General features: G+C 37.4%; 3 protein-coding genes across 8 annotated transcripts; all 3 read right to left on the bottom strand.

The window, feature by feature from the left end:
* Positions 1-130: 130 nt before the first annotated feature.
* Positions 131-12,745, bottom strand: LOC110460167 (F-box/WD repeat-containing protein 5-like). The gene is made up of 8 exons (XM_021512922.1): positions 12,650-12,745; positions 11,389-11,521; positions 10,816-11,061; positions 10,143-10,326; positions 9,468-9,607; positions 8,369-9,057; positions 6,096-6,308; positions 131-5,370 (listed from the first exon to the last, which is right to left on the bottom strand). Exons 1-8 carry the CDS (start codon positions 12,676-12,678, stop codon positions 5,163-5,165), a joined length of 1,842 nt encoding a protein of 613 aa, XP_021368597.1. The 5' UTR covers positions 12,679-12,745; the 3' UTR covers positions 131-5,162.
* Positions 12,746-19,018: 6,273 nt separating this feature from the next.
* Positions 19,019-65,755, bottom strand: LOC110460161 (anoctamin-7-like). Of its 2 annotated transcripts, XM_021512905.1 has the most exons (22): positions 65,587-65,755; positions 54,182-54,322; positions 44,345-44,438; positions 43,389-43,519; positions 42,325-42,432; positions 41,818-41,954; positions 40,338-40,506; positions 39,544-39,709; positions 39,109-39,199; positions 38,660-38,826; positions 37,387-37,607; positions 36,759-36,954; positions 35,873-35,984; positions 35,353-35,407; positions 32,405-32,502; positions 31,909-32,033; positions 31,588-31,793; positions 30,920-31,053; positions 30,496-30,586; positions 28,031-28,162; positions 27,795-27,827; positions 19,019-21,592 (listed from the first exon to the last, which is right to left on the bottom strand). In XM_021512905.1, the coding sequence occupies exons 2-22, from the start codon at positions 54,272-54,274 to the stop codon at positions 21,515-21,517; spliced, it is 2,637 nt and encodes an 878-aa protein (XP_021368580.1). In that variant the 5' UTR covers positions 54,275-54,322; positions 65,587-65,755; the 3' UTR covers positions 19,019-21,514. The 2 variants fall into 2 exon arrangements, with proteins under 2 accessions (XP_021368580.1, XP_021368581.1); XM_021512906.1 differs by lacking the exon at positions 27,795-27,827.
* Positions 65,756-73,062: 7,307 nt separating this feature from the next.
* Positions 73,063-119,988, bottom strand: LOC110460164 (CREB-regulated transcription coactivator 1-like). Of its 5 annotated transcripts, none has more exons than XM_021512912.1 (13): positions 119,808-119,988; positions 119,572-119,697; positions 119,283-119,414; positions 117,415-117,476; positions 109,683-109,718; positions 101,571-101,671; positions 97,842-97,912; positions 97,246-97,292; positions 96,480-96,828; positions 93,326-93,517; positions 86,179-86,388; positions 83,839-84,226; positions 73,063-80,308 (listed from the first exon to the last, which is right to left on the bottom strand). In XM_021512912.1, exons 1-13 carry the CDS (start codon positions 119,916-119,918, stop codon positions 80,088-80,090), a joined length of 2,046 nt encoding a protein of 681 aa, XP_021368587.1. In that variant the 5' UTR covers positions 119,919-119,988; the 3' UTR covers positions 73,063-80,087. The 5 variants fall into 5 exon arrangements, with proteins under 5 accessions (XP_021368587.1, XP_021368588.1, XP_021368590.1 ...); XM_021512913.1 differs by having other exon boundaries at positions 83,863-84,226; XM_021512915.1 differs by having other exon boundaries at positions 93,365-93,517.
* Positions 119,989-132,300: the final 12,312 nt, after the last annotated feature.

The raw sequence follows: 132,300 nt of genomic DNA, 5'->3' as shown, positions 1-132,300 counted from the left end.
CTATACAATGTGTTCAACATAATGACTTTGTTCGACTTTCAATCACAGGGGTGAAATGTTTAAAAAAAAATAACAGGGTCTTTTGAACGAATTTTAATCATAAATACTGATATTTTGCCTGTAGCTTTATTTTAGATCACTTTTAAGGTTACAAGTGTGAGTTTTATACCAGGTGAGCGATGCAGGCCCATTGGGTCTCTTGTTATTATTACAGAATCTTCACATGATGATAGGAAAATCTGTCATTTGGCTAGTAACTTTGCTTGAAGTTTCTCTGCCCTTAATCAAGGTAACACATCAAAGATTAAGGTCTCACCTACAGAATCAGAAATTTCATGCAAGTATAACCTCAACATGAATATCCCAAAACCAGTTGAAGGTCAAAATCATATGTTCAGGGTCAAGGTCAGTGTTCAATACTGTTTACATGATGACGGGAAACTTGCCTTGTTCACACATGTCTGACTAAAAGTTTTCAACCAAATTTCATCGCACACAGTTACAGAATCTTTACATGACGATTGGAAAAATTGCTTGTATTTCTAAGTGAAGTTTTCAACCAAATTTTATGAATTATACAAGACATCAAATGTTCGACACCAGTTGAAGGTTAAGGTCATTATGCTCATCAACAGAATATCCATCAATCCGTCTGTCAACATTCTTCTTTCATTCCTGACACCTGTCTCCTGAGAAAAATTGAAGGTCAAGGTTATACTTTCAATGTCAAGGTCACAACTGAAATATCTGTATGTACGTGACAATGATGGGAAAACTGACTTGTACATATATATTCCTAACAATTTTTTTTAATAAAATTTGAAAACAACTCGCTCCATATATCTAATCACTATTGGGCACACATACAAAGCCAACTTCTAGCAATATTCTATAAGATTTACGTGTAAATGTAGTCGATATGTACACTATACTACTGATCTGGCCTCCACAATGATGTTGGCGGGTGTATAATGTACAATTTAGAATACTCTATTTATATTGCTTTCATGGATCGATGACTGTCTTTGCTGATTGTGTTTAAAAAGAAAACTTCCAGCCGTAAGTTGACATACAGTGAAACATGTAATGTTTCTTGGTTTTGAACTTTTTTGGTATATTTACTTAAATGCTGTTTGTTTAAAAAAAAATGGGTTTCCACTGAACTTTAAACCACAAAAGAAAGTACCAACAAACATTTTTCTTTATACAGTAACTTACATGAGCAACAGTGATTTCTACTAACATGAAATGAGTATTTTTAGGTGAGCTCTTCAAATGTGTTTATCAAACTACAGTATTTTTTATAAATCTAGTAGCTGCAGTGTTAACTCACAACAACTTGTGTTTTGGCATCACAAATGCCTTAAAACGTCTAGAACACACATTTTGATGACATCACAAAAAGCGTGATGACAAAATGTACAAGTATTGATGACATCACCAAATATTTGATGACAAGATGTACAAATATTGATGACATCACCAAATATTTGCTGACAAGATGTACAAGATTTGATGACGCATTGCAAAAGAAAGTTCCATATATTACAACACAAATCAGTCATACATTTTCATTAAAATGTTTATACAACCTACTTTACTAGCAGACAAGATTGAATTCACACGTTTGATGATGCACACCCATCTTTATACCCTTTATGCACTATTTTATTCTAAAAGCTGATACAACTCTTAATGAATGCAGTCAAATAAGCACCTATCAACCTCAATTTGCGAAATGTCTTGCAGTGAAAACCTGACTTTATATACTGACACCTGCCAAATACTGTCTGCAAAGCACGGATGGCTATTGTTAATGATGTCAATGACTTCATCTAACCCCGACAGGTGATGAAATTGATTATTAATGATGTCATGAACAAAAGCATGTGATTCAACTTATCTACAAATGATACTTAAGTCATTTATCCACAACAGTGACAAAAATGTCTGAAAAGTTCACAATAATCAACTAATTTTTCAGTGAGTTTAGCTAACATGATTGAGAATGAACACTACTGTATGTTTTAGATTTCCATCAGTTTATCTTGATTGAATAATTGTCAATATCCGTTTTACTGGCTCTGCTCCACAATTGCCAGTAAAACTCAATCTGCGACAGTATAATCAAGATATACTGCCACAAATCTGAAAACACAGTAAGGTTATCCCTGTTGGCCACAACTAGACCAAAATGCTCATATTACTGGCTTCGCCGACACACGATTGTTATTTAATAATTTAAATGACCCAAACCTTTCTAATTTTGGTAAAGTCTGCTTTTACTATCATTTTACAAAACAAATTTTCAAGCAATTGAAATACATGTATACCAGTATACATATTTTATGCACATACATGTATATAACTTATATTTATGTCCAGCATGTGGACAATATATGGACATAGTTGAGATTGTATCCTTTTATGTACAACTGGCACAGTAATACTCTCCACTACGTATATTTCGCTCATACTATAATTTCACAAACTGACTTTTTCATACTTAATCCTGAGGGCAATTACTTGCATTACACTGCAAATGTATGTCTTGTGTATGATTAATTGTTTACATGATACTTAAAAATTCACGATCCACACTTGCTACAAATTTATGCGAAAAAACTGGAAATTAAGCAAAAGGTAAGTCATCTAATGCAATGGAAGCAGATTCAATATATAGCAGAGCAAATTGCAGAAAATTTGTGTTAAATTAAAAAAAACATACTTATGTGAATCAAGATACAGTAGATATATATGTATAGGAAAAATCTCAATGTACTACATAATTTCGTTCATGATCTGCATACAAAAATTATAACTCTGCTATTTTTTGACCAGTTATATCCGCTTTTATAACATTTTTTTACTTTTTATTAGAAAATTTTGAAAACCAATTTATGCTAAAAAGCTGGCATCCAAAATGTAAATCACTTTCTCTACCCCTTCACAAGCGACATGTACACGATGATTGTTATGTGATTTTTGCACAGTAACTGTATGCTGTTCGTGTTGACAATATGGACAGAAGATAAATGATACTGGCTGTTGTTTCAATAGAAATAGCACTGAAATCATACATACATGTTGTAATGAACATAACATTAACTAACTAGATTATAAACATACCATATTTATCCTGCAATAAGCCCAGGGGGCCAACACAGAATCTCTGACTGAAAGTAGGGAGATGGGCTTATTACAGGACAATGAAAAAGCGTTGTTGGCATTTCTTTTTAACTACAATATATTTGGGGGGCTTATTACCGAGCATGGGCTTATTGTCGGATAAATATGGTAATGAAATCTCACAATTTATCTATCTGGTCGACCTCATATTCAAATTCAATCTATTCCAGATAAACTTGCATTTCTCTGCACAAAGGTATGGTTTGAACTCTCTGTTGAAGAAAACATCTGATCCAAAAATGAGGAAATAATGCAATAAAATCCAGGAAATAGAGGTAGAAAGTGAGTGTTTGGATAAAATTCACGGAATAGCAAGACATTTTAGTAATTTTTGTTACTCTGCACTCGCAGGTATATAGTTTAAACTTATTTACCCTGGGTGTAGTTTTCAGATTTCAGAACGTGTATAATCATAAATGGGAAGATAATATGTAAACATCAACACTAAAAGGCAGTGTGGAGAAATGGGTTCAGTTCATCAACATAGCTTCATATTTCCTTTGTGAATCTAATACATGATATTCGTTTAAAAATAACCCACGAGCCCAAAAAATAAGCTATGGCGGAAAAAGATAAATAATATACTATTTTTACAATTAAATGATGTTTGTAAGTTACTTCGTATATAATTCTTACTATCGAACAATGCCCACTCATAATTTATACAATTCATATTTTTACTACGCAACATCATCCACTCATTATCTATTTGTAACGAGAGAAAGAGAAATGCAACAGCTAGACCTGGATTCGAACCCGGGACATTCCGAACTCTAGAAAACGCTCTAACAATTGAAGTCCCTGGTCGCCGACGATCGATCCAGTCCAGTTCCACAACATATTTAAAAGTCTTAATATGGAACGACTTCAATGAAATATATATTAATATTAAATTAGATCCATTTATATTAAATATATTTATACTATGGAACAACATCCATCCAGCTGATGAATAATAACGCAAGCAAAATAAATTAGCACATCAGCACTTTCCTGAACAGATTATAAACATCACATACATATATTAGATATACACACCAGTTTCAGTCTGCAAAACATGGAGTGATGTCTACAAAATGGTTACTGACAAGTTTAAAACAAAATGTCATCCAAGATTTGGTAGTAATGCTGTAAAGACATTATTGCATGCTTATTTGTAACTACAATATATATATGCTTATTTTTAACTTGTAATTACAATACATATGCTTTTCTGTAATTTGTAACTACAATATATATATGCTAATTTTAACTTGTAATTACAATACATATGCTTTTCTGTAATTTGTAATAACAACATACATGCTTATTTTTAACTTGTAATTACGATACATATGGTTTTCTGTAATTTGTTATAACAACATATATGCTTATTTTTAACTTGTGATTACAATAAATATGCTTATTTGTAATTTGTAATTACACCATATATGCTTATTTGTAATTTGTAATTACACCATATATGCTTATTTGTAATTACAACTTTTTCAGTCCGAATACATCACAAACAAACAACAAACAAACACCTCCAGCTTCACTGAAGTGACATACAGCATCCATTCCATGCCTCAGTGATTTTCTGCAACACCTATTCCAGTTCTCACTAGGCTTCATTGATTTCCTGCAGTCGTTCTTTCTGTTGGTATGTCTGTATGTTCAGCACTTTAAATGACTTACAATTTTAAGTCCAACACGTTTTACCTACTGAAAATATTGGCTTACAATCCATATATAGTCAATTAGCATTTGTAGCTTCATGCCTATTCAGAGATACAGACAAACCTGCATACGAGACCACCTCTGTAAAGAGGATGCATGTGTTGACAGGCCACATTCACCCCAATTGTAGTGATCTCATTGTTAAATGCACCTGTATCAAGAGACCACCTGCAATCAGCATTAAGAAACAATTTTTTGGACTTCCCAAAGGTAGTCTTCTAAATACAGGATTAATAGTACATCTGTTTCATGTTTCAATTGTCTGCAGTCACATCCAAACCCTTCATTAAGCGCTTAGACCTCCAGATCTTGATTGTGTTATCGTCGCTGACGGTTACGAGGTATTCCTGATTGTTGGGACAGAAGGCGATGGCGTTGACGACGCCCTCCCCGTGTTGGTAGGTGGACAGTAGTGTTGTGTAGTGCCGGTCCCAAATATAGCCTTTAGCGTCCTCACTCCCACTACAAAACAGCAATGATACCACATGATGTCCATAATGTAGTGCAGCCTACACAATCCAGAAAACATCCTTCAACTTTGAGCATTACTCAAAAAGTCGTCTTTAACTCTTTCTATATCAGATATTCTATTTTAAAAAGAACCCCTGGAATGATTTAAATACAGAAACATTGATATTTATCAGCAGTATTGAAGGGTAAAAAGTATAGAGTTTTTCCTAGTACATTTTGTTTTACAATTATGATAAACAGTTTACATGCATCACATTTTTGTAATATAACACCAATTATCTGCATCTTAAATTCTTATTTGTTCTAATTACATTTAATTCTAAATGTCAAGTGATAATTTCAAATTTCTTCATTCTTCTTTTGTGTCACAAATTAAATACTGCATAGCATTGACAGCCACATGGTTCTCGTGATTAAACAGGCTAGTTATGGTCAAAGGGAGACAAATCCATATTCAAAGTTGATACAACTGAAAATCCTGACTGATCGGGCTACATTTCCATTAACTAAGGAATTAACATAAATGTATAGAGAAGATATGATTTACATTTTGTTTACCTATCACACAAAATCAGTCTTATGTATTTTGACTTGTTTTGCTGTCAACTTGGCATCTTCTGCTATAACTACCAGGTAATATAATTATCTCAATTGAGCAACATTATTTTCTTATTAGTCACAAATTAGACGCAGAAAATTAGGTTTTAGATCCTTACCTGCCCACATAGTCTTGACTGACATCAAGGAACACAAAACAACACATTGTCGACGGAGAAAAACCTTTGTGGCCTGTATATCTCAGTTTCGTGTCTTTTAAAGTGCAAAGGTCAATAACTCTGACCTCTATGGAGGGTGAAAGGTCAGGAGTTGCCCAGGGGTCAGTGCGATCTACTGTACCAATCCATGGTCGGCAATTGAGGAACAAGTATCTACAGAAGAAAATGTACTTGTATAAGAATATATCATTTGTAAGCATTTATAAATATTTAATAATAATAATAATAATAATAATAATATACAACATTTGATATAGCGCCCTATCTAGCTAACATAAGCCACTCTAAAGCGCTTTACAGTACATAGATATACAATTTTATACAGTCAATACAATTAGCATATACATTAATCAATACAATTTTGAGGAATTTGCAGGAGCTGCCTTATCAGGCGCTAACTATTAGTCCTATCATAGGACTAGTAGTTAGCGCCTGATAAGGCATAGTACGCCACCTGGCTAATATCTCCCTATGTGTGTATGCCTGCGTGTTTTGCTGGAGATGTGATGTGTTCTGTTTGTAGTGGGATCGTGCTTCCAACAGCATCATTCATAGTGCCACCTCACTTGAATGCTACGGCACAGATACCGCAACAGCCACCCCAGACCATTTTATACTCCACCTGGGTTGCTGGGAGTTGTGTGGGCAGGAGAAAAACACTTTCTCTGAATATCCATGCGTAGGACGGCTTCGGGGATCAACCAATCCGCCCATATATTAGTAACATATATATAGTAACACCTGGTCTGTGCAATTTACTGTGCCAATCCTCTACAAGATTTTTTACTTGTATAAGAATATATCGTTTGTAATCATTAAATAAATATATTAAAGTAATACCTGAATTGCATGACAGACATCAATGCAATGATGGGGATTGGTATGCTTTATATTACTGTGTATAGGGAAGACTTCACCGAGTCAATAAATGTGCTTCACTGGTAAAATCAACATTCACTTGGTATTCATTTCACCCTTCACATGTAATTACTATTGATCACATACTGTACTGTGTTATCCAGTGAATATACCCATGTCATATATTTTTTTGCGTATCAGCCCAAGTAGTATGACCAATCAGCCCTGTGATTGGTTGTAAGTTTCATTTGTTTCAATTGTGACGTCACGCCTAGGACAAGTACATGACATCACAGACTTACGCACTGGAGTCAAAATGGCGGCTTTTTACATTTCAAGGTTACATGAAAATTGTCGTTCTACACGAATAAATGCTACAAATTTTGAGTATGTGATAAAAAGGATATTACATTCGTTCTCATTTCATATGAAATTTACGAAACTCGTCCCGAATTTTTCATTTTGGATCGCCAGAGGCTCGCTTAATTGAAAAATTCTTACTCGTTTCATGAATCTCATATTAAATGGAAACTCATGTTAAATCCTATATATATGGTATGATGTGTAATAATATTATCTGTCATGATAAACTCACTCTCATTGTAGAGGCCCTCATCTTCGAAAAAGGTTTTGTCTTGTTACATTCATACACATAATATCAAACCAAATAAAAAAAAATCCATACATGCCTATTATGCATGCAACCTGTTACCATTAAATAGACTTTACCACTATGTGAGGTTAGATTTCTTAAAATCTTCCTCCATCCACCATATCTGTAGACATGCATGTCCAGCAGCTTATAACCATAGTATTAACGTACCTAGGTAATCGGTAGAGTCCAAGCACTCCCTAATGAAGTAGAGTTCTCATTTGGAAGTTTTCTAACTTTAGTCTTGCCCATTTACTAAAGAAATTGTTATGTACAAGAGTAAAAGATATTCTTTTTCTTATTTCCTTTTCCCAATCTCCACCACAAGGACTTGATCCTCGACATCTTGATTAAAAATTAAATAAGAAAGCTAATCTGCAGCCAAGCCAATCATGTCATTTGAGGTGTTCACACTTTTCTGCAACATCACTGGGAAATCTTTCAATTTGATGGGGAACTTTTTGAGGGTGCTGACACGTTTTGAAATGATTCCCATTGATGTCTTTTTCACTGGCAATACAACACAGAGCATTGAAACGTCAGCTTAAACAACTGCCTCTTTTAAAAGTGATTTCTATTCTACAAAAAGTGTGGAACCATTTACTGTATTTGTGATGAGAAAAAGACAAGGGTGGTAAATTAGCCACCAAAAAGCATTGTCATTATAAGTGTATCTCTCTGTCAGTAGTAAATGCAAAATTACCTGTGATCGTGTGACAAACACAATCCGGTCACATGACCGTAGAGGTCAATCAGGTGATCTGGCTTGTCCGACTTTCGTATTCTCCGTAACTGTATGTCATTGTTACTGAAGCTGACAACCATGTGGCTCTCCTCTTGGTTTGGTTCCGTTCCTAGTTCCTCAAGGTCAGAGCTAGAACTGAGGTCACTGTCCCGGTACGACCTTGACTTTGTATTGTCAACTGAGACAGGGGGAGATGATAAGTTTTTGAATCCGACCTGATGCAATGCCACAGCGAATTCACCAGTCACAAATATCATGTTCTGCGTGCTTACTGTTTGGTGTGGTGCTACAGAACCACATGCGGAGCCACACTTACTATAGTCTACAAAGAAATTAGCAGAGACACCAGTTGCTCCCCTTCCTGAAGAGGAAGAACACCCAGCCTCAGTTTCCAGTCTAAAATTGTCTTCCATATGTTCTTCCACAGATCTTTCACCAGGTCCATCAGCCTCCATGTCAGAGTCAGAGTAGGGGTCACCGAGGTCATCAGGGTCACTGGATTGCACCGGAACATTAGCCACAGTCAAGAATTTAATGAGGCTTGCAGTCTCGCTACAGAACGTAAACAAGCTCTGACCTCCCCCTTCTTCCACACACATGTCGGAACAGTCCTCCGACAACAACTCGGCAAGATGGGAGGGCTGTACCTAAAACAACATACAATCAAATTTAAAGCCACAATACCAGATTTCAGGGTACTGCCCTCAAGTCCAGACCATTTATCTCAACTCCAGGCTGACTCAAGACTGTCCTACTTATCAGAACTACTGACCTGGCTCCAAACTAATGTCACTTACTCCAGACAGTTTTTCCGGACTCATCTAGATTTTAGAGAATCGTCTCAAATTCCAAATAGTTGACCCCCAAATTCAGACTTTTGACCTAGAAAACAAATGTTTTACCTAGAGTCTTGACTGTTACCTCATGATTTTGGCTTTTACCAACTCCCAATGTATAGACTTGTGCTCCATATCACCAAACAAACAGTGGTTTACCTCAAATAACTATATGGACGTGGTTACCTGAAATGAACATTTACAAACTGTCATTGCTTTACCTCAAACGACTCTATCTGGACTGTAGTCGCAAATCTGTCAAGGCTAATCTCCAGACAACCACCCAAGAATGTGCTGTCATCAAGCCATGCCCCAAACAGTTGTGACGGGTCCATCGCCACAACACGCAGTATATGGAAATCTGGAAGACATTAAGGAATTGTAGTTAGTTTTAACATTTTAACGAAGCATACTTAATTATGCAAGCAATTGATATTTATCCACTTCTGGGGAAAAATTGGTAAAGAAGACAAAGGGCCATAACTCTGTGTTTAGTAAACTTGGTATGATAACTCATTTACCCACTACTTATTTAAACTGGACTTGCCCAGTCTTTGATTCAGTAAGGTTCAAATGTGACTTTAGGGGTGAATGGGTTAACACCCTGCCATCCCAATAGGGGAGAAAAACCTATAGCACCCTTCCAGTAGTGTCACTGGGGAACTAATAACTTAGGATTGTTAAAAAGCTTATACATGTACCTGCATTTGGTAACAATTAGCATATTTACCCTATTTATCTGGCAATAAGCCCACCCATATCTATTTCAGTTCAGTATAAATTTCAACAAAATCTATTACACTGTCCTGTTATTAGCGCATCCTCTTACTTTAAGGCGGAAACGTTTTGTGGGCCCCTGGGCTTATTACGGGATAAATACGGTAATTTCAATTTACCATGAAGAATAGAGAGGATGGCAACAAATCCGCGCCTGTCCATGAAGTCCCTCGTCTTGACACTGGACACCAGCAGCATGCTATCACTCTGGTTGAAGCAGGAGAACTGGGTGAAGTCCCAGGAAAGTAATTTACGAAAATCTTTTGAGTATTTTATTGTTGTTGGGTACCCAACACTCCACACCTGTAAAATAAAATGAAAGACACATTTCTTTTTTTTATTAAATCATTCACCCCTGAAGACACATTCGGACTCTTCCAATTCAAAGGTTGGAATAGCTCATTATGAAATTTCAGGGGTGAATGAGTTTAGGCAGTGTAACACTGAGGTCTAGTTTTCAATAAGGCTCTGTTAAACATATTTGTAAAAGAAACGAATTCTGAAACAAATTTTCATATATAGCAAGACTAAAGTGTGAACTGCTTATGTGAAAGAAAACATCAGACACTTTAGATTTTAGTCCAAAAGGAACGAAATTAGTTTGAATGGATATGAAACAGTTACTGAAAGATATCTACAGTTAACTTGGACAGATTTTTTGGTGTAAACAAACCACAGTTTTAGACCACCTTCTCAATATCTGGATTCAATTGACTGAAGCAAATTTTTAACAAAGCAAATTTTTAACAAATTCAGATTCACATGAAAAACCGTAACTGGCAGCTGACCAACCTTGATAGTGGCGTCTTTGGAGGTTGTAGAGAACATATCGCCACTATGGGAGAAGCTGACATGTAGCACCTCATCGTTGTGATCTGTGAGCGTCTCGCTGAGCTGCACCGGAGCTAGATAATGGAGGCGTCGGTATTCAGCTTGCCAGCTCTCCTTTCCTGGTGGGAGACAAACGGTCTTCACACCCCATTGACTTTTCATCAGGCCCTTCCATAAACTCTCGTCCTGACACACGCGATGCCAGTCCTGTTTAAGCATAACTACAGTGTAATCATAAAGATGCTTTGACAAAATCAGTTTCTTTAAATGATAATTCAATCATAAATTATTGTTACTTGAACTTTTAATGTTGAATTTGATTCATTGCATTAAATGACTTATTGTTAGGTCAAAATTAACTATTCCAACATTTGAATCGGAAGAGTTCAAATGTGTCTCCAGGGGTGAATGAGTTAACTACTCTACCCTGTGGGTAACTATTACCAAGACTGTAGGCCACAGACTACCTAACAAAATGAAAACATCTGATGATTAAAATGTACTCCAAACAACCTACTTTGCTAGTTTGCTTACCTTGCAGGTCTGTGCGGCCCGGACAAGGTCACAAGCTTTGAGGGAATAGAAAATGTCCAGCAGGATGGAGTCTGGGGACTTCTGCCAGATACTGGGGCATGTCTCCTCTTCATTATCTATCTCAGAGGGACTCCTGTATATAAACAAAACTTGTTTAGGTGGTCGACCGGTTTGCACATACAATGTAGCATGGAATTCATTTAACAAGACATTTGCTCATGAAAACCATGGACTTATTCTGTGACTAAACATGAAAATATTAAGCTTTATGAATAATTAAAAACATTTCAACTGATATTCACAACTTTAAAATATATAAAATATCAGGGCGAAACAACTCCAGAAAAACATTTCTACTGCCCTTTTCCCATTTAAAGCTACAAGCCACCTTGGTGAGGGCAGAAGGCCCAAACCCAGGGGGAAAGTACCAGAGGGGAGCGGGAGCCCCTGTCTTAAGGGGGTACGGAGGGTTTCCCTCTAAATCTTTTTGAAAATAGATGAACTGAGATGGCATTTCAGCACTTTTTAATAATAAATCAACACAAGTTCTCAACTTAATATTAATATCATGAAGCTCCTTGTAAAATGTGTGAATGAAGACAAATAAAATCAATCATCAAACAAAATCGATTTTTTAATTCTAGACTAAAGATGGAATATTTCTTTTAAAGGGGAAATTAAGAAAAGAAAAAAGTGAAAATTGTGATTGAAAAGGCTGGGAAATAAAAGCAAGATTTCTGAGGAGAATTTACCCAATACCGATACTTCAAAGGATCTGGATAAAGCCCTGTAATATCCCCGCCCCATCAAAAAGTGGGATAGTTATTCATCAAATAATACTTTTATTAACGTAAAAATAATAACATGAAAAGTTGAATAGTGAAAGTAGACCTAGGCTATAATATTGCCTACAGTAGCCATCAGTAGGTAAATTATAATCTAACGTTGACAGGTAAAATAGCGATGGTGTTCGACCTGTTGAACATTCTTAGGATTGTTTTCAGATGTGTTACATCAAAACAAGACCTTTATATTTTGATATCAAGTTTATTTTACTCACTTCCCAACGACCAACCTCACAATATAACCCCAATTATGAAAAATATTCAATAGAACTCCCGAGATTTTTTTAACATATTTTGCCAGTCGATAAAATCTAGTGGCGAAAGTAATTTCCCGTAGTCGACTTTAAAAATCAGTTTATCTAACTTCATTCTGATTCCATGTTTCAATAACATGATGTTTTTGCTCACAAACTTACCTCCTCTCGCCGATGCAGTGCAGCGGCATAGTCTTTAGAAAGGAGAAACCCGTCTTCAGCCTTCAATCATCGTTGATACATGGCCATTAAACACAAATCGTGGTCTCTTCGACGCTTAAGAAAGTCATAAGTAAATAATAGACAGACCGGTAAAAATATCCGGAATGTTCATAGTTTCTTTTTTTTTGTTCGTTAAAATATCGCTATACATATGTGCTTGTCATGGATTATTACTTTTTAAAGTGACTTTAAGTGATATTATATTAACTTGCTTGTTTTTAATGCATTTGTTCCATGTAAATTTGTTAAAAATTACATTTGAAGAGAATGGATGGCCACTAAAAATGCATAAATTTAGCATATATAATTGTTTTTGTTTTATTTTTGCTTTTGATAGTATATAACATTATGTTTTAAAAATATTCAACTTGGTGGTAACTTGAGTTTTATAAATATTGTAGAAAACATATTTTTACTTAATTTTCATAATTTGGGGGAAAATTTCAGACAAAGTGGCTACCTCTCAGCTTAAATATCTCAAACAGTAAGTCGATAACCCCCTTTATTCTTTTCATATATGGAATCTACGTAACAAATGCAAGAAAATAAACCTAATTAGAAAAAAATGACATGGGTTTTTCCAAAAGTATGGACCCTCCTTAAACGCTGTCCCCTATAGCTTACTCACAATTTTACAAAAAAAATGAAAAACGATTCAAACTTGCCCCGGGCAATGAACTTGACATGTATATATCAAGCGGGAATTAGATCATTGAGACAACTGAATCATTCACAGATACAAATTTGTTCTAATGATTCAAAGCTTTTTGCAAAGTCACATTTACATGCCATGGTCAAGATAGCTTAAGTTTGAGATAATTACTGGAGGATATTAATTAATATTGCTTGAAACAAGAAAAAAAAATTGTGTACACAATAACAAAATTCATTATAAAACTGTTTTTGTGCCAGCATACATCAGATTCTACACTTGAAAAAAAAAAATCAAGGAAGAGAGTCTGACCCAAAGCTTTGTGTAAATCGTCAACGAAGAAGAGTTCCAATTTTGTAAACAATTTTGTTCTGATTTTGATTTGCTTGCCCATTGACTTTTAAAAAAAGAAAGAAATTTATAATAATTTCCTTTCACGACCAGACCTCTTAATTATAAATGATTGAGTTTTATCACTCTGTGCCGCCACTACCTGTCATGCTATTTGTTATGATAATCCTTTTGTACAACATACCTTAAGGAACAATTTCAAAATGTTCTAACATGTAACTGTCTTTTTTTATGAATAAAATGCAGAATTCAATCAATTTAACATGAAAAAAGCCTGCATACCGCTGACAAATGGTTGAACCCTCCTCTGTCTTAGAGAGATATTGACATTTTCCTGTGTATACACGTCACAAGTTCTTGTATCATTAAATCCCGTGGACAGTTCAAAGAAAGCTCAAATATCGTAGCTTTACATAAACAAAAGAAATAATGCCGTTTAACCTGAAGTCTAAGACAAACATTCAGTCTTGAGGCAGCCGCAGATCTCGCAGGGTTTGTACTTCTTGTATATTTTGGCTTCATGTTCAGATTGCGAACAAATATACAAAATGAAACCTCCTCGAAGTATGGGTTAACTACCCAGAAACTAGTCAGATTATGATAAAATGTGTTGTACGATATTAGGCCTGCAGCATATGTCGGGGATGATAGAATAGTTTTTACCTCCTTTATTCACATTCAAGGTCACAGGAGTTTTATTAATTACCAGGATACCTAGGGCCATGCTTTGATTGTAAAATGCCGAGAAGGATATTCAAGCTCGCATCACGTTCTGTACAGATATCATAAGGGAGAGCAACTCTTGGAATTTCGAGGATATGAGCTCACATGAGTCAAATTAATCTAAACAGTCAACAGTTATGTTATTTAGATGCATGTAACATGCTGGGATGAAGGGCTAATTTTGTTCAAAATAATGACATTGGCCAATTTTCAAGGTCACCATTCAATGACTTCTTCTGAATAACCAAAAGGTCTAGTAACAAGACATTTGATCATCAGTGTCATTGGATGAGGTGCTGTGTTCCTTTAAATGAATGATCTCAACACACTTTTAAGGTAACGGGGTCAAATCATGATAAACGGTTCAACAATGTCTTAAAAGTATTAATAAGCAAGAGACTTTAGGTGTTGTTTTGTATTTGGCCAGTAGCATGCTTGAATGACTGGTCATCTATTTCAAAAGAATGACACTTTCAAGGTCACAAGGGTCAAATGTGTTAAAATATAGGTGGTCTTATTTCAACTGTAGCATGCAGATAAGAATGGCAAATGAATCACACTTTGAATCACAAGGGTCAAATGTGTGTTCTGAGAAACTTAGAGGTATGGGATCTGTATTATTGAAATGATAGCATGCTGGGATGAAAGCTATCAAATTTGTGTAAATGCATATGCAACTTTTTATTTATGGATCAAATGTGTTAAATCTTCATATGAGTTTTTCTAAAGATCAAGTTTCTAGATAAACATTTTCAAACAAATTGTTGCAATAAAGGGCAATTTATGTGTGCTTAAGTGACTTTGGCCCATTTTCAAGGTCACATAAATGGTCAAATTTATTCAACTCTCTGAACAGCCTACAAATATTCTTGAGGTCTAGGGTAAATCGCATATTTGGCCTGTAAACTTTTTGATGTGAATAACCATCAAGCTTTTCCCTCCAAATAACCTTGACCTCTCTCCTTGATTACAGGGTTCAAAGTTGTGTACATTTTTAACTGCTTTTTATACATTTAAGAGTAGTAATATCAGGTCTACAGATTCTTTGGATAATAACATTATTTGTTACCCAAAGAAGCGACTCTGATGAACTTTGAACGTCACATAAGTGAATAAAGTTTAAATTGGTTTAATCTTGCTTGCTTCGAATATTTTTTGGAATACATATGACCTTTATCCTCTTTGAAGGTCACAGAAGTTAAATCTGTAGGTGAACAGCATTGAATAACAGATGAGCGATACAGGCCTATTAGGTCTTTTGTTGTGTCCATCAATGCAAAAAACAATAAATTCTGTTGCAGTTTTCCCATGTTTGGAAAGTTATTGTACTAAATTTACTGACATGTACTGATTTTTTTCTGACCTCACCTGAATGGGTTGTAAATGTAACATTGTAATGAAAATCAAAACTTAGGTTAATGGCACAGAATTCAGAAATTACTGGTGCTAATAAAGAATACGGTAAACCAGGAATCTTTCACCCAGTCAATTATTCGCCCTGGCTCTGCCGATAAAATCCATGTTCGCCACCGACACGTAACTACTATTTACTGTATGTTGTGTGCTAATATTCGCTGTAATGATAAATTCGCTCTCATTGGGGCAGATGAAAAGGGCGTTGGTTTAACTGCGGCAAACATTTTCATGCTACACAATAAACATTTGGAACAATAATGTCGTAAAAAAATAACAAAACCTTTTGGACTGAAGGATAACCGTGAATTTATTATTGGCAATGAAATAAAATTTGATTATCATAAAATAACATCCTTCACTGCTGTCATTCGTTTGTCACTGTTTCACTTTTGAATATTATCGCACAGAAAAAAAACCTTACCACCAACCTACTGCATTATGTATGCCAGAAGGAAACAGGGTCAGAGATATTTGAACTACTTCACCATAACTATTTACTATAATGTGGTATGTGCTGAACTTGCAAGATATTGTTTGTACAAACTGATAAACATTGTGCTTTTCTGATATTTTTATAGTATATAATTATGCAGCTAGTAATTTTTGTCTGTAACAGGTTTGCTCCACACATATATAATGTCATCAATTTTTTTCCTTTCCCAAATTGACCTTTTTATGTTGGGGGATAAAAAGAATACACCTTGATATCAAATCTTGCAGAGATAAATGTTTACTCTGAATTATTTAAATGTCATTGCTTCTGCCAATTCTATCTAATTTGCAGACTCCTCATCACTAATTAGCCTATTAGTCGTCTCAAAAGTGATGATACGACTTTTTTTAAATTTGTTACGTCATTCCAACAGAGGTCATAGAAGACTTGTGCCCGTTTGTATCTGAGGTTTTCTATGTTGTCACGACTGTTGTTGTCTACATTTTCACTCGTCTTAATTGTCCTGGAAAAGGAGCAGCAGTAATCCAAGATTTTGACAATATATTTTTTTCCAAAATGAAACCATCCCTGAACTGTTAAAAATATAATACTAGATATTTATAATTTATAATTATACAATGGAGGTAATTAAATGCATAAAACAAAAAACATAAATGACAAACTGATTTTTTGCTACTTTTACGTATATTTTTGAAGTAACTATGCATAAAATGTGCTTTTCACTGGACAAACTGAACCACATGGTCAGATTTCTATAGATCTTTTCTTCGATGCACTACAAACAAAGACGAGATTTAAAAGAAACAAATCATTTGCAACCATCCAATGCATCCATTGGAAAATGGCTCCATATATTAATTAACTGGAACCGATCACATCTGGTACATGTATACACTTGGTCAGAGAAATGATGTGTTTTTTATACATTTTGTTTATTGCTTCAATATTATTGTACCCATGACACCTGCCCTTACACATTATACAATGTCCTGTGATTTTCACTTGCCCTTACACATTATACAATGTCCTGTGATTTTCACTTGCCCTTACACAATGTCCTGTGATTTTCACTTGGCCTTACACATTATACAATGTCCTGTGATTTTCTAATTTGTCATTTAATAAGGATTCCTGTACCATAGCAAACAAAAAAGTTAAATATGCATTGAAATCTATTTTTCCGACATGTCTAGAACATTGTTACAGTGTAATAAAATTATCATTTCCAAAAAGAAAATCAAATCTAGTACCTTACAAAACTTAAATAAAAATATAAAGAGGAAATAAACAAACAAAGGAGCAACAACAGTATCAATTCTAAAAAGTTATGTGCAACACCATGATTTAATCACTGGACCCCCGACGACCATTATACTGTAGCTCTAACCAACTGAGCGTCCTTGTCAATGGCAGTACCCTGGCCAAGTTGCGCTACAGTTGTAACAAAAAGCAAATTTAAGGAGAGTTTACTGTATGTAAAAACACACGTTTCAGTGGAATTCTCAAAATTTCGCCTGTAATGGCACAGGGATCCTTATAACAAACTCCAAATTATCCATTTACACAAAATATTCTTCAAGGGTTTCTTAGGGTTGAAAAGTCTTTTGTTTGTCATAGAAAGAACAGCATATATCTTAATCTGGTAAAGATTGTACATGTGCCAGTAGTGTAGGCATATAGGAAATATAAAAAAAAATCCTTCTCTCAACCCAGAAAGCTATCATGCTTTACTTGGTTGTGCACACAATCTGACAACTGTGCTAATTGATTGGTCACACAATCTGTTAACTGTTATTTGATTGGTTGTCTTTCCTTCACACAGTTTAAAATTTCATGTCATATCAGTCTTGCAGTATCTGACAGCTGTGATGTGATTGGTCACATACTGCCAGATAGCTGTGATGTGGTTGGTCACCTTAGGAGAAACAATTCACCAGTAGAAAATGTAATAAAATACTAAACAAGTCAACAACAACATGCATCAAAACATAGAGTATTAATTAGTAAAAATGTAATAAAAACGCACCACAGTACTACTCATTTCATCCTTGAAACAACATTTACTTATAACACAATCACAGCGCCACCCACTTCGTCATTGGGACAGCACAGTCTGTACTTCAAACACTATCACAGCGCTACCCTCTCCATCGTCTGTACCACACAGCCTGTACGTCAAACATAATCACAGCGCCACCCACTTCGTCATAGGGACAGCACAGTCTGTACTTCAAACACTATCACAGCGCTACCCTCTCCATCGCCTGTACCGCACAGCCTGTACTTCAAACACTATCACAGCGCTACCCTCTCCATCGTCTGTACCACACAGCCTGTACTTCAAACACTATCACAGCGCTACCTACTTTATCGTCTGTACCACACAGCCTGTAGGCTGTACTTCAATTCAAACAAGAGTAAACTTCAGGAACTTCCTGTGCTGTCCATAAATTTAAACTCCATATGCTTATATCCCTTGTATCACTTTGTGTAAATATTGAGGATGGTGTCACTCAGGTTTCTCTGTACAGTAAACCACAGGCACTTGAGTTTAGCCATTTAAAAAACAAGCCATATGGATTGATATGTCTCGCCTGTGCCCTGCTTTGACCATCAATGCAATCTATGGCCCAACTTTGGTTGGTCTAGCACTAATATAGTTTCAGAGAAACTAACTTAAACGCAAAAAGTTAATAATGATGGAGATGCTGACAAAGTCAATGGACCATGAAAGGTAGGCCGCATCCAGCATTAATATATTTGATGCATGGGTTGAGATGTACTACCCAAGATACATCTATGACCCAAGTTTGGTTGTTCTAGCACTTATACTTTCAGTGAAACTAAGTTAAACGCAAAAACTTAATGTTGATGCCAACACCTTAGTCTCGATTCCGCTACGCTACCTCTTTGTGGCGTGACAAAAATTGAATAAAAGACACAAATTGAATTTATTTAGACCTGTCCGGAACCTGATCTTCCTCTGTTGATATATTGCATAGCAGCCTATCAGGTTCTTGACCAGTCCCTGTATTTTAATTCTTTCTTATTTTTATTTTTTTTAAACTTTTTTTTTGCTAATGACTGAACTCAAGTACCTGTGGGTAAACTCTGAATTTAATGCTCGTTTCATTTGTCACTACAACTTACCTCAAGGTAACAATACAGTCTATCTTAACAATTCTGTAATATATCTTGCTCGATATGCATGGACTGTCAAGCCCCCTTTCAGCATTAACTATTCACTAGACAAAGAGGTGACCGTATACTACACTTTTACTGAACACAAGTTACAGATACAAGCCGTGTGGTACTGGCTTCAACGTCTACACGGGCAACTACACTCTTCCTTCATAAATAACAAGAAAGATGGAATGTAAAAAATAGATGAAAACTCGAAATCTATTAATTTATACACAGAACAATTATGCCAATTTATATCATGATCATTGCCACTTGGTGGCACAACTTTCAACAAAGAATAGTAATGTGTTATAACATAGATACATTTGAGTGTAAAAATAGCAAAAGTAAAGCTGAAGATTCAATCCCCGTTTTCCCATATAATATATTTACACTATTATGCTACATATTGAGATTTTCTATCATATCTTACTAAGATACAGTCAAGCTATTTTAACAGTAATTGTAATGTCAATTCTAAAATCATGTTTTATAGTAATGCATTAATTTCTGCTTATACAGTGAAACTTCACGAGTCAATAAAACAAGATTCTGGATTATCATATGTTTCCAGATGAACGAAATAGTCCTTATCAATTCTTGAAGAATGAGGTTACACTGTGAAGCAATCGTAGGGATACTAAATGATCTCAATACACAGTGTACATATTCATATTGCATGTATTTATAATGAATCACATTGCAGGTGTACAATATTCAAATTACTAGTGCATGATTCTCAATACACGTTCAGGTATATGATTCACATTGCAAAAGTTCAGGACTCACATTGCAGGTATATGATTCACATTGTAGGTGTACAATTCCCAATGTTGGTATTTATGATTCACATTGCAGGTGTGCAATTCCCAATGTCGGTTTTTGTGAATCACATTGCAGTTGTACAATTCCCAATTTCGGTATTCATGATTCACATTGCAGGTATACAATTCACATTGTTCGTATTATGATTCACATTGCAGCTGTATGATTCACATTTCAGGTGTGACAGAAATAGCTACATGTACTACTAGCATCTAGGAGTTTTAGCTGTCAGCAAAGACTTAAAATTTCTATATCAGGAAACCTACAGATATAACCATAAATAAACATTGCACTTATCATATTCATTCAAATAAGTTTGCCACAGGGAAGAGGCATAACAAAGTTATACTTAACTATATGGTTAATAATTAACTAAAATAACATCATTTAATAAATCGAAATAATGTGGTAAGCCTATTAATTTTTAGCTTATATTTTATGAGCAAGAGAATGACAAACAATTTCTATCACATAGAAATATGAATGAGCGTATTTTCTCCTAAAATGAACGGTATTAGAAAGGATTTTTTTTTTCAAAACCTTCAAAAATAATTATGCTATAACTGTAGTTGTGATCTTTTCACTGTACATGAAAAAATATTTCGTTTTTTTTTTATAGAAATGCTAGACCAATCAAATGCCTGGGTCGTTGTGAGATATGGATATAATGAACTGGCCAATCAAAAGGCAAGGCAGAGGAAGCGGGAAACGATTTGTCCAATCCGAGGCCACTAATTGAGAAGAAAGTCCCAAACTACTTAGTGAATACAACAGTTAGTAGCCACAAATTTCACAACCTTTAAGATATTTACAAGGATCACAGATAGAGAATGAAGGTAACGACTGTCTGAATGCCTTACTCATTTGAATCGACACAAACAGTACTCAATAACATTCAGATAAATTATCGTAGTGAAAGGGAAAAAACATGAAAAATACAATTCAAACTAGGTATTCATGATGACATAGACGGCATGGTGGATTCCAAGGGGTTACTTAAAGAAGTAGGAACTGTGAGGGAAAGGCAGAGAAAAGTCATTAACGAGGACCCACTTGAGAAATTTATGTAAATGATGTGTAGTATCCTGTCAGTCTTGGCTATACGGCTTGAGCTGAGTGCAGAAACCCCTTGGAACCATCAGTGGCGCACATGTGTAAGAAAAAATCTGTTCATTGATCGTATATTTATATAAATCCAGAGCTAGGAATCCTCTCCTTTGTCTATTTTTACTATCACTTCGTCATTCCCAAAGTCCTCTTCGCCGTCCCCTCTGGCAATCTGCAACATACACAACAAACATATTAAAACAAGGTAAAGTATTGTGAACAATCTACAGTTCCAACCGACAGAATCGAAAAATGAACAAGGGCCATAACTCTGTATAAAGTGGAGCAAGAGACTCGATTTCAGCGGGAGAACACTCCACCATTCTAAGAGGTACTCTCCTGTACAGAATTAAGCAATTGTAGACGATGAAAGTATATGAGATATGTTTGGGACAAAGGAACACATATAGTGACCATAGTGGCACAAGTCTGTATATCACAGCGGTGGGACATTAGATATGATTTCGATACACGAAACTCTGCCAACCCAAGAGGGTATCACCCTGTCCTGAAATCAACAGCCAATTAGAAAAAGTAAAAAAAATCTCATTTACTTCATTAAATGTTTGTCATGATCAATCTAAAGAAGTCATCGCAACATGACACTGTTAATTAACCAGATATAGTACCAAATCCAACAAGAGGCCCATAGGGCCTGTATCGCTCACCTGGATATCTAAGCAATCATGGCAAAATATTCTCCAAATGAGATCCAAGAGAATATGCCAGACCCCAAGGCCAACCCTTGTGGCATATCTGTATTAGATTGTTCATGTCAAGCAATTTTATGTATGGTTATGGGGTGGGGATCTCAACTGTTTCCAAGCTGTGACTCAGAAACTAGGTCCCTAGGGTTGTGGCCAGACCCCAGAATCAATTATAATATCATGACTGCATTTGTCTCTTTTTGCCCAGCATTTTGTATATATAGTTTTGGGGTGGGGATCTCAATCGTTTCGAAGTTATGACCCAGAGGTTAAGTCTGCAAGGGTGGGACAGACCCTGGGGTCAATTCTAATATCATGACTGCATTCGTCTCTTTATGCCCAACAATTGTATATATAGTTTTGGGGTGGGGATCTTAACCATTTCAAAGTTATGACCCAGGGGTTAAGTCTCCAACGGTGGGGCAGTCCCCAAGGCCATCATGGAAGCATATGTGCATTCATCTCTTTATACGCTGCAATTGTATATATGGTTATAGGGTGGGGATCTCAACTGTTTCCAAGCTGTGACTAACAAACTAGGTCCCTATAGGGGTTCGGTCAGACCCAAGGGTCTATTCTAATATCATGACTGCATTCATCTCTTTATGCCCAGCATTTGTATGTATAGTTTTTGGGTGGGGATCTCAACCATTTTAAAGTTATGGCCCAGGGACTATGTCTCCAAGGATCCCTGCCTCCCATGAATGCTTCCGACCAAATACGATCGATATACATGGCATAGTTCCACAGAAGAAGTCGTTTATAACTTTATAGCAATGTAGCCAAATTGACCCCTTTTGGCCCCGCCCCTCAGCCCCCTGTGGGGTCAGCCCAACCATTTGTTCAATTTGAATCTCCACCACCTAGGGATGCTTCCAGTCAAATATGGTTGATATCCAACTCTTAGTTCCAGAGATAAAGTCGTTTAAAGCAATATAGCCAAATTGCCCCCTTTTTGCCCAGCCCCACCATTTGTACAATTTTGAATCCCCACCACCTAGGGATGCATCTAGTCAAATTTAGTTAAATTCCAATCAGTGGTTAGGAACTGAAGAAGAAGTAATTTAAAGAAATTGTTGACAGACGGACGACGGACGACACGGTATGGCATAAGCTCACCTTGGTCCTTCGGACCAGGTGAGCTAACAAGTCAAAGCCTAGGTCATAAAATTTTAGCATACACCTCTTGTCCTGTTTTGGTGGATTCAAGGTCAGAGAGGTGTAAAATGTAGGTCACAATGACCTATATTTGATATGATCTGTAAAGGTGTGGTACTTCTCAAGATGTGTCTACATATGAATTAACCCTTTCACCACTATAGACCATAATGGACTTATCCAGATCAATGCATAGTAGAGTTGATTAAAGTAACATAGGGGTGAAAGGGTTAAGTTGACGACTGTAACACTTCCAGTTCATTCATATTATCGTTAAAATCAACCAAGATGTCCGACAGGCCAACAGTTATAAGTAGCGACAGTCACTCTATGTCCAAGCTTTCACGCTCAATATAGCCCTTCATCTTGACCAACGGTCATTTATCAAAAGTGGAGAGCTGAATTGGATTTTCAATATAACAACACGTTTTTGATAAAAACAAACAAGTCTAATGCTCATGAAATGACAGTGAAGCATTTTCATTATTTGGATAATGCTGGTCACTTGTTGTTCCACACAATTTCTGATATAACTTAATTCTTTATTTGTTTAACAAGGACTACTAACAGCCCAAAGGCTACGAGTCGCTGTACACATAGTTTAAGAACATCAAAGGATTACATGGTATCAATACAACATTTACAGCTAGGAACAAACAGCAAGAGGAGACAAGAAAGTCCCGGATATCAAACAACGATATTCTCACAACATCATGAACATCAAACAACAGATACTTAAAACAACATCTTCTATCGGACAACATATATATCAATATACAGAATACTTATAGCAACATATTAAACTCACTAAACGACATTTTTATTTAACAAAGCTTGCTATTACACAACAGGTTACATAGAACAACAGTTATAATTTATACAACAAAGCAATCAACTGTATACAATTGATATAATTTTACAATGCTACAGTTGTCTTGTCAGAGTTTACACGTGAAGGGCAGTCTGTGCCAGCATGAGTTGGGAAAATAAAGTAACATTTGAAAAATATAAAATTTGGAAAATAACATTATTGGAAGTGGGTGGGTGGTGGTTGAGGTATTTTTTAGGGTCAGAAGCAGCAGTCTAACCAATAGTAAATATAATTCTCTATATTTCCCATTAAATCTCTATGATAATATACATCCCCCTACGGACAACTTAGAAATAGATCAATAATGAGATCATATATATACGGTATGCTATACTCATCTTTGGAAATGATTCTTTTGTTTTTATTTCCTCATTCCAACTTTCACTTTTCATATTCTTTCCTGTAATATTTTGAACCAAATCTAATATCAATATTTCAGTCAGATTAAACTTGCTGTTTGCTAGATGATCCCTCTATACATACACAAGTTACATAACTGTTCAAAGCTGTTTTCTCTAAACCTGTCTCTGAACGAATGAAATCATTATGACTCCACACTGAACATGTTTCAGAATTTTGAGCCATTGCATCTGACCAAAATATATTGGGACAAAATAACTGCAGAATTCCAGATCCAACCTATATGATTTAACACTGTATTTGAATCAATATTTGTAAGAATTTTAATGATCTTTTAAGAAACTAAAGAAAATTCAGCGAGGTTAAAGGTTAAGATGTGCTTTTTGTTTCAATTGCGTCCAGTAACTAATTATTACTCAAGATTAAATAATTGGTCACAAAAGCAATATTTCTGACCAAAATATTACAAGCAGGTTATTTTAAAGCCTGCATTTTGCATATATTGGATATGATCAGCTTATTACATATATTGTTAGTACTGAAGCCTATTCTGTTTAAATTATTGCTACAAGCTGGATAACTTTCATATAATAAGCATCTTGTACATTTTGTGTAAAACTAAGTAGCAACAAGCAAGCCTAACTTCACTCTAATGTTGACACTTACCAGGTTTGAGTACCCAATGTTGACACTAAGTAGGTATGAACACCCCATGTTGACACTAACTAGGTATGAACACCCAATGTTGACACTAACTAGGTTTGAGTACCCAATGTTTACACTATCTAGGTTTGAGCATCCAATGTTGACACAAACTAGGTTTGAAAACCCCATGTTAACACTTTACTAGGTTTGAGAACCCAATGTTGACACTAACTAGGTTTGAGCACCCAATGTTGATACTAACTAGGTTTCAGCACCTCATGTTGATACTAACTATGTTGGAGTACCCAATGTTGACACTAACTAGGTTTCAGCACCCAATGTTGACACTTACTAGGTTTGAGCACCCAATATTGACACTAACTAGGTTTGAGAACCCAATGTTGACACTTACTAGGTTTGAGCACCTAATATTGACAATAACTAGGTTTGAGAACCCAATGTTGACACTAACTAAGTTTGATCACCTCATATTGACACTAACTAGGTTTAAGCTCCCCATGTTGACACAAGGTTTGAGCACCCAATATTGACACTTACTAGGTTTGAGAACCCAATGTTGACACTAGGTTTGAGCTCCCCATGTTGACACAAGGTTGGAGCACCCCATGTTGACACAAGGTTTTAGCACCCAATATTGACACTAACTAGGTTTGAGTACCCCATGTTGACACTAACTAGGTTTGAGCACCTAATGTTGACACTAACTAAGTTTGATCACCCCATGTTAACACTTTACTAGGTTTGAGTACCTCATGTTGAAACTAACTAGGTTTGAGCACCCAATATTGACAATAACTAGGTTTGAGAACCCAATGTTGACACTAACTAAGTTTGATCACCTCATATTGACACTAACTAGGTTTAAGCTCCCCATGTTGACACAAGGTTTGAGCACCCAATATTGACACTTACTAGGTTTGAGAACCCAATGTTGACACTAGGTTTGAGCTCCCCATGTTGACACAAGGTTGGAGCACCCCATGTTGACACAAGGTTTTAGCACCCAATATTGACACTAACTAGGTTTGAGCACCTCATGTTGACACTAACTAGGTTTGGGCGACCAATGCTGACACTAACTAGGTTTGAGCACCTCATGTTGACACTAACTAGGTTTGAGCTCCCCATGTTGACACCAAATAGGTTTGAGCTCACCATGTTGACACTAACTAGGTTTGAGCTCCCAATGTTGACACTAACTAGGTTTGAGCACACAATGTTGACACTAGGTTTGAGCACCCAATGTTGACACTAACTAGGTTTGAGCACCTCATGTTGACACTAACAAGGATTGAGCACCTCGTGTCGACACTAACTAGGTTTGAGCTCCCCATGTTGACACTTACTAGGTTTGGTCATCCCATGTTGACACTAACTTGTTTCGAGCTCCCATATTCACACTAATTAGGTTTAAGCCCCTATGTCTTACCTAATAGACATGAGCTCCCAAATACACACTAACTGGGTTTGAGCTCCCATATTCACACTAACTAGGTTTAAGCCCCTTATGTCAAACTTAATAGGTTTGAGCTTCCATGTTGACACTTAATAGGTCTTAAGCCCCTTATGTCAAACTTAATAGGTCTTAAGCCCCTTATGTCAAACTTAATAGGTTTGAGCTCCCATATTCACACTAATCAGGTTTAAGCCCCTATGTCTTACCTAATAGACATGAGCTCCCAAATACACACTAACTGGATTTAAGCCCCTTTGTCTTACCTAATAGACATGAGCTCCCATGTACACACTAACTAGGTTTAAGCCCCTTATGTCAAACTTAATAGGTTTGAGCTCCCATGTTGACACTAACTTGTTTCGAGCTCCCATATTCACACTAATCAGGTTTAAGCCCCTTATGTCAAACTTAATAGGTTTGAGCTCCCATGTTGACACTTACAGGTTAGAGCTCCCTTGGTAAATAAGATGGCTTCTGTGTAAATATCTGCTCTCGGTTAGATTGTATGTGCCCTTTCTTTAAGTTACAATCTTTAAGTTACATGTATTGACAAATTTATTTTTCCACTTGTCATCAGGACTCCATGTTTGCTGAGGAGGTAATTTCCACACAGGTACCTACAGGTATGACAATATTGCTGAGGAGGCAATTTCCACACAGGTACCTACAGGGATGACAATATTGCTGAGGAGGTAATTTCCACACAGGTACCTACAGATATGACAATATAAGCAAGCATGCACTATTATACAACATGTGTCCACACCCAACAATGGCCCCATCTGACCAGCCACAGATTTTCATCAGAGATGTTTGTTTTTTGATTGCCTGTCCTGGCCTTTATTTTACAAAGCTTTCTAAGACAAGAATTTTACTTGACTTTCAAAAATGCAAATACACAAGGACTTGTATGGGTTTTTTTAAACAGAAATCATTACTTAGAAAGCATTGTGAAATGGGAGCGTGGATGAAGTCTGTTTACAAAAGTTATATCTTTGATTATCATCTTTTCAAGGCAATCTGGTACATTTTGTTTTGATTTTTTTTCCAAATATTTTTGACATGATGTGAAGCAAAAGGTCAGAACCTTCTGTGGACAATGGGTTATGTTGGGTGAGGTTAGGGTTTACAGAAATTCTTTATAGTGTTAACTTACGTCCTCTTCCTCATCATCATCCCCCGGCACAGTCTGGAGCACAAATACATCGTTACACAAGGTAACAAAACTAACATGATAATGTCGCTCGGTGAAATGATTTGTCTTTGTCGAAACAATCATGTGTCAATACAAGAAATAATTGTCAAAATCAATCGGTAAAACATGTATTAGTGTCGACAAATTAGCCAGTCACCAACCAAACTTTCTGAGTCAATGTGTGAAGTATTTCTCACCTGCATGATGGCATCAGTGTCGGCTAGAGCCTGTTTGGCAAGGTAGCGTTCCCTCTTGATTTTCAGTTCCAGGGCCTCGGGTACATCAGGAACAAGTATGTCGATCAGTCGGCACACGCCAAACACAAAGTGCTATGGAGGAAAGGGATACATGTGTAAGCACATACCATATATCAGTTAAAGATAAGCCCATTCATATCTATTGCAGTTTTGTAGGAATACCAAGAAATCGTTTTTCTTGTTAAAAATAAACCCAACCACCTTTTACGAGTCATAACCCTTTCACCACTGCAGACCTTAATGGACTCAACCAGATCAATGCATGTTAAAGTTTACTAAAGTTACATAGGGGTGAAAGGGTTAACTCAGGATGAAATTCATTTTCCTACCTGGATCACTCAAAAGAGACCCAGATGCTTTAAAATGTCAAAACAGTCTACTATTTCAAGTTTGGGATAAGTCTTTTTGTTTTAATTTATGTCTAACTAGTTCATATCCATCAATAGATTACAATAAACAAAATCTGAGAACAAGCTAAAATTGAGTTATGACAGAGTTTATATTTTGGACCACGCCCCTCTGCCCACAGAACTAGTTTGAGTTATGACAGTGTTTATATTTTGGACCACGCCCCTCTGCCACAGTACTAGGTTGAGTTATGACAGAGGTTATATTTTGGACCACGCCCCTCTGCCACCGTACTAGTTTGAGTTATGACAGAGTTTGTATTTTGGACCACGCCCCTCTGCCCACATTACTAGTTTGAGTTATGACAGTGTTTATATTTTGGACCACGCCCCTCTGCCACAGTACTAGGTTGAGTTATGACAGAGGTTATATTTTGGACCACGCCCCTCTGCCACAGTACTAGGTTGAGTTATGACAGAGGTTATATTTTGGACCACGCCCCTCTGCCACAGTACTAGGTTGAGTTATGACAGAGGTTATATTTTGGACCACGCCCCTCTGCCACAGTACTAGGTTGAGTTATGACAGAGGTTATATTTTGGACCACGCCCCTCTGCCACCGTACTAGTTTGAGTTATGACAGAGTTTATATTTTGGACCACGCCCCTCTGCCACAGTACTAGGTTGAGTTATGACAGAGGTTATATTTTGGACCACGCCCCTCTGCCACAGTACTAGGTTGAGTTATGACAGAGGTTATATTTTGGACCACGCCCCTCTGCCACCGTACTAGTTTGAGTTATGACAGAGTTTATATTCCGGACCACGCCCCTCTGCCCACAGTACTAGTTTGAGTTATGACAGTGTTTATATATTGGACCACTCCCCTCTGCCCACAGTACTAGTCTGAGTTATGACAGTGTTTATATTTTGGACCACGCCCCTCTGCCAACAGTACTAGTTTGAGTTGTGACAGAGTTTATATTTTGGACCACGCCCCTGTGCCCACATCACTGGTGAAACCAAACCTTCCATATATACTTTGGAGAGTCCCCTTGACACTGGGATCATTTCAACTAAATTTGATTAAATCTCTTTCTTTTGACATATAATATTAACATCCTTGGTTTATGCGATGTTGAATTCTTTGGCCTGCACAGGATGGTCTAAATGAAATAAGGTTAAAATCAGTTAACCATGTAGTACTGAAGAAGTAGGATTGTACTGAAGAAGTAGGATTTTATGGATTTATTTCTTATTTCCTGAGGGCCACACCCTCCTTTATACAATGTTGAGAGTTCCTGTAATTGGCCTAGAAATGGTCCAGACCACATTTAGTCAAAATAAGCATACCAGTCACCACAGCGTAAATGGACATTGAACTTTGGGCCAGGTGAGCAAAAAATATTTCTTCTTCCAATAAAATATTTAGTATCTCCCTAAAATAAGCAACACCAAGATTATAAGAGCACTGTAGGGACTTGTATACTCGGGACACATGCAAGCTATTAATTCCAATCTTAAGCAACTCCCAGGGGTGCTAAACCCATGATCTTTGATGGTTGGGGAGGTGAAAAAGAGGAATTTATTATGTGACCACCAAACCAGACCTCAATAAGGACAAAGTAAGGTACTATTTACTATCAGTCTATTCCAACCTGATTCAGTCTCATGTCTTCAAGTTAACCCCCCCCTCAAGAGTTTCAAGATTGAATTCTTTAGCCTAAACAGATCTACGTAGTCTAGCTTCGCTTGATACAGGGGTGCATTGGATGGTCACCATAACGAAAAGCAACCAGCTTTGAGAAAAATTGCATAAAGTCTACTCTGGAAAAATAACGATTACTTTATGCTAAATGGATATTAGTCCAAAACTGTCCAGTAAGTGTCAAAACAAACAGAGGCCAATAGGAACACTGGTGACATCATTGTTCTGAATAACTTGATGTTATTACCTAAAACAAAATAAGTAACGAATTGTTCCTAGTGTCAAAACTCCTGATACCTCAAACAAGAGAGGTACCTCAAGCAGGAGAGAAATGTATGTATGTTCCTACCTCAAACATGATGACAAATCCCAGACGGAGGGCCAAAAGGTTCCAGTAAAAGAGTGTGTGGTTCCCGTGACCATCTCTCAAGTCCCGGTATCTATAGTGTAGTAAAACCATTTGTTACAATGTACTGAATACAAAGAAACTTCTGTCCTGTCAAATATACGCACTGATCAGTAAAACCTGTATCTCACCCTTCACGTGTAATTACTATATGTGGATATGCAGTTTCAAATTCTTGCTGTCATGATCAATTTGCCATTATTGTTGACAGCGAAAAGAGTGGAATTTAAAATGCGACAACATTTTCTTTGTATACAGTAATCAATAAGCCTTTCAAGTTTAAAGCTGTATCAACCAAAAAAGACAGTGTCATTACACTGCTTTGTATCTGAGATTCCTACATTTAAGGAGGATAACAAGCACTTACAGACATGTCTGGTTGAGGGTGCCATTTGGACTGGTAGACAAGGAGAATGCTGTGTAGCCCTCTAAGTTCCAGTCATAGTGGTACTGGTATAATAGTCGCGGTAAAAACTCCGATGTAAATGCAATCAGAAATGCCTGAAATAGAAAACAATTACTCATATACTGTACAGTAATTAAGTTTAATATAAAACACTCGCACTTGCAGCACTTCAGTTATATTGTTTAGTGATTATATTCACTGTATAGCACTTATGTTCACTGTATAACACTTATATTCACTGTATGGCACTTATGTTCACTGTATAACACTTATATTTACTGTATAGCACTGTAGTTTACTGTATAACATTCATATTTACTGTATAGCACTTATATTCACTGTATACTCTTATATCTAATGCAGAGAACTTATGTTCACTGTGTAACACTTTTATTTACAATATAGCACTGATGTTCACTGTATAACACCTATATTTACTGTATAGCTCTTATGTTAACTGTATAACACTTATATTTACTGTATAGCTCTTATGTTCACTGTATAACACTAATATTTACTGTATAGCACTTATATTTACTGTATAACACTTATTTACTGTACACCACTAATATTTACTGTATGATAGTTACATTTACTTTACAGTTCTTATGATTACTGTTCCAACTTACATTGCTAATGACAGCTAGCTGGGCAAGAGCATCGAGAATTGAGAACCAGACGCCTATGTCCTGGGCACGATCAGCAACAGGGCGCCGTGTCTCACATACAAATTTTTGGGCATCTAGGCGGATCTCCACCCAGTTGTTCAGAAGGGCAAACAGAGGGGCCAGCGGGAACGCCGCCACAAATATCGTAATAAAACCAAACTGTAGCACTGAAAGAAGATATAAAGTAATAATTTACACAACCTGAAGTACATACATATACAACATAGAAGTTTGAACACAAAGAGCTTAGATACCTATATATGAAATACGCAGTGTACTTGCCCATCTCTAGGTACTCTTCAAAAAGTCCCTCATTATCCAGAAGTTCGTAATCTTCCTCCCAACGGGTCCTCACCATATTTTTGTCAAGATTCACTTTCAAACGATGGATGAACAATTTTAATTTTCTGAAATAACAACATGACAATGTTCAGAATTAGGGTTTGATGTCTTAGTTACACGAAAACTGTGACCATATTGGCTCGGACTCTGATAAATTATACATTTTTAATGTGTCATTTGTTTTAAGGTTAATTGGGTTCCCCCTGGTGTTTCACTTACAATATACAACGTTATGTTTATTTAAAAACAAAGTTCAAATCAAGCAGCTCTAGACTTTTCATCACTTGATATTACGTAACTAAATTAGGTACTATAGGTAACTTATGGAATGAGCTAGTGCAAATGTGATTTTGTTTGCCTAAGGGAGGTAACTTATAGTACAAGTATTTTCTATCCGTTGTTAATATTTTTTCAATGTGTGAAATAGATAACTTACGGTACAAGTATTTCCTGTGCGTTGTTAATGACTTGCTTGCCTATCATAATGACAGCTAGTTGCTGGGCGAGTTCCATCAGACAGCCACCGTTGTTGCACTGTCAGATAAAAAAACAAATCCTGTTAACCAGGTATCTTATACAAGATTGGTATTTTAAACAACACTGGTTTCCATATCAAACAGAGTCTGGATATGACAAGGTTGATATATTATAATTCAATAAAGAAACTGCTGGGAAAAGGGGGGGATTGCACCAACTCTATCTAGGGTGCAGATACAGGATCAAGTGTATTATAAGTCAGGTGTGAGTCAGAGATTACGTAAATATTTAAAGTTCTCAGTCGAGAGAGGGGTACAGTAGTGAAGAAAGCTGTATTAAAACAATTGTAACCCAAACCCCGTCCACCTTTGATTTTTTTTTGGGAGAAGGGAGGTGGTTAGAGGGGGGGGGGTTAGAGGGGGGAGGGTGGTTAGAGGGGGGAGGTGGTTCGAGGGGGGGGGTGGCTAGAGGGGGGAGGTGGTTAGAGGGGGGAGGTGGTTCGAGGGGGGAGGTGGTTAGAGGGGGGAGGTGGTTCGAGGGGGGGGGTGGCTAGAGGGGGGAGGTGGTTAGAGGGGGGAGGTGGTTAGAGGGGGGGGCAACCTTTATGACCCACTAGTAACGCGACCACAGAGGGCCATCATCCTCGGTTTACCCACTGTCAATTCGACACAGTACCAGCAAATGTTAAAGTGGACAAGTTTCCATCACAGTATCCCTGCAGGAATGTGTACAAGCTTTTTTCAGTGTGTATACGTCAGGTCACTTGTCCTTAACTTGTGACATAAATATCAGTTGACAATAAAATGTAGCGTCAGTCTTTGTAACATATAATTCATTGCTTGTGAGGTAACACACAAAAGGAATGATTTAATCATAACAAAATTTATGCAAGAAAATGTAGTAATAATCATATATTACGAATTAATTCATGTCCTACACTGTAATTTTTCTCAATAAAATAAAAAACAGAAAGTCTTTCTACGGTAGCAGTGTACAGTAGAGGGTTGTGGCCATGGGTGATATTTTTGTTAAATGGCTAACCCCTGTATAATGATATGTAAAAACTAGAACTATGTCAGTGTGACATTACAGCCGCTCACCACTTTAAATTTAATTGCTTCAGTAACACATTGAGCATCAATATCTACTATAATACCTCAGATATGTGTTCTGTATTCTGCTAATTGAAAATCAGGTCATGTGATGATGTTGCCTTTGGGATTTTCAAAATCAATCGCCTCCCAAATGATGCCTTAAAAACATTTCTCCCTCTCCTCTTTTTTCACCCTCTTTAAGTGTGATGCATTGCTGTAATTTTCATTAATTAGCATCCTCCAATGATGTGACATGAGCATTTAAGTGCAGAATTGCAATCGGTGAATGGATAATAAAGAATACGTGCATTTTGTGCTTGTGAAATGAAGGATAATTAACAGTAGTGGGAAAACATGCATGGAGAAAAGAGACATTGTACTCCTTTTATTTTTATTTATTCATATTAATTATAATTATTGATATATGTAGCGACTATATTTACCGTCATTGAATATACAAAATCTTACAAATGTTCTTCGAATATATTTGAATTATATTTCTCAATGTATCTTTAACAACGCAAGAGTTATTTCCCTTACCCCAAATTGGATACTATTTTGACACGGCGCCAATTCTTGTCAAACAGCAGCGGCTGTTGTTTGATGTTCTTAAATTGTTACACTTTCATAAATCAATATACCAGAAATAGCATGCTGTGTTACAGAAATGTTTGATAAGCATACACAGTTCACATATCGTCTCGTCTCCGAGCCATTACCGTTATCAACCTAAGCACGATATGTCATATTACGTTCCCGTTTCAAACATCAAAATAGAGGTTATACTTCATCACTCATACGGTTTATAAGTATATATATTTACTTCTTCCTTCTACAGACAGAGTCAATGCTTGACAGTCTTCACATGTGCTTTCTCGAATCATATGTGTTTCACACGCGTAACACTCCTCAGATCGCAAACCGAGTTGCTAAAACGCTCAAACTTAGTGCACAAATTTCACCACCATAACACTCGTAGAATGCACTGGAGATAAGCATTTTTTTTCCAGCAATTATTTAAGGTAATGATTATTATTTGGAGAGGAGTATCGGAAAACTTTATGTAACCCACAGGTGAGTGTCAGAGATTCTACTTTCTATTTGCGATTACGAAACTATATAGCGGAAGCATGCAAGACTGAAGTATGCGCACGCACCCCGAACGGAAGTGGGTCCGTCATTTCTTTCTCTGGACAATATTAATAAGCCGCTCGGCTCTCGCCAAGAGCGGCTTAAAAATATAAAAATAAAACTGTACTAAAATTGGTATAAGCATGAAGTGGGCTATGTGAGCTTCACATTTGTAAAATAAAAAAAATTCGAGACCAAAATTTTGGCCTAAATCCGAAAGGGTGCCTACACATGCAAAGCTAGCTTTACAGGAGGTAAAATTTTGACAACAGCACACGACGGAAAATTGCAAAAAATCAAGTTTTACAATTTTACTGGGACCAAGATAATTCTGCAACCAAGTAGGTAATCTTTAATTTCAGACAGAACTGAGGAAAAAAAAAACTAGTTGCGGGGGTCAAATTTTAGATCAAAAATAGCATTTTTTTTGCATTTTTTGGTGATTTTTGATGTGGTAACCATGGTTTTCACACAAGTGACATACATAGAAAAAAGAGGTTTATACACTTCTCAGTACTTTATATGTATTGTAAATGTAATGCAGTTTACAAATATATATACATGTATATATGTGTTGTGTAGGGTAAATCCGCTGTGTTTACATTTCCTCGACATGTGCCTTGTTTTTCAGAGTCGGGCCATTTCTACTGTATATTGCTACCTACGAACACATGAATTTTACCTCTTCATTACGTAAACCAAACATCCTATCATAGTGGCCAGGATATCCCACAAATCTGAAAATACATTAATTTTGATTTCATTTACACATCATTTCTAACCAATTTATAAATTCTGGTACAATAAAACAAAGTTACTCTCAGAATATTAAACACAAAATATGGCATTAAGGAATTTTGAGGCATTTTGCCTGCAGTGGAACACAGTTATTTAAGTTGTTATTTTGTCATAGACTGACTATACATAATAACATGATATTTACCATTCCTTGAAGATTGACCGCAATATATATAAATTTCACCATCCCTTGAAGAATGACAAATACATTAGACCTATTTCCACTTGAAGAATGAACTATGTACATTTCACTTCCCTCCCCTTTAAGAGTGAACAATGTACATTTCATTTACCTCCCCTTGAAGAATGAACTATGTACATTTCACCTACCTCCCCTTGAAGAATGAACTATGTACATTTCATTTACCGCCCCTTGAAGAATGAACTATGTACATTTCACTTACCTCCCCTTGAAGAATGCAATGTATATGATGGAGGAGTAAAAGTTGACAAACTGGAAAATGAACACTTTAAATATGAGTTGGTCCTCGTATTCCGTCTGCGTTCGGTGCATCTCTGAAAAAATTCCATTAAAAATAAGAATTTTTTTGTAAGAAAACTGTTTCAATTATCCCAGATCAAATTTACAATATGCTCAGTCTTAATTATATTTCTGATTTTTTTAAATTCATTCTATGAGGTTTTTTTCTAATTACTACAAGTTTAAGAAATGTAAAAATGACCTCTCTCTGAGCGATCTCGATAGTCAGCTTTCATGTCTAATTCAAAGATTGAGTTTCAGAATGAGCTTCTATACCTATCTTTCCGCGATTGATAGTAACCTTTGACATTTATCTCCAAGACTGAGTTCAGAACAAGCTTTCACATTCCAAACTGAGTGAGTTTAACAGTGAACTTTCACATCTTTCTCAAAGATTCAGTTTCAAAACAAGCTTTCACATTCTAAACCGAGTGAGTTTGAGAGTGAACTTTCACGTCTTTCTCAAAGATTCAGTTTCAAAATAAGCTTTCACATTCCAAACCGAGTGAGTTTGACAGTGAACTTTCACGTCTTTCTCAAAGCTTCAGTTTCAGAACAAGCTTTCACATTCCAAACTGAATGGTCTGATAGTGAACTTTCCCATCTATCTTAAAGATTCAGTTTCAAAATGAACTTTTACCTACTCTGAGTTTGATAGCGAGCTTTCACACCAAACTGAAGGATTCATAATTGTATATCTATGTACTGTAAAGCGCTTTAGAGTGGCTTATGTTAGCTAGATAGGGCGCTATATCAAATGTTGTATATTATTATTATTATTCAATTTCAGAGCAAGCTGTAATACCTACCCCACTGAGTGAGTTTGAGGGCCAATTTTTCGTACACTTTGCCGAGCGCCATAATTAGAATAAGATTAACTACAGCAGAGGTGGAACTAGCAATAAGTGCAGCTTTTGGTCGTAGGGTTTGACTCTGGAACAGCGGAATACTGATCAGCACGCGGTACATAATCACAGCCACGATGAAGATCAACACCAGCGCCATCTAGAAAACATAAAAAGAGGCCCACAGGCATTAGCTGCTTACCTGTTTTTTCTTTTCTTTCTTCTTCTTCAATTTTGACACGTTTAACCCCGTGACATTGGATATAAATAAAAGTAATTCAATCAAACAAACCAAAAAATCATGTTAGATGAACTAACAAGCAATTCGGATTGATATCTTTCACCTGTGCATCAATGCACATATCAGAGAAACTTACTTAAATGCAAAAACTTAATGTTGACAAAATCAATGGACCATGAATGGTAGGCTGCATCCAGCATTGGATGTATAGGTTGCGATACACAACTTATAATGCATCTATGGTCCAAGTTTGGTTGGTCTAGCACTTATATTTTCAGTGAAACGAAATGCAGTTAAATGCAAAAACTTTATGTCGCCGCCGCGGGAAAAAGCATCACAGCAGTCACTCACCATTATAACGATGGCTGCTATACCAGACAGGATGCGGGGGATGCGATCCCGCTGGGGGAAATGAGGCTCCTTGACACCTGTGATAGGATTTTTCTCATACTTTGTGGCTTTGGCCGTGTACTCAGGGCGGGGACGTTCTTCCTCCTCCTCAAAGTCCATCACGTCCCAGTGGTGAGCCAGCGAAGCATTCTTCCTTTTCCAGTATTCCAGGAATGTTACCGCTGAAATATAACATAAAGTGTGCAGAGCCTGGAAACTGGGACATTATTTAAAAGTGAACTTGTGGTGCAAGTCATACTGGCTCACCAAAACTGGACTTGCAGCATTACAATAACTTGACACTTAGCTATGACCTTGAACCTTTATTTATTCATTCATGTGTACGTTGTGATGATAATCTGCTTGCTTAATGTATTAAAGTGATTGTAAGCCTTTGTTTTTGTTTCACAATTATAAATAATACTATTATCAATATGATGTTAAGCACTTTAGAATAATTTTACAAATTATATAGGGCGCTATATAAATGTTGTATATTATTATTATTATTAGATTTGTAAGGAAAACATAGTCAAGTTATTTAAGCGAGGATCGGAACCAGACTTTAAAGTGCTACCTCATTGAAATACAATGCGGAAGGCACCCTACATAGTATTCAATCCAGTCACATAACACTGACAATGGGTAAACCAGCTGTTGTGATAACCCTAAATGCTGAACGTAAAGCAGGGAATAACAACTGCCATTTTTAAGGACTTTTTGTATGTCCCGGCCTGGAGACCATTGCCAACCCAACTTGGGCGAATGCTCAACCATAAGGCAAAAAGTGAGGTATTGCCAAGCAAGGCACTAGGAAACATGAAGGTTTTCAGGCAGATGAGAGAGCAGCAGGTAACATTTGATATCTGCAATGTGTCCTAATTAGCAGAAGACAGGGGAGAAATTAATGATTGTGCTGGGGACCCACATTAGCAGTCTCCAACATATATGTAGTAGATACAGCAGCCTATTCTTCCCTAGAACCTACAGGAAACACCTGTCGAGAAATCATGTCCAAATTTGTCCAAAATGAATATATCGGACAGACATAAAAACAACCCTATAGTCGTCTGAACTTAACTGGTAAGGGATTAATAAAGAATAGTGTAGGACATGGGTATATCAGACAGCAAAACAACTGAAAACCATGTAAATGGGGATGGGTGTGGCCCTGGTTGGTTTTCAAGAATACTCCATGAGCCTTTGTTCCGAGATAGTTAATTCATGTACTTACCCCAGAATGATACAAACACAGCATATAGAACCGTCGCAGGGTGATCAAACAGATAGGCAATCTTAGTGTAGATACAGACGTCTGACAGGTACCAATAGGCACAGCCGATATCTTCGTCACACAGCGGGCACATCTTGTACTTTTGACCACTGTCACATACTTCATTACTACAAACAGACAAAATAATAGCTTGTCAATATTTAATCTTCTTTCTTTTGGCACAAATCATGTATTCTAAACTTCTCACACAAAGTATATATCCTCCTTATTTTACTAGACCTGTAAAAACATAAACCAATATGTTCCTTATGGTTTTTTTCCTTAAAAAGTATGTTCCTTGTTTGGTAAGTCAGTAATCCTAATCCATTCACACGCACAGTGATCCAGCTGATTAAGGTACACATATAGTATATACATAATGTCTTTAGCTGACAGTGACAAACACTTACCCAGGAGTGTTACCGGACCACGTGATGATTCCATACAAGAACACGATGACCCCAACCACTGCTGCGGGTAACAGCCAGGCAGTGTAGAACCCTGTAATATATCATTGTCTTTATTATATGAACGTTCTCTAGGATTTGAAATATTATTTTTAGAGAATTTACGATGACATGACATTTGAATTTGTCTTCTTGTCTCAGACCATGGAACAAGTATAAGTATACCTTGTGATCAATCAAGAAGCACAGCTATAGCTATCGTAGCTCTTATGCTTCAGACTAACAATACCCTAGAAATATTAACAGTATATATGTATGGCCAAACAGTTGACAATTTATACAAATACAATAATCTTTTACTGTTTATCATACCAACAAATTGCTAATATATTATCTTTGTGTTTCATTTTCTGGTAATTGAATTGTAGAAATAATTACCTAGCCAAGCAAAGTAAATGCCAATCTTCTCTCCAAAGTACTCTCGGATGTGGTCGAGGGGCTGGTACTTATACCACACTCCCCAGCGGGCCCAGTAATGGTACAATATCTGCCGGGCACTCAGTGACTCGGGCGCCACAAAGTGTTTGGGCACCTCAAACGGTCCCTGTAACACACACAGGTAACAAACGACATGTTGAGGTATATTCTTTACCATTCCTAACACCTAGAAATATGTCAAAACAGAATGCAAGTCCCAAACACTGAAATAAGTTTGAGCGGAGTTTGATATTGCAAGAATCTTGATTTCTGGAGTGAAGATGGAAATGTTCTTGCTGATTTGAGGTGTTTTATGATACCTGCAAGAAAACAGTCAGGAAATCTAGGTTGGCAAATATCCAGGACACTTTGTATAGAGTGTAAAAGAGAAAATGTTCACTGTGTGAAAATTCTCAAGTTCATCATGGAGTAAATTAGCATGAAAATATATCCACATGAAAATACATGAAAATATATCCACATGCAAATATATCCACATGCAAATATTTATTTTTAGAATTTTGAATGATATAGATTCCAGAACCACTGCAAATGCAAAGGAAATTAGGCCACACCATGATCAGTGAAAAGAGTCACACTGCAAACATTTCTACACACACACAAAAATCCATTTTTACAGTAGTATATTATGGCAACACTATATACAGTACAAAGGGCAATTACTCTGTTTATATGAATGTAATTAATCTGTTACAATATATGGTGCAACGTTTGGTCTGACCTTGGGTACTTACATCATGTAGGGGGTAGGCTCCCTTGAACACATTTTCTTCCAACAATCTGTCAATCCCAATTTCAGCCCGCTTCCGCTTGCCATATGCTGTGCGGCCCAAGACCTCGTTTACGACCCGGGTCCTCTGGGTGTTTGAGAAGTATGTGTCGTGGTTATCACTCCCAAGGAACCTATGGTAAACACGTAGTGTAAATTACAGAATGAAAGACCCATGTGCTTCACTCAAGGTGTTATATGGCCATTGACAAGAGGCCCACAGGGCCTTATCGCTCACCTGAATATGTTTAAAATAATTGGTATGAAGTAAAAATATAGCACTCCATGGTAGGTGCTGTAGGAAATTTCGAAAAGATCCATCCAGTACTTGAGATATAGCGAGAACAAACTTGAAACAGAGCCCCACCCTTATGCCCCTAGGATTGGTCATACCCACCAATTATATAAAATTGAGTCCCCTTGGCCCAAGGATGCTCCAGACTAAATAAGGATAACATCCCTCAATCCCAATGGTCGAAGAATGATTTTAAATGTTTTACCTTTATTTCTCCTATTGGGCCCGCTCTTCTGCCCTCTGGGAGACCACACCCACTGCTTATACAAAATTTTGGGCCTGCTCTTCTGCCCTCTGGGAGACCACACCCACTGCTTATACAAAATTGAGTCCCCTTGGCCTAAGGATGCTCCAGACTAAATTAGGATAAAATCCCTTAATCCCTATGATAGAAGAAGGATTATAAAGGTTTTACCTCTATTTCCCTTATTGGCCCCGCCCTCAGCCCCCAGGGGGGCCAGATCCACCGTTTATTTAAAATTGGTTCCCCTTCACCCGAAGATGCTTCAGACAAAATATGGAACAAATCCTTTCATTCCTACAGAAGAAGAAGGATTTTAAAGAATTTGCTATATTTCCCCTATTGGGGCAAGCTACCCCTATGCCGCTAGGGGGGCCAGACCCACCATTTATACAAAATGTGTTCCCCTTCTCCCAAGGATGCTTCTGACCAAAGTTGGTCAAAATCTGCTTCGTCGTTCATGACTAGTAGCGATTTGCAGGAAAAGTTGACGGACGACAGACGCCACGCCATGGCATAATCTAGCACACAGGTCCTTCGGACCAGGTGACAGGCAATTTTTGATGTTTCTAGGCAAATTCTGATCTTGCTCAAGAAAATTTTGATAAAACTAGATGAATGTTTATCTTACTATTCAAATGCTGATTTTGCGGAGTGAATTTGATCACACAAGATGAATTATCTGTACTAGGTCAACTTTCAAAGACCATATAGCTTTGACACTCAATAGGAGAATCAGGGACTGAATCAATTTCAGCTGATACCTGTCAATACAAGCACATCCTTGTGGCTCTATTTAATCAACACATATTTCCGTCAGGATTGATACACAACAATATGTTTATATACTCACTGAATTAATCTTTAGAAGTGTAATTAAATTCAGGTATTTTCCAAAAGACCACTCACCTGTCTAGCTTTGACTTTTTGAACACACAGGTGTAGTAGTCAAGGGGAGGATTGGGGACGTGTGCACTCATCATGTTAGGGATCTTCAGAGTGGTGAGCACCTTGTCTGACCAGTTGTCTGACGGGTTAGGGTGGGCCTGAAATACAGAATGTCAATCAGAAATAGAAACCAGACCTTTATCACAAAGGAAACTAGGAACTAATCCATTAACATTATAGAAAATAGGAACTCGTTCTTAACCACTATAGAAAATAGGAACCAGTTCTTTACTGGATATAGGAACCCCTCTTTCATCACTTTTTGGCCCAAATCAATAAAACAATTTGAATTCATGCTCAAGCATGGATTCTGTGCCAAAATCAATTTTCTTGTATTAATTTCTTTTTAATAATGTTGCTTTAAAATTTGTCCAAATCTCAACAATTCTACATTTTTTTCTAATTTATAACGCTACCTGTAGGTTGTAATCTCAAGTTTGACCTAACAGAGCCCTTAAGTTATTTTACCTGTAAAGGGGCCCTCATACACAGGTCCTCAGCATAGAAACAGCATACATCCCAGGGAGCGTGCAATTTTATAAAAGTGGTAATCTTTTTCTTACTTTGCACCCGTTCCTGTAACATGACAAATAAACAATGAGCAAAAACAACCAATGATGCTAAAGTCAGTAATCAGCTGCTCAGGTTTGTATAAAAAATATCAACAATAAAAAGAATTTTACAAACAAGCAAACTGCTTACATAGATCTGTCTCCCGAAACAAAATTGACACGAGCTTTATTGTAATATAAAGATCAACATTACACAAAGCTATAACGGTTCAGAAAAATTAAACAGCCGTACATACTGTTGTATCGATTTATTAAAAGTAACATTGCAAATGATCTCAACCATTTCCTTTTAGGCTCCATCCCTCAGACGACTCCTAGGAGTCAGCCCCTTTGCTTCTACATTTCTGATTAACCATACCTAAGAATTCTCCTAACTAAACATGGCTGATATCATTATGCATCACACAATTCCATCGGGGAAGTTGCTTAAAGCAATATGGCCAAATTCTCCTTTTTTGGCACCACCCCTCAGTCCCTATCAGTCAGCCCCTTTATTTGTACAATTTTAAATCTCTACCATCTGAAAAGCTTCCAATCTAATAGAGCCAATATAGATCTCAAAGTACAAGAAAACAAGTCACTAAAAGCAATATGACTAAATTACCGATTTTTGGTCCAGCCCCTTGGAAGGACAAGCCCCTTCATTTATGCAATTTTGAAACTTCCCCACCTGAGATATGGCTGATATGGCCAAATTACCCTTTATGGCTTGCCCCTCAGCCTTCCCTCTATTTCTTTAATTTTGATTCACCATTATTACCTAAGGATGTTTCCAAAAATAGTGAAATTCCTTTCACAGTTCAGAAGAAGTTGTTTGCGAAATTGCTGATGGACAGACCTACACCAGACTTACTAATGGACAAATGACACAGCAGAGTATGGCATAAGCTAACTTCAGTCCTTTGGACCAGGTGAGACCATTGGTAAAACCAACTCAGTATCCACCACAAACATTCCTACCTCCTCAATTTCCAGTCCTGTTTTACGGATGTTATTGAGAAACTTGGCACGCCATTTCTCCAATTTTTCAATCTCAACACTGTTGCTTTTCACCTTCTTCTCCACCTCCTCTTCGTATACTAATATAAAGTCTGTAACATCCACGATACGGACATTAATGGATGGTTATCAAAATCTGACGTGACAATGTACTGTATGCTTATGGACAGATTTCACTGGGTACAAGAGGCTGTAGTCATAACTCAAGGTATAGTAATCAATCATACATTATTATAATGGAAGGTAAGTTTTAAGTTTTAGCTTACAATTTTCAGGATTTAAAATACCATCTTATATAATGTATACCGGGAAATATTCTATCAGTCAAATTTCCCTTCAACGGTAAAGTCCATTTTCGCTCAATATTAATTTCGCCCTTCACATTTGATTACTATGTAAATTATATTGTTTACAAATATTCATTGTAATGGTAAATTTACCCTCATTACGGAAGGCGAAAAAGGCGGAAATTAAGTTGCAGCAAAAATGTCACAGTATACAGTACTACCAACATGACAAAACAAACAAATTTAATTGGGTGAGAAAAATTTGAACTTAATACTATGGATGATCCAGATAAATAAAATTGAAACACATGTTATAGTAATTATAAGATAACCAGGACCCCTGGGCCCGTATTCATGAAACCGTTCTCATGCTCAAGCATGAATTTTGTGCTCAAGTCTGATTTCTTGTCCCAGTTATAAATTATTTAAAAACAAAAATTGTTAAAAGTTTTGGACAAAAATTGAAGAAACTTGAAGCCGAATACTGTTTTCAATTTTTAAATTTGACTTTTTGATCGTTGACATGATTTAGGTGGGTTACAAGAAAGCTGGCTTGAGCACAGAATCCATACTTGAGCATGATAACAGTTTCATGAATACGGGCCCTGGTTATATATATATATGCCTGACCTATCCGTCTGTAGCCATCCTTGAAGAAGCAGCCGCGGTCATCCCCCGGGGAATAGGGACGAGCTCCAATTTCAATCCCACCATCATCAGAACTCTTCAAGATAAAAGAAAAGCAATCAATACCCAGTTAATATCCAACCTTACCAAAATAACATTTCATGCATGTGAATTCATAATGTAGACCCCTTTTCCCAATTACAACGAGCATAAAATATACAATATATATATATGTCTGGTATGCACTGTTTGGTTTGTAACTGATATTTTGACACAGGTATAAGAAATGGCATCAGTGGTGACAAGAATGTAATCCATGTATTACAGGTTTATTCACTGTGTGGAAAATCTGTCATTCTTTACATTGGGTGAATAAATGCAAAAAAAATAGGAAAACATATTTTATGGATAAAATAAAAAGTATACAAGACTGACCGCCAGGCCTAATTTCTACCTTATTTGGCTTCTTCAGGCGGACTGATGTTTATGGATTATATAAACTATAGATATACAGAATCTTTATTTCAGAACCCTGTCAATGTGAAAAATTCCTCACCACAAAAAAATGCAATCAGATTAAAGAGTCACAAGGCAAATATATATCCAAATGCTAGAACTTAAACTATCACAGTACATTGTTATCGTTGCAAGAAAACTTAACTCAACATTTGACATCAGCTGAGCAAATATAAACTGTCAATACATTGATTATTTAACTCATTCACCCTTACATATTTAAACTGGACTTGCCCAGTCTTTGATTTGGTAAGGTTCAAATGTGACTTCAGGGGTTAATGGGTTAATTGCGATCATAAAGTAGCCTCCTTACAGGGCAATTGCAAGGAGGACCACATAAAATCATAAATAACAGTGACCTTGACCTTTAGAAAGAACTCAGAAACACAAACTTGTTTAATATTTAAAAAGTGTTTGGCACTTGTACCAAGTTTTGAGAAAACAAGATTGTCAATGAGCCTTTTACAGCAGAAACAAAATACATATTTAAAGTAACTTAATTAACAATGACCTTCACCTTGCAGCGAGCACACTGAAAGATGATCTCATTTGAGATATATCCAAGTTCTAGACAAGTACACTGATTTCAATGGATATGTGATGAAGACTGATTTCAATGGATATGTGATGAAGACAATCTATTATAGAGTGATGAACAGACACTATTTATAGTCAATGGAACCTTTAACTAGCACTCCAAACCACAAACTTCCTTGCGTGTGTATTTTTTTTTGTCTAACTAGCCTTTTGATTTGGTAGAAATTAGAATTAGCAAAGAAATAACTCAGTAAATTCAAATGACAGTATGGTCATTTTGGATTTTGATACAACCCTGAAAATAACTACCTGTTTAAGACCATAAAATGTTTAATGGTTTGGTTTGGTGTGTTGGTGTTTGTTGTCCTATTAACAGCTATGGTCATTGAAGGACGTGTCAGGTTTTGGTGGTGGTGGCAGAGAGCCAGGGTTCCCAGAGTAAAACCACCTATGGCCAGTACCTTGCGACTGCCCCATGCACAAAGATTTCGAAGCCATGACCCAGTGGTGGAGGGGATAGTGCTAGCAAAATGTCAGACGCCTTAACCACTTGGCCACCGCTGTCCCCTTACAAATGGTTAATGACACCAATTTTGGTTAGCATGGTAAGAGTTGCTTATTAAAACAGGAAAAAAGAAAAGTTAAAAGTGTTACTTAAGTGGGGGCCTGCATTTCTACCCAAAAAGATGTTATTGTCTTGATCTGTATAATACTAGGTTCCTTTCAGAAAACGAGGTTCAAATTCATTCACCACAACTATAAGGATCCTGTACCACTGCCGAAAGCTGTAATTTGATTTGTGGTTCGAAAAATTAATGTGACTGGGATAGACATGTGTTCTAGCGACTTTTCTTGCTTCTTTGACATTGATTTAGCAATTTAAAGAATAAAACTGATGTTTCATACACATATTATTGAGGGAGGACTAAAATGTCTTAAATAAAATTTGGCAATGGAGATGTTGAACTTGATGCTTTTAAATGCCAAAATCAAACCCCAGCAAAAAAAACCACCTCAATGTCCTCATAGTAAAATGCAGTTATCTGTGAAAAAGCTTTTTGCAATGTATTTTTGTTTGCATAGTAGTTGTACTGATGCAATTGCTATTATAGTTTTTCGGAATAACAAAGCTCAAGTTTTAGCTGTGATTTCAGGTTCATTATTAATGGTTCAAGATAACAGTAAATTGTGTAATTTTGACTCGTTGAATAAATGATAAAGCTATTGATCACTGATCACAAATCACTACTGTACAGTGAGGCCATGCATATATACATGTATAATACATTGTCAATGGGTCAGCAACTGTACTTCATTGACTTGACTTATACTGCATGATCAAATCATCTTCCACCAGCTGGACCTCCATTCCATTGCATGAAGTATATATATACATGTATGTGGCCTCAATGTTATATTGATCAGCACAAGTCTGCTTAAGCTGGGCACTCTAGCATATTGTTTTCTATGGGTAATTACCCAACCCCTGGTTTTATCATGTACTGTAACAATTCAAAAATGAACTTAATGTATGTCAAAATTTTATTTATGGGTGCGATTATGTTTATAGTGAAACATCATCTTCAATTCAGGTAGCTATAATACCTCAATCGTGTCGATCCACTGTTTTTCATTACTTCGTACCACAGACATAACACGTTTGCCCATGACACACTGTAGCCTACAAGACTACACTGGTCTGCTAATATAAGCTCCTTTTTCATGAAGTAACGTGAAAGCAGGGATAATCCTTGAGGGGGCCCTAGGGCCAATGACCCCTCATACCTGAAATTGACCCCTCCATGTTCCATTTTTTTTATTAATTTTACCTAGAATGGCACCTCTTGATTTTGATATTGACTAAAACTTGTTGAAATGGCCCGCTGCTCTCAAATTCCAGGATTTTCCCTGGTCAAAGTATCTGCTGATGTTATATAAATAAACTGACTTTTATTGAGATGATGACAAAACCATGAGGTACAGCTTGCAGCACTGTAATAATAACTTGTACTGGAAGATTGCCAGCTAATGAGATATCGACCAGAGAGGACATAAAATTTTCAATTGATTTTCTTTTCCTAGGCGGGCTGGTGCATGATTGTTGTTACTAGGTATTAACGTGGACCTCACAAATTGACTTCCGTGAGTGATAACATTAAGTACACGAAAAAGATGACACATATGCTACAAGTTAAAGATGACTTCAATTTCGCGGCCATAAAGTTAAACTATAAATAATACCTACATGGTCCATTGTCTTAAACTGCAACTGATATCTTTATGGTCTAGATCTACCATATAAGCTACAACACCAATGTCTTTGAGATCTACTATCTTCAACTACAACCAATGTCTATGAGATATACAATCTAAAACTACAGGTACAACCAATGTCTATGAGATATACAATCTTAAACTACAGGTACGACCAATCAACTCAAACTACAACCAATGGCTATGAGATATACAATCTAAAACTACAGGTACGACCAATCAACTTAAACGATAACCAATGTCTATGAGATATACAATCTAAAACTACAGGTACAAGCAATCAACTTCAACTTCAACCAATGTCTATAAGATATACAATCTAAAACTACAGGTACGACCAATCAACTTAAACTACAACAAATGTCTATGAGATATACAATCTAAAACTACATGTACGACCAATCAACTTAAACTACAACCAATGACTATGAGATATACAATCTAAAACTACAGGGACGACCAATCAACTTAAACTACAACCAATGTCTATGAGTTATACAATCTTAAACTACAGGTACAACCAATCATCTTAACTTCAACCAATGACTATGAGATATACAATCTTAAACTACAGGTACGACCAATGTCTATGAGATATACAATCTTAAACTACAGGTACGCCAATGTCTTTGAGATCTACTATCTTCAACTACAACCACTGTCTATGAGATATACCATCTAAAACTACAGGTACGACCAATCAACTTAAACGATAACCAATGTCTATGAGATATACAATCTAAAACTACAAACTACAGGTACAACCAATCATCTTAACTTCAACCAATGACTATGAGATATACAATCTTAAACTACAGGTACAACCAATCATCTTAACTACAACCAATGTCTATGAGATATACAATATAAAACTACAGGTACAACCAATCAACTTCAACTTCATCCAATGTCTATAAGATATACAATCTAAAACTACAGGTACAACCAATCAACTTCAACTTCAACCAATGTCTATAAGATATACAATCTAAAACTACAGGTACGACCAATCAACTCAAACTACAACCAATGGCTATGAGATATACAATCTTAAACTACAGGTACGCCAATGTCTTTGAGATCTACTATCTTCAACTACAACCACTGTCTATGAGATATACCATCTAAAACTACAGGTACGACCAATCAACTTGAACTACAACCAATGTCTATGAGATATACAATATAAAACGACAGGTAGGACAAATCAACTTAAACTACAACCAATGTCTATGAGTTATACAATCTTAAACTACAGGTACAACCAATCATCTTAACTTCAACCAATGTCTATGAGATATACAATCTTAAACTACAGGTACGCCAATGTCTTTGAGATCTACTATCTTCAACTACAACCACTGTCTATGAGATATACCATCTAAAACTACAGGTACGACCAATCAACTTAAACCACAACCAATGTCTATGAGATATACAATCTAAAACTACAGGTACAACCAATCAACTTCAACTTCAACCAATGTCTATAAGATATACAATCTAAAACTACAGGTACGACCAATCAACTTAAACTACAACCAATGTCTATGAGATATACAATCTTAAACTACAGGTACAACCAATCATCTTAACTTCAACCAATGTCTATGAGATATACAATCTAAAACTACAGGTACGACCAATCAACTTAAACTACAACCAATGTCTATGAGATATACAATCTAAAACTACAGGTACAACCAATCAACTTAAACTACAACCAATGTCTATGAGATATACAATCTAAAACTACAGGTACGACCAATCAACTTAAACTACAACCAATGTCTATGAGATATACAATCTAAAACTACAGGTACGACCAATCAACTTAAACTACAACCAATGTCTATGAGATATACAATCTAAAACTACAGGTACAACCAATCAACTTAAACTACAACCAATGTCTATGAGATATACAATCTAAAACTACAGGTACGACCAATCAACTTAAACTACAACCAATGTCTATGAGATATACAATCTAAAACTACAGGTACGACCAATCAACTTAAACTACAACCAATGTCTATGAGATATACAATCTAAAACTACAGGTACGACCAATCAACTTAAACTACAACCAATGTCTATGAGATATACAATCTTAAACTACAGGTACAACCAATGTCTATGAGATATACAATCTTAAACTACAGGTACAATCAATGTCTATGAGATATACAATCTTAAACTACAGGTAGGACCAATCAACTTCAACTACAACCAATGTCTATGAGATATACAATCTTAAACTACAGGTACAACCAATGTCTATGAGATATACAATCTTAAACTACTGGTACAACCAATGTCTATGAGATATACAATCTAAAACTACAGGTAGGACCAATCAACTTAAACTACAACCAATGTCTATGAGATATACAATCTAAAACTACAGGTACGACCAATCAACTTAAAATACAACCAAGATGTTTGCGATCTACATGTCTTAAACCACAATGATCTTTGAGATCTCCTTCTTAAACTACAACCAATAATCTGAAACTACAACTATGGTCTGCGAGACCAACCATTTTAAACTAGACCCAGTCATCAAAAACTACAGTATAACGTGTCTAAACTGTAATCCCCGTCTCAACCTGGCTGTGATTTGTGGTCCCGACATATTCCCTATATAATCATTGTAGTTAAACCCTGTATAAACAAGACCCTGTCCATTCCGAAAACCGGCACTGTTTCACAAAAGTTGGCATAGCAATCCATGTAAAAACAACCTTTTCATTCCAGTCCTGAAATTTCAAATTTCAAATTAGCACTATCCAATGTCGGGTTGCCCTTTATTTGTATTATATACTGTGTATTTTGTAAATAATTAAACATTGCAATTGACTCATTTCTCTGTTGTTTATGTTGACACACTTGTATACAGCTTGTATGCAAAACACTACATTTTTGTATTTTCAAAAAAAAAATGACATGCCGACCCTGTATAAACCAGACACCTGTGTAAACTGGCCAGATAATTTGGTCCACATGACATCCGAATTAGACAGGTTATACTGTACCACTAAGGTCTTGGAAATCTACATGTCTTTAATTACATCCAATCATTTAAAACTATATATATACAAGCAATAAAGGTCTTTGATACCTTCCATCTTAAACTAGAACCAATCATCTAATACTATATGCAACCAAGGTCTTTGAGATCTACCATCTTCAACGACCAACCAATCATCTAATACTATATACAACCAATGTCTTTGAGATCTACCATCTTCAAGGACCAACCAATCATCTAATACTATATACAACCAAGGTCTTTGAGATCTACCATCTTCAACGACCAACCAATCATCTTAAACTACAACCAATACCTTCATGGTCAACTATCTTAAAGTACAAACAGTCTGCAGTCTTAATAACTACACCCAATTATGCAAGGTCTCCACAAACTTTAATCTTAAACTAATGTTACCTGTACTATAAAGGTCCATAGTCTTAAACTATTTAACCAACGCCTTCATACCTTCAAAAAGGTGATTCTTAAAAGTGTAACCATGTGTAGATATCCCTGTGGTTGCTATGGAAATATATCCAATAAAATCTATGATCTTATTCGGAAAATCCCCCTTTGAAGAACATACATATATATATATATACCTACACCTATAGCTACTGTATCCGATCTGACATGTGGGTGCAATTAAACTCTTTTGTATTGACAGCCAGAAAATGTGGCTGCTAATTATATTTACCAGGTACTTCATGGTAGATGTACACACATTCAGTTATTGACACAAGGCACTGAAGACAGCATCGCACACCTGCTAATGTATATGCCATTGAACTGCTTGTGTACCAGCTTATGCTAGGCGTGTGTAGGTGGATTAGAACCGTTCATCTGAGGATTTTATTTACACAGGCTCCTGTGGATGACCAGAACACACTGGATCATGGCAGTCTATTCAGTTATCATTGACATTCTTACATGCTTTGATAAACCGAGTTGTTGTTGGATTCACAGCAGTATGGATGCGGCAGAATATTTTTCACTACTAGTGACATCCTGACTTACTCTATAACACTGAGATCTGGCCAGACTAACTATCAGTCAGGTCTGAGGGGATGATTATTGAATGATGACATTACACATGCACTATCCCTAGGGAAAGGCAAAGGTGTACCATTCCAGATTCAAAATGATTGATCTTGATTGAAATATAGGTTGGACTAGGAGACTTTTTCAAGATTCTTGAAAAAGTCTCCTAGTCCAACCTATATTTCAATGATTAATCCTGAAAATGTTCACAAGGGCTAACATTAAATCTACTAGCCCCGGATGTCAGACTAGTGGAACAGTTCACCCCTGAAAGGTAAAGCACTAATGGGGAAAACAATATCTCATTGAACACTGTGTTTTTTGTATATCAAATATAATCAAGCCAATAAACAGCCACATATACAAAATATTTCACATGTGTTCGTCATAAACATATGCCTTCAACCAATAATTCTATACAAAATCAATGTTTGTGATTATACTTCAAAGACAAATTATACAACATAGCTGTCAGCATTTACAGATTTACCCTTTTATCAAGTATTATATATACATGTACTAGCCATAATAAAACATACCGATCATCATAAAATATTAAATCCTCAGGCTTTGGACTTGGATGTTGTTGATCTAAATCCATAACAATTTTAGGTTAAGGCAGTGTCCAGAATAGTCTGTGTAATTGATTTCAAAGGGGTTTTGTATGTTGGCTCTACAAGATACTGTTTACAGACTGTAGACGTATGCTCGTTTGACATTCACAATATGAAGTACAAACCTAATTATCCTTCCGATAATAGAACAATTTAGATAAACTGGCAGTTACAGAGTTACACAGTTAAGTGGCCATACTCTCCTGCAATTGATCAGTTCCTGACTTGATGCTGAAACAAGGCTGAAAAGGCCCAGAAAGAGACAAGAAACAAGAGGTCCTTAGGGCCTGTTCAGAGACACTCTGGAGAAACAATAGGTCTTAATGGCCTGCTCAAAGACACTGTGTAGAAAAAAGAGGTTCTGAGGGCCTGGTCAGAGACACTGTGTAGAAACAAGAGGCCTAAGGGTCTGCTCAAAGACACTGTGTAGAAACAAGAGGTTCTGAGGGCCTGGTCAGAGACACCCTGGAGAAACAAGAGGTCCTGATGTCCTGCTCAAAGACACTGTGTAGAAACAAGAGGTTCTGAGGGCCCGCTCAAAGACACTGTGTAGAAACAAGAGGTCCTGATGGCCTACTCAAAGACACTGTGTAGAAACAAGAGGTTCTGAGGGCCTGCTCAAAGACACTGTGTAGAAACAAGAGGTCCTGAGGGCCTGCTCAAAGACACTGTAGAAACAAGAGGTCCTAATTAAGGGTCTGCTCAAAGACACTGTGTAGAAACAAGAGGTCCTGAGGGTCTTCTCAAAGACAGTGTGTATAATCAAGATGCCTTAGGGCCTGGTCTGAGACCCTGTGGAGAAATCAGTCTACTGAAAAATGGAAAGTCTATTCAGTCATGCCTGAAAGATTGTCAGGCCAACAAAACTTTTGACTGAAGGGAGAGTAATTTACATTAAAGTACAATGAAATTCTTGCTCCGTTTAATCTCTTTAATCATTGCCATGCTTCATATCCTGGTGATTTATTTTAATTATTAATTAATTTTCCTTCAGTTCCATGACAGTACTTTATTGCATTTTTCCTGTGTTCATGTTGTCACTACTGATATTTTACGACACTGTCTACATGTGTACAGCTAACCCTGTTTAAGGTATGAACAATATCATATCATTCACACAGACCCTTTATTCCTATGCATACAAACTAGTCAATTTGAAGCATTTTTGATAAATATATGTATTTGAAAAATAAAGATGATCGATGGCCCCCTCTTGTACTCCCCCCTGGCTCTGGCCTGCAGCCCTCGCTGGACACTGGTCATGCAATTACAGCGCATGTTTTCCCCTATTTCATAAAAGGGTACTAATTTTCTATTTCTATTAATCCCCGTCTCCAAGTATACAGAGCTGCTACTCCACCTGTCATGTATTTTCGTAAATAAAAGCATTCAGATTTAAAGTTAAAGATTTAAACTGACCATTCAATGTTTATAGGCCAAACTGAAAATATTTGGTGTTTCCCGTAACCCTAACTACCCTTATTTTTTGTTCCTACCCTAAACCTTTTAAGGCAATTTCAAAGAAGCACCGTCAAAGTCAAGATCACTCTCCTTTATTAACTATATAAAATTATTTGTTAAAATAAAATTTGTTACCTACCTACCTACCTACATGTTACAGGAAACATGTATATTTTTTTGTCTGGCTCAAGGAAGGTCTACCTAAAATTCAATAGGTCTAGCTTCTGCTGAATTCTGGTAGACCTATATACCAGGTCCCAAAAATTTAAAAGTCAAACACTGTTACAATTTTTTTTCATAGAAAAGGCTCTTTAAATAAAGTATTGTTCCAACAGACAGGGAGTAGTTCTATAATGAACTTACGTGATCTTCATATAGCACTGTTTTGTCATCATTGTTGACGGATCCATAATCATCGTAGGTATAAGTGCCTCCATTCAGCACGTTCTTCTCCATTGTGATGGTGGCGCTAGATCAAGGTAGACAGGCTTCAGTCACCATACCCTGGTAGGATATAGTAAACAAATATATTGAACAGTTCAATATTGTACTACCTATATGCAAAACAGTTCAACATTGCATTACACTATAAACTACAGTGGCCAATATATGTGCCATTTCGTTGTTTCGTCTTTTTCGGAGCAAAAAGAACAAGATTTATTTACTTTGAAATCCTGTTGTTTTGTCTTTCAGGGCGAACAGATGAATGAACAAAGATAAAGGTTTGTTGATGAAGTAACAAGAATTAAGGTTAGTTAATTCTTATATTTTTCGGGGTGAAAAGACAAAACAATGAAATAGGACAAATTAGCCATCTTAACAAACCAGAAGTTTCTTTTTGTGACCAATAAAACCCCAACCTTGACCCCTTATGAGCCAATATGTGTATATGCACTTATTTCACATGCTGAAGTTATGATGATCTTAATACTTTTCACTGTTTAACTTCTGTGGGTGATGCAAGCATATTAAATTTTCATCAAGATATCTTCAAAGGTTTAAACTTTAACAGCTCAGACAAAAATTCACTGAAAATTGTTCATATATATTTGACCCTTGAGTCAGCCCAAGCACTTGTACAATGTTGAATCCCCAACCCCCAGGGATGCTTCCAGTCGAATTTAACAAAATTTAAATTAGCAGCTCGGAAGAAGATGTTGCTCAGAGAAACTGTTGACAGTTAAAGGGCTAAGGTGATCATGATGCCACAGTAAGGCATAAGCTCACCTTAGCCCTTTAATTTGGACCTGGTATGCTAAAAATAGTTCATCTTTATAATACGGTACATATTATCAATTCAATATTTATTTTTACCTATACTACTCTTTATTTAGGGATGATCTCTGAAGAAATAAGTCTACTTTATTTAAATGGAAGGAAGATTTGTCAAGCGGCAGGTTACTTGAACTGCAATATGGAGGAATAATACCAGCCTCAGATAATAATGTGGGTATTCAAAAACAACCCTGAAAGCAGATTCTGGACTAGATGGTTATGGTATGTTAAACTAAAGCAGAATTGTTTTATGCACACTATACCAACTTGAGTTGTATCTGGGGAGAGATTTCCTGCTCACACTCTCTCCGTACCAGTAACTAGAACCAAGTAGGGTTGTTTGACCTTTCCCTGGTGGGCTGTAATGACTGGAATTACTGTATCGCTGGCAGTGTTCGACTCCAGTATAAACCAGGGCGTATATTAGATTCAGCTTAATTATGGTGTTAGCTAGCAGACATGGGACGTCTGATTTACAGTATTAGAAAGTGCACTGGACATCTGAATTCTAGAGTGTTGGGATGACAACACTGGACATCTGAATTCTGGAGTGTTGTGATGGCAACATTGGAAACCTAAATTCTAGAGTGTTTAAATACGTAGCTCGCAGACAAAGGACAGAGAGATTTTAGAATGGCAACAAAATTAATGTACATGTTTAAATTTGACATCTTTTTTTTTATAACTGATACAGCTTAGAAATGTGTCTTGAAATAAATAAACATATGTTAAATTGATTGTATCAATGACACAATATGTTATATCGGTAGCTACAGTGACTGTTAAGCCACTTTTCAAACAAAAATTGTTTAAGGATGTATGATGCAAAACAACTACATTAGTCCCTGCAAGCTAAAGAACATTCATTCCCAAATCTTTATATTTTGTATACACTGTAATACATAGTGTATATATATAAATACAACAAGCTGTTACACTGGACAGCAGCTGGCTGTAGTCAATAAAGTGTGACCAAATAATTACATACCATAGGTGGCAAAATAATACCAGCAACATACCATCAGTATCATACTGACAATGTACCATCAACATCAGTACCATACTGTCAACACACCATCAGTATCATACTGTCAACACACCATTAGCACAATACTGTCAGCACACCATCAGTATCATACTGTCAACAAGCCATCAGTATCATGACATACTGCCAACACCATTAGTACCAAACTGTCAACACACCAACAGTATCATGACATACTGACAACACCATCAGTACCAAACTGTCAACACACCATTAGTATCATACTGTCAGCAAACCGTTAGCACAATATTGTCTACACACCATCAGTACCAAACTGTCAACACACCATTAGCACAATACTGTCTACACACCATCAGTATCATACTGTCGGCACACCATCATCATTAGTACCAAACTGTCTACACATCATCAGTACCATGACATACTGAAAAAACCATCAGTTCCAAACTGTCAACACAACATTAGTATTATGACATACCATACCATCAGTATCATACTGACAATATACCATCAACATCAGTACCATACTGGTAATGTACCATCAACATCAGTACCATACGGTCAACACACCATCAGTATCATATTGTCAAGAAGCCATCAGTATCATGACATACTGACAACACAATTAGTACCAAACTGTCAACACACCATTACCACAATACTGTCTACACACCATCAGTACTGACAATGTACCATCAACATCACAACCATACTGACCATGTACCATCAACATCAGTACCATACGGTCAACACACCATCAGTATCATATTGTCAAGAAGCCATCAGTATCATGACATACTGACACCACCATTAGTACCCAACTGTCAACACACCATTACCACAATACTGTCTACACACCATCAGTACTGACAATGTACCATCAACATCACTACCATACTGACAATGTACCATCAACTTCAGTACTATACTGACAATGTACCATCAACATCACTACCATACTGACAATGTACCATCAATATCAGTACCATACTGACAATGTACCATAAACATCAGTACCATACTGGCAATGTATCATCAACATCAGTACCATACTGGCAAAGTACCATCAACCTCAGTACCATACTGACAATGTACCATTAACATCAGTACCATACTGGCAATGTATCATCAACATCAGTACCATACTGGCAAAGTACCATCAACCTCAGTACCATACTGACAATGTACCATCAACATCAGTACCATACTGTCAACACACCATCAGTATCATATTGTCAACAAGCCATCAGTATCATGACATACTGACAACACCATTAGTACCAAACTGTCAACACACCATCAGTATCATGACATACTGACAACACCATTAGTACCAAACTGTCAACACACCATTACCACAATACTGTCTTCACACCATTAGTACCAAACTCTCAGCACACCATTAGCACAATACTGTCTACACACCATCAGTATCATACTGTCGGCACACCATCATCATTAGTACCAATCTGTCAACACGCCATCAGTATCATGACATACTGACAACACCATTAGTACCAAACTGTTAACACACCATCAGTATCATGACATACTGACAACACCATCAGTACCAAACTGTCAACACACCATTAGCACAATACTGTCAGCACACCATCAGTATCATACTGTCAATAAGCCATCAGTATCATGATATACTGACAACACCATCAGTACCAAACTGTCAACACAACATCAGTAGCATGACATACTGACAACATCATCAGTACCAAACTGTCAACACACCATTAGTATCATACTGTCAGCAAACCGTTTGCACAATATTGTCTACACACCATCAGTACCAAACTGTCGGAAAACCGTTAGCACAATACTGTCTACACACCAGCAGTATCATACTGTCGGCACACCATCATCATTAGTACCAAACTGTCAACACACCATCAGTATCATGATATACTGACAACACCATCAGTACCAAACTGTCAACACACCATTAGCTCAATACTGTCTACACACCATCAGTATCATACTGTCAACATACTATCAGTATCATGACATACTGACAACACCATCAGTATCATACTGTCGGCACACCATCATCATTAGTACCAAACTGTCAACACACCATCAGTATCATGACATACTGACAACACCATCAGTTCCAAACTGTCAACACAACATTAGTATTATGACATACTGACAACACCATCAGTACCAAACTGTCAACACACCATTACCACAATACTGTCTACACACCATCAGTACCAAACTGTCAGCAAACCATTAGCACAATACTGTCTACACACCATCAGTATCATACTGTCAGCAAACCATTAGCACAATACTGTCTACACACCATCAGTACCAAACTGTCAGCAAACCGTTAGCGCAATACTGTCTACACACCATTAGTACCAAAATGTCAGCAAACCGTTAGCGCAATACTGTCTACACACCATCAGCAAACCGTTAGCGCAATACTGTCTACACACCATCAGCAAACCGTTAGCACAATACTGTCTACACACCATCAGTATCATACTGTCAACACACCATCAGTATCATGACATACTGACAACACCATCAGTACCAAACTGTCAACACACCATCAGTATCATGACATACTGACAACATTATTAGTAACAAACTGTCAACACACCATCAGTATCATGATATACTGACAACACCATCAGTATCATACTGTCGGCACACCATCATCATTAGTACCAAACTGTCAGCACACCATCAGTATCATGACATACTGACAACGTTATTAGTACCAAACTGTCAACACACCATTAGCACAATACGGTCAGCACACCATCAGTATCATACTGTGAATAAGCCATCAGTATCATGATATACTGACAACACAATCAGTATCATACTGTCAACACACCATCAGAATCATGACATACTGACAACATTATTAGTACCAAATTGTCAACACACCATCAGTATCATGATATACTGACAACACAATCAGTATCATACTGTCAACACACCATTAGCACAATCCTGTCAGCACAACATCAGTATCATACTGTCAATAAGCCATCAATATCATGATATACTGACAACACCATCAGTATCATACTGTCAACCCACCATTAGCACAATACTGTCAGCACACCATAAGTATCATACTGTTAATAAGCCATCAGTATCATGATATACTGACAACACCATCAGTATCATACTGTCAACACACCATCAGTATCATGACATACTGACAACATTATTAGTACCAAACTGTCAACACACCATCAGTATCATGATATACTGACAACACCATCAGTACCAAACTGTCAACACAACATCAGTAGCATGACATACTGACAACATCATCAGTACCAAACTGTCAACACACCATTAGCACAATACTGTCAGCACACCATTAGCACAATACTGTCTACACACCATCAGTATCATACTGTCGGCACACCCTCATCATTAGTAACAAACTGTCAGCACACCATTAGCACAATACTGTCTACAAATCTGGTTACTTCAGGTGATATAGTATAGAAGATATGCCCCGGACAAATATTTTCAAAAGTAAAGGTCAAAGATCAAGTCATAGCTCACCAAATCTGGTTATTCAAGGTGAAAAAATGTAGAAGATATGCCCCAAACATTTTTTTTTTAAAGTTCAGATCATAGGTCAAAGCATAGGTAACAGTGAGGTCATAGAAACATTCTTCTTGCACTCTGCCATCCCAAGTTGTCCTTATACACCAAATCTGGTTCTGGTTCTTCTCGGACGGCAGGATGGACAGAATGACGGATGGATGGACGGAAGGACATATACAGAGCGCAAACCTATATTCCCCCCGGGAACCGGTGGAGGACTAAATACACTGCATTTTATAGGACTGTAACTATACACCTATGCCACGATACGATACATATCACGATATCTACCCACGATACGATACATTTTGATACGATACAGGATGACGAAATGTTATGCTTCCTCTACAAATGCGTCGCCATGTTTGATGTTTCCCCGACTTGTAACTTAAATCTACGAAACATATATGCGGCAAGTGGAGAGTGATTTTCCATCGGGGACATTTAGCAGGATTCCAAAATGCTGCCAAACAGGTTTTTTTTTAACCCTTTATGCTGCTACATTGATTTCTATGTAAAGGGACACCACTGCTGAATTAATTATTGAAAGATAAATTAATTTACTTGATTTTTCAAATGTGCATAACTTGAAAAATATGTTTTATATGTGAATAAATGTTATATAAAAATTGTTCGTTATTGTCTAGTTTACATTAAAGTTTTTCAATTCTAAAGTTACTTCAGTATTTACCTGTACAGGTGGTAATAAAGGTAAGGAAGGGTGAAACTTTTAATTAATCGGATTAAAGCACCAGAAAGATCATTTTAAAATTATTTTTGTCAGCAAATGTGATTGGCAAATGATAACAGAGATTATAAACTTCATTTATGACATAAGATGCTGTACATTTACACGGAGATTCTCAGGTAAAAAGATCATGAGGAATTGCATGTGATTTGCTACAGGTTTCAAGTCGTCATTCATTTACTGTCAGTTGGCATATAGATATATATTAGCTACGGTCTAGTTTATGATTAAATCATCGATATCAAACCCTTCAAAACCTTTATTATCATCGTAGGTGACGCTGGAGAATAAATGTTTACGTTACACATGTATGGTTAAATTCAGGAAGTCAGGTAATACTAAAAACCGAACCGAAACACAGAAAAAACATAACGTACACCGAACAGAAGCAATTTAGCGCGGTTTTCGGTGCACCGCGGTGTATCGTTACAGCCCTAGCATTTTATCCCCTGATCTCCTGGGACAAACCCAGCAAATCTCCATGTGACTAATCTAACTTCCATAATACCTCCCCTAATATCCTGGGACAAATCCTTTATTACCTCCCCTTTTCTCCTCGGACAAACCTCATCATTATGTCATTGTGACTGCTCCCTTATTACCTCCCCTTCTCTCCTGGGACAAACCTTACTGTATCTCATATTGATTGCTTCCATATAACCTCCCCTTCTCTCCTGGGACAAACCCTACCATATCTCATTTCGACTGTGCTTCCCTATTACCTCCCCTGATCTACTTGGGACAAACCCTACCATATCTCATTTTGACTGCTCCCCTATTATCTCCCCTTCTCTCGTGGGCAAACCTTACTGTATCTCAATTTGACTGCTCCCCTATTTCCTCCCCTGATCACATGGGACAAACCCTACTGTATCTCATTTTTACTGCTCCCTTATTACCTCCTCTGATATCCTGGGACAAAACCCCTTATTACCTCCCTTTCTTTCCTAGGACAAACCTCATCATTATCTCATTTGATTGCTCCCCTATTATCTCCTCTGATCTCCAGGGACAAATCCTACTGTATCTCATTATGACTGCTACCCTTTTACCTCCCCTTCTCTCCTGGGTCAAACGTAAACCCTACCATATCTCATTTTGACTACTCCTCTATTACCTCCCTTCTTTTCTTGGGACAAACCCTACCATTTCTCATTTTGACTGCTCCCTATTTCATCTCCTTCTCTCGGGGACAAACCCTACTGTATCTCAATTTGACTGCTCCCCTATTACCTCCCCTGATCTCCTGTGATGAACCGTACACTAAATTATTTAAGTGTGCCCCATACTGTTGATCTTGATAAGTGTGTTCTGCCTTCAATATCACACTCCAGAGCACTAGCACCCTCATAAAAGGATTATTATACACTATTTAAACTGACAACTGAGAAAGACTTAAATGTCTTCTTGAAAATTCCTATTAAGAATGAACATCTTTGAACAAAGACATTTTTTTTCAGTGAAGCACATAAAATTTAAAACTGATTTTAACCCTACCAATAACAATAGCTGAGAATCAGAATGAAAGCATTGTGTCTTCAAATCCTAATTTAATATACAACAAATCTCTTTCACTGTGAAAATTGAAATATTTTCATTTACCATGGGGGTTTTAAGTTTCCAAATCACTAATATTCAACTCTGATATAAAGTAATAAAGTAATAATACAGTATGAGATGTCTGTTTTCAAAACCAAGTATAAAACATTCAGTATCTGTTGAATTTGACTAACACTGCCAGAATATCATCTGATTATATATATGCATTACTGCAACTTTTTGCACTTGATTCAATATATTTTGTACTATGCAAGATGGTCGTTTCATATTCCTAACTACCGGGTAGTTGTATATACAGGGGGCAGTTTAAGCACTATATATGGGCAGTTTAAGCACTATATATATATATATTTATCACATAACATACGGTGTTATCAAGTGAATATACCCATGTCATGTTTTTTGGCATATTAACCCATGTAATATGACCGATACAATCAGCCCTTTGATTGGCTGTAAGTTTCGATTGTGATGTCACGCCTAGAACAAGTACATGACATCTCAGACTTACCCACTGGAGTCAAAATGGTGGCTTTTTACATTTCGAGTTTGCATGAAAATACAATTTCATGAATAAATGCCAAAAATCTTGATTATGTGATAAAAAGGATCTTACACTGGTTTTAATTTTATATGAAATTTATGAAACTCGTCATGAATTTTTCATTTTAGCTCGACAGAGGCTTGCTAAATTTAAAAATTCTTAGACTTGTTTCATAAATCTCATATGTATATAACTGGTAAGGGGACAGTGTTAGGAGTATAACTCACTGCTAAAAATATAAAGGCCCAAAAGGGAACAGAGATTAACTGGTAAGTAAAGGTTATTGCATGGTTTTTGAGTAACAAGGGATTTATTACACCCGAGCAAAGCGAGGGTGTAATAAGTCCCGAGTGACGAGAAATCATGCAATAACTGGCTTACTGCATGCTTCCCAACTCGAACAAAACAGAAAAGTTGAGTAAAAAATGTTCACCTGGACAATCTTTTTACCTACCCTACACTGCAGATAATTTACATGTACCTATGTGAGTGAGTACTAATCATAACCAGGTAAGATTCTCAATAGCCCAGTCTGAGTGTATCCTTCATAATGGATACAAGTGTTTTTGGATTACTATCCAGGTCCAGTGTCAGGGAAGGTAAGGAGTGTCTGTTCAAAATACGGGAAACAATGTTGAATTTCTGACTACATTTTCAGTTCAATTTTCAAGATGTGGCAAAGGTACAGGCCATTTTCATATATACAATGTAAGGGGTTATCAATCCCTAAGGAATTCCAGTTCTGCAATTTTGTATAAATGAACAGCTCCTTAAGAGTATAAACTTTTCCGGGAAATGCTTATTCTCTCACGTGATAAGGAAATCTGTTTGTGTTTTTCAATCATGAAATTACCATTTTATCATGAAATTACCATTTTTAACTTTCATTTTTTTCCCTTATTTGAAATGGGTCAACTAATTTTATCCTCTACTGTATTGACTTCATCGTTACTCACTGATTGATTATCTCCCCTTTCTTACAGCATTTGTGGCCACAGTCCACTGGGCACACCCCCTTTCATGGTCATGTAATCATGATTGGCCTTGAAAGGGGATTATGTGTGCAGTGGACTGGGGTAGCAAGTGATTTATTGCCCACACTTTTCCATTGTGAGAGGTGGGAAGTATGCAGTAAGGGATTCCTGAATAGATATATACACAGCAAACACAACATACACTGTAGATATAATATTAAAATGATAAAACATCTTTGAAGACCCATCTCTTCAGTGACAAACAGAGCGTTAAATGTTCGTAAATTCCCTGTACCATGAAACAAAGTTAGACATGAACCACATGAGAAGCTGAGAAGGACAATGACAGCATTGTGTGTTTCAAAATTTATTATGTACAACAAAAATTTCACACCTAAAATTTGAATAATTCTCTGTTTATGGAAGTAAAATGTTACTTATTTAACTAGAAGGTCTAGAATAAGGCTGCCACATTTTGACAATTTTGTGAAATTTTAAACAGAAGCTTAAAGGAACAAACACAAGCTTAAAGGAACAAAACAACCCTGTTGAAAAAAAAAACTGTTTAGCTAGCAAATTTTTAGTAAATTATCGATGATTTGTGTTGGAAAGTTGATAATATTTCAGTTTAAAAGTGATAAAGGTGACTCTCTGGTTAGGGGTCTTATCAGGTACTTTTTAATGGACAATGGGAGAAGAAGATGGTAAAAGATTTCTGATAAAAAGGGGTTTACAAAATAACTTTAATGGGAGCTCGAGCTCTGGGGTGTCATTGGGACAGAGTTCAGAAGTATTACTGATGAGAAGTAGTTTAGAGTAAGATCTTATAAAAGTGACGAGACAGGGTGGATGCATATGGTATTAATCTGATAATTTTTTTTCTAAATTTTGTAAATGGGATTAATTACCAGTGATTAGCCCACTGCCAAGTTCAAGATATTTTACAGGTATTGGTTATTCTCAGGCCAACCAGTCCATATAATACAATGTGTACATACTTCTGGTAAGTCTACTGTCGGTATAATCTTACCAAGTCTCTGTAAACACCTTTGCATGGTAAATCCTACTGTCAGAATATAATGTAACATGGTCTTATCTATAGTGTACATAGAGAATAATACATGCCTTTTTCCATATCACACCCAGTATCAACCCGAGACTGCAATATCAGCCCAAGGGCCGAAGGCCCGCGGGCTGATATTGGTCGAAGGTTGATACTGGGTGTGATATGGAAAAAGGCGTGTTTTATTCTGTTTATTACATACTTACTAATAAAAACTACTATCTTATGATTTATTTTCATTTTTGAAATATTGAAAAACGATTTTTTTTCCAAATGGGGTGTGATATGGGTTTTGCGGGCTGATATGGGTTTTGGGGTGTGATACGTCGGGGGCTGAGTCAGAAAAAAATTAACAGTTCTTGGGATTCCAAATTTCATATTCCGTACTGTGGGCAGGTTAAACCACGGAATTAGATTAGTTATCTACCACGGAATTAGATTAGTTATCTAAGTCCGTGGTTATACTGATCAACTTAATATAACTGTAAACTGGTACATCAAAATGATGTGAGAAAGGTGAATTGCATGGCCTAAAATATCCTATAATCTGACGAGTGTCCATTCTATGCAACGTTCTTTAATCTTTCTATTGTCAGACAGTTAGTTTAATCTACCCCAGTACCAAATCCATTTAGATAAACCGATGTAAAGAGACTTGCTGAATGAGCCAATGGCAATGTAAACGGGATGGAACATTTGTTATTTTTGCTCGTTTGTCTAACGGCCTCTAGGTATTCTTAGTCCGAAAGATTAGAAAATAGTCACATTCTCTACTGTATAGTTAGCATGACACAAACAGACCTATATTTAGTCCCATTGAAATGACAGCTATAGGATTATCATACAGCAATTCAGTTGGTTCAGTCAACCGTGAACAGTTGAAATTAGAGTCTCTACTGACTCGAAGGTAATATAGGCACCTACCGGTGGTCGACATGTAAACATTTCCCTAACAAAATTGATCCTCTATGTTTGCGACTAAACATGAATATCTTTGCACTTACCTTAGCAGTGGATGAAACAGATAAAATGATGAAGCCTCACATGTGATGATATCTGTATTCAAGTATGTAACGATAGAGTTAACAGTTGTTTCTCCGGGTAGATGACGGGAGAAATGTACCACTCAACCTTTCGTCGGCCATGTTTTGCGCTGTCTGCTATCCCGTTGGAAAAGAGGCTGTCCCGGGAGAATAATTTGCATAACAATAAGATCGATCGGTCGGCTGCCTCATCAGCAAGCATGGCGTGACAGTGGTTCTCTCTGTACGTCAGACTAATTTAAGCGGGAACGTGTTCCTGCTAATCTTAGTATTGGTGTTTACATGGTTTATTTCAAACTTAACACATTGAACAGTTGAAGTCTGACATTTCGATCTACTTTCAGTTTTTAGCATAATTAATAATACGAACATTGCAGAGACGTCTGTGATCCAAAAAGGCCAAAACACCTCGCTGTCTCATTCTTGTGTGGAATAGGATATAACCTTGGAAAACAATAGCAAAATAGAAGGAATTGTTGTTTACTGAGTTTACACCATGTTGACTCTATAGAGGCCTAGTATATTTTGTGTGCATATATTTTAAGAAAACAAACAACCAAAAATGTCTAGCTTTTCTGCTATCAACTTTAACTGAAATATATCAAGGAAGTCAGTTATCTAATACTTAAATGCGTTTGTCCCGTATCGTTGGTACATTACAGTTAGGCCAGGGACAGTATATATACGTCCCTGGTTAGGCCTACCAACTATTAGTATAGTAAAAAGTACATTGATATTTCTCTAAAAAAAAGTGTTCCGTTTTGGGTACAGTGACGTTAGAGTTTTGGTCATTATACACAGCAAAATATGTCACCTTTACCGCCACCTGATATATCACTATACAGAGTTAGGTTTTTAAGTGTATACTTGGTGTTCGACGAGACGAAAACCACTTAAACGTCACTGCAGAATGAATGTTTGATTCAATCCGTAGCCTGCAGGGTGTCGGTAGTTTGGAAGTCCCGGGTTCAAATACCGGTCTGGAATTGGAATATTCAAGGACTGCACAAAACACGCACACAAAAACAAAACAAACAAAAAACATTTTCATAGTGCGCCATATAAAAGACTTCTAAGTAAGATGTCCTCATATAGGGAAAGTGATGAAGTCAGTTTAGTTAAGTTTCCATCAGGAGTGTACTACAAGGATCAATGCTGGAACCGGCATTATTCGTTAGACACTGTGACGTGCCGTGCACCGTCATTTTCCCGTTTGGAGTCTGTGTTAATTTCCATTTTGCAATAGTTTTTTCCTGACTTCATTTTGCCACATTTTGGTAATATTGGTTACATTTGGCCATATTATTGCTCAAGATATACTTTTAACTAACGTCATTTACATTTTTAAACATGTTACATTTTGCGGCAACAGATGATTTCCAAAGGGGAAAAAATATTTTAAAAAATATAGAACAAATGTCACTCTAAGTCCCAATATTTCGGCCTTCTGGTCTTCTTCAAGGGCGAGAGTCAACAGTTGTTTCAAGTAACGTCCATCTTGTTTATTCGGAGGTATAGGAAAACCTTGCGTCTTTATACAATTTTAAAATTAACTAACTCAAGTAAGATAGACATGATTTGCTTTTGATGGTTTTACGTCCGCTATTTGGCCTTCGGCCTTGCGGCCTTTCAGTGGACGGGTATATAACTTCGTGTCATTTATAATTTGAGAAATAAGTTGTCTTGTATAATTGCATTAAATATACAGGTATTGGGAGGGGATACTTTTCCTATTTTTATTCTTTATGCAATCCAGAGAATTTAGGTACACATCTTTCATTTGTAACACATAAATACATATACACACCAATTTTAAGAATCTTGCAGAGGAAGTGTTAAATATTTATCATTGAACCACCCGATTAGATATATAATGTGCATAACGTCCAGCATTATTTGTTTTGTTCCTGACTTTCATCTGTCAGGTGACGCAGTTCAATACTGGTTGTGGCTTGCATATTATAACGGGACGCTTCGACAGTGCTTACACATTTTATTTATGCATACTTTCCTTGAGATAGATCTTTATAATTTCATTATATTCATTTCCCTGTTATCTAGCCTGAGGACATAGCTGTTAAATGGAATATCGGAAGACACGCAATCTACACCAAACTACATACTTACTTCAGGTACCCCCTTGCCCACCTGCTGACATCCCTAGGCCTGCTGACAATCCTTTGATGTCATACCTGGACACAGGTACATGCATATAGGTGCCTTGGGCCTCCTGCTGTCAGCACTGGACACAGGTGTGTTTAGTGTTATTCACCTTTACACAAGTTCAAGTTCTTTATTACCTTGCGTCTTTTGACCCATCGGTTTCAAAAGTGAGCTATATTTACAATATCTACAGACAATACAATACAATACCAGCAATGTACAAACAGTATGGAGAGTGTAACAAATTAAGTTAATTGGTTTCTTCTTACATTTGTCGCTTTTATATATTTGGCCAAATTGACAAGTTCTTTTGTGTTATTTACATTAAATAGATTTATCATTTTAAACATGCTTGGGTTTTTTACATAGTACTTTTTCAAAAATGTAACACGCAAATCCGAATAACATGGACATTTCAACATAAAATGAAACTCATCTTCAACATAATTTAAATTACATGCAGTACACACTCTAAGACTACGCTCAATATTTTGATATCTACCTTTTTCTATATTTAGATTATGAGCAGATAACCTAATTTTTGTAATCTCTTTCAAATATTCTCTAGATAATGGTTTTCTTAAGTAACACTGAAAATCAAACTGGTTATAAAGATATGTATAGATATAACCCTTTGAAGATGTTCTTACGTTTTCTTTGCATTCTTGTCTATATATATCAATAAGTCTTTCTCTAATAACATTATAACACATATCATCATTTATTTCTGTTTCCCATATGTAACCAAGGCCAATTCTAAATAAATCATTTTTTATGTTTAAAACCCATTTATCCTTATTCTCTAACATATCTTTATAACATGCTTGCAAAATACAATTACTAGTCCTTTTTAACTTAATCCAATATTTAATAATTCTTAACTTTCTTACCAATGACAATGGACACCTCCAAAAGTTCTAAATAAACCAATATTATAGTTCAAGTATTTTTTCTTACGCCAAGCAGTCGTTTTCAAAACAAAGTATGATTTTTTTCAATATCCGGGGCTTTATGAAAGCCCCATATTTCAGAACCGCAGCTTATAATGCTATTTACATACACGTGTACCAAAAACTGATAATTGGGTTTCAAACAAATTTCACAAATTTCACACCTTAGTAGGCCAAGGGAGTGCATCGAGATGATTTTCATTATTGAACCAAAATGTTGAATGATAACTTGTGTATATTATATGGAGATTTTTATTTAATTTTCAATCTCGTAATTCAGATAAATATTATTTAGAATCGCAAACATAATTATTGTATACAATTAAATGTGTAACTTTTTGTCGGTATTTTGCTGTTTATTTGAATTGTTGACCTAACACAAGGAAAAACACAATGTCGTCAATTTGTGCCGGATTATGCTGTAATATTTAAAATATGCCATACATTTAATTGCCGTTCAAAAACATACCAACGTTGTCTTACATTTTTTTCACCGATACATTTCCGTATTTTTGGACTGTATAGCGGTATACCTTTGCTATATTAATAATCCGGCACAGAAACTGGTCACTAAATGGTGCTTTTCGACGACGACATGATGGAATACGTTCTCACTGTAGAGTAAAGAAAATGATTGCAAACTGACTTGCCAGCTAAAAGAAAGGGGAAAAACATTTTTGATCAATAAAATAGAGAATCTTGTTGTTTAATTTCCCTCAAATTAGTTCTTGCTCAGAAAATGGTCATGCAATGTTACCAGTCTGTGTTACCCTCTTCAGCACAGGTAATAGACACAACATATCCTATGCCTATATTCTAATATGTAATTAGTAATTACGTATTAGAATATAGGCATAGGATATGTTGTGTCTATTACCTGTGCTCTTCAGAGTCGTCAGTTTGACTTCAATTAAATTCATTTTCTGAACATTTTGGCAAATTTAATATTGCTGGATACCATCTATATATGTCATCTTCGGCATAATTTGATTCCTCCAAACTCATACTAATTCGCAATCTGACTCTTCATGGCTGTGCTCGATCTCGCCTATTCCATAGCCGTTGTATTTGTGACGTCACAGCCAATAAGGCCCCATACACTATTTTACCATATGTATTTAGGAGAGGACTTTGTAATAACTTGTTGTCCGATCCATTTGTATATTTGTAAAATAAAATATGGCCCCATTAACCGCGAGTAACGATTTTTCTTTAATTATCTCGGTCCGTGGTAGGACAGATGAAAATCGTACACTTTCCGCGTCAATATCTCGATATTGGGCTCACCAAGTTTTATGTGTTTTTTGTGTTTGGATCACGAAGAATAATAATCATGATAGTATATTCGTTTTTATTCTCGCTCAGTGTAACAAGCGAGAGTTGGATATACCAAAATCACCACTCGTTGGGGAACCTCTAAATAACGTAAGGTGAACGACTTATGCAACGTCAGTGTGACTGTCTATAACCACGGACTTAGATAATTCCGTGGTAAACTGATCTTCATGTTATATAATATGATGCAATCAAAGAATACCTTTTTTGAGTTGTTTTTTTGTATCAAAAAGTATACGCGGACATGCCGCCACACAGGGACCTGATAATTTGTTACAGCTATATTTGGACCTAAACGAAGATGTTCACGTTTTAGGGGTTTAGATGACTTTCGGTAACAAGAGGCCCAATGGGCCTGCATCGCTCACCTGGTTAAAATCTCACACTTGCAACCTTAAAAGTGATCTAAAATAAAGCTACAGGCAAAATATCAGTATTTTTGATTAAAGTCATTCAAAAGAACCTGTTAAAAGATTTTAAAACATTTCACCCTTGTTACTTTGAAAGTCGAACAAAGTCATTATGTTGAACAAATTGTATAGCCTTTCATCTCAGTATGCAACTTGCAAAGTATCAACATCCTGGGACCCATGGTTATTCAGAAGAGGTCGTTTAAAGATTTTAAACAAATTTGACCCTTGTGACCTTGAATATAAGTCAAAGTCATTCACTTTAACAAACAAAGAAGTCCTTGATCTGACTAAATATCAACATTCTGAGCCTTTTGGACATTCAGAACAAGTTGTTTAAATATTTTGAACATATTTACTCCTTGTGACCTTGAATATGATTCAAGGTCATACATTTAAACAAACTTTGTAGCCCTTCATCTCAGCATGCTACTGGCCAAATATCATCACCCTGTGCATTTTGGCTATTCAGAAGAAGTTATTTAATGTTTTTCACATATTTGACCCCTGTGACCTTGAATATAAGTGAAGGTCATTCATTCGAACAAACTTGATAGCCCCTTACCCAAGCATGCTACTGGCCAAATATAATAACCCTGGGCATTTTGGTTATTCAGAAGTTGTTTAAAGTTTTTAGCATATTTGACCCCTGTGACATTGAATATGGGTGAAGGTCATTCATTTGAACAAACTTTGTACCCCTCATCTCAGCATGCTACTGGCCAAATATAATCACCCTGGGCATTTTGGTTATTCAGAAGAAGTTGTTTAAAGTTTTTAACATATTTGACCCCTGTGACCTTGAATATGGGTGAAGGTCATTCATTTGAACAAACTTTGTAGCCCTTCATCTCAGCATGCTACTGGCCAAATATCATCACCCTGGGCATTTTGGTTATTCAGAAGAAGTTGTTTAAAGGTTTTTTTAAGACAATTGACCCCTGTGACCTTGAATATAATTGAAGGTCATTCATTTGAACAAACTTGGTAGCCCTTCACCCAAGCATGCTACTGGCCAAATATAATCTCCCTGGGAAGTTTGGTTATCAAGAAGAAGATGTTTAAAGTTTTTAACATATTTGACCCCTGTGATCTTGAAAATGGGTGAAGGTCATTAATTTGAACAAGCTTTGTAGCCCTTCATCACAGTTTGCTTCTGGCCACATATCGACACCCTAGGCCTTTCGGTTATTAAGAAGAAGTCGTTTAAAGTAAAATATTGACGCCGGACAGACGCCGGATGGACGGACGACGGACGCCACGCCAAGGCATAAGCTCACTTGGCACTTTGTGCCAGGTGAGCTAAAAATGACACCCCCAATGATCATACAAAGGAGGGGAGGAAAGCTATCGATGTCGAAATGACAACATTTTCAACAAGGTAAGAACCACCGACATACTATACAAATAATCTTCACCTAGATATTCGCTAACCAACAGCACATTGTACACAGTTCAATGAGTTGTTTATGGTTATTGAATTGTACAGCGACTGATCCTCTGACTGCTGTTACAGTATATACCTGGCACCTCCATTTTGCATTTTCGTTGGCTGGATATTAGAGCTGTTCTGCAGTTTGAGAGACAGCCCCAGCAAAAAGGTCCATGCGATGCAATGAGGTGTTTTCGGGGGAATGTCCCAAAAATGACATTATACTTTGTATCTGTTCCAGAGGTTGCTTTTGGGGTGGTTTTTTTTCTTCTGACTTAAGACTATTCACATTTTTATATATATAGAGAGCACCTCCCCTTTTGTAAGGTGTTTTTTGTCATTTTGATACTGTAGTACCATTCCTCAATATGGGTAAAATGCAAGATGAGTAGACAGGTCCAAAGTTCATCCCCTGGATTTCCTCTTCTTTTATTTTTGAAAGAATTACTCAAATTTAGAACAACTTTGATGCACCGCAAGATATTCTATATATCCGTAATATATTTGTAGAAAATGATGAACATTTTATAGTGACTACAACCTTTACCCACGGACTTAGATAAGTCTAATCTAATTCCGTGCTTTACCTTATAAGGAAAAGATCATGTAACATATGATTTCCTGGAGTCAGTCTGGCTGATGATTTCATCTTCATTTGAGATTTCGGATTTCACCTTTACCAAACTGGTTTGTAGAACTTGGAAACAGGTCAACACCCATAGGTTTTCATTAAATATTGTCAAAAGTAAAAAATCGGTTAATAACTGCTCAGAAATGAACAACCTTTATGACAATAGGCATGTGATGTATACTGTTTGTGGTAGTCATTTTGTAATTTTTAAACATTATTTTAGAATTTTTCATAAATGTTTTTTTCTTTTTTCTTTTGAAAACCCAAGCTGAAAAAAAGCTTTGGACAAAAAAAACACCATAACATTAATAATGAAAATGATGTCACGTTATCCCAGAACATTATATTTCACCAAAATGTTCTGGACTAATCCAACATTAAATAAACCTAACTCATCAAAATGATCATTGAAAATCATGTTGTATCAATATGGAATGTCGTATATCTCCTTTGCAGGATAATGCTCTGTTATAGAGTAAAATGGCAATACTAAGGCAAAGAAAACAAACAGCGGAATTGTTTATATGTAGTATATTTACTCCAGTAGAATGAAGGGTAATGATACTGGACAACATGTGATGACAAACGTCATGGTAACAAACATACAACAGTCAATGTTATAACCCTCTAAGACTGTAAAAAGCAATATAGTACATCAGGATGATTGTGTACAGCTCGTGTACGACTAAAGCCACATCAGGTACAGAACACAGCCACCCCTGTGTTTCACGACACGAGGCCCAACGATCCTGGTCACAACACCAGGCCCAACGATCCTGGTCACAACACCAGGCCCAACGATCCTGGTCACAAAACCAGGCACAACGATCCTGGTCACGACACCAGGCCCAACGATCCTGGTCACAATACCAGGCCCAACGATTCTGGTCACGACACCAGGCACAACGATTCTGGTCACAATACCAGGCCCAACGATCCTGGTCACGACACAGGTGATCCAGATATTCAGTCCACAAATCCCAGGATTTCAGGTTACATCTTATGTAACCATGAATTCAGTCACAGCCCATATGACCCATGAATCCAGTTACAACCCATGTAGCTCATATTTCAAGTCACAACCCATGTAACTCAAGAATTCTGGTCACAATCAATGTGACTTAGGAGTTTGGGTAAAAACTTGTGACTCATGAATTCAGTCACAACCCATGCCCATATAACCCATGAATTCAGCTAACAATCAATGTGACTGAGGAATTCAGGTCAAAACGTGTGAACTTTAAGTTCAGGTCATAATGCCTGTCCCAGGAATTCAGGTCACAATACATGTGACCAAGGAATTCAGGTCACAATACAAGTGACCCAGGAATTCAGGTAACAATACATGTAACCAAGGAATTCAGGTCACAATACATGTGACCCAGGAATTCAGGTCACATTACATGTGACCCAGGAATTCAGGTCACAATACATGTGACCCAGGAATTCAGCCTACTGGTCACAGTAATTCAGGTAATTCTGGAAATCCAAACACACAAAAACACATATTTGAGGAATCCCATACAACACGAATCTCTTGTGTTCCGGGAAATCTTTTTGACATTCCACCAAACATGTGACCTTGGAAATCCACGGACCATGACACGCAGTTACACACAGAATAACAACATTAGATTTAGATCTATTTGCGAAAACGTCACCAACAACAACAATAAGCATTTGGCATGTATCTCAAGACTTCCTAGAAATGTGCTTCATGTAGACTTGTAGAATACAGTTTAATACTTGATAATGGAATGTAACTTGGGGAGAGTTGTATTTGCACCAATGTCCAATTAGGCTATTTACAATTTAAAGAAAGAAAAAAATGCTGTAATTTAAAAAAATAATTTACAGATTTTTTTTTAGATATGTATAGAATGTGATCTGCTCATTTCCAATCATGGAATACTTCAGATAAACAATGCTTCAAATAATTCTTCACCATAAAGTGGATTTAATTGTTAAACAAAATATATATAAAACACTTCATGTTTACAAAACACCGGTATCCATTTCAAAATGTGTCCGACGTATGGAGGACAAGACTGACAGCCAGAATAGAATGAATACATGATCTTGTTTAATAATAAAAATATTACTATACTTTGGATGGCCAGAGTCGATCTTTAAGGATATATGCTATAATGTCTGATGTGTGCTAGAGTTGTCTCCCTTACTTTATTTACTTAGCATTAGAAAATAAGTCATCATGTAAAAAAGATCCCAATAGCACGAGAGTGGTAATGCACAGAAAATCGTACAACTTTCGGACACATCACCACATAGTTAAACTGTGGACACTGTTTTTTGTAACAGTTATTTTACAAGCTCGTGTGGAACTCTTTTGGTGAAAAAAATATGTAGTAAGGTAGCATTCAACCTTAACCAATGATGAAAAAGTGACAAGACTGGGCTATGGTTCCAACCAAAATTAATTCATTAAAAGTTACCTCCCCTCTTATATAATATTTACAGTAAGCTATGCAGCAATATTGTAACCAAGTTTGGAGCATGATTGCACTACATCATTGTAGGTCTACCATACATCTCAGCAAAGCTGAACTTCGGCCTGTATCTGTATCCTCCAGGAAAATGAATGATCAGGCCACTGTTTCCTCAAATTCATGGGAATCCTTTTATTTTGAGGATAATATTTTTTAACGAAATAGCATTGGACATTATCTCATTAAACCAAATGTACTGTAAGGTTAGTTTCAAACTGCCCCAAAATTACTCAGAAGATAGGATATTCTTGAGGATATTCTTGAGGATATTCGTTCAGGACATGCACAACAATCCTATACAGTTATTACCACTTGGAAATTCCTGTATCCCACACAACTCTGTTCCTAGGACCAGAACAAGGACACACAGAAACCAAGGTCAATATAGTGGTGCTTTTAATCATGATATCCACGAGAACACCACCATAGTGGCAACACCATGGTCCTACACTAAGGTAACCATGTAAACATCATGGTAACCTTGGAACTCACACCGTGAATACCCTGCAATGTAACAGTAACACCATGGTAACCCTGTCCCTCAAAAATAGCAAATGATGGTAACCATGTAAACAAAGGTCATAACCATGGTTACCTTGCAATAAAGGTCAATGATACTGTTACAATCATACAAGCAGGGGCTAATACCATGGTTTCCTTGTTGTAAATGTCTATACCTTATACACTCATCAAGGAAAGCCAACACCATGGTTACCATGTACACAAATGTCCATACCATAGTAACCATGTAAACAGGTCAAAATCCTATTCCATAACACGACGACATAAAATTACACAGAAAGTATTCTATTTTATACAATTCATCCTGTCCATCCTTAACAATACTGTAATATGAAGGAATAAAATTTCTTCTGAAAAATATCTATAACAAAACTGATGCAGTACTGACATAGGAACAAAAGTACAATGTGTAACATAAGCACATTCTGAAGTGACACACAAGTAAAAGAGAATCTTCAGTCTCCTGTTTGGCAATGCCATTACTAAGATTTGATAAAACTGCAGCAAACACAAATAACTTGAGCACTTTCAAGCTTTAAGTGCTAACCCATTCTAGCACCAGTAAAATCACTTGCTGTCTAATGCTAGCAGGGCTTGGAACAACCGTAACACTTGAGACACCATCCCGATATATTGCCAGTGTGAACCACATACATAGTGTGTGCTGACACAAATCTGTGTGAAATGTGGCTACAGGTATGTTATCAACAGTTAAGGCAAATTGGAATCGAGAATATTTGTCAACGGTCACAGACCTACATTTATGTTCTTTAGAAATACTGATGAAATGAAGATAAAACAGGTTTGTATAGGCCACTCCGATCAGCATACAGCTATGTATCAATGACATTCAGCAGATAACTTGGAGGGGATATATTCCCCTGCTCCCTCTATTTACACAAAAAAAATCTACATATTGAAGGGACTGATGAAACCCTTGTGTGAACTAATTCTCTACATAGTGCAAATAAACTACCTCCAATGTTTCTCATATGATGTTGAAATGCCCCTCTGCTGAGGAATCTTACCAACTCAAGCAGAGTAGTAGGGGCCCAGGCACAAATACAGGTGGCTGTGTTCACTTCTGTTCAGCTGACTTAACTGACCAATCAGGATAGAGATGGGTAATGGGATGAGTTGCGATGACATTCCGGTAATGTGGAGACATGGGTGGATTATCAGAAATGAAGACATATAAAAAATCAAGCATAAAATTTGACATACATGAACAATTATCAGTAATGCAAAAATCAACGATATTGAAGACCGGGTACATCTGCACATACGAGTACCTAAAAAAATGTCATTACTTGACAGCGAACTTTTGAGAAGTATGTAAATACGCCTTATCAAATAATGATGCCATTCTTGCTCGCTCTCTCTACTTATCCATTTACTCGCATTCATGTCTCTTTACATACAGTTTTTGAAGTGTCTGGAACAGTACAGGGTTATTTATGACTAGACCATTGTATTTGTCAAAATGCCTCTCAAGGTAATTTGTAGATCTTACATGTCTACACAGGCAAAAAAACACATGGATAAGAAGTGTGTGAAAATATGTACATAGCTGCATCACAGCACTTAATGACGACACCAACCTTCCTCTCTCACCACCCAATAATAGCAAACTATACATATAAATAAATTCTGCAACAAATAATAAAGATAGATATTTTATAATAGTTCTGAAACAGGTAACAACAGTGCTTCACATGTCCCAACATAATCTGAATCATAGAATATTGTCTGCTCTGTGGGAGTAAACCCACACAATCTTATTTGAGTAGTAACCATAGAGTTAATGTCCTTTTTAAAAGGCTGTACAATTTGTACTAATTAAAACATGTTTGACACACAACGTTACCACCTAGCAAGATATAAGACACAGATAAAGAGGCGTGTCACAGCCTCACTGGGGTCCTCAAACAACTTGACACTCCTGCACAGGCTGTCTATTGACAGCTGTACTCTATTGATTGTCAAACCTAAAAGAGGACACAAATAGTCATCCAGATACTGTCGATAACTTATATTTCATGATATGCATTAAAACAAAATTTGCTAGAAGAATTGATTGAACATTAATTCCTATGTAACATAGGTCGCAATTAAGTTTAAAAAGTTAAAGTTGCAAAATTTGGTTCACATGAAATGTAAGTAATCTACAGTATACTAAAACATTGAAATCACAGACAATATAAATTTAAAATCTTCATATAAATCTAAATCTTCAAAATATCAACTGTAAAATTTGCTGCCAAACTAAAGCTCTAGTTGAGTAGCAGTGTACCATGACGTCATAGCTGTCTGTATAGCAATGTACCATGACGTTATATCTCTGTCTTTGTATAGCAGTGTACCATGACATCAAAGCTGTCTTTGTATAGCAGTGTACCATGACGTCATAGCTGTCTTTGTATAGCAGTGTACCATGACATCATAGCTGTCTTTGTAGAGTAGCAATAAATTGTGACGTCATAGATATTGTGACGTCATGGCTACATTTGTGTAGAGAATCCACTACACTTCTACTGTCTGCTCCAGTGTCTTCAACAACAACACTAAAATTTTATTGAACTGAAAAGTTATTGTCCAGGTAACCACTGGAACAATCAGAAGACTTCAGGGTCAGGTGTCAATGTACAGCTGATTGTACACAATTTTTAGTATATCACTTGTATGTAAAACGCTTAGACCTGTACTTGCAGTTGTTACCTAAAACAACAAGTTTACCAACACCATTGATATGATCTTACGGAAAAAAATCAGTAAATAAAGCAAAGTTAACCCTGTTTTAAGTACAGCGACCACATGTATTTGCACCAAAAGTCTGGAAGATACTAAAGGTTTTTGAAATCATCTTTTGGTTACCCCAATTTCCTGTTTTACACACATGCACCAGTTTCTTAACTAACTAATCGCAAAATGAAAATTGTTTTGATTTAAATCTTGAATAAAACAAGAGGCCCAATGAGCTTGTAATGCTCACTTTTTATCCAACCCTATTGGCATATAAATCTCTCACTCGTAACCTTAAAAGGAGGTCCAGTGTGAGTTTATTTACACCAAGTTTATAGCACTTTATCCTTGCATGCTTCCAGGTGAGCTGTCGATGAATTATGAAATTCAAATTGAAGTTTGAGAATTTGACACAGCAGAGCAGTAGGCAGAGTAGTGAGATTATATACCATCAGTACAAATAACAGCATTTATAAACTATCACCTATTAGTTTTTTTCCTATAAAAATAAATAAAATAACAAGCACTTTTTTTATCAACTATATGCCAGCTATCAATTGAAGACTTTTGATTCCTTAAGTGATGACCTAACAAAATCATCACTAAATAGACCAACACCACCGACATTTACTATAACAAACATGAATTATTTTATGCAAGTTATGCTAATAATCACTTTTTTTCTAAAAGCAAACCTTACAGGTCTCGAGAAGAAATTGCCAGGAAAAACATTGCAACATACTTGATTGGCAGTCAAATAATTTATGTAAAATAAAATTGTTCATTTCACACCGGAGTGTTTTCTTTTCCATGCTGTTTCTTATATACGCTTAGTAATACTTTTATGCGAGGAAAACTTTTGACAAAATAGACAAATCTATAAGAGTTATATCCCTTGGACTGTGTCAACAAATTGTTCAACATGAGAAGTTGAATTGTGATTTTAACAAATGTCCCTTGTAATGTTTCACAGATGTTGATAGCAATTGGGAGAATGTGTTCATTCACTGTTAATTATAGCATTACCTCTACAGCACAGTTTGGACAAAGTGTCAAAGAGATCGTAAATGAATAATACAAAATCTGACAGCCCTTTCCCTCCCTTAAAACATGTGTCAAACATCTTTCTAAAGATCAGAACCAATTCTTGTAAAATAAAAAAAAAATAAAAAATTAGTATTATCTATAATCTGGCAAAAAATGAAGCGTGTAAATGCTTTTTTAAAACCAACAGAAATTTGTGTAAAATTGGCCCTACAGCTAACACAGCAGCGCCTTATAGAACTCTCAGAAAAATATCAAAATAACCAGCTTCTACATATCACAATCTTGCGAGTGAACTCAGTATTTCTCTCTCTCTCCACGACATTATTGTGCCTTGTACACATTAAGTAGTTAGGAATGCCAATGAATGCAGGGGGGAACAATTACACGATGTCACCAGTACAAAAATACTGCATTGTAAGAGGCGTAGTCACTACTAAATCTGGAGTGTTATACATTATAAAATGAAACCAGTGACTCACATTCTACTTCTCATTTCCAACTAAGTAAAAGTTCCATCTAAGTAATACGTTCTTTCTTCTGCTCGGTAGCAAGTAGGTGAGGCTGCAATCTTGGCAGACAAGGGGGGAAGGGGTAGTACAAATCCTGGGGTAAGTGTAAATGCGTCGATAGACATAACCAATACATTTTTTTTTAGATTTCTAAGATGTTAAAAACAGAATAGACACAAATGCAAAGTGCTGATTTAAATGGAGTAAGTGAGTCCTATAATCTGTCCAATTTAAAGCTTTCCTCTGTGGCTGGATCTGTTAACATGCTGGGGTCTGTCAGCATCTGTAAGCCATCCAAGTCCAAAGGATCAAGGCCGACTTTGAGAGCCTCGTCTGAAGTAAAGAAGTCTGTATCAAAGCCGTCCGGCATACCAGTGATGGCATTGCCGATCTCCTTAGCAAAGTCCTGTTTCACCATCAAACTGTCATCAACACCTGCAGCAAATCAAGCACATAACTTGGTTAGAAACATTGTAACAAACACGGTGGACTAAATTAACTATTGTTATATTATTACTCAAAGCACGAGACAACAAGGCAATAGTTTCTTTTATTTTGCAATACACTAATATTATGATCCATGAACATCTAAAACAATTTAACTGAGGGATCTTGGCGCCCACTATTGTACCATCTTCATTAGTTTATGTCAGTTTGATCTTTTCTCTTCTTTTCTCTTATCTGTTTAATCAAGTCATATTAACAGTAAATGTACTATTTCAAATATTTACTAGTACAGTTCTTTAAATGTAAGAGAAATAGATCCAATCATTACAATATCAGGAAGATCTCATTAGTACTTTCTATGGCCATCTTGTTTTTATGATCCTCTCCCAAGTAAACATGCACATCTAAAGACCCATAAGAACCTACATATCAAATTTGAAAAAGATCCCTCCAGAACTTCCTGGGAAATAGCGATAACAAACATTCACCGTCAAAATCCAAGATGGCCACCTGTCGGCCATTTTGTTCATCTGATCAGTCTCAAAAGTAAACATGCACAACAACAGACCAAGGGGAACCTACATATCATATTTGAAAAATATCCCTCCAGAACTTCCTGAGAAATAGCGATAACAAACATTCACTGTCAAAATTCAAGATGGCCACCTGTTGGCCATTTTGTATATATGATCAGTCTCAAAAGTAAACCTGCACAACTTCAGACCAAGGGAAACCTTCATTCGGTGACAAACTGCCCCACTTTGCATTCCAATAAAAAGCTTCATTTAAACACACCAACCAAATATACTAATAAACATCCACCAGCTGTCCCAATGTCTCAATAAAAAAATTGTTTTTTCAATCAAACAGCCAACAACTGAAATGTGTTCTGTCATATATCCATACAAGCAAAGAAAATAACCATGGTTATGTATGTTAGCTAACAATGGAAAACTCATTCCTTTTTAAATCTTTGGGTTGTCCAGTTATAATCTATAGGCATATATAATGCATATTATGGAAGTTACACCCTGCCTATTGTCAGAGGAATACTCATCCGTTTATACTTTGAAACTGTCCATTTTAACTGTTCAAACATTTTATGATCACTTTACCAGAAATTGCTACCTCTCTGAAATATCTGCTGCTTGCTGTTAGTTAGTATGTAGAATGTACGGATAGCAGTTTTTACAGTTCTGATCTACCATTTGTAGGAAGCAGTTTACATGGAAGTGAATGAAAAGCTTCTCTCGACAGAATTTTATCTAAATTGTTAAATAGAAAATATTAATGAGTAGAAAGACAAATGCAAGGTTAATAGAAAGACATGAGCATTTCACTATGGCTTTAATTTCTGGTCAGATATTGTAAAAGTCCCAAACTATTGATCCAGTAGTTAATGTACAAAGATCTCGTCTGTTAACTGATATTCAGAGAAACAGTGACTAGACAACCATGCCGGATTTGGGGTAGTGGTATTTTGCTGATTTCCAAATCTGTTCACTGCAAATTTAACACTGCAAGAATTGGTCTTTTCCCATCCATTCCAAATCTGATCTGAAATCATATTTGTACTGAATGCTTCGACATAACAAGAGGCCCAGAGGGCCTATATCGCTCACCTGGATACCTAAGCAATCATGGCAAACTATTCTCCAAATGAGGTCAAGGGAATATGCCAGACCCCAAGGCCAATCCTTGTAGCATAGCTATATTAGATTTTTCATGCCCAGCAATTTTATGTATTGTTATGGGGTGGGGATCTCAACTGTTTCCAAGCTATGACTCAGAAACTAGGTCCCTAGAGTTGTGGCCAGACCCCAGGATCGATTATAATATCGTGACTGCATTTGTCTCTTTTTGCCAAGCATTTGTATATATAGTTTTGGTGGGGATCTCAACCGTTTCAAAGTTATGACCCAGGGGCCAAGTCTGCAAGGGTGGGGCAGACCCTGGGATCAATTCTAATGTCATGACTGCATTCGTCTCTTTATGCCCAACAATTGTATATATAGTTTCGGGGTGGGGATATTAACCATTTCAAAGTTATGACCCAGGGGTTAAGTCTCCAAGGGTGGGGCAGTCCCCAAGGCCAACCTGGAAGCATATGTGCAATCATCTCTTTATACTCAGCAATTGTATATATACGGTTATAGGGTGGGGCTCTCAACTGTTTCCAAGCTGTGACTAAGAAACTAGGTCCCTAGGGGTTCGGTCAGACCCCAGGGTCTATTCTGATATCATGATTGCATTCGTCTCTTTATGCCCAGCATTTGTATATATAGTTTTGGGGTGGGGATCTCAACCGTTTTAAAGTTATGGCCCAGGGACTATGTCTCCAAGGGTGGGGCCAGACCCTAGGGACATCCTGGAAGCAAATGTGCATTCTTCTCTTTATACTCAGCAATTGTATATATGGTTATATGGTGGGGATCTCAACCATTTCCAAGTAATACATTTTATTGGCCCCACCCCTTAGCCCGGGGGGTCAGCCCCACCATTTGTACAATTTTGAATCCCTGCCTCCCATGAATACTTCCGACCAAATATGATCAATATCCATGGCATAGTTCTGCAGAAGAAGTCATTTATAGCAATATAACCAAATTGCCCCCTTTTGGCCCCGCCCCTCAGCCCCCTGGGGGGTCAGCCCAACCGTTTGTACAATTTTGAATCTCCACCACCTAGAGATGCTTCCAGTCAAATAAGGTTGATATCCATCACTTAGTTCCAGAGAAGAAGTCACTTAAAGCAGTATAGCCAAATACCCTTTTTGGCCCTGCCCCTCAGCCCCCTGGGGGGTCAGCCACACCATTTGTACAATTTTAAATCCCTGCCTCCCAGGAATGCTTTTGATCAAATATGATTGATATCCAGTGCACAGTTCTACAGAAGAAGTCGTTTGTAGCAATATAGCCAAATTGCCCCCTTTTGGCCCCGCCCCTAAGCCCCCTGGGGAGTCAGCCCCACCATTTGTACAATTTTTAATCACCACCACCTAGGGATGCTTCCAGTCAAATATGGTTGATATCCACTTCTTAGTTTCAGAGAAGTCGCTTAAAGCAATATGGGCAAATTGACCCCTTTTGGCCCCGCCCCACCATTTGTACAATTTTGAATCCCCACCACCTAGGGATGCTTCCAGTCAAATTTAGTTTAATTCCAACCAGTGGTTAAGAAGAAGAAGTCGTTTAAAGAAATTGTTGACGGACGGACGGACGGACGACGGACGCCACGGTATGGCATAAGATCACCTTGGTCCTTCGGACCAGGTGAGCTAAAAAGGGGGCTGGCACTGCACCTACAGGAAACACATCAACATATTGTTTTATTGTATTATTTATGTGATGATTTAGCACCTGATAATAATCGTCCTGCGGTTAATGTTATTTTGTATATATGTTGCGTTCCAATTAAACTATCACTAACAAGAAAACACTTTTTAAGCAAGAGATTTATTACAAACACCACAAAAGGAAGCAATGAGAGAAAGAAGAATTGTAATGAAATGTTGGTACCTTGAAACAAGTAAGAGTTGATACCTGTGAATATGATATCTGGTATTTTACCGCCCGACGACACATGTTGCTGCTGCTGTTGCTGCTGTTGTTGTTGCTGTTGCTGTTGCTGTTGTTGTTGTTGTAAAAGATTTTGTTGCTGCTGAAGATGCTGGTATTGCCCAGCAGGATTCACTACACACTTTTGAGAAATTCGTTCTAAGTCCAATTGTTGTGGAAAGTACTGTTGATGAAGGTCCTGATTGCTGCCCGTCAGGCCGTGGGTCATAGCCTGTGAAAAGTTTATTGGCGTGTTCTGGGGAGACGTGTAAATAGCACTGCTCGTTGCTCCATTGGTCAACAGTGAGGAATCGGATGACGATGATATGATGAAGTGGTTGTCTTGTGACTGAAATTTCAAGGTTACAGAAAATAGTTAGCTAACTGTTTAATCCCACATATCAAACAATATCCAGTCGTGATAAACAACATGTGCTCATCCATGACAAATTATTATCTGATAATACAGCTTGTCAAATAATTTAGATAATTCCAATTTCTTGTAATACTTCTTTTTTTATTATCACTCTCTCTCTCTCTCTAAAAAAAATATACTTTTCAAATAAGATTTTACATTTGTAGGAAAGAATAATTTTTATAAGGCTACAGATCAATGTTTGGTCCCTGAAAACCTATTAATTACAACAGATATTTTATTGGAACTGGTAGCTAATTGATATCCAAATACTTGCACCACTAAGCTCTTCATATTAAAATCAGCTGTGTTACTACTGAAATGTCATATTCACCTACTACTTTTTTTAATTTGTTAAAGATGATCATGACGATTATGTGCGGGGTTTACTAGTTTCAACACATTAGATCTGTCATCATCAGAACCTGTTGAAACTAGTGGACAAAATTGTGTTTAAAGCCATTAAACCCAGCATGACGTTGTCATTGTCATCTTTACCTATTGATAACTCTACTTCTAACGCTCGACTCCTGTAAACCCAGCACAACGCTCATATTGTCATCTCCTGTAAACCCAGCACGATGCTGTCATTGTCATCTTTACCTATTGATAACTCTACTTCTAACGCCAGACTCCTGTAAACCCAGCACGACGCTGTCATTGTCATCTTTACCTATCTATATCTCTACTTCTAACGCCCGACTCCTGTAAACCCAGCACGACCCTGTCATTGTCATCTTTACCTATCTATATCTCTACTTCTAACGCCGGACTCCTGTAAACCCAGCACGACGCTGTCATTGTCATCTTTACCTATCTATATCTCTACTTCTAACGCCCGACTCCTGTAAACCCAGCACGACCCTGTCATTGTCATCTTTACCTATCTATATCTCTACTTCTAACGCCGGACTCCTGTAAACCCAGCACGACGCTGTCATTGTCATCTTTACCTATCTATATCTCTACTTCTAACGCCCGACTCCTGTAAACCCAGCACGACCCTGTCATTGTCATCTTTACCTATCTATATCTCTACTTCTAACGCCGGACTCCTGTAAACCCAGCACGACGCTGTCATTGTCATCTTTACCTATCTATATCTCTACTTCTAACGCCCGACTCCTGTAAACCCAGCACGACCCTGTCATTGTCATCTTTACCTATCTATATCTCTACTTCTAACGCCGAACTCCTGTAAACCCAGCATGACGCTGTCATTGTCATCTTTACCTATTGATAACTCTACTTCTAACGCTGGACTCCTGTAAACCCAGCACGACGCTGTCATTGTCACCTTTACCTATTGATAACTCTACTTCTAACGCCGGATTCCTGTAAACCCAGCACGACGCTGTCATTCTTATCTTTACCTATTGATAACTGTTCCTATCTAACGCCGGACTCCTGTAAACCCAGCACGACATTGTCATTGTCATCTTTACTTATTGATAACTCTACCTCTAACGCCAGACTCCTGTAAACCCAGCACGATGCTGTCATTGTCATCTTTACCTACTGATAACTCTACTTCTAACTCCTGTTTTTCCTGTGGAATCAATCTGCTAGGTAACACAGAACTTAGCTGAACTCTTTGCACGGACGTTGGATCTCCCACCCCCCGAAGGATTTTTTTAAGCTTACCTACCACATAGAATTCTCACAATCATCTCAATTGTTTGTTTTTCAGATTCCCCTTCCCCTGGTACCATATTGCATTTTCAAATTAACCTATCCTTATAGATTTTCAAATTACCCTATTGAATTTTTGCAACTGAATACCATATCAAATTTTCAAATAAACTTACCCTATTGAAATTGCACTATGATTTACCATATCAACTTTTTAAATTAACATATCTAAATATATTTTCACATTCACTTACCATATTGAATTGTTCAAACTGGTGCTGAAGTGCACTGGTCTGTTGCTGCTGCTGCTGATGCTGGTAGTTCTCTGCGAATGGTGAGTTGTTCCAGGAGGTGGGGGGCAGGCCGGGTGACTGTGCCGGGGAGTGAGACGTCTGTGACAGGGGAGATGTGGGTGACTGACAATTGGACTCTGACACGTTATTCCGGTACTGTGTTAATGATGGCTGTAAATAGTACAACAATGACATTATGGTACCATCCAGACAGACTTTATGTCGACATCAATAAATGGTCGTAACAAGGCAAAGTATTGCAAGCTACATGTATCTATAGTTCCTCATCTCTGGATACTCTGGACGTAACCTTGTACATTGTACCTAGTTGGGCATGATATTTGATTTAAGTTAGTGCCACTCTGCCATCTAAGGGGTACGACTCTCGTACGATATTAATTGCAACTGACAGAGTATACAAGCTATGCCCTGGACAAAGAAATGCACCCCAACAGACTAAACGAATAGGGCAAGCCTTCACCTCTGCTAGTGCTGCCAGTTCATACTCTGTCAATACTTGTACTGTGTCTCACATAAATCAGCTAAGTAGGGCTTCTCTTAAAACAAATGGAAATCATGATTTTTTCAAAAAGATTCAACAAGAGGCCCAGAGGGCCTGTATCGCTCACCTGGATATCCAAGCAATCATGGCAAAATATTCTCCAAATGAGATCCAAGGGAATATGCCAGACCCCAAGGCCAATCCATGTAGCGTATCTGTATTAAGATTTTTCATGCCCAGCAATGTAATGTATGGTTATGGGCCGGGGATTTCAACCGTTTCCAAACTTTGACTCAGAAACTAGGTCCCTAGGATTATGGCCAGACCCCAGGATCAATTCTAATATCATGACTGCATTTGTCTCTTTTTGCCCAGCATTTATATTTATAGCTTGGGGTGGGGATCTCAACCATTTCAAAGTTATGACCCAAGGGTTACCTTTGCAAGGGTGGGGCAGACCCTGGGGTCAATTCTAATATCATGACTGCATTCATCTCTTTATGCCCCAGTCGTCTCTTTATGCCCAATAATGATATATATAGTTTTGGGGTGGGGATCTTAATCATTTCGAAGTTATGACCCAGGGGTTAAGTCTCCAAGGGTGGGACAGATCCCAAGGCCATCCTGGAAGCATATGTGCATTCATCTCTTTATACTCAGTAATTGTATATATGGTTATAGGGTGGGGATCTCAACTGTTTCAAAGCTGTGACTAAGAAACTAGGTCCGTATGGGTTCGGTCAGACCCCAGGGTCTATTCTAGTTATATCATGACTACATTCGTCTCTTAATACCATGCATTTGTATATATAGTTTTGGGGTGAGGATCTCAACCGTTTCGAAGTTATAACCCGGGGGTTAAGTTTGCAAGGGTGGGGTCAGACCCTAGGGCCATCATAGAAGCAAATGTGCATTCTTCTCTTTACATTCAGCAATTGTATATATGGTTATACGGTGGGGATCTCAACCATTTCCCTTTGGACCCTTTTTGGTCCTGCCCCATCAGCCCCCTGGGGGGTCACCCCACCATTTGTACAATTTTAAATCCCCACCACCTAGGGATGCTTCCAGTCAAATTTAGTTGAATTCCAATCAGTGATTAAGAATAAGAAGTCGTTTAAAAGAAATTGTTGACGTACGGATGGACGACGGACGACACGGTATGGCATAAGCTCACCTTGGTCCTATGGACCAGGTGAGCTAATAAAGCTTCCAATGGATGAAATAATACAAAAGACCCAGAGGGCCTGTATCACGCACCTGTTTCTTTTGTTACATGAAACTGACATATAGGTAACTTCAGACCAAATTTGGTAACTAGAACACAGGGTATTCTAACATCTTTTAAATGGTTCTTAAGATACTGTTGTTTGAAATTTGATAAAATTTTAATTCAAAAGCTTTAACCCAGTACCAGGTTGACATTTGACTCTGGCTAGCACTTAAAGTTGGTCTTTGACCTCATTACTGTAATAAGGAACGCATTCCACACAGCTGGTCTACATAACATACCCTAGTATCATGACTCTAGACCAAATGGTTCTTAAAATATAGTTTTTAACATATTTGACCCTTGTGACCTTGAAAGAAGGTCAAGGTCATTTTAATGAGGAAGCTTGATAGCATACCATCCCAGGTACCTGCTGGCCAAATATCATGACACTGGGCCTTTTGGAACTTGAAAAGAACATTGTTCAAGTGTTTAACCTTTGACCCTCGACTAGCACTTAAAGTTGACAGAGAAAAATATTTGCACTGCTGGTCTACATATAACATACCAAAGTATTAGTCCAAATGGTCCTTAGGATGTTGTTGTTTGAAATTTTTAACATATTTGACCCCTGTGACCTTGAAACTAGGCCAGGGTCATTTTAATGAGGAAATGTTATAGCACTCCATCCCAGGTACCTACTGGCCAAATATCATGACCCAAGGTCCTCCAGTTCTTTAGAAGAAGTTGTTCAAAAAAGAAATTGACGAACAGACGACGGACGCAGCAGTACGGTATAAGCTCACATGGCCAAGGGCCAGGTGAGCTAATAATAATTAAAAGGAATCTTTGAAGTTCAAGAACTTAAAATTTCAGATTTCATTGTAGTTCGAAACCCTATTAAAGTGTTATATAGATGATTCTCTCCCTTGAGGACCTAGACTGGCATGCTATGTCTATTCGTACAGTACTTGGAACAATTAACAAGAACAATTCTTAAAAGCCGATAGCTCAGTTATGAACATATATATTATATATGTTAAATGTATCTAACCATGTTAATGTGATCACTATGACTACAAAAAGGTAAATTTGCCGTGCAGGTAATTTACATTTCCCGTTGTCATGTGACTTGTTCTAGAGACAAGTCACATGACAACGGTAAAAGAGAAGACAAATATGAATTTTCACAATGTTCGAAGCTTAGAACATTAACTCTTTTGCCCCTAGGAAACTTGAGAAGACTCTATCATACATTCATCTGGAAGAGACCGTTATGGTATACAGTGGTGAAAGGGTTAAATATAGTATTCTTCATGATGTAAGTCTGGTCAATACCTACCTACATGTACATCAACCGGACAAATTATATGAAATTAACCATTTAAAGTTTCATAATGAAATGTGTATCAATAACCTTGATGTTTGTTGCTCCAGGCTAACCTGCACATGTATATAGCTTTATAATAAGCTTATATTAGGTCAGTTTACATATCTACCCTAAAATGCAAGACACAAGGAAAAAGATGAACAAAATACCCACTACTGCTCAGCAGAAGACAGAAAAAAGTTGACATTAGAACAAATAACATTTACACAAAATAACATTGTCATTCACTACAATAGGAAACAGAAAATAAATACATGCAAATTAATGAAGAAACATTTTGCTACAAAAGTAACTAAGCAGATTGTTAATACCCCGTTCATGTATATCACTGATCTAATTTTATTCAGACCTTGACCAGGCCAAAGGGCCTTAATCGCCGACTTTGACAGATGGATAAGGTCATAAATGAGCACCTTTTATCCCAGAAATAGCTAAACCCTAAGAAATAAATAGGTTTGATTATAGTAGTCTTACTGATGTAAGGATGTACAGAGAACAGTCTTACTCCTTTAAAGGTGGGTGGGGATGGGGGATTAATTCTACTCTAGTAAAGGTGGGTGGGGAGGGGGGATTAATTCCACTCTAGTAAAGGTGGGTGGGGAGGGGGGATTAATAATACTCCAGTAAAGGTGGGTGGGGAGGGGTGGCTAATTCTACTCCAGTAAAATTGGGTGGGTAGGGGGGATTAATTCAACTCCAGTAAAATTAGGTGGGAGAGGGGATTAATTTTACTCCAGTCAAGGTAGGTGGGGATGGGGGATTAATTCTACTCCAGTAAAGTTTGGTGGGNTACTCCAGTAAAGGTGGGTGGGGAGGGGGGATTAATTGTACTCCAGTAAAGGCAGGTGGGCAGGGGGGATTAATTATACTTCAGTAAAGGTGGAAGTAGAGGGGGGATTAATTCTACTCCAGTAAAGTTGGGTGGGGAGGGGGTGATTAATCGTAATTCTTTAAAAGTGGGTGGGAAGGGGGATTAATTCTACTCCAGTCAAGGACGGTGGGGAGGGGGATCAATTCTACGCCTGCAAGGCGGGGTGGGGAGTGGGGATTGAGTCTACTCCAGTAAGGGCGTTTGGGGAGAGGGCATTAATTCTACTCCAGTAAGTCTCGGCGGAAAAGGGTGATTAATTTCCAATCCAGTCAAGGTTGGAGAGGGGGGATTGAGTCTACTCCAGTAAAGGTAGGTGGGGAAGGGGGATTAATTCTACTCCTGTAAATTTGGGTGGGGAGGGGGGATTAATTCTACTCCAGTAAAGGTGGGTGGGGAGGGGGCATTAATTCTACTCCTGTAAGGGTGGGAGGAGAGGAGGGATTGATTCTACTCCAGTAAATGTGGGTTGGGAGGGGGCATTAATTCTCCTCCTGTTAGGGTAATAGGGAGGGGGGTGGGGCGATTCTACTCCAGTACGGGTTGGAGGAGAGGGAGGATTACCTCTACATTTGTAAGGGTAGGTGGGGAGGGGATTAATTCTACTCCTGTAAGGGTGTTGGGGATGGGGGCATTAATTCTACTCCTGTAAGGGTGTTGGGGATGGGGGCATTAATTCTACTCCTGTAAGGGTGGGAGGAGAGGAGGGATTGATTCTACTCCAGTAAATGTGGGTTGGGAGGGGGCATTAATTCTCCTCCTGTTAGGGTAATAGGGAGGGGGGTGGGGCGATTCTACTCCAGTAAGGGTTGGAGGAGAGGGAGGATTACCTCTACATTTGTAAGGGTAGGTGGGGAGGGGATTAATTCTACTCCTGTAAGGGTGTTGGGGATGGGGGCATTAATTCTACTCCTGTTAGGGTAATAGGGAGGGGGGTGGGGCGATTCTACTCCAGTACGGGTTGGAGGAGAGGGAGGATTACCTCTACATTTGTAAGGGTAGGTGGGGAGGGGATTAATTCTACTCCTGTAAGGGTGGGAGGAGAGGAGGGATTGATTCTACTCCAGTAAATGTGGGTTGGGAGGGGGCATTAATTCTCCTCCTGTTAGGGTAATAGGGAGGGGGGTGGGGCGATTCTACTCCAGTACGGGTTGGAGGAGAGGGAGGATTACCTCTACATTTGTAAGGGTAGGTGGGGAGGGGATTAATTCTACTCCTGTAAGGGTGGGAGGAGAGGAGGGATTGATTCTACTCCAGTAAATGTGGGTTGGGAGGGGGCATTAATTCTACTCCTGTAAGGGTGTTGGGGATGGGGGCATTAATTCTACTCCTGTTAGGGTAATAGGGAGGGGGGTGGGGCGATTCTACTCCAGTACGGGTTGGAGGAGAGGGAGGATTACCTCTACATTTGTAAGGGTAGGTGGGGAGGGGATTAATTCTACTCCTGTAAATTTGGGTGGGGAGGCGGGGTTAATTCTACTCCAGTAAAGGTGGGGGGGGGGGGGGCATTAATTCTACTCCAGTAAGTCTCGGCGGAAAAGGGTGATTAATTTACAATCCAGTCAAGGATGGAGAGGGGGGATTGAGTCTACTCCAGTAAGGGCGTTTGGGGAGAGGGCATTAATTCTACTCCAGTAAGTCTCGGCGGAAAAGGGTGATTAATTTACAATCCAGTCAAGGATGGAGAGGGGGGATTGAGTCTACCCCAGTAAAGGTAGGTGGGGAAGGGGGATTAATTCTTCTCCTGTAAATTTGGGTGGGGTGGCGGGATTAATTCTACTCCAGTAAGGGAGGGTGGGGAGGGAGGGATTTATTTTACTCCTGTAAAGGTGGTAGGGGAGTGGGGATTAATTTTACTTTGTAAGGGTTGGTGGGGAGGGGGATTGATTCTATTATAAGAATGTGGAATGATTTGTCTTAATCCTATAAGGATGTGGAATCATAGAATCTTAAATGGGTCTGTCCCGTGGACGGAGATATCCCAACTTCGAGTGTAAGGGTTTGGCTGGCAAGCCAAACTCTTGCCCGAGGGTTGAGTCTCACATACAAACAAATAAACAAATTCCAGTCGAAATAAACGTCGATCTTATTTTTCCGGCAAACCCCAAAGCCCTAGGGTTGAGATGGATGATTCCGAATTCACAACAGTTGTATGACATCACGGACACAATAAAATGACGTCACGTTGACAATTCATTAATATGATATCATAGTGCGTGTCAGCTGTCTTTCCCTACCCCGTGTAAAATAGAGTTATCTTTTCTCTAGCAACAGCGGGATCACCCTGTGAAGAATGTGAGAATAATAGAATCTTTCACCCCCTTGTGGGTGAGATAGGGGAATCTTTCCCCGAGGGTTGAGATTCCCCTATCTTACCCACAAGGGGGTGAATGATTCTTTTTCACTTACCCCGTTCTCCCTTTGTGTATCATATACACAATGTAATGATAACATTACATGCTAAATTCAGGGTTGACATGACGTTGATGGATTGTTGACGTGACGTCATTGTATTGTTGAAGTGACGTCATGCCATTGTTATAAATAGGGGAATCCCCCCATCCCAACCCTAGGGTGAGACAAGGAAATCTCACACCGGTAAAAGTGTGGATACACCTATCCAGGGTAAGAGAATAATTTGTCTTAATCCTTAAAGGATGTGGAATGATTTGTCTTAACCCTATAAGGATGTGGAATGATTTGTCTTAGTCCTAAAAGGATGTGGAATTATTTGTCTTCGTCCTAAAAGGATGTGGAATTATTTGTCTTAGTCCTATAAGGATGTGGAATAGTATGTCTTCTTCCAGTTAGGATGTGGAATGTGGAACGATTTGCCACATTCTTGTATGAAAGTGGAAAAGGAAAAGGTTACACTTTATTTCTGTAAGATAGTGGATTAATGAAGTGTTATTCCTATAAGGAGATGGAATGTGTTTCGGTGCTTCTGAAATCAGTGCAGAGGTGGTTCTTGCCTCGCTGGTGTAAATGTTATACCTGTTCAAGCATCACCATGACAGAAATGTTAGTCTTCATAATCCTGTAGTATATCTTGTTAGTAGCTTCCTGTACCCAAGATTTAATTCATGCGGAAGTGATTAAATATACACCAGTACCAATCCTGTTAGTTGTTACCTGTACCTGAGAATTATTTTGGTCACATGCGGAAGTGATATGGACCTGAGGCACCTGTCGCAGGTTATTGTTGGTGGGGGCAGGGGGACGGGTGTGTCCCCCTCGTTGCCGCTGCTGCTGTTGCTGGTGTAAGTATAACAGATACTGTTGTTTTAACCGAGGGTCCAAAGAGAGCTTACTGGGGTCGGGATTTGGAACCTAAACATTGTAAAAATAAAAAATAATACACACAACTATGTACAGTACAACAGAAAGGATGCTATGTAAACAATAGAAAAAGCAGTTGTCGTCTCCACTCAATCAAATACAACACAGACTACCAGAGCTCTAAACGGAATTTGTTTTACATCGTCACACAGTCAACATCAGTCACATACTGTATATTGTAGTAGTTTCAGTGAGTTGAATTTTAATGTTTTTTGTTCTTTGAGCAAATTTAAAAGACTGCCAATATTTCTAACGAGTACATACATATCAGAGGGGCCACAAATCTTTGGGGTTGCTAATTTATATATTTTGACAGGTCAGATATATAGTGAACATAAATGTAAGTGCAAATCATTGCATCATAACATTGTAATGTTGCAATTTGCAATACACTGTACTGCAAAAAAAGTGAACATGAAACACATATCCTGATGATACCCCTTATTCCTGATTCCCATTTCCCCCACCCTTACTGGATTGACATATGTAATCACATGTGATAAATTCATCTCAAACTTAAACTTTCAATAAGTGGTTCCTATTTCTTCATAATCTGACATATCTTCAGATGTCCCCATGACATTTAAGAAACGATATTTCGATTTGAGTAAAGTCTGAACAATTCAGTATTTGATTGAGCATGCAAGACAAACACTTTACTTTTACAGGGTTTAAACACCAAAATCAACAAGGAATGTTACTAATGCTTTACCACTGATGGCTAAACATCAAACTCAAAGAGGAATTTTACAAGTGTACTTATCACTGATGGCTAAACAACAAACTCAAAGAGGAATGTTACAAATGTACTTACATTGATGGCGAAAGATCAAACTCAATGAAGAATGTTACAACAAATGTACTTATCATTAATGGCTAAACATCAAACTCAAAGAGGAATGTTACGTTACAAATGTACTTATCACTGATGGCTAAACATCAAACTCAACACGGAATGTAACTAGAAAATGTCATGGATGGGACAGGACGTGATGCCGCGACGGGATGGGACGGACATGGGCAACATTATATGCCCCCCCCCCCCATTTTATGACGGGTGCATAACAAATGTACTTGTCACTGATGGCTTAACATCAAACTCAATGAGGAATGTTACAAATACGTTAACCACTGATAAACATTTCTGCATATGAAACCTGCTGAACTTGAAATATGGTATATAACTTGGTATTGTCACTTATTTATCATAAGATCAGACATGTCTCCTGTTGACCATGCACAGCAATACATTCATTAGCTATGGGCCAATTCTGATAGCCAGTTTTGCAGTTTTCATGATTATTAATTAACACATGTATATGTACCGTTTAATTCTGTCCCAAAATCATACTACAAAAGTTTTAATTTCAAATGAAAGTTTGATATCTGTTCTCCAGCATAAACACATTTTCAAACAAACTATCAGCTTTGAAATACTTTGAAGCTCTTGAAGAAAGATAAATAAGATATTTTTTTATAATTTTTAATTGACTAATCTAGGCCCAATAACCACTATCGCTACCTCTGATAGGTGCCCCCCCCCCCCCCCCAACCAATTATAACATCCTCCTCCTCCTCATTTATTTTAAAGCTTTAATAATATATCTCATTAATTTGAACAATTTTCTTTATTACGAAAAAAGTCCAAATTACCAAAAAGCATAAAAACCATATTACTGTCATTATATTTTTATTTAGAATTAAGCAGATTCATGTCACATCTAGATTTTTTTACCTGTCTTACATATACATGTACTTGGAAAGCTACTTTCTTTATAGCATATGGACCTAGTAGCTTCTCAAATTTTACAAACTGATAACTGATGATTCCCCATTTTCTTAAATTTCTGTATCTCAATGGCAACTTCAGAATCGAGAATTGTAGCAATAGGGTTCGTTTGAGTAAGTTGTTATCCGCAGCATTAAGTCTAAATATCTTTTTTTTTAATTTAATTACTGCACACATTATTTTTTTTCCTTCATAACTGAGCTAAGTTCAAAGCTTATACTGTCCAAATAAAAACATTGCAATTCAGATCCTCTATACATTATCTCGATCAGCTTCGATTTGTGGTTTGACAATTTATCGTGTGAATTGATCAACTAAAGAATCAAACATTCACACCTAAAGCTACCACTAATATCCTCACAAATGGCACAATGAAATCGGAAACGGAGCATGGGATGAACATGCAAGGTTTAAAACAGCTAGATTTCATCACTTCAAATTTGAATTTATCTTTTTTCCTAAACCAACCAATTGGATAAAAAGTTTTCAAATATTTAAAATGAAGTTCTTTTTATATCTAAAACATTTTTAATTTCGGTCATAGATATAGATATACATCATTTATTAAAGTTCAAATGAATTCTGAATGATTATTGAAAGAATTTGTTTATCCAGCTGTTACATTAAAATAAAGCCATGCATTATCAAACAAGAAATCAAATATTTTATCAGCTACTACTGAGCACCACTAGAACCAAAGCATCACTTTCTGTGAGTTGGGGTATCACTTCTCGCTTTAAAAAGGAAATATGGAACAGATATAAGTTGTACCACTTGCAAAGAAAAATTTCCAGAAACTTCCATTCAGAAACTATTAACAATCCAAATCAAAATAACAGGTTCTGTTTTCATTGGTAACTTGTAAGTTCTATAAATTTTATTGGATAGGGCCAGAATAAAAAGATATATCTACCCTGGATATCATATATGATAACTAAAGGGAGGTAATCATTGATGAATTTTATGGTAGTTGTCCAAAAATGATTTTTGTGTGACTATAATTTTTCTTGGGTTTAATTGTAATGAGAGAAGGGACTTTATCTTTCAACATTTTGTCTTTCTCTTGTGATGTTAATGTGAGGTCCAAAACACAGGATGTGGTACTTTGTTTCCATGACAACAGAGATTTGGGTTTTCCAAGGGAGGTAGGCAGCAGCGACTTACACTATCGGGCGTGGAGTGAGACATCCTCATCTGTTGTGCGGGAGCACCACTGAGTACGAGGGGGCTTGGGCCACCATGCTGCAGCCTGCGTCGCTGTACCGGGCTCTGAGCCTGAGGGCTAGGAGGGCCCATGCCCCCGAGTCTGTGAGCACTGGTGGGAGACAGGTTGGCAGTGGCAGAGCCTGAGGGTTGCTGCCCTACTGGGTACGACTGGTCTTCTGCGTCCAGGGGTGTAGCCAGTGGGGGTGGGAAGTGAAGCACGGTCAGATCGGGCAGTGAGCCAGTGTTGTTAGTGATAGGAACATGAATACTTTGTCCCTGGCTTTCCTGCTCCGTTGATGGATATATACTGCATTACAAAATACATGGAATACATTTATAATAAATACAGGATATTTACTGTTGTTTGGTACCACTGAAAGCTATAGCCATACAAAATACATGGAATACATTTATAATAAATTCAGGATATTTACTGTTGTTTGGTACCACTGAAAGCTATAGTCATACAAAATACAGGAAATAAATTTAAAATAAATCCAGGATATTATGTTTTCTTCTGGACCATGTAAGCAGTACCCATGAAACAAAAGTTATAATATCAATACATTTTTAGGTAAATGTTTTTTTTATCCCAAAGGTCTGGCATATTATATTAATGAACATAAAAAATCTGTCTGCAGGGCGCCTGCAACTGCTACAAAAGCTATCAAACAAAATGGCCAATGACTTGGATGTGCAAACCTATTGGATGAGAACCACTTACTTGATATTGGGAACCTCACAAGATTTAGGCCGTGACTGTGCCACCAGCTGAAACAATGGACAAATGGACAAATAAAATTCTGTAGGATAAAATAAAGATGACAGTGACCTACATTTGATATATTGGTTTGTACACAATATTCCTCCAAATGTATCCGCGAATAGACTTTTTTGACTGTCGAATGTCTAATTTGAGTGTAATATTAAAAGAGCTGAACATAAAATTTTACCAACCAAAGACGTCATATAGACGACCAGATAAAAATGGCAGCCCCTTCAAATTCCACAATGTGGTGGGGCAATAAATATAAACACTGTAATTTTGTTCCATAATATTCCGGAAACTCATATTTCTGATATGAAGGATTTTATCAGATGAGCTGTCAATAGTGAAATGTTCAGACATTGCTCAGTAGTCACAAAGTAAACATTTCATACAATATCTGCTTGAAATATTAACAAACTAAATGAAAGAATATAACGTAAGTGATGACCTTAATCTTTCTTAATTTTAGAAGAAATTTGATTTAGTAAAGAACTCATAATAATTGTCTCTATTTGCCATTAAAGTGTATAGTAGAAGCAAATATAACAAACCTTTTTGGGGTCCCAAAATTCTTTCATGAGTTGTCCCCCCTGCATTGAGTTTTCACCAGCTACTTCCATAACTAGGCAAAGAAAGAAAGAATACATGAGAATATCTAATTTCATCATACATGATCTCCCAAGATATTTGTGTGGAGTTGTTAGTCGAGGTGGTCAGAAGGTCAGGCAGTTGATATTTTGACAGGGTTGGGGGGTAATGATAGGTCAGATGTGCAATTTTGTTTTGGTTGTCATAGAGTTGAGGGTGGGGTCATGACAATGACAGTTCAGTACCTGAGAGGGTCAGAAAGGTCAGACAGTTGATATTTTGACAGGGTTTGGGGGTATGACAGGTCAGACATACAATTTTTGTTTGACAGAGAGTTAGGGAGAGGGGGGGGGGGGGGGGGGGGGGGGGGGGATGAGAGTTTGGGATTATAATGACAGTTGTTGGCTGACAGGGTGTTGGGATGAACTGGTCATAACAGCTGAATTGGCTGACAGGGTGTTGGGAGGAACTAGTGATGCCAGCTGAATTAGCTGACAGGGTGTTGGGAGGTACCAGTCATAACAGCTGAACTAGCTGACAGGGTGTTGGGAGGTACCAGTCATAACAGCTGAATTGGCTGACAGGGGGTTGGGAGATACTGGTCATGCCAGCTAAATTAGCTGACAGGGTGTTGGGACGTACTCGACATTACAGATGAAATGGCTGACAGGGTGTTGGGAGGTACCAGTCATAACAGCTGAATTAGCTGACAGGGTGTTGGTAGGTACCAGTCACAACAGCTGAATTAGCTGACAGGGGGTTGTGAGGTTCCAGTCATAACAGCTGAATTGGCTGACAGGGGGTTGGGAGCTACTGGTCATGCCAGCTAAATTAGCTGACCGGGTGTTGGGACGTACCCGACATTACAGATGAAATGGCTGACAGGGCGTTGGGAGGTACCAGTCATAACAGCTGAATTAGTTGACAGGGTGTTGTGAGGTACCAGTCAAAACAGCTGAATTGGCTGACAGGGTGTTGGGAGGTACCAGTCATAGCAGCTGAATTGGCTGACAGGGTGTTGGGAGGAACTGGTCATGCCAGCTAAATTAGCTGACAGGGTGTTGGGACGTACCCGACATTACAGATGAAATGGCTGACAGGGTGTTGGGAGGTACCAGTCACAACAGCTGAATTAGCTGACAGGGTGTTGGGAGGTACAGGTCATGCCAGCTAAATTAGCTGACAGGGTGTTGTGAGGTACCAGTCAAAACAGCTGAATTGGCTGACAGGGTGTTGGGAGGTACCAGTCATAACAGCTGAATTAGCTGACAGGTTGTTGGGAGGAACTGGCCATGCCAGCTGAATTAGCTGACAGGGTGTTGGGAGGTACCAGTCATAACAGCTAAATTAGCTGACAGGGTGTTGGGAGGTACCAGTCAAAACAGCTGAATTGGCTGACAGGGTGTTGGGAGGTCCCAGTCATAACAGCTGAATTAGCTGACAGGGGGTTGGGAGGTACCAGTCATAACAGCTGAATTAGCTGACAGGGTGTTGGGAAGAACCAGTCATAGCAGCTGAGTTAGCTGACAGGGTGTTGGGAGGAACCAGTCATAACAGCTGAATTAGCTGACAGGGGGTTGGGAGGTACCAGTCATAACAGCTGAATTAGCTGACAGGGCGTTGGGAGGTACCAGTCATAACAGCTGAATTGGTTGACAGGGTGTTGGGAGGTACCAGTCATAACAGCTGAATTAGCTGACAAGGTGTTGGAAGGAACCAGTCATAACAGCTGAATTAGCTGACAGGGTGTTGGGAGGTCCCAGTCATAACAGCTGAATTGGCTGACAGGGAGTTGGGACGAACCAGTAATCATAACAGCTGAATTGGCTGACAGGGTGTGGGGAGGTACCAGTCATAACAGCTGAATTAGATGACAGGGTGTTGGGAGGTACCAGTCATACCAGCTGAATTAGCTGACAGGGTGTTGGGAGGTACAGGTCATGCCAGCTAAATTAGCTGACAGGGTTTTGGTAAGAAGCAGTCATAGCAGCTGAATTGGCTGACAGGGTGTTGGGAGGTACCAGTCATACCAGCTGAATTAGCTGACAGGGTGTTGGGAGGTACCAGTTATAACAGCTGAATTAGCTGACAGGGTGTTGGAAGGAACCAGTCATAACAGCTGAATTGGCTGACAGGGAGTTGGGACGAACCAGTAATCATAACAGCTGAATTGGCTGACAGGGTGTCGGGACGAACCAGTCATCATAACAGCTGAATTGGCTGACAGGGCGTTGGGAGGAACCAGTCATCATAACAGCTTAATTGGCTGACAGGGTGTTGGGAGGTACCCGACATTACAGATCAAATGTTGGGAGGTACCAGTCATAACATAACAGCTGAATTGGCTGACAGGGTGTGGGGAGGTACCAGTCATAGCAGCTGAATTAGCTGACAGGGTGTTGGGAGGAACTGGTCATGCCAGCTGAATTAGCTGACAGGGTGTTGGGAGGGACCAGTTATAACAGCTGAATTAGCTGACAGGGTGTTGGGAGGTCCCCGACATTACAGATCAAATGGCTGACAAGGTGTTGGGAGGAACTGGTCATGCCAGCTGAATTAGCTGACAGGGTGTTGGGAGGTCCCAGTCATAACAGCTGAATTGGCTGACAGGGCGTTGGGAGGAACCAGTCATCATAACAGCTTAATTGGCTGACAGGGTGTTGGGAGGAACCAGTAATCATAACAGCTGAATTGGCTGACAGGGTGTGGGGAGGTACCAGTCATAGCAGCTGAATTAGCTGACAGGGTGTTGGGAGGTTCCCGACATTACAGATCAAATGGCTGACAGGGTGTTGGGAGGTACCAGTAATAACAGCTGAATTAGCTGACAGGGTGTTGGGAGGAACTGGGGTGTTGGGAGGTACCAGTCATAACAGCTGAATTGGCTGACAAGGTGTTGGGAGGAACCAGTCATCATAACAGCTCAATTGGCTGACAGGGTGTTGGGAGGAACCAGTCACAACAGCTGAATTAGCTGACAGGGTGTTGGGAGGAACCAGTCATCATAGGGTGTTGGGAGGTACCAGTCATAACAGCTGAATTAGATGACAGGGTGTTGGGAGGTACCAGTCATAACAGCTGAATTAGCTGACAGGGTGGTGGGAGGTACCCGACATTACAGATCAAATGGCTGACAGGGTGTTGGGAGGTACCCGTCATAACAGCTGAATTAGCTGACAGGGTGTTGGGAGGTACCAGTCATAACAGCTGAATTGGCTGACAGGGTGTTGGGAGATACTGGTCATGCCAGCTAAATTAGCTGACAGGGTGTTGTGAGGTACCAGTCAAAACAGCTGAATTGGCTGACAGGGTGTTGGGAGGTCCCCGACATTACAGATCAAAGGGCTGACAGGGGGTTGGGAGGAACCAGTCATAACAGCTGAATTGGTTGACAGGGAGTTGAATGGGAGGTACAATACTGACAGCTGAATTGGTTGACAGGGTGTTGGGAGGTACCAGACATAACAGCTGAATTGGTTGACAGGGTGTTGAATGGGAGGGACAATACTGACAGCTGAATTGGTTGACAGGGTGTTGGGTGGGACCAGTCATAACAGCTGAATTGGTTGACAGGGGGGTGGGAGGTACCAGTCATAACAGCTGAATTGGTTGACAGGGTGTTGAATGGGAGGTACAATACTGACAGCTGAATTGGTTGACAGGGTGTTGGGAGATCACGATTGAGTACTTACGCCGGCGGTTTACAGGGGGTGTGGTAGCACCATGCATGTGGTCTCCTAGGTCCCCTAACTGAGTCATGGCACTGGTGTGGAGGGCAGAATCAGAATTGGTTCTACAACAACAATCGTCCAGTAAACATCAACAATTGTCATAACAGACTCAATTATCGTTAACATAAGTGGAATTCAGTTTGTACTTATTTATAATGGTCTTGATCTGAAAGAGTAGAAACATGAAATATATTAGTGAGGCATATTTCATAAATTAGGTCCCTTTTCAGATTAAATGTAGTTCTCTTAAATAGTTTGATAGGAATTAGCTTAAAAAGAGTGGAACATAACATTCTATAGTCCTAGATCCCTTATAGATGAATATGTGAGATACTAATTATGTTGTGTTAGGTATGATAATTATATTCCTACAAACAAGGAACCAATATCTTATTTTTTTCTGTTTATTTGACAGTATTTAAGATATCTTACTTATTATTTGACATTTTTTAAGATATCTTACATAATCAAATTATTTTCCAGATGCCTTATGCAAAATAAACCAGAAAATACCAGAAAACTAGTTAACTTAACAAACAGAGTTTAGTAAATATGATTATCAGGACAATCTTACAGGTTCAAGACAGATATAATGCAACATCCATGCACAGAAGTTGGGCACACTTCTCTATGGTCAATGATAGAATAGAAATTAATACTGCTGTTATACAAGTACAGTGAGGTCAGTGGTCCTCTTTTATCCATATATTCACCGAGGTCAAAAGGTCACTACTTCTGTTATCCAGGTACACACAGTTTATTATCCAAGAGTATGGGTGAAACCAGAGGAAAATCGAATATTTTTCAGGTTTATATCCTAACTAAATGTGTTTTCATCATCACAATATGGGCAGAACCTAAGCAAACAATGGATCAGAATAAGTCTTGCATTATCTGACCTGCACAGATTACAAACACTTAGTTTGGTCCATACAATGTATCTGTACAACTTTAGTACAGTGGATATCACATTTGTCTAGATCTGTAATGCCAATTAAATGATGTATAGGATATATTCTTTATTTTTCATTAATATGCAATTTATACTTTACTATGGATATATATTTTGTGTCTTATTTTATTTGGCTTTTCAGGTAACAGAATTGTATTGAAGGCCATGTGGGGAATTTGGGGAAACACTTGAGAAGATTTTTTTTAAATAGTCTGCTGTTTGTGTTGAAGCATAATAGACATGTTAGACCAAACCACAGCCTTTTATCCCTGTAGGCTTTATATAGGATTGCTTTGAAGTTTTCGCACCACCTTCCAACACCACTGTATTGATGTTTCTTTATATAGACACAGCTGATGGGTGAATCGAATTACCTCCCACCCCACAATAATCAATCTGGCTTTTGTGATTGCCTCCCTCCATAGCTGCCGCCAACATCAGCGATGTAACATACCCATTGGATTTTATTTAGTACATAAGCAGGAAAAGTCGTCAATTATTAACAGCAGACTTGTTCTGAGGTAGGACACCGACAAAATTGCTCAGCACTGAACTCTGAATGCCAATTCAAACTGGAGGAGACAATTGACCCGTTTGGTCTACCATCACCCAATCTATTCCCTGAAGATTATTTTTTTCAATATCAGTAGCTGCTAACTGCACCACACTTCAGCAACCATGATAATGTACATAACTTGAACAGATGACATTACCATTGTCTTCAGCCAACACTATGATTACCAATAAAAGGCTTAGAGGGCCCCCCGGGCTTGTACATCTCTCCTGGTTATTTAAGCAATGTTTAACCAAAGTAAAGTGTTTTCATTAACTACTATATATAAAATTGCAAATATTCACCAAGTTTGGCTCTGCCTTTAAGCATTGACAGGGACAGCACCTTTCCTTTAAATACCATTTGATTATGTTGTACTCAGGGTGCCTTAGAGCAAATTTGGTTGAAATGTTATCAACAGTTCAAGAGAAGTAGACTTTTAATTGTCCCTCCCAATTTGGATTCAGCCACGCCCAAAGAGGAACTACCTTCTTTCTTGAAATGGTTCCCAGGTTCCATGGACCAAGAATGCATTGCAGGAAATTTGGTTGAGATATATATATATATATATATATGCATATGACAACAGGGAGTGGAAGAGAGAGAGAGAGAGAGAGAGAGAGAGAGAGAGAGAGAGAGAGAGAGAGAGAGAGAGAGAGAGAGAGAGAGAGAGAGAGAGAGAGAGAGAGAGAGAGAGAGAGAGAGAGAGAGAGAGAGAGAGAGAGAGAGAGAGAGAGAGAGAGAGAGAGAGAGAGAGAGAGAGAGAGAGAGAGAGAGAGAGAGAGAGAGAGAGAGAGAGAGAGAGAGAGAGAGAGAGAGACGGGGATCTTAACCATTCCTAATTTATGACACGGTCCCAGGGTCCAGCTGGAGAGATCATGGTGTGTGAGTGCACGAGTGGATTAAGTGCATTCATCTGTTCATCACCAATTGCAGGGCACATGCTTCATTTATCAATGATCACCTTGGTAATCATCCATACAAACTTGGTCAAAATTTGTGCATCCATTTACGAGGAGTAGACCAGTTGACAAAGGGGCGATGCAAATGCTAGACATTCCACAAGCTGCAGCTGACGTTATGTGAGGGGATAACATTAAAGTTGGTCGAGATTATCATTGAAGATTTACCTACATTAACGAAGGTCCCTAATTTTACCAAATCCCGAGGCCACTACAATTCCTTTATAAAAGTCTGAATTTATTTTACTCTTTGATCAAATCTCCTCAAGCACTTTTTAAAGGAAAGGATCATTTTGTGAAAAAAATTACTACGAATGCCAAAGGCTGTACCATGCCACAACCTCTTGTGTACCTATATATTTATTCTGTTTACAAGGCAACGGTTATTTCCAAGTAGCTATAATTGTGCAATGGCATGACAACACCCAATCAAAATGCAATCAGTCATTATCTCTGGTAGTGGTTAGAAAATGTGTCTTCCTTCACAGTTAATACATGTGCATCTATTTTAAAGGAGACACCTGGCCCTTTGTCCTGTGGAATAACACAGTCTACTATACGTAGTTGCTAGACACTTTGTGGTTTAATTTCGACATGTTTTTAATAATTTCTGACAGATTATCACAAAAGATGGCCAGGTGAGCTGAAACTGAAAACAATACACTTTATATCTTGAGGCAATATATCTCTATACATTTCATACCGCAGATCATTCCTTCATTCCTTCGTGCGAGTAGACACCTTAAATTGAAGACATTATATAATATGAATAAATTTGAAGGATTTAAATCCGCAACACATCAGTGTCACATGCAGTTTAGTCAAGAACAATGTCCATGCTATTGCAATCATGATTGAGCTGCAAATGAAAGTACAAACAGATCCGTTTTCACCTCTTCCATAGTCCCAAGCAGTAGCTAGTTGTACAGGCTTCCCTCCACATTAACACTGAACGCTGACACCAATACGAACCCAACCTCATGCTTATGGTAGCTGGAAGCATCCCAATTAGGATGGGACACCATATAACCACAGTACTACACTTGTAATGAATAACACCCTCTAAAGCTAGAACATTCATATTAATCAGTTGCATTGTTTACCAATAACCAGCATTGTTATAAATCTCTCACACTCTTCTGTAACGCTATAACGTACCTGTGGATATGTAATTTAACACCTGTATATATGTAGGTCATATACTTATATACAAGTAAATAGAGGTCACACTAGTATCATGAGCATAATGTGAGTCAAATGTGTGGTACATCTATCTGTATTAGCTATATGCTATAACACACCTGAATACACGTTGGTCATATCTGCACCGATACACATATGCAAAGTACAATACCTGTCATACTGTATAACTACGAAAATACCTGTATACACATGTAGATCACATGTATATATATATAGCTTCAACACACATGTATTCTATGTATGGCCTGTATACTACTGTACATATATAGGTCAAAATGGTATACATGTGAGTCACACTTGTTTTTAAATAGGTATACCTGTATAGAGCTACATATCACACCTTTTTACATATGTATATCAAGCTGCATGTATGTATAGCCAGAACATACCTCTGTAGGTCACACTTGTATGTAAAACTACAGTGTAATTATACACACAGCACACATTTCATTTCATATGTAGCTACACATCTGAACAGCTACACGGACTAAAGGTAACTTGACATGTAATATATATCTACACACTGCCATCGACACACCTGTTTATCTACAAGACACACCACACCTGTCCAAATACATCACATCTCGCGAGAAGGATTCTGCCAACATAAGTTCAGATCAATCTTGGAGAACAATACAGTACATATATCATGAAATCCCCCATCATAAATACCTAAGTATATTTTGTAAATATCATAAAGTAGACGGACCATTATTGAGGGTGTCACAATACACCAAGAGTGTATCACGTTACATTGCAATACAGAATGAATATATTGCGATACATATCCTGAAATAATGTCATAGGAAGGATGTGCTCAATTTTATAATAAGTTATTGTAAGAATGGTATCAAACTTAATCATATATATTATGGATTATATAGATTGAAGATTTTTGTCAAACCAACCATCGACTATAAAATTTAAATTACTTAAAGCCTGCTTTATGCTTATTGGCATATCTGTTAGAATTTGTAGTAATTTGCAAAGTGAAAACACCAACCTGATACATAAAAATATTGCGATACGATACGATATACTCGTGTATTGCGATATACCTGTTTTCCGATAAACATGTGTATTGTGACAGCCCTAACCATTATACGGTGTATATAAAGATAAAAGAAAATTGAAATTGGGAGGGAGAATTTTCACAGTATTACTAAGGTAAATTCTTACAAAGAATATGGATTAGAATTCATCTTTATGATGCTTATGACTAGTTCTGGATGACGAAAATGAAATGAAGACAAACAGAATGACAATACCTAGGTAAAGTAATGATAGAAACTTCTACCAGTAGGTGTACTCAATATTAAAACATATGTGGACTGATGATCATGAATGGACAGGTAAAAACCTTCTCAGAAAAACCTCTAACTTATGCTGGCAGTGTCCTTATATACATTCCATCATAGTTAGTATCCAGTACACGGTAGACTACAAACACACCATTTCAATCAGTCATGCTTTCAGACATAGGTACTGGTCAGCCAGCTTACAGACAGGATGCAGATATCCGTGCCTGGTCAATCTTGTTTGCATATCTCTGACTGTATCAAATAAAGCATGCATCTTGGCAGTCACATCTTCTATACAAGAGGCTCCAGTACAATATAAGCTCATCGCTTTATAATCAAGAGGGTTGAAGATAATATCCTAGTATATTTCTTTTGTATATGTATATTTTTCTTTCTTAGTAAATGAACAAACGACTCCAAATTTAGATTTTGTTTGAGATATAAATAACACAGAGCACTGGTACTCGACTTAACCTGAAATATGTATACAGAATGCCATATAACTCTGGCCCTAAGAAATATTAAAGAGTATTATTAAGAGCTTGTAATTAAAACCATACAGTTCATGAAGAGGTGAACCATAGGGACAGTTTATAGATATATACCAGGCATATAGATGCTGGTAGAAAGATGAAGGACAAATCAAGGGAAAGAGACATAAGCCGATTCTGACAAATTTCTATGCAGGCATCATGATAAAGATATTTTAGCGTTCATATTTAAAGATTTTCATGACAGTGTCTGTTGTTTCTAATGTCAACTTCATTTGTTTTTAACTTTTTATCAACATTTTTGAGATTTCAAAATAAAAATCCAACTAAATTTGTCTTGAATTATCAACCATTTTCCAGATTTTCATTCCGAGAGGTTAGCCGAATGGTAATTCCAGCAGGTCAATTTAGAGCAGTTTTATAAACAAATGTACCTTATTTGGATGTGTGAATTTAAGCAGATCCAAACTACACAAGAAACACTGGCTTCTTGCAATTTGTAAATTGCTGCCTCTTATGGAAAACACTGATCATCACAAAGATTTTCAATGACTGATCCTACTTTATCCAAATTTTGTAGCAAAATTTATTCAGAAGTACAAAAATAATCCCCATACAATGAGACATTGCTGCATTTACAGCCTTTGGCAGATATATTGTTTCCCAGAGACAAAGTCCATAGCCTTTGATGACTGATCATGAGTGATCCCTTTGCGAGATACCAAGTGAAACAATATGGTTACCCAAGTTTCTTTCAGTTTTATTTTGACAAGCACTATTTCAAAGAGGATTTCAAAAGCACTTACACCACATGTACAGTATAATACAGAGCTGCATGATGTTCTGAACAAGGTTGTGCTTTCATAGCATTTTTCTAAGGTCAAGGTCAGAAATCAGCACACGCTCGAAAATTGAATAATTTCATGAAAGTAAACAGAAACTTCAATGTACTTAACAAAAATTCATTAAAAAATCCTTTGTCATCTTGATTTTCATCTAATACTTATAACATCACCCATGATAGTTAAAAATGGGCTTTGGTATATCTCAGACAAATGTTCAATTGTATATAGTTACCTGCCATTGCTAATATCAGTATCTTTGTTAATGATTTATGATCACCTGTTTAAGTGTGATGAAAGAAATTGATAACAGCTTCAGTATGAAAAATTTACAATAAACATGACTGGAGTTAGATGCTTTTTGTCAAAGGCCACAGGCTTTATAGAGAAATAATTTATGCATAGTATGTAGCAGCCCTGAATCCACAATTCATTGAAAAGGGTATCTTAAAATATCTCCAAATGTTTATGATTAACTATTTAGAAAACAAAAATCAAGCCTACAAGTATGAAGGTAATCTTTAAAGACGAATTTGAAGAATGATGAGTTTATAATACATGTACATAAAGATTAATGAAGGAATACATGTGTATTTAATAATTAGTCATCGGAAAAGACTGCATAACATGCACCAGGAAGTGTAATGGTTGTTCTTCAAAATGATCTTTTGTTCTCAGAATTATTCTCATCATATTAATCAAGATTTAAAGTGTATTTAATATTCAGTAGTTTCTTTGAAAGAAATATAATAATTTCAGCGCCATGTTGTCTTAAAATTTATTGCATCCTGGAGATTTTTGTACACAGATGACAATACTTTCGCAATGAACTGATTTCTGGGATAAGAGCTTTTTACTTATTTTATGCGAAATGGAAGGTGATTTTGCCATGTTTTGAAAACATCTCTGAAGTAACCTAGAGATCTAAAAAAAGTCAAAAACTTTTAAAATATTCAGCCGTTTATGATCTTCATGATCAATTTAGTTTTTCAACTTTCTCGCATATTTGGCATTAATTAAATCGGATTGAGTCTTCGGAATTATCAAAAAAAAAACATGTTTGACACTGTCTTCTTTTTTTATGAATATACAGATCTCAAAGATAATTTGAATAAACACACTGCATGCATCAATAGCCATTCGCTCACCCGTATTTGCTTTTCATATTTAAGCTTCAGCTGAAGGGAACAAGCTTTCCTATGATGTGCAGTAACTGCCAACCCGAGTAACACTTTCAAGCAGATCATAGCTTTTATATGGATAAATGAAATCACAGAGTAGGATAAACATATTGTTGTCATTTGTTTCTTTGATGCAGATTTCAGTAAATGTTGTACAATTCCTTACATGCATCCATGGTATCATATATTGATTGTCAGGTTGAATTCAGTTGGAAATTTATTTCATCATCTCAAAAAACATGTACCAAAACGGGAACTGGCAAAAAATCTTATCTACATGTATTTTTAACTGGAAGGTCAAACTACACTAGGTTCTGACAAGGACAAACAAGGGTTACTGATCCATATGACAGACACGAGACAGTTGGGTACCAGAAAACTGACAATGTACATAGGTCACTTACCAGAAGGACAGGAGACTGACAATATGCCATGCCTGATGCATTCTAAGAGATATGCAAACAATATTTTCCAGACAGTGGCTCAAGACATCCTGAGCATACTTTGGCCGATACAAGCAATACATGGGTTTTCGGACGGGAATGTCACAGCGGCAGAAAATGCAGTAATGGAGAAAGAAAAACTCACCGAGATAGGTTAGGACCGTTAAGATGACGAAATAACCTGAAATGGGTACACTCCATAAAATGGATACCAAGTTATGGAAAACGTGCAAGGGCTCACACTGTCTACATGGAGGCAAACTGTGTACACAAACACACGATATTTACAGACTCTCGCATCATAAACAAACAGGCTCAATGATTTTACGTCATTCATGGAGTTGGGATAGACCAAACGAGGAACAATGGTAATTAAATCCAAAAATTGATCGTTTAATTAAAATTATTTATTCCTATTTCATATGAAATAAATGCATAGAAAAGAGACTTTTCTTTTTGAACTTCAAAAGGAGGAGATCAAGTTAATTTTCAGAGTAATTGGAGTTGTATTTTGGTACCACGAAGAGCCTAGTAAAATCATTGATGTATTTATTAAACAGACTGATGTTCACATCCATAGTCTCTTGTTGTTCACAGGGCAGACACACACACAAGTCAGATAACTCACATAATACACTGACTCATGTCTACAACAACGCTCAAAAGATACTCCCTGTCTACAGCATCGCTCAAAAGATACTACCTGTCAGCAACAATGCTCGAAAGATACTCCCTGTCTACAACAATGTTAAAAAGATACTCCCTGTCAACAACAACGCTTAAAAGATACTACCTGTCTACAACAACACTCAAAAGATACTCCCTGTCTACAACAACACTCAAAAGATACTCCCTGTCTACAACAATGTTAAAAAGATACTCCCTGACAACAACAACGCTTAAAAGATACTACCTGTCTACAACAACAATCAAAAGATACTCCCTGTCTACAACGATGTTCAAAAGACATTCCCTGTCTACAACACTCAAAAGATACTACCTGTCTACAACAACACTCAAAAGATACTCCCTGTCTACAACGATGTTCAAAAGACATTCCCTGTCTACAACAACACTCAAAAGATACTCCCTGTCTCCAACAATGTTCAAAAGATACTCCCTGTCTACAACAATGTTCAAAAGATACTCCCTGTCTACAACAATGTTCAAAAGATACTCCCTGTCTACATCAATGCTAGAAAAATACTCCCTGTCTACAACAATGTTCAAAAGATACTCCCTGTCTACAACAACACTCAAAAGATACTCCCTGTCTATAACGATGTTCAAAAGACATTCCCTGTCTACAACGATGTTCAAAAGATACTCCCTGTCTACAACAATGTTCAAAAGATACTCCCTGTCTACAACAACACTCAAAAGATACTCCCTGTCTACAACAACACTCAAAAGATACTCCCTGTCTATAACAATGTTCAAAAGACATTCCCTGTCTATAACAATGCTCAAAAGATACTCCCCGTCTACAACAACACTTAAAAGATACTCCCTGTCTACAACTGCTCAAAAGACACTCCCTGTTTACAACACTCCTTTACAACTATGTTAAAGACACTCATTGTCTACATCAATGTTTAAAAGACACTCCCTGTCTTCAACAATGCTCAAAAGACACTCCCTCTACAACAAGAGGCCCAGATGGCCTATAGCGCTCACCTGGATAATAAAGCAATCATGGGAAATTATTCTTATTACATAAAATAAAGATATAAACCTCGAAATTCCCTATTGGGCCCCGCAACTCTCAGCACCCAGAGGGATATCACCCTTCGTTTATACAAAATTTAGTCAACTTTGCCCAAGGATGCTCCAGGCTAAATTGGGATAAAATCCCTTCATTCCTATGGTAGGAGCAGGATTTCTAAGGTTTTTTACCTCTATTTCCCCGGTTGGGCCCTGCAACTCTGCTCAAAAGGAGTCCAAACCCACAATTAATACAAAACCGGGTCCCTTTGGCCAAAAGATGCTCCAGACCAAATTAGGATGAAATCCCTTAATCCCTATTGTAGAAGAAGGATTTCAAAAGTGTTTACCTCTATTTCCCCAATTGGGCCCCACTCCTCTGACCCCAGGGGGGGCACACCCTATGTTTAAACAAAACTAAGTCCCCTTGGCGCATGGATGCTTCAGACCAAATTAGGATAAAATTCCTTTATTCTGACGATAGAAGAAGGATTTTAAAGGTTTACCTCTATTTTCCTTATTCGCCCCACCTTCTGCCCCCAGGGGGCCACACCCATTGTTTATACAAAACTGAGTCCACTTGGCCCAAGGCTGCTCCAGACCAAATTAGGATAAAATCCTTTAATCCATATGGTAGAAGAAGGATTTTAAAGGTTTTACCTCTGTTTCCCCTATTGGGCCCCGTCCCTATGCCCCCAGGGGGTCCACTCACCATTTCTACAACATTGAGTCCCCTTGGCCTAAGGATGCTCCAAACCAAATTTAGTGTAAATCTACTGGGCCGTTCAGGATCAGGACAAGTAGCATTTTAAAGGAAAATTTAATGGCCGGAGGCCGGACGCTGCGCCATGGCATAAGCTCACTTGCCCTTCGGGCAGGTGAGCTAACAATGTGCAAAGGACACTCCTTTCCTACAATAATGCTCATTGCTTACCCAAGATTAAACTGTCTTCAGCAAGGTTCTTAACTCAATCAATATGCTCACGGTCTATAACTATGCTCATTGCTCAATCATTGTCTATACAAACATTCAACGCTCACACAATATGCTCACTGTCTACAGAAATGTTTATTGTAATCCAAATGCTCACTATCTTCGTTAACAAATGCTTACACAATGTGCTCATTGCCTACACCAATGCTCATCACTGTCCACAGCAATGTTCTTTACTGAAGATGCTCATTGCCTATACAAATGCTCATTACTTGTACAAAATATGATAAGCTCACTGTTTACATTACTCATTGCTCATACTATGTGCTCAGTGTCTTAAGCAATGCTCTTTGCTCAATCAAGTATTACTCACATATTATGCTCATCTTCTAAAGCAATCTTTATAGCTCAACCAAGATGCTCCGCGTCTACATTACTCATTATTCACACATAATGCTGCCAGTCTGCAGCAATGCACATTGCTCAATCAAGATGCTCATTATCTATAACATTACTCATTGCTCAAACAACATGCTCACTGTCTACAATAGTTCATTTTCACACAAGGTGCTCTTACACTGCTTCTCACAGACAATACAAGCAGACATCATTATTAACACAAAACTGTAAACCAACAATCTTTGGAAGTAGGCAACAGTAACAATACATTTTTGAAGTTGTAGCAATTCTCTTAAAATTTGTGATGAGCTACATTTTTGAAATGTTATGACTAAATTACAGTTTAGGTATATGAATGGTATAAAAGTGTCTACATATATATCTAATAAACTCCCTGACATAATAAATCTATGTGCGTCTGATGATGCAATACATATCATAATAAGATCACATATTATCACAGCTGTCCATAGTATATCTTGTACATCAGCTAGCTGTCTAAATCTTTAACGGGACACTAGGTTATACGTCTTTTTTTAGCTAGTATGGTTTTTCCATTTTTTATATCTATTTCAGCTTTGATCCATGAAATTTAAACATGTTTCTTTCAAACTTCAATAAAAGAAATTCCCAAAATCTATTCTAACTTATTTATTTTTCATATGCTTTATTTTTATCCAGTATCCTTCATTCTCAAAAAGAAACTAAAAACAGAATAAAACAGGAACCTGGTAATTACAATTAACATATTTGGATGTTTATAAATGATACACTGTCATATTCTATCTCTTATTGAGCATTTAGCAAAATTTACCAAAATATGAATGTACCGAACACTGTCTTTAAAGCCTGTCTATACTATATTTCTAGTCTACAAAATACCCTATAGCTAGCTGTCTATTATATATTCTTATCTATCTACCTATAACATAAATGTCAACAATAGGTCTACAAGAACATGTCTATAAAATACCTATCAATAGACCTTTCAATAAATTGATCAGCTGTTAATACCGTTACAGACATATCTCTATAAATACTTTTATGCAAAAGAAACCTTCCTTCATTTGTCCCTTTAACTGATTTACCCCTGAAATTTCATAATGAACTATTCCAACATTTTAATTGGAAGAGTTCAAATGTGTCTTCAGGGGTGAATGAGTTAAGACAGGATATCATGAAACTTGACTTTTTTTTGTTTGTTCACACATATATTTTACATCTAACTGAAACCTTCCTTCATTACTTTGTCCCTTTAAGACAGGTCTGAGAAATTTGACTTTTTTTATGTTATTCACATACATTTACATTGCTTTGATAAAACCTTCGTCAAACATAGTTGGTTTACAGTTGGTGACACAGTGTTTACAGAGCCTGCCAGTTCTCCATGACAGAGTGAGCCCTGGGATCAAATCTCATCAACCAAATAAAATCAATTTAGCTTTAAAAAAAATACAATTGAAAATAACAAAATTAAAATCAAATCATAGAAGTAGCAGTGCAAGAATTGAGACAGCTGAAAGTAAAACAAAATTAATTCAAAACAACAATAGGTGGAGCTTCAACATCATCAGAGTTTCTTGGACAGCAGACTGATTTCACCATCACTTGCACTTTCTCTTGCTTTCTAAATTCTAGATATGTTTATTTGTATGTGTAATATTAATGTTAAGTTCAACCAAGCTTTTTACGAATTTTCTGTCTTTTTTTAAAAGGTTTACGAATTTTCTGTCTTTTTTTAAAAGGTTTAAATATTTCATTCTCTTAGGTCTAGACTACTGCCGAATTCTTATGTACTTCAATAAACTTATATTTTCCCCCTATCAGCACTAATTTCATATAATTATCAATCTTTCAGAGAAATGATGCCTACATAGCAAAGGGATGTAATTTCTTTGGTTCCCCGGGAATTGGTTACGAAAACTGGAAAAAAAGGACTTTTCTTTTAGATGATGGTCAAAGTGGTTTTTTTTCATTTATTAAAATGTATACAACACTGAACTAGCTACAAGAATAATTATTTATTCTGAGTGTTTTACATTCAATTACGGTAATTACCTATGGTCTATTTCAGTGACCTACAAGTTTGTCATCGATCACAATTAATATTCAAAGTTAAAACATGGGAATATAGTTTATCTTCATAATGTTAAGAATAAAAGGAGGAGCTAGGTTAGGTGTGCAGATGGACCATGTGACTGCAGGAATATGTGTAAGACAAGGGATGGCGTGGAGGTGGACCTTGTAACATGATTGACAGGTGTAATTAAAGGAGGATTTGTGTGGAAAAGGCCTATGGACGTGATTGATGGGTGAATTTAAAAGAGGTTTGATTGAGAAGCTAATGTTGTGGGCAAAAGGCATGTACATACATCATGTGTGGGCATTAATAAAGGACTAGAGGCTATGAGCTCTAAGAAGACAAAGGGTAGGTTAATCTTAAGGCAGGGACATTAAGGGCAGGAGGCCAGTTGGTTAGATCATAGTACTGTGGATGTGGAGTTAACAGACAGCTGGTACCATTTTAAGGTTTGGTTTGTAAAACAAGAGTTTNGGGGGGGGGGGGGGGGGGGGGGGGGGCTATAATGAAATGGAATATCTTACAAAGATCAGTTGCTTAGCTTGCTCCCTTGGCCACAGCATCTGAAAGTTATAAGGGTGTGAGGTACCACAGTAGCCCAGGGTTTGGTCACTATGGTACCAGGTGTAGACTATAGCGGAGTTATAATGAAGGTTGTACTCATCATATGTAATCCATACTAGTGTTAGAGATGATTTGTTGGTATGGGGAGTTAAGTTAAGGTATGGTCAATGTGATTTCTATGTTTTGTAGGTATATAATCCATATTATAATTCATTTGACATGTAATTAACACTACATTGTGACCGTATAAGTGTAATCTGATCTCTACCCATTTCACAGCTATCTCCTAATTATATAAATATATAGTATATGTGATTTGGGTAGAAGCTGATGTTGCAGAAGATAAACAGGTACATGTAACATGTTTGTATTTTCGAGGATTGATATCAGTCACAATATATTAGGATCTTTAAGGTATTAATGCTCTTTAAGGTCTAAATTCTTTTACAAGGTTTATATTTACTGTATATCTAGTTTTAAGAGAGAAAGGTATATAAAGGCATAAAGCGACACCTAACTCGTTTTAAAATCTGTTTTCTTACTAACCTTTTCACCCCTATGCAACTTTAGTAGACTCTCCCACGCATTGATCTGAATGAGTCCATTATGGTGTACAGTGGTGAAAGGGTTAAAGATGTACGTATTAAGACATCAGCTTATATCTTCTAACCTTATCCTGATACACTGTACAATGTTCCAATTAATTATCTCTTTATATAAACCAATCCATCCACCCATGCTACAGGTGTCCAATACGACATATGTATAAATGTTCGGCCTATATATGCAAATCTTCATGAGCAGAAGGCTCAATGTAGCACAGCTGGGAGAATATTTAACAAAAGGGGAACATTAAGTTATCAAAGCTGACAAAAATCATATTCAAAAAGGTGATACAAATTACGCTTTTTGTTTACTTCAGATTAATAAACCTTTGACCAGACACCTTTGAATTACCAGATGCTTAAAAAAAACATTATTTTTGTTTGCTGATCACAAACATACAGAAAATGTCTTTAATAATTTGTTTTGTTCAATTTTCGCCTCTTTAATTTTTGCGCAATGTTATAAATGATAAACAGACAGAAATATCTGGGTTGGAAGACTACATAACAAATATTTGGATTGGTAACAAGTTAACAGAAAATATTTTGATTGGCAAGGTTATAAGCAAATAGTAGGATTGGTAGGCTAACATAAAATATATAAAATATATTGGTTGGAAGCTTGGTCACAGAAATTGGTTGGTCAATAACATAGGGATATACAACTTATAGTCCCTCTTTGGGTATGTATCATAACAAAGTCTGGGTCAAGGGGGTAGAATGTTTTGGTACATCATAAACGAATTTGGTCAGGGGGTTTAAGCACTGGAGTTCATATATATATTTATACCATATCTGACATAATAAGGTGGTTCACCACAGGTAAATGACAAATGAAGCACTTTTATTTTACTTTCTCAACCAACACATATCTTAGGTTGTATTTTAACTCTTCTCCACCACAACAGAGACAAGGTATCTTTATCTATCTCCAAAGTTAAATTTAAAAATAATAAAGCTGTACATCATTTAGAAAATTAACTTTGGTCATAACCATTGTATCGCAAGATAATTTCTTTGATAATTTTGTTTTTTGTTCCATTTTGACAGTGCAAGTTGTTACAAAACCAACTAAATGATTTTCCAAAATTGTATAATCCAGTTCATTTTTTAAAATCACAGCTAGGGGGTGTTCTTTAAGAGCAGGTGCCCTTATTATATCAAATATGGTAGGTAGATGGTAACAGGTGATCATTCAGTTCTCCCAGACAAACACACCATGCCAGTCACCAAACCAAAATTCATCACAGCTGACCTCAAACAAAGTGGAAAACATTACGATGAATGCTTGCAGATTCAAAGATACATTACTGTTTTTACTAGTAACAAGTCCAATGGGCCTGATCCTTACATAAAATTTAAACCTTATTTCAAAATTTGACTGTATTATGCAAGAAGAAGTAAGGCACTTATCTATACCTTTATCTAAAGGGAAGGAGCTATATAAATATAGCTAGGCTATGGACTTATGACTAGTAACATATTGTGTAGAAGATTCCCAAAGACAATGTTGCACTCAATTCCATTCTGGAATCACAGATCAGTCCAACCTGGAATGAATATTTGATAGGGATTGGCATATTGTTTTTACCTGCGCCAGCTTGTGTCCGGAGGAGGAGAAAGGAATGCAGACCCATATGGAGAACAGTCAGTCTGAAACAGAAATAAAATAAATAAAATACCAGTATCAATCATTCATTCTTCAACACTGATCATGAACCAGTTATACCAGCAGTGAAAAAAACATATCAGTTAAGTTTGTTCCTCTTACACTGCAACAGCAGTAAGACGTTATCAGTGTATGTAAATTCTTTGTACTTTGAATTCAATTTTAGAGGAACCATCAAATGAAATACTTCATTAAGAATAGACAGGCTTTCAGATTTTAACTGCCATTCTTGTGGCACTGAGTATCCTTTATTCTTATCAAGATTACAGTACGTAGAGCATTAAAATTGATACCTGTCTAAAACCAATCATACATAATCAAGAAATACATTTTAATCAATGAGTTTTTGTTTGTATGTTTGCTGGGTGTTTTTTCTTGTAGTGCTATAGCATTTATTTCATCAGACTTTTGTTAGTTTCAGGGTTTAACACCCTGAACTCAACACCGAATCATACTTGCCAACTTTTTTTAATTTCCTTGGAGAGATTATGCGTGCTAGGAATTAAAAGCATAAATAAAATGTGTGTATGTACACCCTAGGGAAAAAATGATACTTTTAAATGGCATCTTTTGAGTTGTTCTTTCAGTTAAAATCATCATATCTTAAAAAATTGAAAAAGTTCAGCAAATCGAGCAAATTCACTCATTGAAAATGCGCAATTTTAGGGTCCAAAATTGAGGGTCTCCTTCCAAAATAGGGAGAGTTGGTAAGATCAAACACTGAACATGTACATAGGGTCGTTAATTATTTTGCATAATTTCCTGCGTAAACACTAACTTGCAGATAACCTGCAGAGGATACAAACTGACAAATCCTACATACCTGTGATCTTAAATTTAAAAAAACCCACCTTATAGTTAAGATTACACAGCAGCATAACAGTAAAATGTACAAGCTTTTATCTTAGAATAGCTATTTGATAGCACATTTTAAGTACCACTGACTATCAGCATTGCTGCAAAGTATTGTCAGCTTGAACAAATAAAAAAATCTCACATTGATCAGCAATCATTTTTGTCAAGACATATTCCATGAGTGCAGATAAGAAATACAATAATGGGCAATTTAAGGGACAAATAAATTTCCAAGTTGCATCTTCTGTTACCGGCGAGTTTATATAAAAACAGGCCAATAAACTAACACATGGACCAAAATTTTTTGTTTCATAATACATTTTTTTTCATCTTAATCAATTGAATAAAAAATCAATCCATCTACATGTTTAGAGTGACATATCACTGCTAACTTGTTATAATTGGCAAAGAGATTTCCACGGCTTTGTGACGCCCCCCCTCTCCACCGACAACCCCTAGTATAAATAATACTATGATAATCACAGTAAGAATTGGTCCATATATATACAAAACCATGTAGCAGACATCTATTGAATCAGCTTGATGAACATCATGTGATAATTAGTGTTTGTCCAGGTACCAGCTGGTCATGTAGATACGAAACAGAGCCCCACCCATGTCCTGCCCTAAACAAGGTCTCAACAGCATCTTCGGTTTAACATTCCTGCATATGACTGCATAATAATCGTTTTGATAAGTCATTTCATGAGTTGTATTGGTCACTGAAACTAATGCCTACATATTTAAATGTAATTAGGTCAATAGGCCTACTGCAGCTGTTAACAGTAAATTTTGACCCAGATTTTATCTGCTGATTGTTTTGACCTACATTGAATGATTTACAATGATGCTGCATGTGGTATCCAAATGAAAACGACTAAGCAACACGTTTATTATTAGGATGATTTATAGATTACAATCAGAAAATACCATACCCTTTGCTTGTCCATAGGGAAAGCACGTCGGTGTGGTCCTAGTTGTCTCCCCCTGTCCCGGTTGTGTAGTCTGTCGATGCCACGGTTGTGTATTGGCCCTCCTCGTATATCCTCGAAATGCTGGAGGGTCGTCTAGTAATAGAAAACGATTTTTTTGTCATAATGATATCTTAAAACTTACATTTACAGTCACACAAGAACAAAATCACAACCAAAACAAGTCAAAATTGATGTTGCACGACGCCATGTTATATTTCAGAGCGAGTCTACATCTTAGCAGTCGACTTACCTGCAAGTCTACAGCCGAATTACCGGCCATCTGGTTGACGTTTGGCAGTGACCCTGCCCTGTATTGACCCATGATATTCTGTTGGAGTTGTAGATGCTGATTTGGGGTAGAATAACCGGGTGAACCCTGTAAAATACGATATGTATGTCACCATTTTATACAGATTACCCTCAAACCTCGGTCTGCTATACGCTGAATTTAGACAGTTCTCGATTTAATCTGACAGCAAGACTTACCCTAGTTGCAGCCGATACATCTCTGATAATTGCCTCGAAAGCGGCGGTTTCCTCCGCTTGTTTTTGATTATGTAATGCTATCTTTTCACTGAACTTCCTTGGGTTAGCCATAATGGCAGAAAACGACAAGCTTGTTATGATTTTGGCATCGCAGGGGGTCCATCCCTCTCCTGACCAATCAAAATCGCCGCTCAAACACATGTGATCTGGTAATAGATGGCAGCACAAACAAGCACCTGCTCCAGGTTCACATCATATGAAATCGATATAAGAACGTATTATTAGGAACGCAAATTGTTATACTGAAATATATATTACATTCTGAAGTATCATGTGAAATGTCGAACAAATATCGTGACACTACAATAGAGTTCTCCACCCACGCATTATGATTTGATTTCATCAAAACGGCACAGTCACGCATATATAGAATTAAGAGCTACATGTATATATATATATATATATGTCAAACTGTTTTCAATTTCACTCTGATGTACATGGTAATATTTACAACTTAGTTCAAGCGTATCTGCTTTTCGAAAGAGTAAAATTTTAAAAAATACACATATCTGTAAACTAAATATATATCTACACAGAGACGTACATACATACAGTAAGTTACATATATGACATGCTATCCTATATATGTCTGTCACGTTTCATTTCCCCTATATGATTCTATGCAATATACATGATTACAATCATAAGTTACATGGCTTCGTTAAATAACTACGTACTACACCTGAACATCTGAATGTGCCGTGATTCGGGTTACGTTCAGATCGACCTTTCGATCTATACATGTTTATATAAATACTCATTAAATGTTGACCAGGCGTACGTAACAAATGTTTTTAATTTGACTGAGATTCTATCTTATGAAACTTTTATCGGGATTTTTTTCTTCACATTTCGTCCCAGTTTGATGAAATATGGCTCACAGGTAAAAAAAAACAACACAAAAACACAAAAAAACACAAAAAAACAACAACAAAAGGTCGATTGTGTCTATTACGTAATACTTAAAACGATGGTATTATTACGCTGTAAACATGTATACGTACGTCTCTGATAAATTAGTGGTAACGAGCGGAACTGGACTCGGTCGATCGCGCGCGATCTGGCAAACTCAATACTGCAGGGATTACTCGGTCGGTAAGTGGAGCGTCCGTCTGGAATTCGGAGGTCTCGGGTTCGAATCCTGGCCTGCACGCAGAGGTGTCTGAGAACAAGTAACGTCGGTATATATGTTTGTCAAGAGCTAGGATATATATATATATATGGAAAACAATGGAAAACTTAATAAGATAACGAATACCAAGCACATACCAACTAATTCACTATTTACAAACAAGCAGCTAGTATGGTTTCATGTTAGGACGGTCAATAGCCTTGCTCTTAAATGTTTAAGAAGAATGGACAGAAGCCCTAGCTAGAACATGCCCTGTTATAGAATGTATGGGGTGCAGAGTGCGAAAGTGAGCGTAACCCCTGGATATCGAGGATGAGAAATATCAAGCGCAAGGACAAACTCCATGAACATATTCCCTAGATACACAAGAACATCACTACTGAAAAATGCATTCTCCATAAGAACAACAGCAGTATATATGGAACAATTTGCCTGATCACATAGTAACCGCAAACACACTCAATAGCTTCAAAAACAGACTTCAACAACTACAAAGGGACAATACGTGTAACAACCGGAAGTGAAATATGTAATTATGATAATAACACTTATGAGTCCAGCGAAGAGGATCCTTTGAATGGAACCTGTGCTGGACAATATCATTAAGTATCATTAAGTAAGATAGTGGATCGTACCCAAACCTGGGCTGTAAAGAATGAGAAAAAGGAAGAGGAATGTGATAGAACTGGACTGAATTGGTCGATGGCGACTATGGTTAGAGAGCGCGTTCGTCCAGAATTCGGCGGAAGTCCCAGCCGACTTCGAATCTTGATGTGGCCGTGCATAATTTCGGTGATAATGATGCGGCTCATAATAATTTAAATGCATCAAAATGGTTAAACTGAATATGATATAAGGCTCAACATAAGGGGTGATTACCCTAAAAGCGAGCCCGCTGATGCCATAGTCATACTTAAAAACCACAATTAAATATTGGAATTCAGATATTGATTAGGGATATATTGAAATTGTACCTTATAGAACTTTACTGAAATTATGTATGACGACGTTTACGAAGTGAGTTATACAACAACATTAAGGCTGATGTTTTCATAGCTCATTGACATTATAATACGACCACATTGAATGCTATGAAATGGTATCTAAAGTTTATATACCTAGGCAACGGGGAGCTTAATTTCTCTTTTATAAGCTGTGTATAGACATACTGGCTACAAATCAAGATAGTTCATGCTTCGTGAAACCATAAATATTATAGTAAAAAGCTTTGATATTATATTTTACCGATATACAGATGTTAAACCAAAGACCTTGTGACCATGATAAATAAACGACCGTAATATAAGTTGGCCTTTCGTTACATTTAGTGACGTTGTAAAAGAAGTACACGTGCTATAAAAAATATCACTTTTCATTTATATAGCTTTGTATAGCATGTCTTGTTCAATTGCAAATCGTCAGAAATTAGTTTATCAACCTAGACCAACTAACCTTCGTTTTTAGCTCACCTGGCCCGAAGGGCCAAGTGAGCTTATGGCATGGTGCGGCGTCCGTCGTCCGTCGTCTGTCGTCTGTCCGTCGTCCACATTTTACTTTAAACAACTTCTTCTCAGTAACCAAAAGGCATAGGGTGATGATATTTAGCCAGAAGCATGCTGTGATGAAGGGCTACCAAGTTTGTTCAAATAAATGACCTTCATCCATTTTCAAGATCACAGGGGTCAAATATGTTAAATTCTTTAAACAACTTCTTCTGAAAAACCAAGAGGCCTAGGGTGATGATATTTGGCCTGTAACATGCTGGGATAAAGGGCTACCAAGTTTGTTCAAGTACATGACATTGACTTATATTCTAGGTCTCAGGGGTCAAATATGTTTAAAACCTTTAAACGACTTCTTCTGAATAACCAATAGGGCTAGGGTGCTTAAAATTGACCAGTAACATGCTGGCATAAGGGCTACCAAGTTTGTTTAAATAAATGACATTGGTTTATATTCAAGGTCACAGGGGTCAAATATGTTTAAAACCTTTCAACAACTTCTTCTGAATAATCGAGAGGCCTAGGGTGATGAGATATGTCCAGTAACATGCTGGGTTGAAGAGCTACCAGGTTTGTTCAAATACACGACCTTGACTCATATTCAAGGTCACAGGGGTTAAATATGTTTAAAACATTTAAACAACTTCTTCTGAATAACAAAGAGGTCTAAGGTGATGATATTTGGCCAGTAGCATGCTGGGATGAAGGGCTACCAAGTTGTTCAAATAAATGACCTTCATCCATTTTCAAGTTCACAGGGGTCAAATATGTTTAAAACCTTTTAACAACTTCTTCTGAATAACCAAAATGCCCAGGGTGATGATATTTGGCCAGTAGCATGCTGGGATGAAGGGCTACCAAGTTTGTTCAAATGAATGACCTTGACAAACTTTCAAGGTCACAGGTGTCAAATGTCTTAAAATCTTCAAACAACTTCTTCTCAATAACCAAAAGGCCCAGGGTACTGATATTTGGCCTGTAGCAATCAGGGCTACCAAATTTATTCAAATGAATGACCTTGACCCACTTTCATCCTAATGGCATTGTTTGTCATTCAAGGTCACACTAATATTCTGCCTGTAGCTGTATTTTAGTCCACTTTTAAGATTACAAGTGTGAGATTAATACCAGGTGAGCGATGCAGGCCCATTGGGCCTCTTGTTATATAATCACACTCTCTTAAAATATCTTGGGACTTTACTATATCGGCTATAGTTTGAGACTGGTATGCTTACAGAATGTAGCATCCCGAACTTCAAAGAAATGCTATAAAGAGTTTGGATACGATCATTCCGGAATGGCTGCAAGTCAACAAATGAAATAGAGATTATCAGCTCCGCATGACCAAGGTATACACACGAACTTTAGATAATATGTCATTTCCTAGAATTCAATGGTGTCGCAAAAGAAATTTCACGTTATAATGTTGTTGAACTAGTTTTGTTTTTATTAAGAACGGTCTTAATGCCTTAATTGTTTTGACTAATTTAACGTCTCTATATACCATTTCATTAACTAAAGCACAAATTATATATATGAAAGTTCCGATTTAACAATGGGGTCTTTAAGCATGACTTTTCAGAGTGTTGTACTTTAGGGTGACCATACCATCTGTTAGGGGGCTTGTTGAACTTTAAAACATTTTGAATAACAGAAGGTGGTCGTGGTAACACTACGCGGATTGTCGTGGGTTCAGTGTGCTTTATTCAATTATGATTTTGGTTTGCTTGTGTTTTACGTCCTATTAACAATAATAGTAATAATTCGAGATTCTTATATACCGCTTTATCACAACCTAGTTCGTAGGTCGTCTCAAAGCGGTTCACAAATTGTTATCCGTCGTTATAAGGCCTTTGCAACCAGCCAACATCTTTCTCAACTCCCTGGGGAGCATACAGCCGGTGCTGCCATTTCGGCGCTCACATCTAGCATTCTACAATTCTAGCTCTGCCCAACCACGTACTCATTTACAGCTGAGTAGACTGGAACAAGCGGAGTAAAGTATCTTGCTCAAAGATACATCATAGTGCCGTACCTTGACTCGAACCCGCAACCATTCGGTCACGAGCTCGGCGTCCTACCACTAGACTATCGTACAGCTATGGTCATTTTAGGACGCCCTATGGTTTGGTGGTGGAGGAAAGTCGGAGTTCCGGAAGAAAAACCGCCGAGCGACTGCCAGTATCAGGCCACTGCCCCACGTAGATATCCAACCCGCTCCCCAGTGGTGGAGGACTAGTGGTAGCAGAATGTCAGACGCCTTAACCACTTGGCCACCGAGGCCCCTAAATTTTAATTGTGAACTATTAGTGAATACGTTTTGTAAAGACATGAGAAAAGAAATGTTCAGGGTAATATAACCACTTAATTATTTATCGAAGTAAAAGTCCATAATTGTTACATTATATGTTTCTAAAAAAAAGTGATTTCAAGTCAATATCTAAAATTAGTAACCTTCACGTGATTATGAAATCGAACCAATGAGGGTGTGGGGAAATGTGTTATCTATATTGGATATCATGTTTACGTTGGACTAACGTTACTTTATGGATGTATGGTTGGTTTAACGTTAGTGTTGGCTGAACAACGTTGGTATAACGTTATCTATGTAACAGTTGGCATACCGTCGATTCTGCAGGGTTTACGCTCACTTTTGCTCTCTGCACCCTTGGAAATGTCGTAGCAAAATTAAAGACACGTGACTAGCTATTTGATTGGTCTGAGTTAAAAAAAAAAAAAAAAAAAAAAAAAAAAAACTTGACCATTTGCTGAGGCTGATATCTGTTAGAATTGAAGATTACAGAAAAGCGACACCTGACCGCGAGAGTTGTTTTTGGTGTACATCAAAGGATCATACTAGTCTCCCCAAGAGTCTTCTAGAGAGCGAAAGGATTCAGTCGCCATGTACGCATTGGTACAACGATGGTGAAAGCATTTGATGTATCTCGAATAAGCGTGAATTTGTTAACATTATTCAAATGTTCAATCTGATTAAAATCATATGTTACATGGCTTTGTTAACTTTGTACTACGCCTGAACATCGTTCAGGCGGAGCCATGTAACAGATGATTTTAATCAGATTGTCAAATGTTGGGACATCAATAACCTACTTTAAGATAAATAATATGATATTTATTGAATTATGTTAATGAGAAAAAGTTATATACTAGGGTGATAGTAAAGTGAATAGTTTATAGTGCTGAAATTAAGAATTGAATACCTGATGAATTTATTGAGCAATCACATAATTATATTAAATGTGCTTTTATAAAACAATTATATAGTGTCTTCTACACCCGTTTGCAGTTGATAACTTTATAGTATATAAGAATGTTCTTATGCTAAGTCGAATCATAATACCGACCCATCCCAGTTTACAGCTGTTATATATTAAGCAGGGTTGCATATGTACTATGTGTATGTTTAAGATATTGCATCAAGCATGGCCATTTACATGCCAGGCCCGTATACACGAAACAATTTTCATCCTCCTGAACTATTTTGTTTGGGGTTTGATGTCCTCGCAACAGTATGGTGGTTGATGTGTGCCATTTCGTTATTAGTCAGAACTCCAGTATGAATGCTGCGCTCAACCATCTTTCTCGTAACTTGCAGAAGTCATTCGACACGGTCAAAGAGTACTTGGGACATCTAAGTATATATTCGGCTTCAATGTCATTCTCCAAAGAGTTCCTGTAAATCATTAACAAATGGGAAAATTAGATAATAGTTTAAACAGGGATTCGGGCTTTCAGCACAGAATCTGAGTTTTTCGAGGAGAGTTTTTGTTATATAATATGGTTATTATAACAAACTGAACAAGCTACGTCTAATGTCTACGGTTTCAGACCGAATTCGTTTTTCAGTTTCGCCAAATGGACACATAAGACACACATGTATCTATTTGGTTCCCAGTACTTTAAAAGTTTAAATAATTCAAACAGAAGTTAGATGTGGTGTTTGTTCGTTATCGTATAATGGTAAAGATACTACCTCAGTGAATAAAAGGTCAGCATTGCCCATTAAACCATAAAGGTACAAGACAAAAACGTACTAATGCATATAAGGTAAAGGGCACAAACAGATTCATCTTCGATATCCAGGAGTTGTGCTCACTCACGCTCTCTGCACCCCAGGGATATGTCATAGCAAAATTGAAGGCATAAAGACAGCTGCTTAATTGGTCTCAAGTAAAATTACCTGACAAATCGCTAGGCTGTGACATGTCCTTTGGAGATTACAAAGGAGTGACACCCGACATCAAAGTCAGTCAATTTTACCGTTACGCGACCGCGAGATGCTTTTGATGTATATCAAAGGATCGAACTAGTCTTCTTATTTCATCAACAAGGTGGCGCACACTGAGCCTTCAATTTTGCTATGACATATTTCAGGGGAGCAGAGAGCGTAAGTGATCGTAACCCATGGATATCGTAGATGCACCAGGTTACACTTTATTATCACCATTGCTACTGCTTTAAACTATTTGTTTAAGTCCAGGCTCGTAGCTGCTATGTATGCAAATAAGCAATTGCGTTCACATAAAACAAATAACATGTACCATTTTCAATTTAATGACATTAAAGTACCATCTAATGACAAGCATGTTAGGTAATTTTAATTCTGAGTGTTGCTGTTCCACAATTTGAATTTTCACGAATCTTCCATTAAGTCTTTACATTTTTAAACAATATTTATAGCTCACTTTCTGTCATATCAATAATAAATCAGTTTCTTCTTTTTTGTTTAGAAGTTCTGAAAAGGGAAAAAACTTGCATAAATTTTGACATTATAGTATTGTTCTCATTATTGCATTTACATTGTTTACAGTCAAGCTACGTATCTGAAGTCGCTTTCAAAGGAGGCATTTAAAAAAAAAAAAAAACATGTGGCGCTGCATTTTCAAGAATTATAGTTGTTCAAATTTTGAATGTTTGAAAATAGAAATAAGGAAAAGAAATATGGAAAAAAAACTGTAGGGGTCGATCATAGAACCTTACAAGCCAACACTTCATCACTGTTGCCATCCTGGATTTATAAATACACAGCTTCAAGATAGGTGTCCAATATATGGGTCGAAAAGTCTATGGAAAATAATGGATTGACAAATGCATACTAGACACGAGAACGGGAAATTCCACTAAACAAGAAAACAACTCATTTTGGTTGCTCCATCTTCATATATATAAGGGCGAATACAAAAAGAGAGAAAAACGGAACTCTTCTTCGCGATCGTATGTGACGCAACGGTACCATTTACCTAATTAATATATAGTGGATTATATTTCTTTTTCATTTGATAGGTACGAAGGGGCAAGTTAGTCTGGTGGTAGGACGCCGGGCTCGTGAGTGAAGGGTTGCGGATTCGAGTCACGGCACGGCACTATGTTGTTTCTTTGAGCAAGATACTTTACTCCGCTCGTTCCAGTCTACTCAGCTGTAAATGAGTACGTGGTTGAGTTGTGAGCGCCGAAATGGCAGCCCGGGCTGTATGCTTGAAAAAGATTTTGGCTGGTTGCAAAGACCCTATAACCACGGATAACATTTTGTGAACCGCTTTGACACGACCTGTGATAAAGCGGTATATAAGAACCTCGAATTATTATTATTATTATATGTATTCATGATTGAACGAGAGTCTCTGAATGAATAATGCATTTTAGCGGTCGATGCGCCTCATCTACTGCCGATAATGATAACTAACATGTTTCAGTATAATTTGCGTTTTTTGTTTCGCTTTAAATTGATATTCCATTTTCTTTACATTTTTTCCATCACAGGTGTTATTTGGTGAATCGATCAGACTAAGGTAAGATCTATTAAGATATAAGTGGTTGAATAGATCACGCGTCGGCCTTTTAAAATAACTATGTATAACTTTAAAACATTATTTACCATTTAAATTTCATTCAAACATATTTAATGGAAGGAAAAACAATCAAAGGGATTGGGCACAAGTTCTGACAACTTACTATGCTCCAAACATATAACACCTGATGACAAAAAGTTCAGCATATATATAGACAATTTACTACTTGACATGACAACATCAAGGAGAAAAAGAGGGAGTGAGGGGAAAAAGGTGAGAGAAGGGACAGTATGGGAAATGTTCTGGTTTCTTTAGTTTCACTAGTCGGTTGCAAACCTCTTCATTGATTTTACAAATGATTGTACAGCAAGTATGATATTGGCATTTGTTTGGAATGGAAGATCTGCATCTCCCCATATAAGAATGTCCAGTTTGGGGACTTATGTTCCTGCAGGGAGGGCGAACGAATTGTACCTGCTGCCCCCATCGCATGATCGTAAGAGGCTAATAAATTTGGGATCTTATCTTTTCTCTTCTTCTTCCTAATGTCTCCCTTAACAATGCCTCACTTTTGGCCTCTAGGTGAGCGTTCGCCCCAATGAGGAAGGCTTTGGGTTCTGTCCCCTGGCCAAGACATACCAGAGTCTGTAAAAATGGTAGTTTCTACTCCTGCTTAACGCTCAGCAATTTAGGAGTGGGACGCCCGTTGTCAGTATTATGTGACCGGGTGGGATGTCCTGCTGGATGTCTTCGGCAGTATGTTTCAGTGAGGTAGCACTATAAAGTCGACAAGGAGACAAACACGAACATATTGCAGCCTCCCAAAATGTTCCATAGCGAGGTTAACATTGTGACCTATTACATCCAACTAAATGCTACGAAATGGCATATTATCCAAAGTTTGTTTATATACCCAGGTCTTGCGGGCTTAATTTCTCTTTAATAAGCTATTCTTAACAACACAAGATAATTGTAGCTATGGGGATGTATAAAGATCATAGTAAAATGCCCGAATAACATATTTTACCGGCGTATATATATGTAAAACTACAAGTGTCTTGTGACCTTAATGAATACACTAACTCAATCTAATTAAATTAGATCACATCGCTCCCGTTTTCTGATATTTCGCGTTGAAGAGATCTTCAACGCGACATATCAGAAAACGGGAGCGATGTGAAGATACAATTTTAATTAGATTGACACTAACTTGATATAAAGTGTTCTTTCGAAACATTTATTGATATTGTTTATTTGTTGCTATATAAAAAAATCCTAGACATGTTATAAACATTTTTTGGGGTGTAATGTTTATAACATGTCTAGCGCATTCGTAACATCACAGAAGGTTGATCGATTTAGGTAGCTTAGCCTTTGTTTTCTTATTTATGTTCGGCTTGGAGATATTACCAGGGAGTTATTACTATGAATTTAGTACTATCGCATGACAACATCTATCTTGATTTGAGGCTAGTATGCCTCTCTATAGCTGGTAAAAGCGAAACTAAGCTCCACATGACCTAGGTATATAAATAAACTTCAGATAATACGTCCTGACACAACACTCAGTTTGATCGCTAAAGAGACTGACATGATATATATCCGGTGAACTATTTTGATGAAGACATCAGCCTTAATGCATTATGGATGACGACGTGTCCCTCGCTATGGCACGTTTTAAAAGCTAATGTAAAAGTTCAATACATCAAAATTACCCCAGTTAATTTGGATTTTGAATATAACCTATCAGAGGGTTGACATTTAGGATGCCTATAGCCTCTTTCAGGGGGCTCGTTGAACCTTAACAGACTTCTATCCTTTCGTGCGTTTTTCCTAAATATTCCATAGAGCTCTAGATAATCTACCGATGAAAAAACTAATGAAAATAAGAAAAAATAGAAATTTGCCTCCCCTTCAACGGTTTAAAAGTTACGACCTGAACAAGATATTCGTAACATTTTTGCAGTTATTTGACCTTTGAGCTCGAGGTCAAAGAATAAAATCTTTATATGAACAAGTTGTAATTGTAATGGGGACCATTACAAAAGTCTTCATAACTGACCCCATAGTCACAAATGATGCTTTGATAGAGTTTACAAAGCCATCATTGAATACAAAGTTTAAGCAAAATTAGCCACAGTGAGGCACCGTTTGCATTACCTTGGCGTACATCTTTAAATGTTTGAAACAATAATACTTGTTTGACCTTTGACCTTGAGGTAAAGGCCACAGCTATCTTATGACACTGCATTGCACATCATCTGTAGGTGATGCAGTTATACTGCAAGTTTCACGAATACGTCTTCAACGGTTAAAAGTTACGGCCCGGACAAGATCATATTAGAAGAACAAGAACAAGAACCAGTACTTATACAGTTATGTCTAACTTCATTCAAAAGGAAGACATAATAACGACAACTTCCAACTTGTTCATTAACTGAACGGACATCACCGATGTTCCTATTGGTAGTGATGTGTTGGGTTTCATCAACGTTGGAGTCCGTGTTGTTTGCCTGTAGCGATGCTTCCGGTAGTGATCCGCACATAATGCTTGTAATTTTTCTCATACTTTATAGTGAGACACGATGGAGAACTTTTTCAAGTCGTCGGCAGTCCTCCCATGACCTAATGGCAGTGATAAAATTATATAATTACATGGCATGGCAATAGACAGTGTATGCCTTTTTCCTTTTGCCTACACATAAATGTCTTCATAATACAATTTCATTTTCGCTGTTTTTTATTCATTGTTTACACATATGTTTCATATATATGTGTGTCGCTAAATTATTATTTTCCATTTCTAGGACCATCATTTATGATCCGTTCCAGAGCCGACTGGGTTCCTTTTAGTAATCCAAGATTTTGTTAGATCTAATCGGTAACCGCACCCTCAATTCATAGGGGTTACGCTCACTGTCGCTCTCTGCACCTATGGATTATGTCATAGCAAAATTAAAGGCACGCATCTAGCTATTTGATTGGTCTTGGGCAAAAAAAACCTGACCAATCGTTAAAGGTTGTTACCTGTCCTTTACAGAATAACGAGGAGCAACACGAAACTTTGTACGGTTACGCGACCGCGAGGTTCGTTTGATGTTTGAGCGAAGGATTGAACTAGTCTTCTTGTCTCATCAACAGGGTGGCGCACACCGAGTCTTCAATTTTGCTATTTTCCAGGGTTACAGAGAGCGAAAGTGAGTGTAACTCCTGGAGAATCGAGGATATGGGAACCGTAACGTTGACACTTTCCGTAAATTCCTTTTTTTTCTTTTTTCTTTTTCTCGTTAACGGAAAGTGCTGACAGTTTTCGATTGATGTTGACGTTATCATCCTGGTCATTCTGATGCCCATCATTATTTAAAATTCCTTAAAATCATTGTCTTCTGTATGGAGCGGGGAATTGCCACCTAAGCCCCTACCATGTCTCGGCCCGGGACACCCTGGATGTCTAAGCAGACCCCTACGCATCAATTTAACCCCATCTACCCCTGATAATCGATGAGAGCATGATGACAGTTACGTCTGACTTGTGCCATGGCTGGCCCTTTATATTGAGCGCCAACTATTTATGTAGTTTGTTCACTTAAAAACGTTCATCACTTGAAGATGCATTTGTAACTTTGTATAAAAATCATAATAAAACCTGACTATATAAACTGAATGCAAATATGAACAAAGGAAAGACTAACACGAGAAAGTACAAAGAGAATAAGACCAGATGCACGGAACAGTAAGCGTCTTCTGTCTCATCGATGTCAAATCCTAGATATATCACTTTCTCAAAATGAGGACATGGATAGTAACAACGAAACCACAAGACACACAAATGATCATAATCGAAAGTATCGTCTTTCATATCGCACAAAGAAAGAAAATATGTTCCTGTGATATAATGATGGCGACCATAAAAATTCATAATATTTTTTTCGCAAATTTTGAATTTGAAGTTTCTAGCATGATGGAAGCTCTTGATTTTATCTGTGTTC

Source organism: Mizuhopecten yessoensis, unplaced genomic scaffold (genome assembly GCF_002113885.1).
Source record: "Mizuhopecten yessoensis strain PY_sf001 unplaced genomic scaffold, ASM211388v2 scaffold10331, whole genome shotgun sequence".
Lineage (NCBI taxonomy): Eukaryota > Metazoa > Mollusca > Bivalvia > Pectinida > Pectinidae > Mizuhopecten > Mizuhopecten yessoensis.
This window is presented reverse-complemented; position numbering and strand designations above follow the sequence as displayed.

Coding starts and splice junctions, on each gene's coding strand:
- LOC110460167 (XM_021512922.1), bottom strand. CDS start 12,678: ATGCCGCTGCACTGCATCGGCGAGAGGAG. Junction 11,522..12,649: donor CACTGCATCGGCGAGAGGAG/GTAAGTTTGTGA, acceptor GTTTATATACAG/GAGTCCCTCTGAGATAGATA. Junction 9,058..9,467: donor TCCAGATAGAGTCGTTTGAG/GTAAAGCAATGA, acceptor ATGTTGTTTTAG/GTACAGCCCTCCCATCTTGC.
- LOC110460161 (XM_021512905.1), bottom strand. CDS start 54,274: ATGGAGAAGAACGTGCTGAATGGAGGCACTTATACCTACGATGATTAT. Junction 37,608..38,659: donor TGTGTTTGTATCATTCTGGG/GTAAGTACATGA, acceptor GTTATATTTCAG/CGGTAACATTCCTGGAATAC. Junction 32,503..35,352: donor TTGGTTTACGTAATGAAGAG/GTAAAATTCATG, acceptor TTTATCTGACAG/TGCAACAACGGTGGCTGTCT.
- LOC110460164 (XM_021512912.1), bottom strand. CDS start 119,918: ATGGCTAACCCAAGGAAGTTCAGTGAAAAGATAGCATTACATAATCAA. Junction 119,415..119,571: donor ATTCGGCTGTAGACTTGCAG/GTAAGTCGACTG, acceptor TTCTATTACTAG/ACGACCCTCCAGCATTTCGA. Junction 80,309..83,838: donor CAACTCTTACTTGTTTCAAG/GTACCAACATTT, acceptor GATTTGCTGCAG/GTGTTGATGACAGTTTGATG.